General features: G+C 35.2%; 7 protein-coding genes, 4 long non-coding RNA genes and 1 pseudogene across 32 annotated transcripts in view; 6 read left to right on the forward strand and 6 right to left on the reverse strand.

Annotated features, from left to right (window-relative positions):
* Window positions 1-18,291: 18,291 nt before the first annotated feature.
* LOC130052926 (uncharacterized) lies at window positions 18,292-20,031 on the reverse strand. Its single transcript, XR_008801309.1, has 2 exons — window positions 19,795-20,031; window positions 18,292-18,438 (listed from the first exon to the last, which is right to left on the reverse strand). It is a non-coding gene; the product is annotated as an uncharacterized LOC130052926 (long non-coding RNA).
* Window positions 20,032-20,170: 139 nt separating this feature from the next.
* On the forward strand, window positions 20,171-40,183 carry LOC125675458 (baculoviral IAP repeat-containing protein 2-like). Of its 8 annotated transcripts, none has more exons than XM_056159157.1 (6): window positions 20,171-20,315; window positions 34,917-36,552; window positions 36,692-36,881; window positions 37,773-38,045; window positions 38,209-38,283; window positions 38,448-40,183. In XM_056159157.1, exons 2-6 carry the CDS (start codon window positions 34,921-34,923, stop codon window positions 38,642-38,644), a joined length of 2,367 nt encoding a protein of 788 aa, XP_056015132.1. In that variant the 5' UTR covers window positions 20,171-20,315; window positions 34,917-34,920; the 3' UTR covers window positions 38,645-40,183. The 8 variants fall into 8 exon arrangements, with proteins under 8 accessions (XP_056015132.1, XP_056015134.1, XP_048769070.2 ...); XM_056159159.1 differs by lacking the exon at window positions 20,171-20,315 and adding an exon at window positions 21,894-21,981; XM_048913113.2 differs by lacking the exon at window positions 20,171-20,315 and adding an exon at window positions 30,699-30,925.
* LOC130052922 (uncharacterized) lies at window positions 24,810-30,627 on the reverse strand. Of its 3 annotated transcripts, XR_008801305.1 has the most exons (3): window positions 29,212-30,601; window positions 28,325-28,384; window positions 24,810-27,695 (listed from the first exon to the last, which is right to left on the reverse strand). It is a non-coding gene; the product is annotated as an uncharacterized LOC130052922 (long non-coding RNA). The 3 variants fall into 3 exon arrangements; XR_008801304.1 differs by having other exon boundaries at window positions 24,810-26,323; window positions 28,325-30,627; XR_008801303.1 differs by having other exon boundaries at window positions 28,325-30,627.
* A 272-nt stretch (window positions 40,184-40,455) lies between the features above and the next one.
* LOC125676194 (baculoviral IAP repeat-containing protein 2-like) lies at window positions 40,456-76,085 on the forward strand. The gene is made up of 6 exons (XM_056161026.1): window positions 40,456-41,127; window positions 50,089-50,207; window positions 50,875-51,446; window positions 52,985-53,180; window positions 53,565-53,789; window positions 70,207-76,085. Exons 3-6 carry the CDS (start codon window positions 51,057-51,059, stop codon window positions 70,407-70,409), a joined length of 1,014 nt encoding a protein of 337 aa, XP_056017001.1. The 5' UTR covers window positions 40,456-41,127; window positions 50,089-50,207; window positions 50,875-51,056; the 3' UTR covers window positions 70,410-76,085.
* LOC125675461 (uncharacterized) lies at window positions 57,609-60,604 on the forward strand. Its single transcript, XM_048913120.2, has 2 exons — window positions 57,609-58,714; window positions 59,209-60,604. The coding sequence occupies exons 1-2, from the start codon at window positions 58,197-58,199 to the stop codon at window positions 60,089-60,091; spliced, it is 1,401 nt and encodes a 466-aa protein (XP_048769077.2). The 5' UTR covers window positions 57,609-58,196; the 3' UTR covers window positions 60,092-60,604.
* On the reverse strand, window positions 60,827-67,669 carry LOC125675459 (uncharacterized; annotated as a pseudogene).
* Window positions 76,086-82,303: 6,218 nt separating the features above from the next.
* Window positions 82,304-103,159, forward strand: LOC125675457 (baculoviral IAP repeat-containing protein 3-like). Of its 13 annotated transcripts, none has more exons than XM_056159152.1 (8): window positions 82,304-83,887; window positions 84,773-93,310; window positions 93,647-95,487; window positions 95,755-95,935; window positions 96,156-96,410; window positions 96,756-96,827; window positions 99,755-99,972; window positions 103,117-103,159. In XM_056159152.1, the coding sequence occupies exons 3-7, from the start codon at window positions 93,658-93,660 to the stop codon at window positions 99,949-99,951; spliced, it is 2,535 nt and encodes an 844-aa protein (XP_056015127.1). In that variant the 5' UTR covers window positions 82,304-83,887; window positions 84,773-93,310; window positions 93,647-93,657; the 3' UTR covers window positions 99,952-99,972; window positions 103,117-103,159. The 13 variants fall into 13 exon arrangements, 12 of the variants coding, with proteins under 12 accessions (XP_056015127.1, XP_056015129.1, XP_056015128.1 ...); XM_056159154.1 differs by having other exon boundaries at window positions 84,773-90,219; window positions 102,201-103,159; XM_056159153.1 differs by having other exon boundaries at window positions 84,773-90,219.
* Window positions 103,160-113,214: 10,055 nt separating this feature from the next.
* Window positions 113,215-117,118, forward strand: LOC130052925 (uncharacterized). Its single transcript, XR_008801308.1, has 3 exons — window positions 113,215-113,352; window positions 116,011-116,109; window positions 116,516-117,118. It is a non-coding gene; the product is annotated as an uncharacterized LOC130052925 (long non-coding RNA).
* Window positions 116,363-122,573, reverse strand: LOC130052921 (poly [ADP-ribose] polymerase tankyrase-2-like). The gene is made up of 3 exons (XM_056159161.1): window positions 122,455-122,573; window positions 118,613-118,714; window positions 116,363-118,288 (listed from the first exon to the last, which is right to left on the reverse strand). Exon 3 carries the CDS (start codon window positions 118,279-118,281, stop codon window positions 117,268-117,270), a length of 1,014 nt encoding a protein of 337 aa, XP_056015136.1. The 5' UTR covers window positions 118,282-118,288; window positions 118,613-118,714; window positions 122,455-122,573; the 3' UTR covers window positions 116,363-117,267.
* Window positions 122,574-132,213: 9,640 nt separating this feature from the next.
* On the reverse strand, window positions 132,214-139,632 carry LOC125675464 (uncharacterized). The gene is made up of 4 exons (XM_048913124.2): window positions 138,014-139,632; window positions 136,802-136,924; window positions 135,507-135,638; window positions 132,214-132,365 (listed from the first exon to the last, which is right to left on the reverse strand). Exons 1-4 carry the CDS (start codon window positions 138,084-138,086, stop codon window positions 132,280-132,282), a joined length of 414 nt encoding a protein of 137 aa, XP_048769081.1. The 5' UTR covers window positions 138,087-139,632; the 3' UTR covers window positions 132,214-132,279.
* Window positions 139,633-139,743: 111 nt separating this feature from the next.
* On the forward strand, window positions 139,744-141,620 carry LOC130052923 (uncharacterized). The gene is made up of 2 exons (XR_008801306.1): window positions 139,744-140,613; window positions 141,019-141,620. It is a non-coding gene; the product is annotated as an uncharacterized LOC130052923 (long non-coding RNA).
* The window catches only part of LOC125675463 (poly [ADP-ribose] polymerase tankyrase-2-like), a 6,383-nt gene continuing 3,106 nt past the window's right edge, over window positions 140,903-144,179 (reverse strand). The window contains exons 2-3 of the mRNA XM_048913123.2: window positions 143,116-143,217; window positions 140,903-142,791 (exon numbers count right to left, since the gene is read on the reverse strand). Coding sequence (XP_048769080.2) covers window positions 141,771-142,784 — 1,014 coding nt within the window. The 5' untranslated portion in view covers window positions 142,785-142,791; window positions 143,116-143,217 and the 3' untranslated portion in view covers window positions 140,903-141,770. The remainder of the gene's footprint in view (window positions 142,792-143,115; window positions 143,218-144,179) is intronic.

The raw sequence follows: 144,179 nt of genomic DNA on the forward strand, positions 1-144,179 counted from the left end.
CACTGGTGACATTTCTATACGAGTGAAAAATTCTCGAGAGGGATGGTAAATAATATATAATCAATCAATCAATAATTCATTCTTACAAATAAAGATTCTGAAACCGTTGAATATTCATGAATAAAGATTAGCTTATTATTGTATCTTCATGAAATGTCCATGAATAAAATTTTGATAATATTGTAAACGTATGTTCATAAATGAATTATTCGAAAATATTTTATGTTCTGTTCATAGATAAAGATTCTGTAAAGTTAGCATGTCCATTGATATTTTGTAAATAGGACAGTTATTATGCTATGTTAGGAAAATTACCCCGTGGCAGTTCGTGGGAATGCTGAGATTCTCGGTCTGTGTTCGAGGGTTAAGGAAGTGCACATGAGAAGTCTGTAGCTCTGAATTTGTATTGGAAATTGTCTACTCATTAAAGTAATGGTACGAGAAACATCTATCTTCATCTCCGCATGACGGATTTTAAACACTTTAGACTATTGTTCCTTTATCATAAGTCAAACATATACAGCATTTTAAAGGGATAGTAAAGGTCATTTTGTTCATTTTGTTTTGAAAGAATTAAAATGAGTCCAAATGACTCATACAAGTCATTTTTTGTTTAAAATAACAATTTTAAGCATTTACCTGCATTTATTTCCAAATCTAAAATGATTATAATTTTTAAATCATGTCCCCTGAATTTTTGCTTCCCGGACAAAAATTCAATCTGCTATACAAGATGGCCCCTAGTGTTCACCAAAATGAGCTTTACTATCTCTTTAATTGGATTAAATCAACTAGCAATGTCAAGTTCCGCACCACCAAGGACCACGACGGAGGGGGACATTATGCATTGTAATTGCCTATCAACAAAGGGGGTGATTTGTTTGTTAGATTACAGAGACGGACAAAAAACCAACAAACCCCAACTGGAAACAACGTTTAAACTAAGGTCAGATTTATGATCTGCACTTCCTATCCCTCTCATTCTTGACTGATATAATTACCACAGTGCTCTTATAATGTTAGCAAAGACCACAAGGAACCTTATCGAGTTTATCATTGGAGTGGGGGTACACGCCTGGTTGTTGTTATTATTCTTAGCTCACCTGCGTGAAACCTCGAGTTTTTGTCTGCCACTGTCGGTCTGTCTGAAAACTTCACATTCTCATCTTCTTCCCCATAATTACTGGCGCAATTTCAATCAATCTCAGTACAAATCATCCTTGGGTAATAAGAATTCACTTTGTTCAAATGAACGGTTATACCTTCCTCAAAAGGGAGATAATCAAGAAAAGGCAAACAGGATGGGTTATTTGAAGAACCTTTGGGACAGAAACGTTGAAATTTACATGAAAACTTCCTGTCATAGCGTAGATTCAAGTTTGTTCGAATCATGGCCCCAGCTTTTGAATGGGGTCAGAATTGGGAATAAAAGTTTAGCAAGCGGATATATAGGGACAATCTTTAAAAGTTTTCTTCTTAGGAGCCGCAGGGCCAGAAAAGTTGAAATTTATATCCAGAAAATATTTTTACCAAGCCTCTATCTTCACTCCTCACGAAAATATTAACTTTTCTGAAGGAGAAACTTCAGCCGTAGTGTGTCACAACATATGCAAGAAGTGGACAGTGTAAATCAATTGTAGATTGAAAAATTCCAAAGAACTTTTAGCAAATTTCAAATCACAAAACTTTTTACTCTCAAATCAGCAGCACCAAAACGTACAACTTTTCAATACTTTACACGACCATTCCTCACGATGAATTAAAATGCAGACTTTTTATATCATAGACAGCCCTTTTTATCAAAATGAATGGAAAACGGAAATGTTTATATCCTGTATCTAATTATTCAAAAATTACTTTGTTAAACAAAACTCTTATTTTACGCATAAGTATTCTGAAGTTGATATTAAAACATGATGCTGATGTTCATCATTCACAATATCTGCGTAGTCTCTGTGCTCAAGTCTTCCAACAGTCTGTTGGAATGCCCATGGGAACAAATTGCGCTCCATTTTTAGCTGACATATTTTGATTCATATGAAGCAGAATTCATTCAAAAGCTTCTACATAAGAAAGAAATCTTTTGCTGTGACCTTTAAGTCGACATTTAGAGATATCGACGACGTTTAATCCTTTAACAATACTCATTTTCATTAACATGTCGTTTCGAAAGAAAAGACCACAGAATCTTCCATATCAGCTTCACATTTGGATATTTCATTGAACAAACAGAGATGTCATTGGCAAACTAGCAAAACAACTTCATAAGAAACAGGTAATTTCAACTTATCCTCCGTCAACTTCCCATATTTGTGAAGCAATATTTCATTATCATCTGCTTTATGGTGTTTATGTCTCTCAACTGATTCGATAAGTGAGAGCATGTTCTGTGTATGATCAATTTAAAAACGAGACAGGCTACTGGCAAATAAGTTGATGTTACAGGAGTTTCAACAGTTTCGTTTAAAATAAGCATTTAGCAAGAAAAGATATAATGAAATTTGTAATTTCATTAACGGTTTTATATCTATGATTGATAATTTACTTGTTGTACTTAGTTGCCCCCCTTTTTGCATGATAAATTAACAGCCTTAACACAAGCGGCACATTATAAACAGAGTTTTCAGAGATCTTTTTTCTTTTACATTTGAGCTACGTATTTGCTAAAGTGCCTTCCACATATATTTTGGTGTATAAGTTATTTGCATGTTTTAAATAAGGTCCAATCTTCTTTGTTTTATTTGGGTTTGAATCAGGACTGGTCCAGAACAACGGAAGTGTAGAAACGACACACATCTGGCCTTAGAATGAACTAATTTGCAAATACAAGCTATGTCTGTGTCGAATCTGTCTGACGTGGTTCATTCCAATTGTTAGGCCGTTCTTTACACACTGGGGATGATTGCGATGTCACTGTATCTAAGGGACACGTACAGCATGACAACATGTTTATAACGATAAGTAAAGATACCTGTATAAATGCAGATCATTTTAAAGTAATTCATGAATATTCTAGCATGTTCATGCCCTGTAAAACAAAGCACATGGATTATCGTTCCCTGAAGATTATTTTGAACAAAACAACATGCATACAACATGTGGTACACAGGATTAGACAGACAACACCCACTGTCAATGTCCGTTCTCTCAGTAATAGTCTTGATACTATGATTTCCGCTTCCGTCAGATGCGCTAAACTTTTCACATGGTACTTTCATCTTCACTTTCATAATTGAAAGCTATAATTTTAAGTACATTCGTAAGTTCAATAGACATGAAGAAAATAATAGTAAATTCAGCAGAAATTTCATCTCCATTGATGGAATGTGCATGATGTCACATGGTACGAAATGCAATGATTCCCCAATTCATGATATAGTTAGATATTTAAGGTTCCAAACATGGAAATATCGATTAGTCGAGTTTTTCCCCATTTACCATCTGCTGTTTATTTATAATACAACACGAACGGAACAGCTCGATCTATTTCAAGCACAACAAAAGATTAACGGGAAGCACTATATTCTTGTAACAATTCATTTTTAGGAACACATGTCTCTTCTTCCGCAGAGTAACGTTATGTTTGTACTAAACCCATCAATGGAAAGCCCGTTTGATACAAATAATAGTTATGTGATTTGATAAAGACGCGTCATGATGCAACATTCTTCAGGTTAGCTGCGGAACTGTAGCTCTCTGAAAGAATATTGAGAATATTGAAACAGATCAGACAGCTATAGATCCAGCCCCTTATAAAAACCTTAGCTATAGATCCAGCCCCTTATAAAAACCTTAGCTATAGATCCAGCCCCTTATAAAAACATTCGATTTAAATTCGATAAAAATTTGTTTGCTCATACCGTTGCAGTTATCAGACTACACCTATCACAAAAATAATAATTCATTGTTAAATCTATATTTTTGGAACCTTTCTTAATGTATGCATTTTTTAAAATTCATATTTTAAATCTCTCGCCTAACAAACCGTTTAACATCGTAATAAAATGCGCCTCGGATATTTAAAATTGACTCATTCTTACCTACTAAACAATGAACTTCAGCCTGGATGCATATCTCGTGACTGCACATTAACATTCTCTTTGAATGTAGTGATTTTACGCCCATACGAAATCGACTTTCTATCAATGTGCAATCAATGAAAAAACTTTTACAAATATTGACAATCATTATATTATACAATATATACAAGAATGCAATTTTTACAGAAAAAAATAAAAACTTTTATTAAACAACTTTCATAAAACTTAAAAAAAACAACAACACCCAACTGGAAATGATCTGTTTATAATGTATGTTATGATCAGAAATAACTACATGCATATCCATTTAAACACCTGTTGTCATTCACCAGTATTTGAAATTCCCGGAAGTATTTGTATTCATAGTTTTAATACTTATATTGCATTCGTGTCCTCAATATTCACCCGGGTATTTAACTGCCATGATTAGTAATGAGCAGCACAGCGTTTTTGGTCGGATATGATAATCATACATTAAGCATGAACGGCATTTCTCGTGATAAATATGAAAACGGATCGGCTTTATCGGCAAGTTTAGTTTGTACATTTGGGTTTGGGGTAATTTATGGAGTGGAGCGGAGTGGAGTCGTGGAGTCATGGAGTCGTGGAGTGGAATCAATGAATAAAATATTCATGTTTATCATGTATAGAATATAGATTTACAAATCACAACACAGGACTTTGATATAGAAATGCTTACAAATAAAATTTAAAAAAAACAAAAAACCATGCAAGTAATGCAGAAACTAAATATATATATATATATATATATATATATATATATATATATAAGTTGGGGACGGGTGTGTGTGCTGAATCAACACATTTCAAAGATTTTTTTTTTGAATTATTTTTATAATTAACACTTTAAAGTAAAAGTTTAAAATGTTGAAAGATTTATAATTCTAACCAACTATCCAATTTTGATATCAGCAGTGTATGTTGACAGCATCCTGTCCCCACTTCCTTTCATTATTCCACACAATAAGGTAAACTAATGTGCATCCAATTAAATGTCAACACCAATAACAGATAAAAAACAAACAAACGCTATAATGAAAAAACTCTCACCCTTAAATTTGATAACACATAGGTCAGCAATTAAAATAAGTGTATCCTGAGAGCCTTCTATACGACTCAAAACCTAATAAAGAACAATTAAAGAGAAACTTGGTGTTATATACGTTTGCTAAATTTTCTGCTTTTATCAAAACACCCAGGATTTTGTACCAATAACAAAGGATGGAATATACCTACTCCTGCATTCAAGTGGTTTTCTACAGATATTGTGGGTTGTTCAAGAGAAATGTGAACATTTTAAATATATAAAAATAACATGTCTATAGATAGTATTTCTTTCTCAGTTTAACGAATCTTTTTTCAGGAGTTGTGCGTCTTGAAAATTTGTTTGAAGTTCAAAGTTTAAGCAAAGTGATTTTTTAACTGAGAAACTTACTTGTAGAAATAAGAATAAACCTGGCTTGAGCATTTATTCTGTTCAAATTAAGTATAATTTGACTGTTATCGATTGATAAATCAGCTTAAAGTATGAACACTATCATTTGAACACTAATCAGTTCCTAACAATCATTGCATTACAGTAACTATATATTGAATTTTATATTTCATTACACTCAGTAGACTGCTGCTTTTCATTATGATTAGCTTTAGATTCATAAATTTCGAATCGATTCTTAGCAGAATGAGTTACATGTGTGCCCCCCCCCCCCCCCCCCCGGGCACACATGTAACTCTAAGAATGTCAAAGGCTTCTTAATGAAAATAAAATATATGTATTTAAAAAATATATAATTTATCTATAACATATTTTATAAACCAGTATACTTTCAAAAACTTTGAGAAAATATATGTAAAAACAATTTTATATTTAATGAAAAAACCCAACACATACTTAATGCTCTTCTTTTTTATCTCAGAATTTACTTAACCCTCCCCCCCCCCCATAAATAAATAAATACAGTAGTGTACATAACTAGCCAAACAAAGAAGATAAATTGAAAAAAAAAACAAAAAAAAAACGTTCATGTAAACGTCTTACACTGCTGTGGAGAGAGGCTAAAACCCTCCCATTTTAATCTGTCTCATGTGCTACCCAATAAAATACTAGATTTACTCCTGTTAATTGATCAATAATATTGATAGGTTATATCAATCTATAATTGATTAAAAAAATCCTCAGCTATTTTAATAAAAAATAGAATAGGAAATGTCATTGCCAAGGCCATGCATTACACAGTGTTAAAATGATGAAGTGATTTTCTGACATTGCAGGTCATAAATTTGACCTCATTCTTGGTGCTTGTAACAGAAAAAATTTTCCTTCCACCTAAGGGGATGAAGGGGCTTTGACAGATGTGTGTGCAACTAAAGTAGAACAAACAGATTGAACCAAATTCCAACACACCTATTTGTACCGGATGAGGGTGTTGAGTTACATTACTCTAAAATAAAGAGTGACAGTTGGGGTTAATAAAGTTATGAAGCACAGAGTCTCCTCTCCATGACTCCAGACTTCATTCAGCTCCACTCCATAAATTACCCCAAGCCGTACATTTGGTGGACCGGTGGTTCTCAGAGGACGGATTTTGTTCACAATTTTGTTTTGATAGTAAAGTAACTAGAGATATTCTGAAAATATTTAATGTTCTTCATGAATAAAGATTCTGTAAAGTCATAGCACTTTCATTAATATTTTGTAAATCGGTCAGTTATTATGCTATATGATGAACTCTCTGGCAGTAAGTCGAAGTATTGAGATTCTCGGTCTGCATTCGAGAGACGTCTTAGGAACGGTTAAGGAGGGACACATGAGGAGTCTGTAGTTCAGTGTTATGGTACGGAATGTGTAATCGTAATCTCAGTATATCATATTCTAAACACACTGGATAAACTATTCATTGTATAACATTGTTTTTCTATTAAATGCACCTTTATTGGTTTAAATCTCACCAAGGCGTGTAAGAACAACGCACGTTAGTTTACAGAGACTGAGTGCAACGGAAATAACATTTACACACGCCCGTCACTTCCTATCCCTCCCATTGTTGACAGATATTACTACAATGCACCACATGGCACCTAATCGACTTTTGTTATGGGGTAGTCTAGGTCACCTACACGTTTGTCAATGCATTGTTCTACGAGACCAAACGGCTTGCGTGACCTAGGCTAGTTATGAGGAAGAAAAATAAGAACCAGTATGAATGGGTACACGCCTGGTTTGTGTTACTACTTTAGCTCACATGGGCTGAAAGCTCAAGTGCGTTTTTCTGATCACCTTTTGTCTTTCGTCTGTCCGTCTGTTTTTAAACTTTTTACACAATCTTCTTCTCCAGTACAACTTGTACGAGGTCAAACAAACTTGGTACAGATCATCTTTGGGTGATGGGATTCAAGTTTGTTGGAATGAAGAACCATGTCCCCCTCAAAGGGGGAGATAATCAAGAAAACGCAAAAAGGGTAGGATTATTTAAAAAAAAAAACCACTTGGCCAGGAAAGTTGAGATTTACATGGAAGCTTTCTGACATAAGCTAGATTCACGTTTGTACAAATCATGCCCCCCCCCCCCCCCCTCCTCCACGGGTTTCAGGGACCACAAGAGAGGATTGAAACATGGGATATGCAGGAATGTAATGCTGAATCCAGAGAATGCTCTACCAGACCCCTATCTTTATTTTTCACGAAAACATTAACTGCTGTGAAGTAGAAACTTCAAACACATTGTGCCACAACATATGTGGGTTATCAACAATTAAGAAAAAAACTTTGTAAATTTGAAATCACAAAACCTCTCTCAAATCAATAGCATCAAAACAAACGACTTTTCAACATTTTATACGAACATTCCTCACGATTGATAAAGACTACACCTTTTGATATCATAGACAGCTATTTCTTCATTCCCATTTCCTCCCGAATTTCTTCCACTCTCCCCTTAGCCCATGTATCATTAAAGCACAATAGCTTGTCGTTATCATTTATGCAAAATATCTTAAAATGTGTGTCTCCTTCAAGATCGATCTGAATAACGATTGGCATAAGTCATCACTGCCATGCTTAATGACGTTTGTGTAAGGCCGCGTTTTCCAGTGGCGACCTCTATCGATGCAAGGTAAGATAACTAACTCCAGTTCCTCCTTTAATAGGCTCGTTATGAACTATTTGAGCGCTGTCTTCGCTTGAGTACCTTCCACATACACGTACCTTTTCATCGATACCTTGTTTGCATGTTTTAAGTAAGATCCGGTCTTCTTTGTTTAATTTGGGTTTGAATCAGGACTGATCCAAAAGAAACTACACATATTGTGCTCTTCTAGTCATGGCATGCTGCTAAATGATAAATCGCTTTCTGGGAAATAATAAACAAGCGCTTACATCTTTTAAGATCTCCTGATGAGCAAAAGAGAATTTCCCAAACGCAATCCATTTTTACACTAACGTGTTCGGAGAGCAATCCAGATTAAAACTGTACTATTTAAGGCACAACTTGCATATTTTGCATATATATTTTTCGACCTTTCATGTGATGCCATGTTATTGACCCTGTGACCTTCAACTTGGAATTTGATCTCCTATAACTCTTGAAAGCATAACCTATCAAATATCTCTTGAACTAACTAGTGTAGGACTGTCCTATTTTGTATATAGATTCTTTATGTCAAGACCTTCTCATTTCCTTGTGCTAAACTTTGTGACCTTGCTCTTAAAGTTTCACCTGCTGTAAAGAAAGGTTAGGCTAGACAATACACCCTGAACGTTTTAAGGTAGAGCTTTAATAATTTGTATTGTGAATTTCTTATGACAAGACTTTCATATTATACATGATCTATGACCTCGACTTTCTCCAGAATAGCAAGGTCATGTAAGCCATATTGGTGCAAGGCATCCCCATGTTGTGAGAATTCATGTTCATTCACGTTGTCATCCTTTGGGGCTAAGTTGGTGACACAATATGGGGTCAAATGTTTTCATGGGAATAAAGATTGGGAAAAAAATAATATTAGAAATCGCATTATTTGCACAAAGGCACGGTCAAGGTTACTTAGGTGAGCGATGTGGCCCATGGGCCTCTTGTTTGAAGTAGTGATATGAGTTGTGAGAAGAATATGATTAAGAACTACATGTATTAATGGCACAACAGCACCGAAGTTGTAAGTAAATTTAACAAATCTGAGGATCGCTTTGACACTGCATGTATTTTTAGATTCTATGATATTTACAGCGACACTTCAATGAAACCACTCTGAACATTTCATGCTGCAGAAATCCGATTAGTACTGGAATAATTCTTGTTTCAGCATTCATTAATTGTCCTTGAGATTGGCACGAACTGACCGCGCCCCGGAATGCAATGTAGACGTTTACTAGAGGAAGTGTTATTTATAACTATTTTTGCCAAATGACGAGCTTGTATTTGCTGTACATTCCAAATGGAGATACCATTGTGTGAGTTTTGTCACAGATAAAACTAACAAATGACTAGAAACTAAAATTGCATGTTACATAATATTACACAAGTATTGTATCGCCGGTGGCCAGTTAGCTCAGTTGGTAGAGATTCAAGGGGCCCGGGTTCGAATCCCGGTCTGGTCCGTTGCATTCTCTCCCTTCCTGTTACATTTGGTGCCGTTGACCAGCCCCTGGAACTGACAGGTGAAAATGCCTGTCATGGGATTAAGATCCTGGGTTGATGTCTTCAAGTGTGAAGACCTTTAAGGAGGAAGTAATGTAGCGGGTCGGTCGGGTTCGATTGCTGGTGTCCAGATAACTTGGTGGATAGAGCACCTGACTGGAGTTCCAATCCCAGTCTGGTTCGTTGCATTTTCTCCCTTCCTGTTACAATTGATTGACTGGGCTTAAAGCAATACAAGCTGTAAATCGAAAAATAGTTATTTTAAAAACATATTTGTGATTCAATTCATATAACTTGATAGAATCAGAGTGAATCTGAAGCAATAAACCCGTCAAATCAGCAAAAATGTCGATTCACGAATCATTGTCATCCTGTCCGTAATTCCTGCTCGTAATTTCCAATGTGCATTGAACTCAAAGGTCACCAGTTCGAGAAAGAAAGAAAAAGGCGAAAAAAAAAAGAAGACACTGAACACGTGTCAGATTTGTAAACAATTTAACATGCCAATTTTATTAAAAAAAAACACTATTTTTTTTTTCAGTAGCACATTTGCGTAATCATTACTTTCTTTTACTTAAAGTACTTCCTGTCATTCATGAAATGATGCAATATTTTAAAACAAATGACAAGTATAGTTAGGCACGTTAGTTTCCGTCTTCGTATATAACCTCTGCCTTAGCAACCCCATTATGTTCGGCAATCCACGTTCCCATGTCCTTGTATACAACGCAATGGCGGTTTACACAAAACGCACATTGTATACGTAGGTACGCTCTCAAACAATATTCCCTTGTTTATTTTACTGATTTTCCCCCCCAGATCTTGGGGATTATATTAGTTATACCGATTGGTGTTGTTTAATGCATAATTGGATAGTCGAAAAAATACCGTCAGTTACGGCTTGTATTGCTTTAAATCAGAAAATTAACTAATAACTACAAATTGACTAGATAGAGTTTAAAACTGACTGACTAATATAATCACATGACAGAAAGTAGTTCAGCCAATAAAACATATACGAATGCTACAAAAATAAAACCCCACTAAAATAGCAAAAAGATGTTCACACTTTTCCATCTCCGATATTTAACGGTTTGGGGTAAAATGCGGAGTGGAGTGACATTAATCTGATTGAATGTATATATTGTTTTACGCCCCCCTCGAGAATATTTCACTCATATGGAGGCGTCACCACTGCCGGTGAAGGGCTGCAAAATTTAGGCCTCCGGAATAAGTTACTACGATCAATATTTAACTGCTTGGAGTCCCTGATATATGTAACCAATCTGAATGGTTCCCCATCCTTTGAGAATAAGAGCAGTCAAGATAAGCTTGTATGATGTACTTTGTGTTGCGGTTAGGTGACAATTTAATACAGATCATACATCAGAGGTGAATATTGTATATTATTGAACGAGTCTTGTAAGCTCTGCATTACAAAACATGCAATTTCTACAGTCGATAGCCGTTTCCAACATCTAGTGATATAAGATAAAACTGGATCAAATTTGACATTGTGTGGAAAATGGAATGCTTTGAAACTGGATCTACATATATCTTTTACCGTAAAACACCCCTTTATATCACGCACAAAATTGTGTAATCTTACACAACAAAGCATCAAAAGTATATATTTACATTTGCCAATGTACTTCCTTACATGACATTAGGCTGTTCAAAATTAATTCTACGTTTAACGTCACCTCAAAACTTCAAAACCTACGAGGGAGGGAGGAAAAAAATAAACAAATAAAATTTTTAAACAAATGTGTATTCATTGAAAATCACCAATTCAGTGACCCAAAAATCAACAATTTCAAATACACATCACCCAATTTAGTGACCAAAAACGTAATATGTCAAATTAAACACATTGTGGGATTTGATTTTCAATTTTTGCGTTTTCCCTGCAAAGACTTTTTGGGTTTGTATCCCTTCTGCGAACACACCATGCAGATTGGGTGAGCAGAGTAGTGGCTTGCGATAATAGAGGGCGAAGCCCTCTCACGGCCCAAAGGGCCGTGAGAGCGGAGCTCTCCCTATAGGTAACACGTATATACATGTTTAAATGGAAAATAATGAAAAATTAAACCATACCTATGGAACTTGAAAAGTTTGGTACCAATGGCGTCGATTCGAATATTAGCTCGTGGACATGTATTCATCCATTTTGAACCTCGTCTACCCTAGTTCACGTCGTTCTGAGATGTTACATAAAATCCGTAAAAGCATGTAAATCTTATTTTCTTAATCATATATAATCACTCCACGATTAACCATGTTTTTTGTTGTGGTTCAAACGCTATGTTTGTAAATTTGCTAAATAACGACGCTGAATATGACGTCACAATGTACTGTTTACATCGATTGCGTTATATTTCCCGCGTTCAATATATAGGCGGATCAAATCCTGCTAACTTCGGGTTGTTTTTGGTCTGTTTTGGATATAGATACTAATACCAAAACTTGTTTGCTTCGCCCTCAAACACGGTCACGCCGTAAAACATATTACATTTTTATAATGACACATCTTAAAGTTTAAAATATGCTTTACTTTGTTTTGTGTTGATTTTTTAAAATACAATTTTGAAAGGAAGATGCTAATCTGGTGTACCACAACTAAAAGATCAGGATTGTACCTTCACATCTACAAATACAAGGCAGGATTCCGATAGTTTAGGACGCCCTCAAATAAATTGATTACATAATTACAGTTTTCTTTTTAGTGCTTTTAATTTTTATGATTAAATGCTTTATACAAAGTAATTATCAATCAGCAAGTTCTGTATTTCCAATCGTAGTACAAACTGTCATGAAATAGTACATCGGAACTCTTCACTGTTGAGAAGGTAAATATGAAATGTGATAGGGAGTTAATAGGATGTCTAAGACGAAAAGTTGAAGCGATCAAGGAATTGCTTAACCCATTTTAATCGCAAAAAGCGGCTGAATTTCAGGCAAGATTTCCCGAATCACTTTGTGTGACACTGGTCTGACATTCGGAAGAGGCGTCAGTCCAAATATCCAGCCTCGACGAATCTCGCTGCGTTTTCCTCCTACACGGGATGTAGAATTAAGTCGCTAAATGAAAAACCAAACCTGAACGACTACTTCAAATCCGGATTTGTTTGTTTTTTCAAAACGGCAATTTCGCCGAAACCTACGCGCGCGGGTGACGTTAAACGTAGAATTAACTTTAGACAGCCTTACTAATGAAATCGATGTTCAATTTCGTGTGACATGAATTTGGTCACGTGATCAGTTTGTTCTTGCGTATGAATACGATCACCGCTTCAAACTTTCATCTGGCTTCTTGCTTATGCAATGCAGTGGGGCATTTAGACCCCCCCCCCCCTTCTCGCCACAAATTTAAATAATAGAAATAGTGTGAGTAAAATTCCAGATTGGCACCCAAAAAGGCTGAGTATTTTGGCTAATACTTGACTTTCACACACACCCTTTCGTAAACCCTGGATCCGCCACTGCAATGACATCATAACAGAAATAAACATAGCAGGATATTTATACAGTTTATTTTGTAAACAAACAAGAATTTCATCAATTTATAAAAAAAAAACAAAAAAAAAAAAAAACAAAAAAAAAAACTTTAAACATATCGTTCTGTTGTTTCATTTTATACAGTTTTAAATACCGTCTGCAACTTCTGCATGGCGAATTTATAAAATAAAGTTATGATATTGGAAGCGAAAACATGTAGGCAGAGTTATAAGCCTATTTACTTTATGATGATAAGTTAACCTGTTGTTTCCTGGCAACTTCCATCACGGCTATGACTTGGCATGATCATAAGCGAGGCTGGCTTCGAGGCTCGAAAAATTTACATGTTCATATCAGGGTACCGGTGCGAGTCTTCATTAAAATCCTACAACAGAAATCTCTCAAGTGAACAAAAACTCCGTCAGTTCGTTTTTATTTTATTTTACACACACTGAAGGTAAATAAAACACGCAACCTACCTGCACTTGGTCTAAATCTGTCCTACTGTCTTGAATCGTCTCCTGCATGGCTACAACCACGATTCCTAACGATGAACATACCGTTGTTTCTTTCAAAAAACCTGACTAAGAGCTTAACGTCATTCTCTCAGATCCTTTGAATTTCTGTCGAAATCTGTGATCAACAATTGCGTTTTCAACTTAGTAAGCCAGACCGCCGCCAGTTTCTCCATCGCTGATCGCGACCAAATCACATCACGGATGTAGTTTACTCCGCTCTTCTTGTCGTCATTTCAGTTAACTTTACGCTCTAAATTACCTTTATTTTACACATGTTTCGTCTTTTTTTAACATTTTCAATTAAATATCTATATCTTATATTCTCTTTGATATTGTTCCTAATTTTTTATTCGATAAAACTCTAACGAACTATATTTTGTCTGCTACATAATCATGAAAACTTGGTAAGAACACAAATCAAAATAGAAATATAAGAAATAAAATATCATTTTTGAATGATATTGAGATATGACATGAAGTTGGTACGTGATCAAATCTACTATAACGCCCTTCGGGCGTTATAGGATTTTATCACGTGACCAACTTCATGTCATATCCCAACAACATTAAAAAATCTATCTATCTATCTATCTATCTATCTATCTATCTATCTATCTATCTATCTATCTATCTATCCATCCATCCATCCATCCATCCATCCATCCATCCATCCATCCATCTATCTACATCCATCCATCCATCCATCCATCTATCTATCTATCTATCTATCTATCTATCTATCTATCTATCTATCTATCTATCTATCTATCTATCTATATCTATCTATCTATCTATCTATCTATCTATCTATCTATCTATCTATCCATCCATCTATCTATCTATGTGTGTGAACAATATCGATCGTTGATTGAAAGAACAAGAGCCACGAATACCCAAATATGGCCCTGTAATTTTGAGTAAAATAAAGTCTCTTCATTCCAAAATTCCATCATGGTATGAAATAGCTTAGACCTTCTTCTTTAGAAATCCAGTGTGTTTTTTCCGCGAAAATTCACGCATATAGAAATTATAACATGTAGAACCCATAACAGTTGTGTTATTTTTGTAAAAGTTGATAATATCCAACAATATGCACCAAAACTTTGTATAACCCCCAAGCCTCGATCCAATAAATATTAATGAATTGTAAATTAGTATATTACATATTGTATAGAAGTTAAGAGTTTTTTTGGATCGAGGTCTGGGGGATAAGTGAATTTTTACTTTTTATGTTCTAAAAATAACCGGATTTTCACATTCCATGCACGAAATCCGAATAATTTTCCAAACTATAGGTTTAGTACAAATCGTAATATTTAAATATTATAGTTGGGGATTGTTCCATTGTCTTTTTACGAAACCAGTAATTATTCAAAGTTAATAAAATATGATTATTTCAAACAATATCATTGAAATAAAACCGGATCCGCGCCATCGTCGGAATCGGGCTACGTATATCAATCGATTTTGCCCCCAAAATTTCAAATAGATTATATGCTCAATTTATGAACTTTGAATATATATGTAACCATGCTAGGGATAGTTACAAAAACCTTGTAGTAGTTAACATTTTTAGTTATTTGATCAAACAATTACGAAGCTAAGTCCTCCAATCCACTCCAGATACAATCGAGATCCACCCATTGTCTGCGCCGCGCCTTTACTTCCACACATTTTCTTTATACTATACATATTTTATTCGTTGAATTTAATAAATATCTGGCTTCACATGTTTCATCTCCGTGCATTCAGTTTTCTTGGCACTGATGAGCATGTTGAAATCGCTGTCGCAGTACATAAAAAGACTTCGAGGGCCGAGGGGTGCCCAACTCGATAGGCTAAAAGAAGAAGATATCATTAATACTGATTAAAATAGAGGTGAACATATGAATGACACTCGTTCCTGAAGTAAGAGTTGATGTATTTATTTTTTAGATATATTATCCTACATAATTAAGTAAAATATTACTAAGCATTATAGAAGGAAGAACTGAACACATTATTAAACCACTGTCCTACTTAATTTAGTTTGAGTGTTTGTAACATGGAGGAAGTGTCTGATAACGGAAAAAGGTTTCCCTCATGCATTTTATGTAAGATAAGAATTAAACCTAATGACAAGAAGAAATGTGAAAGTGTTAAGATAAGCAAATTTTATGGTGGATGCCAAACTACAAATGTGTCAATTCACCATGATTGATAAAATTCTTGTTTCTATTTATGTGAAAATAACATCCGCTTAATTTTGTTTGCACACTACGGTTAGTGTGCAAACAAAATTAAGCGGATGTTATTTTCACATAAATAGAAACACATATAATAGAACCAAACTCCCTCCTCGCATATATTTGGTTTAATAAACCAAATATATGCGAGGAGGGAGTTTGGTTCTATTAAATGTAGCAGTATCAGAATAAGATTTTTTAATTAATGAATTCGTTTCATAGATGTTATGGAATTAATGATAATAATTAAGGCATTTTGAAATACACACTGGTCTAGATATTATTGTAATAAATGATCCGGACAGGAAACTAATGAAATTAGATAAATGGAACATATTTACCCGATGATTAGTTCACGTTAACATTTTCTTAGCCTAATGTAAAATAAATTATATCCATATGGCTAAACTAAATGTTTATGTGTTATTCTGTACATGTACGGCTACTTTTGTAACAGTCCCCCCCCCACCCCCCCACATCATAAACGTAACTCCCTATATAGCAAAACACAAATAAAAGTGTGAAACATAGGATTTATATGTTTACTCACTGTCCTAAGTTGTACATGTAGCAAAGTGCGTCTGAAATAACGCCGCTGTCCGAAGCCTGGCTATTACTGTTTTCGGCGTGTTTACATGTACATGCGGGATAATAATAACACCCCCCCAAACAAATAATAAAAATAAAAATCCGCAAACTTATAAAAGATTGTTAATAGAAGTGATCAATATGCAACATAAACTACATGTAATATTGAAACGCACATACATAGGTCAATAGATCTTATTCGTAAGTCAAACGGTTGGATCCACCGTGTTTTCGTGTACATTTTAAGATGCCCCCCCCCCCCCCCCCCCCCCCACACACACACACACAAAACTATCGGTATGTGCAGTAAATGGTTATACAGTTAAAATATTGGGATCGTGTTTATCTTCATGTCATACTTAAATAACAAAGCTATGTAAAGAGGTAATGAATTAATATTACTTTAAAACTGTTGAATGGTTGCATATAAATAAGAATTTAAAAAAATATATAAAGAGAGGGAAGGAGACAAACAGAGAGAGGAGAAAGAGATGTACGAGTATACTATATAGGTGTGTGTTTTAATATAGAATTAACATAGACAGATTTAAATATTTACAATATTATAATTAAATTGCACTGAATAGTGTTTTTGTTTCACTTTTATACCTAGAGAACTTTCATATAAAAGTACATGAAACGTTGTAAAATTGTGACGTTAAGTTGCAAAATTGCGACGTCAATAACAATCTGGCCAAAACAATGGGTACTTTGAACATCAATAACTAACAAAATTGAAAAGATATCGGAAAAAGGATAACATATTTGAAAAATAGATATTCTTGGCTTCTGTCCCCGAGAATAATATCATGTTCTGACTAAGGGCCATTTTTGGCTATTCGTGGCTCTAGTTCTTTTACATGATTTAAAAACCATCTTGAAAGTGAAATGAATGTTGTGTTAGTAAGGTTGGAACCAAGTGCAGCCATGACTGATGGTATCAGGCTATTTACACGTTAAAGTGCACGCTTCTCTTTGAACAGTTTTAAATGCCTTCTATGGAGTGCATTTTAAAGTTCGTTAGGTATGCTCTGACTTCATCGTAATCTTCATTCACACTGAATGAGACACTGACAAAATACGTCACGAAATTAAGGAAATAGGAACTACATGTACAAATATAGATAAAAACGGACACATACATGTATGGTTCATTCCGTTTTATCAGTAGGATTTACCGGAACTTGGAGTGCGTTCGACCGTTCTAAAAACGGAACACGAGAACAACCGGAACGGCGACTCTGTGTAAAAACAAAATATTGAACAGGAATTAGGTGTGTTTGATTCTGTGCCAACTGGCGTCTCACTACTGGTCTGCTTTCCTGTCTTAATCACATTCTCATAGATACAGGGTGGAAGTTTCTTCATAGCTAAATTTTACCCGACTACAATAGCATGCTTCGTCATAACTAAAACTGACCCACCGACTATGTACATGTACAATGATGTACCCGTCATGGCTAAAACTGACTCGACTACAATAATATACCTCATCATATACCTGTAACTAAAACACACCCAGCTACAATAACATACTTCGTTATAAACTCTAATTACTAAAAGTTGGACATGCACGTGAAAACCCGGGTATATGGAAAAGTCAGTTAAAACGAAAATCAATACCGTAGTTTTAATTGTGGAATAAGAAGATAATAGACAATATGAAAGGTTAAAGAAATAATACAATTCCCCCCCCCCCCCCCCCAAAATCAAAAAAAAAAAAAAATCAAAAAAAAAATCAGCTATAATGATAACAAACAGGCCGTAGTTAAGTTTAGTTCAATTTTAATGATAATTACATAACTGATATTATTCGAAAGGTGGCACAAATATGATTGTGCTCCCAGTGATGGGCACGTGACTCTGCTCTCCCCTTTCTTTCACGCCATTAATGTTACAATCTTTCTAAAACATTCTGAAACAGAGAAAGTGATCGAGTTACATTTTGACATATTAAAGGGGCATGGACACGATTTGAGCTGAAAATGTTCCAATTTTATTTTCCCATTTTTACTGTTTACAATGCTAAACTAAGGAAATTCTAATGATCAACAAAAATTTGAATGTCAGTTGTCGAGTTACAAGAGAGACGCAGAGCTCACAATTCTTTGTTATTTAAACATTTATTTATTTATTTTTTGACAGGGAATGCTTACTCCTCCTAGGCACCTGATTCCACCTCTGGTATATCCAGGGGTCCCTGTTGCCCAACTCTCTATTTTGTATTGTTTATAGGAGTTATGAGATTGATCACTGTTCGTTATCTTCATCTTTCTTTTTACACACATATTTTAAAGCAGATTACTTAGTTTTGAAAATTATTAACTTTGTCACTATGTACATGCTTGGAAAAGAAAACAGTGAGAAAATTGTTTAAAATGTAAATATACCGGGTACGCATAAATTATACATTGGCTGTTAGTCGGTCTATGAATAGCACTACACGCGTTAGGGAAATCCCAACATGGTGTATAAAACTCAGACGCAGCTGTGTAACTTAAAGGCTGAAAGAGCGTAAAACAACCGTAAATAAGAGGTATTTGATATTTTCATTTCTCTTAAACTTATGGCTCGGTACTGTTGTAACAAAATACACAGCTTTACACCTGTCAGATAAAACCACCAATGATCTCCTCTCTGAAATTCTGAAATAGACACGTGATTTGTGCATTCGTGCAGCCTCATACAAGTACATGTACATACGTGTGGTGATTTAATAGCTTTTTTACAAACTGGACCAAATTTGTCTTAATTCAGACCAAAAAATAATCTCAAAAACAAATTGAGATGTAACAAACACTAGAACTGTTTTCATTGTGCTCAGAATTAACTTGTAATTTGAAGAACAAAAATCTGTATATACCCAACTTTTACTATTATTAACCTATGTAAACAGAAACATGACACGAGTCTTGTTTACATAACAAATAATTATGACCTCTGTGTCTCTCTGGTCACTCGACAACTGACATTCAAATTTTTGCTGATTAAGAATATCTTAGTTAAGCATTGTAAACATTACAAATGGAAAAATAAAATTTGAAAATTTTCAGCTCAAGTTGTGTCCATGCCCCTCTTCAGAGTGGATGACTTTGATAATGATATTTCACATATTTGATGCTGTTATTTAAATGAAGGTGGTAGAAGACAAATGTCAAACACATACTGTACTAAGTAAAATAGTATGTACATGTTTATATAACAACAGGTGGGGGTATTAAAACCGTTAGGTTTTGATAAAACGGGTTAGAGACAAGCGCTTTCAACTTACAAGTTTCTCTCCTTCATAAGCTCCCTCCTCAAGACATAACACGATTTCCCTAACTCTTGATGACGTTTGTCTCGCGCTATTGATTTACAAGTAAAGTCTATATTCGGCTTTGGTGATAATACATGTATGATTTAGAGAAATGTTTGATCTCAATTTTCCACACTTTGATCGCTAAGTAGTATATTTAACGTACATTTTAGGGAATCGAGGAACTACAGTACTATAAACACGCACTTCCTCGTGAATGAATGCGACTGTCACGTTTTAGAAGCAAGCACGAGTATTTATGTCGACCAATCAATGCATCTAAAGGAAGTTTTTTTTTCATTGATTGAAATATTTTTAGTATTTATATTGGTTAGGGGAAATTGGTACTGAAGAGGGGCTTCTCCTCTACGTGCCAATGTAAATATAATTTTGTACTGATGTTTCTCTATATAAAATTCCCTCAAACGACTGCCATGATTATAAAAGGAATAGTTGTAAGTGATAGACGAGAGATATTGACATCCTTGATACATGTAAGACATATTTTTTATATCATCAATCTCTAATTATTATCAGGGTCATGCTAATATTGCAATTTGAATAATGTATTGAAACTGTATATGTAAGTTGAATGATATTTTTGAAAACATTTCTGAATATGTCCTTCGTTTTTGCAGTTACTCCCCTTACACCAAAAGATTGATAGCTGTACATATTCTCACGTGCATGTTTTTGAATTCTTTATCATACTGAGTTTTGTAAACATTAAAAATGGCAAAACAAAATTTAATCGCCCTCAATCAAGGTCTAAGCTGAAAACACACTTCGCGTCGATTAAAGACTTAATTAGTACATTCATTAATTCCACAGATACAATTACCATTGAAATCGCGTTCAAAACTTGTGTGTTTACGGTAATTCTAATGATCAGCAAAAAATTGAATGTCAGTTGTCGAGCGACCAGAGAGATACAGAGGTCATCATTCTTTGTTATGTAAGCAAGACTCGTGTCATGTTTCCGTTTACCTGATCAGGATATGGGGCTCACGGCGGGTGTGACCGGTCAACAGGGGATGCTTACTCCTCCTAGGCACCTGATCCCACCTCTGGTGTGTCCAGGGGTCCGTGTTTGCCCAACCATCTATTTTGTATTGCTTGTAGGAGTTATGAGATTGATCACTGTTCGTTATCTTCACCTTGCATAGGTTAAATACACTAGTAAAAGTTTCGTATCAAGCAGATTTTTAAATTTACACGTTACTTCTGAACATAATTCAGTTCTAGTGTTTGTCACATCTCATTTTGTTGTAAACATATTTTTTCTATAAAGCAATTTATATGTCAAAAGAAAAAGAAAAAGGAAAAAAAAACCAAAAAACCAACAAACAAACAATAAAAAACAAAGAATTTTTAAGTGTGCTGTATCTCACTTGTATATTCAAACGCAGCAACTGATATTCAAATAATGACACTTCACATGTTTGATGCTGTTATAAATGAAGGTAGTATGTGTTAGAAGACAAATTTCAAACACGTACTGCACTTAAAATAAATATGCAGTCACATGTTCATATGGCATAAGGTGGAGTGTTAAAATCATTTGTTTTGAATAATAAAACGCATCAGAGACAAATCCTCTGAGTTCCTCTCCTTAATAAGCTCCTCTCCGCAAGACATTTTTCCCCCTTACTCTTGATAATGTTTGTATTACGTCATTGATATCCAGTAAAATATAGTCAATATAAGGTTTTGGCCAGAAAAAAATTGATATTATGATGTAGAAACATATTCGATCTCAATTTTCAACAATTTGATAGGTAAATAGTGCATGTACATATAATGGAACTGAGGGACTACGATAAACACACACCTCCTTATTAGTGAATGAGACGGGCACTTTAAATGACAAGCATTCTCCTCGAGTATTTAAATCCACCAATCAAAACAATTCGTTCCAGGCATACCCAAATCAGGGATGTTTTTCATTGATTAGAATTATAAAATACATGTGCTTGAAATATTGTTTACAAATTCTTCTTTACATTTGTCAGAGAAAATTGTGCTAAACAGAGACTTCTCCATATATACAGATATATGTGATTCAGTGGTTTTTGTTTAGTTGTATTTATAAAGACTGTCATGGTTTGAAAAGGAATTGTTTTGAGTGATAGACGAGTGATATTGACATCCTTGATACATGTAAGACATACTTTTTATATCATCAATCTCTAATTATTATCAGGGTCATGCTAATATTGCAATTTGAATTATGTATTGAGCCTGTATTTGTAAATTGGATATTTTTTTAAAAAACATTTCCAAAGATTTGATGGGCTAGGAATATGTCCTTTATTTTTGCGGTTACTCCCCTTACACCACAAGTGTGGCTCTGAAATTGAAACAGTATTGATACCTGTATCCTCACGTGTAGGCTTTTTGAATTTTTTAATGAATTTTTCATCTTACTGAATTCTTAGTTCGTATCACACGTCTTTTTTCTTTCGATTTAAAGGTGGGGTGGGGTGGGGGGGGGGGGGTACAGCAGTTCTTACCAATTATTTCTGTCTTACAAATCATTGATACTAAAACTTTTAAAATTGAATGGCAATCCATCTGCCCAATTGCAATCCTGGTATATCTGTGATCAATGCAATTTGACCAAGAAAATAATTTCCGGTCCAAATATTATTTCTTGAGAAATCCATCTCAGTCTTTGCTGTGAAAATATATAAAACTGTTACCAAGGGCGGATCCGGGAATTCTTGTTAATGGGAGGGGCGTGGGAATTTTTTCCACAGGTAGGGAGTCCGGGGGCCGAGCTAAGACCACCAGGGCAAAGCCCTGGTGGGGGCCCAGGGGGCGAAGCACCTGGAAGCTCCTGAATTTTAGTGATTTTAAGAGTAAAATATAACCATATAATTAGCCTTCACTGGGGTCGCAATGCTTGTTATTAAGCTGTAGTGTTCTAAACATGACCTTTTTGCACTTAAAATTTATTCAGTTAAATTTGATTTTTCTGTTAGTGTCAACACAACATAAGCAACACAAATCAATCAATACATAAAATAGACACATAATCATGTCCTCTAACACTATAGATGAAAAGAGAAATTAATACTAGTAAAGGAAATAAATAATGACCTTTTTGCACTTGATATACGAAAAACTTCATGATATCAATTGAGAGCTCTTATCTCCCTTTTGACGGTAACATCAAGGGCGTCCGCAAGTATTTAACTTTGGGGAGGCGAACTGAATCGAGAGGGGGTGGGGGGGGGGGGGGGGGTCTAGCTAACATGTTTTGACTAATAATTATAAGCCAGGCCTCAGTATCATGTAACAAACTCAGACTGAAGTCAAAATTCCTATCACCTGTGAAATGTTCATTACTTTTTAACTGAAACTCTTAATTTGTAGACACTAGAAATTTGATAAAACAATATTGAATAACAATTTCATTTTGGAACCATTGACTTATCAATCATTTCATCGCAATGTTCAGAATTTGAATTAAACTTAAGATGTTTCATGATATTTTGCCTGAAAAAAAGAGAGGAGAAAATAAAAAAAAAAAAAAAAATATTGTCACAAATATCGTGTTCAGTGTAATTAATGTATTTGAACCGATGATTTCAATACATGTAGTACAAAAGATTTGTTTCCTTTTAAAATATCGTAGAGTAGATAAAATGTATCATTTTGACACTCCGTCATATTGCAACCATACGTGTATGTAAACCAAGAAAGAACACGGCTCGGGATTCTTGTCGAAACAACTTTTAGGAAATTAAGATAAACAGGTTTAGCAATACTTGTTAATCTCTTCATTTTTAAAAATTGAAATGCAGGAATATGTGTGACAAAAGTGTAAAAACAATCTCAACAAGTTGTTTTGGACGTTGAATTTTAACTAATTTTCATCATTTTCCTTTAATTTATATGCTCATAAATTCTAATATTTTTTGGAAAATCTTTTAATGACTTACAACCTAGAATTATTACAGCTTCCAATCATTGATCGACCAATTGATTAGACAATGAACAATTTGTAATTTAATTCAATTCAATTTATTCTCATATTGCACAAAACAACACAGAGAAGATATACATATACATGTATACACAATGTTAAACAAAGAATTCATTTTTTTTTCAATTCTTTATTGTCCTTGAGTTATACAACTCATCGGAATACAGTTGATGCAATGCATGAAAGAGTGCACAGTTTGTAATTTTTAACCTGGAAGGGTAACTCTCTTGTGAATTATATTTATGAATTTGGAAAGATTACTCATAACAGATAACTTTTTGCATGAAAACAAGTTACAGAATTTGATGACATTTGGTCTGTTTGTATATTAGCAAACCTGCACTTACAACAAGGAAGTCCGTTTAATTATTTACAGGTACACGCATACAGACATACCTGTAGGCATACATCCCATTTGGGCATTTTGTTTCTGTGTAAACAGTACCTTTCACACTTGTCGCTCCATTGACCACAGATTGCCGTTATACTCGCCGCTCCAATCAGTAGATATCGCCGTAACAAATCTTCTAATTTTGTGCTTAATTCTTAAAATTTGTTTTTCATTTTTTGGGGGCAAAATTATTGGGGTTCTACGATGTAATTATAACACACTCTAGTTTACCCATCCTAAAACAATGCAATCCCATTTTTCGAGGGGAATGACCATAATCCTCTTGGATGAATCACGCTTTAAGAGGGTGTCCATTATGATATCAGGCAGAGGTCGGCACATGCTATCTCTCAGATTTTCATGAAACTTTGTGCACAGGTTCCTACTGACCTCAATATGAAATTTGCCAAATAAAATGTTTCTATCATGTTTAGTATGGGTTCGACATGGAAAAACAACTTTGAGATAATTTTCGGTGCAAAAAGGTCACGAAATATTGGAAAAAAGTGCTATGTTTGAACAGCTCTAAAATGTCATATAACAAAGAAATAGAGAAAAGCAATATTTTATATGTTAGATATACACTATATGCAATAACTAAGAGGGTTTTTGTGTGTATATTCATCCAATGAATGAATTTATTAATTGTTAAAATTGCACATATTTCACACCAATATAATTTACAAAATAATGATCAAATTATAAGATCTCATAAAACCCAATACAATGTCTCAAAAAAAGAATAAATTATGTATAACCAGAAACTTGAAGAGGTGTATTTCAAGTTACAAAAATAAATTCAGTGGGAAAAGCAAGGTTTGATGGTGAAAAGTTGAACTGAAATCTCAAAATTTTCAATAAGTGCAAAAAGGTCAACTACTTAAATGAAGATTGTTGAACTACATAAATAGAAATAAATATGAAGTAGATATAACCAATCAATGATTAAATGATTAAAATTCATGAAAAATTACTAGAACATATGAACATTCAGAAATAAATTTCATGTCTTTGTATACATTCTATATAATAAAGGCAAAAAAATGCCTATGTAATTCATTGTATAAAATTTTACAATGTTGATTTTTAGAGGTCATTTCTGACACAGGATTTGAGATAATAGTCAATTAATTAACACACATATATGAAGTTAAAATTATCAGTAAATCAAATTTTAATAAATTGCCTATCATGAAGAATCTTAATTCATTCACTCACATTCCAAACTTGACATTGGCAGATCCCGAGGGGGGGGGGGGGGGGGGGGTAGAACACACCCTCTCCTTTTCTCTGGGACATCTAGATAGTTATTTAGCATTCACCAGACATTTTTTGACTCTCTTGTAAAGCATTTCCCTTTGCATTCATGAAATAACATGCCATATTCCATTTTCTGCCTACATCAGATTGGCAGACTTGCTTTAATGCATGTTTACTCTGATGTTGAAATATATATTGACCACTTCCAGATACACAAAATGTTTGTTGAATTTTACCCAGTGACGGAAAATGTTCATAAAGTATCTTCAACTGATGCATAAAAGGTTACATGTAACTAGCAATCAATAATAAACATATTTACTTTATCAATTCATCGGATATGACCTAATGCAGATTTGAGATCATTTTTCTGGACACCCCCCCCCCCCCCCCTTTCAAATCACTGGATCTGTCTATGTTTAACAAATGACAATAAACAAATCATGTCTTAATGCCTGGTACTTAGTAGCATGGTTTGCAAAGAAAGAGCTAGTGCATATTTCTGACATTTGTTACAAACAAACTTTTCCCCTAGAAATTATGAAAATTGGCACTGAATTTATATTGATATATGTATATTAACAATTGATACATTTCACAGTATGTAATCTTATTTTGCCACCCCACCACTCTCTTCTAAGTTATGTCTAATGCCATAGCAGTGTTTCTTTTGAATATTTTGGTCATCATTTGATTATCTTTGTCAGCTGCAAAGTGTTTCTGTGAAATAACTGTCAACATATCTAGATTGAAGTGGAGCTATGGGTTCTGCAATTCCCCTTATAACTTCACAAGTCTTTTGTCTGTAGTAATTCTGTGTTCTCTCCAAAGCCTCTTCCTATCTTGGACTCAGCTGAGATCTAAATAACAACAGTTGTGTAAATTAATGGAAATAAAATGATGAACATATTTAAATAGCACTGTAAGCAATGCATTAAGAAAGTCAAGATCATATGTTTGATATAGTCACAAGGTCAAAGGTCATGATATGAAATAAATTCTGGTCATTAGGCATTTCATGTGAAACAAACTAACCCAATACCTTATCCCTCAAGATATAACAGATCTGGTAATAATGAATGTTTTTCAAAAGTAGGTCAACATGGTCAAAGTCAGAAGTTCAAAAGTAAAGCTCTTTTCATTAGTAATCTATAATATGTGAAATCTATATCAAAGCCCAATCCAAAGTGGCTGAGAAACTATATACCAATTTAAAGTTTTTGAAAATCATGCTATTTTAAAGACTAAGGTCAGGTACTAAATTAAAAGTCTGGTAATAAAGAATATACACATTTTGTATATCTTTATGTAAAATATCAATATAATAAAGTCTGGGTTAAACTTCAAAACCAAGGTCACAATATCAAACAGCATGGTATCAAATGAAAGTTCTTGCCTTAAGATATCTAAATACTAAACATAAAAGGCTAGACTATCTTATATATAGTTCAGGAGAATTGCCTACTGTAGGTTATATTTTGTTAAAAGTAGGCCAAACACAAAAGTAAAAAAAAAAAATGATATCAAAAGAAATGTCTTATTATAAGGAATAAAGATATGAAATATGAGAGCCTTATTACTAACATGAGGAAGTTCCAGACCCCCCCTCCCCCCCCCCCCCCCCCCCCGACTGTAGTCATGGGCGCATAGAAAGGAAAAATGAATCAACACAAATTAGGAACATTTGCAGTTTGAAAGGATTTAGTGTGGCCCTGCTAACCTTGAAAAGAATTTGTTTTAATTTCCTGTATATTCCCACATCATACTTTGATCTCCTCCATACCCTAATTCTTTAGCCTCTGAATTGAACAAAATAAAATTTACACTACCTGAAGATCCTTGCATTTGAATATGACTAATCATTGACATACCCTTCTTGAGAAGAGGATTGTTAAAGATGTTTCCTTATATTATCCCTTATAAAACTTTGACCCCCTATTATAGCCTCATCCTACACCCAGGTCATGAATTGAACTAACTCCAATCTACACAACCTGGGATTGCTTGCATATTTTCATTATATTAAATGACCCCATCCTATTTTTGCCTTTTCTTGATTATCTCCCTTCAAAGGGGGCATGACCTTTCATTTAAACGAAAATGAATCTCATTCAATTGGGCCATTGGTTCTGGAGAAGATGAAAATGGGAAAAATTATTACCACTATGATGACAACAGAATCCAGACAAATTTTTATGAGAAAAGCTCTCTTGAGTCTTCAGCTCAGGTGAGCTAAAAAAAATAAATAAAACTATATATTCATTGATTCAAAAATTAAACCACATTCTGATTTCAAAACATCACCTCTGATATATATATATATATATATATATATATATATATATATATATATATACGAGCTAGTATTTGAAATTATCTAAACAAGAATTGTCTGAAGAGAGTTTAAAACTTGTCGAGTGGGTTAAAATCTTTGATAACAGTCATGAATTAAAAATGCATGTATGTGTTGTGTGTGGCATCACATAAAACTTCAATATGAAGGGTCAAGGTCGTAAGGTAAAAATGTTTCTATCAAATGACATAAGGAACACACATTTCTGAAATATCCAACCCCCATCTCTAACCATTCTTATGTTATTGTCAAAGTTAAAGTTTTTATATTCTACATGTATGTCTGCCAAGTGAGTTAAAACAAAAAGATTGGGACATCATAACATTGGATGCCTTTGGTCAGGATTTGTCTCAAGAAATATACATGTCAAATGTGGAATTTTAATCTTAACTTAAAAGCTCTTATCTGTAATAGTTCTAAACTTACATAATTTATGAATTATGACAAGGTCAGATGTACCATGTTCTGAATTTAAAATCTTTTGATTGAAATAAATAAATATACTCACTGATACAGTCTGATAATTGGCTTGCAGTAGGGGTGATTTGACTATAATTATTTTCCAAATCTGTAATGAAATGGGCGTTGTATTCATTATCAAGCTTTGGTAATTGGTATATACATGTATGTCACACTAATACACTTTAGTACCTGTGTGCATGCAAATAAATCATCAGATTTTGTGTCATGTTAAACCATCTGAATTTTATAATCCATTCAGCTTAAATTTAGAGAAATTAATGATATACATCAACCTTTAACACCACCACCCCCACCCCCATAGTGGTTCTTATAGTTGCATAATTACATGAATAAATATATATCATTATTTTTTAAATATTTATTATTCGGTTTTTGTCACATACATACATGTACATATACTACCCTCTCACACTGATTCATTCATCCTTTAATAGTTATTAAATCTAGGAATCCAAAAAACAAACACATGTGAAAAGTAGCTAGTAAAAAAAATCAGTCAAAAATAATCTGATATAATTTTAATATATATTATTTTTTATGCATGCATGCTGATATGTACATAGCTTGCAGGACAATAAACATTTTTATAAACACTTATTGAACTTTTCACCACTTTCATCTTGTTTTTGTGTGCTTCTATTGTTTCTTAATTCAATGATTTGTGGATAAACATTGTGTTGTAGTACAGATTTTAAAAATCCCTACATTAACCCCCCCCCCCCCCCCCCCCCGATTGATTTAATGGGTTTTTTTTACTGTGGGGATTTATTTTAATCATTATTTTAAAAAGAATCATTTCATCAAATGAATTGTTTGCACTGACACATCATGAGAACTTGCATCAAAATTGTCTAGCAATCAAAGACAGTGTTCAAAGAAAAATAACAGAGAAAATTCGACATCTATACTTACCACTTCCAACGAGAATAAATATTTCCCTTGAAACATTGAAGTTTACTGCTCTGTCTGCTTTACACTTTCCTCTGTGTAGTAGATAACTACATTTAGTGGTGGTTGCCTCCAGTAAATCCCCAAAAAATCGCAATGACCTCGGCATACTAGTAAGCATCTGCACCGTGCACGATAGTTTAAACAGTTAAACTTTTACGTCGAATTCGAAGTACCCCGATCTGTACAGCAGGGGGTCAATCTCAGTTGAATATTACACGCAGTTCCAACTTTAAAATATCTTGAATATCCACTTATGTCTTTTGAACAATTATTAAGGGTTGACAAGTCCCTAAAATAAGGACCACTCCTAGAAAAACTTCACGTTTCTATCACTTGTCAGCCATATCTGTTTACCCACGAAACTTTGATAAGGTCCGGGCTGAATATTTATTTTTCACCATCAAATTAAAAAAAAATAATAATTCCACGTTTACACTTGATAAAAAAAATCGAGATAAGTGAAAAATGTTCTAAATAAATACTGTTTTCTTCGAAAATTACAATTTATGCAAGTTTCGGATCATTTTACATTTTTTACGCCAAGGGAGGTAACTCAAATTACTGGCTTTTTGGCTACTTCTGTCAGTAAATGCTCAACAACAGCATTGTTTCCCAGCAATTTTATTGTTTCATCTTAATTATTAAGGAATTTCCTTCAAATATTGTTTATACTTTCTGGACAAATTTTATTGTATTGGGTATTATTTAACTTTACAAAATGATCATTTTCTATAGATTATATAGTGTCCTCCAATTTATGAAATAGGCCAAGTTTTGGCATCTAACAATGTTTTTTGTGAAATTCACTTTACATACGATAAAATTGGCGTATGACCTTAACTTTTATTGGGTATGAATAAAATTTTGGGGAATTGCATGTGCCAACCGTATTATAGCTACTGCCTGATATCTCCGTGGACAGCCTCTTAATTGTAAATTCGACCCCAAGCGGTCGCCGCCCCTTTGTCGACTCTCCAGGTCACTTTCATATGAGGCGCCGTCGTCAGATACTCGCGACTGATTTCGAATTCTACTCATGAGTACGGGACGAAATCAGCTGTGAGTATCCTACATTGGTGAGGTGCTTTAACGAGACATCAAATATAGGTGTAACGAGCCACCTTAATTCATTTTCATAAGTAAAACTACAGCTTGAATATTTTCTTGTGATAGGGGTCAAAATGTCGAACAAGTGTTTGATGTAACAACATTCATCAACGACAGTAGAAGGGTTCTTTATAGTGCGTATTTAAGTAATCTGACGAAAGCACAGACCAATATTTGTAATACAGGACTGTACTTTAGTCAGATTGGTATTAAAGGGGTTTAACCCTAGATATACGTAGATTTAAAACAACAACTATTTACCATGTCTTGGCACACGTACTCATATTATGCAATGCATATTACGCATTACATGTACACAGCCAATATAAATGTTTGTTTTTTGGTTGTTGTTTTTTTATTTGCATTTTTATAGTAGATATAAACAAACCTGTTTAAAGTTTTGTCAGTACAAGCAGATTGGATTAATCAAATTTGGTAAACAAACCATTGTCATAAGAAGGCCATTTGCGCATAAACATTACGTCAACTCTTGATATTAACGAAACACGTCAACAACAATATTTAGTCTGTTAATTCACTTTGTTTTGGAATCAATATCACAAAGACCGTAAGTAAAAGATTTTCACTGCACATTTAACAATACTTATCATTTCCATTAGTGGAGCTCTTCAAATTAAAGGCGCGTAATGTTGTGCTACCGGGACAACATAATGTAAATACATTACTTAGGCATACGTAATATGAATTATGGTATCGAATACATATTATAACCGACTGCAAACCACAACACTGATTAAAATTCTAAAGTCAAATTTAGGAATTGATTATTCTTAAAAGAAAACAGACGATCTTATTAAACTATATATGAGGGAGAGAAGCTACTAAATTTGCCAAATCTGACCGTGCCGATATAAAGCATCAATCGCAAGAACTGTGAGGGGAAAAACCTATATGCACATCCAACACAAGAAATTTTCTTGTAATTAATGTGATTAATATGTTTTTAAAGTTATTCTGTCAGACTATGAAGATATTCTATTTTATCATACAATTAGGACAGGTTCATATGGCATGGACTTTGTAATCGTACCCCCCCCCCCCCCCCCCCCCGTAAATCTCCATATTTTAAAACAAGTTGTATACATGTATGTGCCACACTGCATTTTTTAAAGACGTTTATAACACTAATTAACACACCTAATGCGTTTCCAAACTGCATCTAAGCTAATTTGAAAATTACAAAATATTCATGGACTTGGATGTCCAGAGAACATCGTTGTTTGGAATTTTTTAAATAGGTGTGGTGGAGTTTAATTAAAAAACATGCAACATCTTTAATAAGATCGTGTTAGAATATTTGAAAAATGCAGTTTGACTAATGGTAATTTTATTTAAAAATACACCATGTATTTTAACTCTTAAAAAAGGGGGTGGGGTGCTATGTACGTTTCGTTCCGTTTATGTCCCAGTAATCTCGCACTCGCTCGCGAGATTTGTGCAATTTCTTCCCAATGACGCACAAGAGTCATCAAAGTGCGATAACTCCAACGAACTGGTAATGAGAAGTATTACCGATGTCACTCTATATATAACTTGCTTAGGCCGTTGTATAATGCTATGAAAGACAACTCTTTTATCTTGAGACATATCATCAAATTATTCAGCTACAGAATTGTAGCTCTTTAAAAAAAGATATTCGGACATATCTATCGTAATATTTTTCTTCAGAGAGCTACAGTTCTGCAGCTACAAATTAATCAGCACGATAAAATCATGGCTCTGTAATTTGAAGTTTTAGTGAATTAGATGGTGTATTTCCTTCCACCCTTGAGACATCGGTGAAGCTACTCTTGGGGTTCTACGATGTAATTATAACACACTAGTTTACCCATCCTAAAACAATGCAATCCCATTTTTCGAAGGGAATGACCATAATCCTCTTGAATGAATCACTCTTTAATAGTAAATTCGACCCCAAGCGATGCTATGGCCTGTGTAATGAATATGAAAGATTACATTAAAATGTAAATTCGAGGGAATTTGTATGACGATGTGGCCTGATTTCTTGTTTTTCTGATTGTGCTATTTATTTGCGTTAGACCTACTAGTATTTCCGACTGCGTCTCAGAGGATGTGTAACTTTTGTTACTTCCGGATCCTCGTGATCGCCCTGACTGTCCCTCTGAGTCGGACGTGATGTCATTGTACAAGTATGCCCCTCTTCATAAATCTCTACACTGTAACCTCTGGTGTATCTCATCTTCACTCTCTGTTTCCTGACCAGATATTGTCATCTCCTCCTATATATATTCTTCTGACTTTTCTCTTGGATCCTTTGCATAACAAGGCCTAGAAACCTCTGTAGAATCAGCATTCTAATACACCGAAAACTTGTTTCTTTCGTAATCTAATACTACATAACGACAACAGCAAACACAAAACAAAACCGGTAGAGAGACTTGTTGTGTTAAACTTGCCAAGACACGATTTACAATTTTATCATTTCCAAGTGCGCAGTGGTTCAGCGTTCTCTTCCTCACTGGGGGTGACTTCAGTTCATACCCGAGAACAAACATAGGTTATCCGAATTGCAATCGAACGGAGAAAATTTGAACTTGTATATGATATATTGTAACATTTGAACTATACAGTCTAATTGTATACTCAAGCAACCCTACCATTCACAAGAGTTAGTGTGGTAGCAACATGTTGGTCTTGCAAGGATACTGTGCATGTGCCAATTTCAAACGATGGCTGTGATTGGTGTATTAAATATGGGAGTAAGATAAAACCTTACTAACTTGAATATGAACCGCAGTCGGCCCGAGATATCTCGTTCTAATTCTCAAAAAATGTTGACTCTAAATCTTACAACACATCCAACATTACAGACACACCCTGTACAGACATATATTGTACCCTCTAAATCTTACAACACAATTTCTCCCTCAAAAAACGTAACAATGAGTTTGCATTTCAGCTGGATTGGTGCATCGTGACTTACTTTTGGGCTAAAAACAGGTCAAACAGTTTTCCAGTTTTGTTTTTTTTTTTTTTTGGACATAGGTAATGCCATGAAATGTAGTCACAACCTTCCTATCAGAGAAATTCAGATTCAGTATGCATTTCAGCTTAATTGGTGCACAGTGACCTACTTTAGGGCTAAAAGTAGGTCAAATAGTTTCCTGGACTTTTTTTCATCATGGATACAGATATTGCACTGAACATTTAGTCTTACACCATGCCATGAAAGTCCACAACAAGAATACTCAAACTCAAATATTTTCGCAATTAGCAAGTCAATAATCTCATAATTAAAGTAATCTTAAGGACTATATGATAACTTCCTTCTAGATTGGCCACCGCGTTAGTACTTTCAAATATCTCTAAGAATTATGGTGACAATTTCCCCTCACATCCACCATTGTGTCCTTAACTTTTGTCAATTCAAGTGTTTGTTTTACGTCTCTTCGAGATTTTTTCTCTCGTAATGAGACGTCCGGAACTGTTGTGAATTAACACACACCTGTACGCCCAGGGCCGTAGCAGTGTGGGTTCGTTAACATGGCATCGCCTGCAGCGACACTGGAACTCCGTTTTCAAGGTCATATCCGAAAGACCCGTGATTCTCACTCCTGAAGGCCGAGCATTTGGCGAAGAAGCAATCACATCCTATGCTTACGTATTAGGTTTGACGCGGCCTTTGCTCGAGCGGAGCACGACCTCTCTAGTCACATACAAATTATGTATATATATGTAGAAAGAGTTATTCATATACAGTATATGATGATAAGAGAGAATGGTACAGGTAAGTACATTACTAGTAGGTATATTCTATATTACGTAATGTCCCGTTTTAAAATTATGAAAAAGAAAAGCATGAATGTTGGAGGAGATAAAAACACGTGTACATACATACATATGTTAAGTTGAATCGCCAGTCTATATAGATATGATAATCCTCAGTCTATGCTTGTACATATAAATACCACTAAGATCTACTTTAAGCACTACTCTAGTACTGAAATAGCTGTAGACGTTTTCCATCGCTTTCAGTACGTAACATCACTCTCAGTAAGTATTTTCTAAATGGGGTGAAATGTGGTAATTACCAGAAACCAAAGGGAAACCACACATCCGTAAATAGCACTTATCTATTCTTAATCAGAATTTATCAAAATGAAACGTTTTTCGGGTATAAATTCCTAGAAGAACCATCGAATTCTATTTTATAGCTGAGCGTTGTGAGCTGCATGTGCAATGAGAGCTTTCGTTTTCTTCTTTGAAATGTGATGGTTCCTCTGAAAATCATTGAATTGTTCAATCTATTTTATTACGATTCTAAACTGTTGCGATAGACATTCAACACTACTCAATAAGAATCTATAGGTAGGGTAGATATTATGAAAGTCAGCATAAAAGTCGCATTCACGAGTTTCTATGGAAAAAAACCCCCACCCGGCCTGTTTATAAATAAACAGAGTTATGAGAGTTATTGCCCTTATTTCGTAAACAACTTGTCTATGTCAAAATTGTCTTTAAACTATTGTAAATTATCAATTACATATAGTTAAAACGTTTTTAATTTTTCATTTCAGTAAAATGGTGATAAATATGCGAATTTTGAGAAGATGTGTTTCGGAAAGCGATGCACATTTACCTTACAAGAAACAACGGACTTTGAGTATTCCATCAAACTATATCCTAGAAACAGAGATAAAAGACAAACAAAAGGCCAGTCAAAGCGATACGCCATCCGAAACAGAGACAACACACCACAAAACAACAAATCAAAGCGATAGGCCATCCGAAACAGAGACAACACACCACAAAACAACAAATGGAACAGAAGAGACCCCAACAAACGTGCTACTTTACCTGATAATGGTTTTATTGTGCCGTGTCGTTGAAGAATCTCCAATTTCTAGAGAAGCATTTAAATCAAAGAAAGGTCCATGTAAATGTTGTGTGCAGTGTGACAATTCTAAAGGAAATGGAAATCCAAAAAGCGAGAACGAAACGCACACAAAGTCTAATGACTGCATTGATGACGTTATTTGTGAAATTTATGAAAAGTTTCTGCGCTTTAAAAGTTCTTTTCTTAGCTCGAAATATCATAAAGATTTTAAATGTTTTGATGAATTTGTGCAAACCGAATTAGAAATTTTTCTTAAATTTGCACGGAAAAACTCTCTTATAAATGAGAGTAAATTGCTCCAGAATTCTCTCTCAGACCTCTATGGAAATTGCCTAAGATTTTCAGACTGTTCGCAACATACTGATATCAAAGCTTTTCCTCTAATTGATTGTTCTAGAAATTTTGAAGAATACGTTCAGAAAGAATTGAGCGCAAATCAATCTACGAGTCCCAGAAATTCGTTATCGTCAACTGGAAATTCTCATTCTTTGAACATGGAAATGATACGTATTGGCACATACAGCAACTTTCCAGAACCCAGGACTGTTTCTACTCTACGACTTGCCAAAGAAGGCTTTTATTACAGCGGTGAAAGTGATAATGTGACGTGTTTTGCATGTGGATTTGAAAAATGTGGATGGGAATCTACTGACGATCCGCGAGAAATTCACCGACGGATGTCACCAAATTGTTCATTTTTTAACCCTAGTCAATCAAAAAATGTTCCGATTGGAGCGGCCAGAAATAATGAAATCGAAACATCAATTAGTGTACCTTCTAGTCAATCAACGCAGGAACAAGAAACCGTTTCACAAAATTCAACAGAATTGTTATCAAGCAACGAAAATAGGCATTCTGTGTCATCCTCAACACATACTGTTTTTTCATCTAGTCACCAAGCAGAGGAGGATAGGAATAATATGACTGAGAGACAGGGCATTAAAGGATCTCAACAGCGAACAAGATTATTGCAAGAGAAGATTAATACCTTTTTAAGAAACCTAGATCCTCTTGGAATCAGTTTTGATCGTCCGAAGTACCCTGCATATGCGGTAGTGGCGACAAGAATAAGTTCTTTCAAAGACTGGCCATCAAGTATGACACAAACTCCACGTGACCTTGCTCTGGCGGGATTTTTATATGCAGGATATGGAGACTACACCCGTTGCTTCTACTGCGGTGGTGGATTACGTAACTGGGAACGCGAAGACGATCCCTGGACAGAACACGCCCGATGGTTTCCGAAGTGCACTTTCCTGAGGCAGAACAAAGGTGACGAATTTGTGGCTTTGGTGCAGATCGAACATCAAGAAGAGGTAAGGAAAAATGATTAGCGATAGTACACGTACATGAGACATTGTAAGGAATCATAATTTTTATGTCCTCAAAATGTTTCTTCTATCGATAGAAAAAAATCCATGTCTTGTGTTTCATTCTGTTTGGTACCATTCACAGGAGGAATTAGCCGCTATGGAGTCTACAGAGAACGTACCATCTCTCGAAAGAAACGAGAACACGTCCACATCATTGGGACACACAACCGATACCGACATTTACAACTTGTCTTCTGTTCAAAGTGTTTTAGAAATGGGGTACTCTCGACAGATAGTGAAGGAAGCTGTTGATCAGTTGAAATGTACTAAAAGTAAGAAATTTGTACAAAATGGGGTGAGAGTATAGAGTCTGATCATGAAGTGACATAACTTTTTCAAACAGATGATCTCTTATAGATTCTGTAGTGTATCACATTTAAATTAAAATTATTAATGTAAGAATTCGTACATTGTATATCATAAATTACAGGTAATAGTCATTATTGGTTTTTTTAATTAGAGAAAAAGGAGTACCTTAAAGGGACTGGTTCACGATTTTTGATTAAAATATTTTTCATTTTTGATGTTAAATAATGAAAATATAACCCATTCAATGTTGACACCCAAAATTTTGACCTTCTGAATGCAAAAATGAAAGCAATATTTGAGCCTTAAATCTGTGTTATGTAAACAAAGACTCGAGTCTTTGTATATAAACAAACAAACAAATGAAATATTGATTTTGTAATATAATGCATCTTAATTTTGCATAGTCACAAATTTTAACTTTTAGATGATACATTTTACCCCAAAAATGCTAGAAATGTGAAAGATATAAAAAAAACTTAGAGGATATCCATTTCTTTTGAAAACTTCGTAAACAATAACATACCGCAATCTTTGTTTACAAAACAAATGATAAACTTTCTAAAATGAGCTTCTGGGACAATGTATAAACTTAATGTTCATGTGAAATCTTTCAAACACAATTAGACATTAGAGTTTGATCATTAAAATTAAAAAACTAAATCTTGGGTAAAATCGTGAATCAGTCCCTTTAAAAAGAAATGTATATGTTTGAAATCATGAGACTTTCTTTGCTTCACGAGATACAGTATTAATAAAAGAAATGTGCCGTATGTTTCGAGATATTGTGCATTTATCGTACTTTTCTATTTGGTTTGCATCTATTTTTCATAAACAAAATTGCTGTATACCTTCAGATATGAAAGATATATCAGGGGAAGATTTAATGGAAGTAATTTTGTCGGATGAAGAAAGCAGACCGGGGTTAGACATTCCTCCTCCGTCTCACAGTCTTCCACGTCAGATAGGGGGTTATGCTAGATCTGAAATCAACCCCATCGTGAATGGGAGGGATAGAGATGGGAGTGCTTCAGTTGGAGTTACATTAAGTGTTCCTTCGACTAATCTCTCCGACGCACCCTCAGATGCATCAGGTGGCAAGGAAACACAAATCGGAAATCTATTTACAGGTTTGTAATTGAAGAGTATCTCACACATGCATTCGAAATTGAATGGATGTATTCTAGATTGTAATAATAATAATAATAAATTATTTTTTCATCACTCTAATTGACCTGATTTTGATAAATTGAAATACAGGTAACTGAGATATATATCTGGGCTCTATTGTAGGTGTGGCAGGGTCTTCAACTTCGAATGGTGATCTGAATTCCCTCGACAACACCACGCCGTCTATCTCACTACAAGGTGGATATCAATTTTGTCTCATCTTTATATCAGTTTTCGTAATCTGGACAGTCTTTAATTTATCCATTTTTTCTTTAACAAATGACGTATTGTTGAGCACATATATAAGGTTCAAGAATTTAATGAATGGATCAAGTGATAAGAGGACAAATCTTTTCTTTTAGACACCCGTTCACTGATAGAAGAAAATAGAAAATTGAAGGATCTACGACTTTGTAAAATCTGCCTGGAGAACGACGCCTCTATCGCCATGTTGCCTTGTGGTCATCTCTGTTGTTGTGCAGACTGCGCTCCGGCCATGAGGAAGTGTCCGATATGTCGACAGTTCGTGAAAGGAACTGTCAAGACATGGCTGGTTTAATGGCGTGGAATCAAGAGATGACGAAATGTAACCCGTAGAAAAAATTTCACCAGATGGCAACAGTTTTGAAGTGCGTATGTGTAAACCGATGTCTTGTGTGGGTCACATTAAAAGCATGCATGAAGAATAATTCACTCATCGTATACCCAACTGTATGAATTGGAGTTTCTCTCCATTCAAGACTCACTGATACAAATACAGGAAATCAAGGAGAGGGATTCCATCTTCCAAACGTTCATTGTGATGTCAGGAAGCGAGAGTCCATCTTACAAACGTTCATTGTGATGAATATGGAACCAAGAAACAACATTAACAGAGGTAGCATTCATATTACAATCACCACTGCGGTGGTCTAGAGGTAGAGCGTTCGCCCAGCATGCGGAAGGTCGGGGTTCGAATCCCGGCCGCAACAGACCCAAATCGTTAAAACAGGCAGTGACAGTTCCATCGCCAAACGCTTGACATCAGGTGTGAATGTCACGGGTCCTGGGAGATGACCTTAAAACGTATGACCATTGTCATAGTAGGTGCGGCACGCTAAATAACCCTCACTGCACTGGACGTAAGCGACGAGCATAGGCCTAAATTTGAAGCCCTTCATCGGCAATGGTGACGTCTCCATATGAATGAAAATTTCTCAAGAGGGACGTTAAACACGATACAATCAATCAAATTAGAATCCAGTATAACCTGAACTATATTGTGTGATATAGTACATATCAGCAGAACAACGCCATGGTATGAAATTATCATGACCATGTACAAGGCAGAAAAAAGCTGAGTATAAATGTTAGCAGTTATGTTTATTTTGTACAGACCATTGATGTGTTCATTGATGATTTACGAATCAGCGCTGAAATATAGCAACAGCTTCCTGCACATATACATTTGAAAACCAAGTACAAAAAGAAGAATATCTTAGATGATATGGAGGGAACGTGTCTAGTCTTATAGCCTGCTGTCCAATCCTTTCCATATTGAATGAAATATTGATAAAAATATTATAGCAATATGTTAGATGTCTGCGAATTTGGAATTTCTGAAATGATGGAGTAATTGAGAATTTGTACATGTGATTCATCTTATTTTGATATTGTATGTCATTATTTTTTCTTATAGATAATTATAACTTTAAATGTTAGCATATTTCATCATCAAATAATGTTTTGTTAGAATGTTATTTCGATAATCATCATTAATTTTATTATCGGATTTATTTTTGATATGTGGTTGATAATACTGATTTTTCATGTATTGTTATCTTATTTTTGTTTATGATGTTGATTTTACATGTATGGTTATTTTGTTGTTGATTTTTATTTTGTTAACAATTTAGAGATTCATGTTATGTTCTCATAAAATATTTATTCAGTTATATACAATTATAACACAGATTTGTTTTGATTTCACTTCAGTCATGGTCTATACTTTATATTCGATACTGAAGAAGTGTCTTCGTTTTTAGTCATAATATGCATTAATTGTTGAAACATTACATAATTGTTTATTAAAACAAATTAAATTTGATACCCAGAAAAAGTCTTATGCACCAAAAAACAAAGTACATAGAAATTATATACTTGACATAAAAAGGAGACGTTATTTGAATATGTTTTGAAAGCCAATGAACTGGTGGTATACAAAATAGTTACTAATCTTTCCATACTTATAAGGAGCGATTTTCCACGCTTGTAAATGTACTTTAGATACTTACACAAATATGCCATATTGTTTCTCCGTTCTTTACAATGAACACAGGATCAATGATTCCTAGTTATGACGTCATTCATATAAACGCGATGTGGCAGGGTTGACACAACTTACAATTTTTAAAACAGTCTTGTCTATTGCTATCTTTAAAATCACCGTAGCAAATATGTTTTCTGAAATGATTTTTTGTTTCAATTATTGATTTTGACAATTAATAATGACCGATTTTATCATTATGATGTCATGTTATCATGTAATATTATTTGGAGATTCATAAGGTCATTGGAGTAAATGTAAGAGGGAAGTAGGGATAGCAGTAATATGCTGTGTAGGTGTAGTAATCACCGCCAAATTGAACGTTCTATTCTCAAGGAAGTATGTGAAAGCCATGTGTGTAACATGTGAAAGCCATGTGTGTAACATTTGGGGTCAAGTGTTTGTATGCTGACTATAAAATGCAACAAAACTTAACCTCATTTGAAATTTATACATGTGTCATTAGCAACACAAGAAAACGCACATTGATCAGAAACTAGGATATATGAATATGGACTTTATCTTTCTGTGATTGGCTTTCTTCTGTTAGATTCACTTCGATTTATATCGTCATATACATTGTCTGACGTGTTTCATACCAATTGTTAGACCATTCTTTACACACTGATTTTGACTACGGATTACTACGTTTACCTGATCAAGACATGGGGATCACTCCGGATGTGACCGGTCGACACTGGATGTTTACTCCTCCTAGGAACTTAGTCCCACGACTGGTATATACAGGGGTCCGTGTTTGTCCAACTCTCTATTTTATATTGCTTGTAGGAATTATGAGATTGATGACTGTTCGTTATCTTCACTTTTCATTGTAGCGGACAGCCCATTCATATTCAATTATGAAAGTGAAGACTATTCATGTCGCATCACATTTCTCGCAAAAATTGCGTTTTGAAGCGTTATGAACGGACAATGAATTGATTCCACCGCTTCGAAGACAGTATTCAATATTCACACCGATATTTATTAAGAAATGAATTGTTTTTCTAAGCGGTATTGAAGTGAAAGAAATATATACCGGTAATTCTTAGATTTGCAATGAAAATCTTTACTCATGGTATTTCGCAGGTCATGAATTTTTTTGCTGGGGTGAAATCCGCCAAACAATTTGACGTCATAATACGCCAGTTTCGAGATACGAACTCTTCTGTGTAGGAGGTGCATTTAGTGGAACTTTGAAAGACTAAGTGGGACAGAGTGGACCTACAGTCAGCGAGGAAGATGATGAAATGTATTAAAAGCGGCTTCTCTTTTAATATGAAAATGTGGGAAATACAAAATACTATCGAAAGAAATGTTTTACTAACGTGGAAACATAAAAACAATGTCATATTTGCAAGTAATGTCTTAGATATGGTACTTATGACCAACGAAATAACGTGATATGATAAGAATTCTATGTATTCAATTACTCCCTAAATACTTATAACTTACTTTGAGTATCAGTCGAATTCGGGTGATCTAACAGTGTATGAGAAACTTACTGAGTACATTCATTTACGCAGTGATGAATATTATTCCCACTCCCGCGTGTAAACAAATTGTTTTGCGCCTCACTATATACGAAAGTTCTCCAAAGGGAAATAATTCGGGTGTATCTCGAAACCGGCGTATTGAAATAAGTATATCACGAAGTAAAAATGACGATTTTCCCGTCATACACTGAAATAGAACTGCTATAATACTAAGCTGTATACTTTTAGAGCCTTTTTATACACCAGATGAAAGGTAATAAACTAACGTACATCAACATAACTGCTAGAATTGTCTGTTAAGGTAACTTTCAAGAAAGTTCATTTACTTATGTTTCCCGATTGGATATGTCAGGATAGTTTCTTTGGTTTTGATTGGCTAGTTATAGTGACTTGCATTCAGGGTATGTCAGGGTATGAGTGTGTGTTTGATCAGTTTTACTTACTTGGTTAGGCACTGACAACATGGTTAGTTTTCTCTTCTCTTATTCTGAGTAAAATACATCAAGGTTTTAAGGTCGCTCACTACATTAATGCTGATACTCTTTATGAAACTACGTCACAAGATGGCGATTTAAATGATTTGTGAAATTATTTGTATCAGTCAATTCGTTTGTCTTTCATCGTAGCTCGTTGGTTAAAGCATTGGGCTGGTGAACCGCTGATCTCGAGAGTTCAAATCCGCCAGAGTCTTTTCATATTGTGAAATAAAGAGGGTGTTGCATCAAATCGGGAATTTTACTAATCGGAGGTCCGTGCCAGCACTCGTGACGTAGAACTGACCTTCATCCATGTTTATACTCTTATTGCGTATTTGCCATTTAAATACCTGTAGGATTTCCCAGTACAAAGGGCAGGCCTAATACATCTTATGTGTCAATATATTATACATGTAGTTTAAACATAATTTTTGAAATCGTGAAAATTAAATTGTCTTTTTTTCCCTTCTGAGTATCAGATACAATGTATATGGTTACATGTTACGAGTGTATCAAATATTTAATATTCTATACTACTACAGTCTTAAAACCCTTATACTCGTAAGTATTATTTTCTATAACCAACAGTTGGCAACTGTACATAACTCTGACCATAAATAAAATAGTATTGGAAGTTCAATACGCATTAATAAAGTTCACATAATTCGAGGTACATGCGTCCGAAAACATTGATTCGCCATTATAGCAATTTGCTACTGGAATAAATATAATCTTATCCATTTAAACTGTTTAACTGTTATTTACCTTGTTTGGCCTTAAAGTTTTTCTTAAAAAATTTGCAAAGTTCACAACAGTTTTTTTTTTCGTAAAAGGCACCATGCCTTTGTCAACACCTTTCACTCCGCAAAATACACAACCTTGACAATTAAAACACAGATATTGCATGCTGTATTCGGTGTGTTTGTTGAGAGTCTTATTCACAAACTAAACAGTGTCCAAGTTGGAAGCTTATTTCAAACTCGGCATACTGTAATAAACAGAAATTCGGCAAGAAACATTTATAAAAACTAGAAGTGTGTTTCAATTAAGAACAAAATCTAGGTGGAAAACGTAACATGAAAAATTATTGTGTTTGTGAGGGATTTGAACTTGGTCGATTTAAAAATGAAAGCATCATTACCTATAAATTCGATTACCTCACCCACTGAACCGTGCAACACCTTTTTTTTGAAAATCTTGATTTTATGCAAATCTGCAGATTTTCCCCTTTTTTGCATATAACATTATATTTATTATAAATATCATCATTATCTTTTATGGTTAAATCAATTCGTACTGATTTGGGAAACTATGTCAGGGTGTAGTGAGCCACCTCGAGGCTCTGGGGGTGCACTTTACAAAAGAACTTACGATTAACATTACATATTGGAATTATCACGTTTTATTTTGCAAGATAAATCACTCCAATGTAAAATATTAAAAAAGAATAATGTTGTAAATTAAATTTCAAAAACGTTTTAATTCCTTCATTCAAACTAATAGCTTTGTAATACAATTTAAGACTTTGTGGTAAGTTGTTTTGCAAGACGGGCCCTTGAATAGTTACAAACATAAAATAAGGATATTTGTTTGGATACGACTTAAGGACTGCTAAAACCCTTTAGGTTAATAGCAGATATTTAGTATAGTTTAGGTTAATAGCAGATATTTAGTATATTTTAGGTTAATGGCAGATATTTGATATATTTGTCATTGGGATATTAGTAGATTTTATATTATAGTTGTCATGTAAACACCCGAAATAGTTTTAAAAGGTTATTAGCTCTTTCCCTTTGTAAAGGACATACTTTAAAGAATGTACGTGTATAAAATGGAGTATGACCAGCCTTAACATACCCGTGTTGTGATAGTGATGATTGGTCATTTAGTCGTCAGCACTGACGTTGTATTTAGTTATACTCAGCCTTATTACGACGTTTAATAACAGAAATAGAATATTTATCTGCATACCGTTCGGCATCATTTTAACGTGAGAGTACACAAAAAGCAGATGTGATTTCTATAAATGACTCAAGTCTACACCGTACATTTCCTACAAATATACTTCAGCTATTACATCCAAACTTTTAAACTACAAACAAGCTTTACAGTGGCGATATGTATACCGTCATGTACACAATCCACTTATGCGTGTCTGTTCTTCTTTCTACTATATTCCAGCTGGGCATGTTATTATTGGTGATATCGATTTGCTGAAAATGAGAACCTGAAATCACTTATTTTAAAAGGTTAAAATTACAGAGAACCCCTGTCTTTCAATTAGATAGGTTACAGCTGACAAATTTTGCAAAAACATTGTCTTTATAAGGCTTATCATTACAGCAGAATTTGAAAACATTGTCTCTGTAAGGCTTATCATTACAGTCGAATTTGAACCGAATTCCACATTTAATAATCCTACTTATACTTCAAGTTCCCTTTCAAAAAATGAAATGATGATATCAAGATATTGGGCTCATGATGAGTGTGACCGTTCGACAGGGGATGCAGACTCCTTCTAGGCACTTGATCCCATCTCTAATATATCAAGAGGTCCTTGTTTGCCTCTTAACACTGTATTCCTTATAAGAGTTATGAAATTGATCACTGTTCGGTATACCAACCTTTCGTGTCTGATAGTAAGGATGTACAAACTGTATATATACTACTCAAAATTTGATAAGGATCATAGATATTTTTTTGTTTAAAAAAAATAATAACTGCATAATTGGCAATATTGTGTCCAAATGAAATCAAAAACGTCTTCAACAAACTTGCACGTGCATTTCATGCCATGGGAAATGCATTTCTCATCACAGTTTATGCTTTTGCTACCATTGCACGATTTTCACTCAGGCATCGGTGTCTGATTCTTTCTAAAATTTCAAACTCCTTGAGTGTTTACACTACGTTTATCAACACAATGCCCCCTCAACGTGTAAGGCGTCGCCTGACGACAGAACAACTGGGCAAATGTATTGGAATGCTTGACGCTGGCTATTCACAACGTGACGTTGCAAATGCACTAAAAGTCAACCAGAGCGTTGTAAACAGGGTCTGGAACCGACAGCAAACTTTTGGTACAGCAGCACACCGACATGGGGGTGATTGTCAGAGGTCGACAACCCAACGCCAAGACCATTTTGTGGCTCTTCAGGCACGACGCCATCCCTTCTGGACAGCAACCAGCCTTGGTAACGACCTTCTGAACGCCTCGTGGTGAATGTGTCCACTCAGACGATACGGAATCGGCTTCACAATGCAGGTCTCAACTCGAGAAGGGCATGTGTTCGAGTCCCTCTGACTGTTCGACACCGGCGGGAGCGATTGGACTGGGCTGAAGATCATGTCACTTGGACACAGAACGATTGGGTTCAAGTTCTGTTCACCGATGAGTCCAGGTATTGTTTGGACTTTACAGACAAGAGGCACCGAGTGTGGCGACGACAACGTGGACGTTTCCATGATGCCAACATCAATGAATATGACCGTTATGGTGGTGGTTCCATCATGGTCTGGGGTGGAATCAGCAGGGATGGAAGAACAGATCATCATGTCCTGGAGAGAGGAACAATGACGGGGGTGCGGTACCGGGATGAGATCCTCGATGTTTACGTCAGACCCTACGCTGGTGCTGTTGGCCCTGAGTTCATCCTGATGGATGATAACGCCCGTCCTCATCGCGCCAGTAGGTGGAACAGTACCTTCAGCAGGAGACAATTGTCCGTATGGACTGGCCAGCGCGCTCGCCGGACTTGAACCCGATTGAGCATGTATGGAACATGCTGCAGGTTGCCCTTTCACGCCGTAGAGCACAACCCACGACTTTGGCAGAGGTCAGAAACACCCTCGTAGAAGAGTGGAACAACCTTCCCATTGGAAACATCCGGGTGCTTATTGACAGCATGACTCGACGTTGTCAAGCCGTCATTGATGCAAGGGGAGGCCATACCCGGTATTGACACTTCATCGACTAAGTGTAATGATGGACTATCCCCAAAAACTGTGTAATTCTTTCTCTGGTTTGCTGTTAAGTTTTTGTAATGAAATGCCTTTTGGTGTTGTTATCAGATTTCAAGTATTCCGTATTGATAAAAGTTCATGCCGTTCATGAATTTTCATAACCTGAGTAACACGCTTCTGAGTCAAATTTATGTCTTATTTTAGTGGTAAATTATACACATATAACCTAGTGATCCTTATCAAATTTTGAGTAGTATATATATATATATATATATATATATATATATATATATATATATATAAACAATGCTTTCCTATCTATCTATCTATCTATCTATCTATCTATCTATCTATCTATCTATCTATATAGGTAGAAAAGCATTGCTTGCAATTAATAATAGTCTTAAAAATCATTGTTTTAATGTAGAAACAAAATGTTCGGTTTTTGACATGTATGTTGGTAGTGTACTAGCATATGGATCCGAAATATGGGGATTTCATAAAGCCCCAGATGTTGAAAAAGTTCATATTATTTTTTGTAAGAATGTCTTGAGTGTAAATAAAAAAACATGTAACAATATGGTCTATTGTGAATTAGGAAGATTACCTTTATGTGTTAAGAGAAAATTAAAACTTTTTAAATATTGAATAAAGCTAAAGAACACAGACATTTTAAAGGCTTGTTACGAAGATATGTCCACTTATAATAATAATTGGTTAACTAATATTAAAGAAGAACTGTCAAATTTAGGCTTAAATTACTTACGGAACCACAGAAGGAATCAAGGATCATACATGATACACATTGCATTCGAAATATTTTATATAAAGCACAGAAATAGCAATGAACAAAAAAATTAAATTTTCTATATATACGGTCTTGGCTACAAAAAATTGACATTATGATGTAGAAAAATATTCGATCTTAATTTTCAACAATTTGATAGGGAAGTAGTACATATAATGGAACTGAGGGACTACTATAAATACACACCTCCTTATTAGTGTGGCGGGCACTTTAAATGACAAGCATTCTCCTCGAGTATTTAAATCCACCAATCAAAACAATTCGTTCCAAATAAGGTGTGTTTTTCATTGATTAGAATTATAAAATACATGTGCTTGAAATATCGTTTACAAATTCTTCTTTATATTTGTTAGAGAAAATTGTACTAAACAGGGACTCGTCCATTTATACAGGTATATGTGATTCAGTGCTTTTTTTGTATTTATAAAAGACTGCCATGGTTTGAAAAAGAATAGTTGTAAGTGATAGACGAGTGATATTGACATCCTTGATACATGTAAGACATATTTTTTATATCATCAATCTGGTCGTAGTCCACAGGAAAGTGTGTGTTTTAAACATGCGGAATTTCTATGGCGTGTTGTTTGATTTTCAAACTTGTGACAAATTTTCTTGAAAACACATTTTTTCCCATCGATAATTTACAACTGAAAGTTTGGAAAAGTTTGAACTGCATGACTGGTTGTTTCCATACTAAAATGATTAAATGAATATACTATCGAGCTCGGAAGTTTTATCATTGAAGTGGACAGTGAATGCAGCCTCTCTAACATTAAATGTGGCAATCCCGCGTTATTTGGGACGCTAACACAAATCCGTTTACGCTACTATTTAGCGTCGATCGTTTGATTTCCCGATTGTAGACACGTGTGCACGTGATACATGTACATGTATGTATCTCTTGAATTTGAAAGATCCACGAAACTGTTATAGAATACACAGAAACCACAATTTCAAAGACACCGACTTTTTTCTAGACCCACGCTCGCTATTCACGTCAACTTTCAGTCCGCGGGTCCCATGTTTTTGACCTGTACTTTATACCATGATCTGCGTCTAGGGATTTTTAATAGTGTGAAATATAGCTGTTGACATTAGAATGTATTTCTAGTGATATTTTGGTCGTTATTCAATTTATATACTCAATTGATGGACGGTAGAAAAGTAAATTTTACAGAAATTCTGCATTTAAACGTGTAATACATAAACGGTTTACACTTATTATTTTATATATATATATATATATATATATATATATATATATATATATATATCAGACTTTGATATTGTTTTTCTATAAAAATATCATACAAATACCTAAAATCGTAATATTTCAAATTCTTATTTATATTTTTATATACTTCCATCTTTCATATATATGTAACATTTAAATTCATCCATGCAGTCAAAAGATTATAAAGGAAATACGCTATTTTACAATGTAATGAGCATAACAACGCCTTAAGATCAATCTTGAAGTTAAGATAGTTTTGTGAAACTTATGATTGTCATAAGTCATAAGTCAGATCCTTTTACGATAATTTTACGATCTATTTTATGATAATCTTAAGATAGCTTTGTGACACCCGGCCCAGGACTGTACTTTAGTCAGATTGGTATGAAAGGGGTTTAATCCTAAATATACATAGATTTAAAAAAGCAACAACTATCTAACATGTCTTAGTAAACGTACTCAAATGATGGGATTTACGCATTACATACACAACCGATAAAAAATTCTGTTTGCATTTCTGTATTAGATGTGTTTCAGCAAAACCGACTTTTGTTTTAGTTTTGTCAGTACTAGCGGATTGGATTAATCCTTTGGTAAACAAACCATTGTCATAAGAAAGCCATTTGCGCATCCAACTAAGTCAACATTTAAAATCAACTAAACACCTCTACAACAATATTTAGTGTGTTAATTCATTTTGATTTGAAAGACCGTAAGTAGAAGATTTTCAGTGCAAATTTAACAATTACTGATATCTCTATATACATGTATATAACGTTCGTCCGCCGCTGTAGAAGACAACTCTTATCTTGAGACACATATCGTCACATTAATCATATTAAACATTGTGCGATGAAATGGCTCTGTGGTTTGAATTCTTGGTGAATCAGAAGATGGATTTTGTTTCACCCTTGGGACGTCGGTGAAATTACTGTAGAAATTCTACGGTGGAATTATAACACTCTAGTTTCCCCTATCCTAAAACAATACAATCCAATTTTTCGAGGGGTACTATGCAGTGCGAATGACCATAATCCTCTTGAATGAATATTAAAACATTAAAATTTGAATTTGAATGAATTTCTTTGACGGTGAGACCTGATTTTCCTTTTTTCTGATTGCGCTTCTTATTTGCGTTAGATCTATTCCCGACTGCGTCTCAGAGGATGTGTAACTTTTGTTATTTCCGGATCCTCGTGATCTCCCTGACTGTCCTTCTGAGTCGGACGTGATGTCATTGTACAAGTATGCCCCTCTTCATAAATCTCTACACTGTAACCACTGGCGTATCTCATCTTCACTCTCTGTTTCCTGACCAGATATTGCCGTCTCCTCCTATATATATTCCTCTGACTTTTCTCTTGGATCCTTTGCATAACAAGGTCTAGAAATCTCTGTAGAATCAGCATTCCAATACACTGCAAATTTCTTTCTTTCATAATCCAATACTACATAACGACAACAGCAAAAACAAAACAAAACCGGTAGAGAGACTTGATGTGTTAATCTTCCCTACAACATTTACAATTTTATCATTTCCGAGTGCGCAGTGGTGCAGCGTTCTCATCGTCACTGGTTGCGACTTCGGTTCATACCCGAGAACAAACTCGGGTTATCCGAATTGCAATCGATCGTAGAAAAATTGAACTTGTATATGATATATTGTAACATTTGAACTATACAGTCTAATTGTATACTAAAGCAATCCTGTCTTTCTCAAGGGTTAGTGTGGTAGCAACATGAAAATCACGGGTCTTTCGGATATGGCCCTGAAAACGGAGGTCCATTGTCGCTGCAGGTGATGCCATATCAACAAACCCACACAGCCCTGGGCGTACAGGTGTGTGTTAATTCACAACAGCTCCGGACGTCTCATTACGAGAGAAAAAATCTCGAAGAGACATAAAACAGACAACTACCGATTTAAAGATTTGAATTGACAAAAGTTAAGGACACAATGGTCGATTTAAAGATTTGAATTGACAAAAGTTAAGGACACAATGGTGGATGTGAGGGGAAATTGTCACTATAATTCTCAAAGATATTTGAAATTACTAAAGCAGTGGCCAATCTAGAGGGTTATTATAAATACTCCTTAATTACGGTGATACATTCATGTACAAGTCTGTCGTTATAAACTGATGATTGCTCTAATTATGAGATTATTGACTTGCTAATTGTCAAAATATTTGAGTTTGAGAGTATTCTTGTTCTGGACTTTCATGGCATAGTGAAAGATTATACCTGTATACATATATATATATATATATATATATATATGTGTGTGTGTGTGTGTGTGTGTGTGTGTGTGTGTGTTTTGAAAGAGATACATACACTTTTCTAAACAATTATATCTGGGAAAATAGCCATTGAAACTATAACAATGTGCATGCAACTTTTTCCGGAAAGTTTTGTCCCCATAGGTCTTTTATTTTGTCAATCTGAATTGATTCTTTACAACATTGAATTAGTTGCAAGTATTCAATACGCATTGTTTTGTTTGGTAGAGGATGGACAGAAGGGAAAATAAATATAATAACTGAGGGATAACGTGTAGAAGAAACTCATCAGAGATAACGGAGTCACTGCAAGAGCAAACCCATTCCTTTCCAAGAATCTCAGATCCTCTATCAGCTATAGCACCTACTCCTTCTTCATCTAGCCACGAAAACAGGAGGATAGAAGTACTATGACCGAGAGACAAGGTACAAAAGGATATCACCAAATGTCACTACAAGAGAGGATTGATACCACTTCAAGAAACTTCGATCCTCTCGGAATCAACTTTGATCGTCCGAAGTACCCTGCGTATGCGGAAGTGGCGACAAGAATAACTTCTTTCAAAGACTGTCCATCAAGTATGAAGCATAACCCATGTGACTTTGCTCTGGCAGGATTCTTGTACACAGGATCTCATGACTACATTCACTGTTTCCATTGCGGTGGTAAATTATCTGACTGGAGATCAGTAGATGAGCCTTGGACAGAGCACGCACGTAGGTTTCCTACGTGTGGTTTCCTGAGACAGAAAAAGGGTGATGAGTTTATAGCTGTAGTGCAGATTCGACATCCGACAGAGGTAAGTGAAGATAACCATGCTTGCACAAGTAAATACGACATTGTATGGAATCATAATTTTGTCTTCAAAATATTTTTAAAACAGATAAATGAGAATCCATATAAGATACTGCGAGAAATCATTATTTTGTCTTCAAAATCTCTCTGAAATATATAAATGAGAATCCATGTTTGGTACCATTCACAGGAGGAACTACACTGAGTGGCCAAAAGTATTGCAACAAACATGGCTGACGTCATCTCAATTTTACTCGCTTAAAATTTTATTTTTATTGCTGACGCGTAACAAAGTAAGCTTGGGTCGTGATGTCAGGTATGCGAATTAACTAGGGTACGAATTATATGGGGAACCGTTTGTAATTCAAAGTAGCAGACGATTTCCGGTAAGGTATCGAATGAAAACAATGTCGAAGAATGAGAGAGAATTGTCAAAGGACCTAAAGGAAAGGATTGTAATTCTAAATTCAAAGGGATTTAATGACAACAAAATTAGTGAATCATTGGGAATCCATCGAAGCACTGTTGGACAAGTTTTGAAAACATTCCGTCAAGAAGAAAGTGTTAAAAACGATCCCCGGAGAGGAAGGCCCCGAGTGATAGATGGGAGGGGTGATCGGAAACTTTATCGCTTTCTGAAAACTAACAGAAGACAATTTCTTCAATACATTACATCAACTTTTAAAAGGAATGAAGGTACAAATGTGTCCATGAGAACTGTTCGTCGTAAGTTACACCAGGAAGGATACAGGAGGGGAAAATTCAGAAAATGCTTACAATCGCTAAAGTCAACAAACAACGCCGAATTTTGTGGTGCTGTGGAAAAGACATTGGAAACCTGAACAGTGGTAGAAAGTTATTTTCTCAGACGAAACACAGGTAGTCATTGGACTAAATAACTCTGTAAGTTTGTGGAGAAAATCGTCCGAGAAGAGGAAACCTTACCGTCTGAACCAACGCAAAACGTCCGTGAGAGTAAGTTGTATGTTTTGGGGGTGTATTACCTATAATGGTATTGGTGTGTGTGTACCTGTTGATAGAAATCTAAACTCAGCAGGGTATATTGAATTGCTGGATAATCACTTATGGCCCGTTGTTAGCAAAATTTTTGGAAATCAGCAATTTATTTTCCAAGACGATAATTCCACCCCCACTCCTCTAGACAGACCAATACTTGGAAACAAGAAAACGGTATTCCAAAATTCAACTGGCCTGCACAGTCCCCGGACCTTAATGTCATTGAAAATGTCTGGCGTTGTATCAAAATCAAACTGTCCCGTGAGTTTGATGATATTAAAAACCGGGATGACCTAATGGCTGCAGTGACAAAAATTTGGAATGACCTCTCTCAAACATATATCCGTAGCTTCCATGCTTCAATATCTTCAAGACTACGACAAGTTATTATTCAGAAAGACTTTGCAACAAAATACTAGAAAAAAAATGGTAAATAAATGATGTTTATTTCATTGAAAGTTGTTTTTTTCCATGCAGCTGTTATTTACATTGTGACGACATCAGCCATGTTTGTTGCAATACTTTTGGCCACTCAGTGTAGCAGCTATGGAGTCTACAGAGAACGCACCAGCTCTCCAAAGAAACGAGAACACGTCCACAGCATCGGGATACACAACCGATACCGACATTTACAACTTGTCTTCTGTTCAAAGTGTTTTAGAAATGGGTTACTCTCGGCAGATAGTGAAGGAAGTTGTTGATCAGCTGAAACTTGCTAAACGTAAAGAACTTGTTTTAAATTTGGGGGAAAATGTGCTTTTAAATTCGTTTTAAGTTCTAAATAAGTGTTCGTATTGAGAATACCGGGGTATGTTTCATGATTGATCTGATTCCAGAAAATATATTCATTCGAAGTCAATTGTTAGCACAATATTCCAAATTAAAATAAATATTGCGAGATTGACCATTTTAATCTGACAGTGTTATAGCATATAGATATTGGTTATAATACATGTACATTGATAATCATGGAACTTTCGCCTCGTCGCAGGAGTTTAAAATTCATGCTACATCAGTCTATGTGATCGGGATATTTTAAAATTTTAATGATATATTTCGACTTTTTTGGCATTTACATGTATGATGATTTGCTTAATACATTCAGATATCAAAGATATCTCAGGAAGAAACTTGATCGAAATGGTTTTGTCCAATGAGGAAAACAGAACACGGTTAGACATCCCTCCTCCGTCTATCAATACAACACATCAGACAGGACATTATGCTGGACCTGAACCCAACCCAGTCGTGAATGAAAGAAACACAGATAGGAATTATATTAGGAGGAGATTAAGTGTTTCACCGTCTATTCTATCTGAAGCAAACTCGGGTGAGTCAGGTCACAAGCAAAGGACAAAATAAAAATCCATTGCCAGGTCTGTCGTTAATGGAATGAACTTAAATATTTCATTAAATATTGTTAACTCGAAAGGTTGTATAACATGATGATTATTATACCTGTAATACATAGGTTTCGATCACGTGACTTTACTCGACCTCGATACTGACCCGCGGCCATATTGGAGGTGACGCTATCGTATATTTACAAACTATAATCCGATTAAATTTGTCAAGATTTAAGATCAATTCTATGTAAAAATCAAAGAAATCAGATAGGGTCTGGCCACTCAATGTCACAGATTTCTTTGATTTTCACAGTATTAACTTTACTTGCACCATCTTACATAATTTCAACCCCACCACCAAATTTCTACCATCCGTTGCCATGGAAACCGACAGCAGTCTATGAGGGCTAATTGAACTGCAAAATTCAGCCCGTTTTGCCCATGTTTTGTCCTTGTGGTATATAAAAAATTAAAAAAGACAACTAATTTTCTCCATAAATCTCGATTCCCCATAAAATTCCCTCCTTATTTATGATATCTATATCCACCTATGGTAAAGTGTGTGTTACTGACCGCTGTACCAATGTATTATAATTTGGCACTTTGCCAAAAAGTGATTTTTTGTTGGATTTCATTGATGAATTTAGATAATTTGGAAAATACATACAGCATAATCAACTGCCATCAATGGATGTCCATATCAAAGACTCTTAATATATATAAAAAGATTAATGGTGAAACGTAGTGCAATTGATCTGTAGTAGCATGAAAACTGTAGATTTGGGCATTTTGCCAAAAAGGGATTTTTTGTTGGATTTCGTTGATGAATTTCGATAATTTGGAAAATACATACAGCATAATCAACTGCCATCAAAGGATGTCCATATCAAAGACTCTTAATGTATATAAAAAGATTAATGGTGAAACGTAGTGCAATAGATCTATTGTAGCACGAAAACTGTAGATTTGGGCATTTTGCCAAAAGGGGATTTTTTGTTGGATTTCGTTGATGAATTCAGATAATTTGGAAAATACATACAACATAATCAACTGTCATCAAAGGATGTCCATATTAAAGACTCCTAATTTATATAAAAAGATTAATGGTGAAACTAGTGCAATATATCTATTGTAGCACGAAAACTGTAGATTTGGGCATTTTGCCAAAAAGGGATTTTTTGTTGGATTTTGTTGATAAATATTAGATAATTTGGAAAATACATACAGCATAATCAACTGTCATCAAAGGATGTCCATATCAAAGACTGCTAATGTAAAAAAAAAAAAAAAAAAGATTAATGGTGAAACGTAGTACAATTGATCTATTGTAGTACGAAAACTGTAGATTTGGGCATTTTGCCAAAAATTCATACTAATGACAAATAATACAACCTACACCATTTTCAGTTAAAATGAACAATATGAGCAATTGATATCTCAAAAATAAACATGGAGAAGTTTAACATATTAATAAAAATTAGTTAGAGTGATTAAAAAAAACATGTAAACATAAACTGTAATCCAGTAGTACCCCCCCCCCCTCCCCAAACACAAGTAGATTTAGTAATCATTTCCATAAATGAGCTATATTACATGTACTGTATTGCCATGTAAACTATTATCAATAACTATAAAAAACAAAGCCTTCTCAAGATATTGGGTAGATACCAATAAATTGTTCATTGTACTGCCTTGTATTTGCTGACCTTTGACCTGGAAATCATTAGGGTCATCTACTATTCAAAACCAACCAACATATGAAATATTATAATTGAACAACAGGCCCAAGATATTGGGGGGACACCATTGCATAGAGTACTAGCTACATTGCACCTAGCCATTTTTGATTGATTGATTTATTGATAATTTTCGCCACACTCAACAATTTTTCAGTTTTCTGGTGGTGCCCAGTGTTTATTGGTGAAAGTGAGAACCCAGATAAAATGTACCTGGGAAGAGACCATCGACCTTCCGAAAGTAAATTGGGAAACTTTCTCACTTACCAGCGCGAGCGGGATTCGAACCCGCGCCGACTGAGGCCGTGTGATTTTGAATGCTAGGCTCCAACCACTCGGCCACTGACATTTTTAATCTTTTGACCTGAAAATCAATGGGGGTCATATATACTACCAGTGACCAACCCCTGTATGAAATATCACTATCAATCAAAGGGTTCTGAAGAAACTGGTCAGACATCAATTGTACAGAGTATTGTATTGCACCCGGTGACCTTTGGACCAGAAAATCAATAGGTGTCATTTTCTACTGCAGAAACTGCATGAAACTTTAAAATTTATTGAAGTTTGTTCAGTGTTACTGTAATCTATGTTGACATACCAGTAATTAGTAAATTTATAATATTAACACAGAACAACTCATATTTGCAAAGTTGTTTATTCAACAAACATGGATCACAATGTTATACAAACAACACAATCATCTTTTTAAAAAAATCATTATAATAGTGATTTTCCTTCAACTGTTCAGTAATGAATCCTTATTCAGTAGGCTCACATAAGATACTTGCAGGTTAATTTTGCAATGTTTTAGTTACATTAATCTTCTGACACCAAAACTTGATCTTAACTAAGTCATGGTGTGTCCTTAGAAGAATAGACCACCAGTTTACTGAATCAGGATGGACTTGTGTCGTGAGGTGTGTTCATTGACTGTAAAACTCGCAGGTTTTTTTTCCATTCTCAAGATCTCTTCTTTGTCTTCTATATCATGTAAGAGTCATGGAATGCATCTTCTGCTCTTCAAGTTCTAAAAAATGTGTTGAACAAATATTGAAAAGTTCATCTTATTTTTCACATTTTCATACAGTACAAATTAAGTGTAATGACTTGAAAACAGTATAACTGAACAAAATGTCTTAGTCACTGATTACATGTATGTGGCCCTTGTGTGTTTTTCTTGCAAGCAATGTATGGTCATGATGTAACAAAGTATGTAAATATTAACTAGTCCTCAATTTGTTTAGATCAAAATCATGATGTCCTTAGTATATCAGCAATTCTTCATTATTGATTTCTATCAATATTTTCGACAACCAAACACAACAAAACATGCAATAAGATATGCCTAAAACACATGTACAACCAACACATACATGTACATTATCAATTTATCGTTTCACAATGAACAACACTACTTGTTGCTAAATGTACACCAGATGCCAATAAACAAAGCACGTTAATTATCTCGAATTGGCATCTCTAGTGTAAAATTTTTTTTTAAATATTTGTTTTGCATGTGATTCAATGTTTTGAAAGTTAAATTTTGTGTACATCAACTTACAGCTCTTCTTGCACTTAAATTACTCAAATGAGCACAAAAACAATCAGCAGGCACATAATAACATTTGAACAATAGATCTGCCCCCTTTACAAAGTTGGTTACATATAGTTCTATAGATAGACTGTTCCCCCATCTTTTTTCTTTTTTTTTAAAGAAAAGCATTGTCATGAATGTTAAAAGTTAACAGATGAATAGAACTGAAAGATCAACCCTTGCCACCTTCCTTCTTCAGCTTTGGATTTAAAAAAAATTTACTTGTCAAGAATTTTCAGGCAATATTATGAAGTCACCCCCCCCCCCTCCATATCACATGTATGCTTTCATTGTGCTCTTAATTCTAGGTGTCTGTTGTTTTAAAAACAGACTACTAACTGAAATCCTCAGTATTAATTGCATAATTCGGACACAAATAAATGTCAAACAAATACACTTAAAACACCCAACACCCCCCCCCCCCCCCAACTCTACAATTTGACGAAGTGTATATCTTAAAAAGTTTTCTCCATAAAATTGAAGAAATCAAACCCTGGTTCTAAAACAAAATTCTCAATTTTGGTATAGAGCATTTTTAAAAGTACCGTCAATCCAGAGTCCTTAGATTTACAATCTATGTTAATTCCCCTTGTCCCATAAAGATGCTTAAAAGAAATTTGAAAAGAATTGGAAGGGTGGTTATCAAGAAAAAATATTAATGTTCAATTAACGTCTTATGATGACTGACGCAGACAAATAGCAACATGTATGTCACTTGAGTGATTCTCAACATTGACCTAATTAGAATTAATCATTTTTACAAATGATACTGAGCTCATACTCATGTGTACATATATATGTGCGTCATTGGCAACAAAACAACTAGTCTTTTTGAGTATGTTAATTAAGTGAAGTAATAAATTTTTTTAGGAGGTTGTGATGAAAACGTTTCAAGTCATCATGTCGCATAAAAAATGGATGGTCTCATGTGATTATTCTAGAGAATTCAGTTTCCATGCTGGCTCATCGTCGGAAACCCACGGTTGATTACGCTTCGTTCCTCTCTCCATCACCCGTGGGTCCATTCATACCTATTCGCTCGTTCTCATGAATAATTCATGAGGCAATTGATTGGGCGCTTTACGTATACCCTGAGCGAATTCGTCCAATCAAAAAGACGCTTTCAGTCCAATTTCGGTATACAATTCAAAATGGCGATTGCTGAACGGTTCGGAATAAGCAAATTAAAGGATTTCCAAGAAGACACCATAAACAAGTTGTTAGAAGGAAGAGATGTATATTTGTCAATGAAGACAGGGGGCGGGAAAAGCTTATGTTATCAAGCTTTCCCATTGTTGTGGACTGAAAAACATCGAAATCCCAGCAATGTTTTAGTGATAACCCCTCTGATTTCAATAATGAAAGAGCAGTGCGAGTCTTTGATGTCACTTGGATTTACTGCGACCTACATCGGAAGAAACTCAGAAGAAGATGATCAAATAACAGATGAGAAGTTTCAGTTTTTATTTACCTCTCCGGAAGCGATTTTATCCGTTACGAAATGGCGTGAAATGGTGACCAGGAGCCAGCACTTCAAATTGATTGTTGTAGACGAGGCCCATACTGTTTTACGATGGTATGTTTTCAGAGAGAGAGAGAGAGAGAGAGAGAGAGAGAGAGAGAGAGAGAGAGAGAACAAGCATCCTCTAAGCATGTGCACTTATAATAATAACCTGTACTCAATATCAAAGGAGTCCAATTCAATATTAGCATTTATATGTAATTGTTTTAAAAATGTACTGTTGTTTCATGAGCTTTAGTGTATCATAATTTAACCAGATCCAGCACAATGACTGTCTTTATTTAGCTATAGCTTTATTAAGCTATGGGTGTCCAAGTACTGTACTTAACACACTCGTTTCTCACCGGTGGGACCAGAGTTTGATCCCTGTGGTCAAACAGTACACAGTGGGATCAGTTCTCCACGGTCAAAGATGCTTAAAACAGCTTTATAAAGTTATAAGGCTAAATAAAGCTGTATAGCTTAATAAACAGCTGATAGAGATTGTGCTGGACCTGTTAACCATGAGCAAGTTTTGCAAAATGAAGAGTTTTCTATTTTTATTTCAGGGGAGAAAGTGGTTGCAGAGGTGATGAACCTTTCAGAGTGTGGTATGGTAAAATTGGAGAAATACGATCCCTGATTCAATGCCCTATTTTACTGATAACTGCAACTGCTAACAAGGCAGCTAGATCTGACCTGAAGAGAAAGTTTGCCATGAATGATTGCTTTGAATTGATTGACAATCCTGAGAGAGACAATATTAAACTCTTTGTGAAAAAGGTCAAAAGTACAATACCAATAGCAGATTTATTCTTGTTTTTAGTAAGATTATTGAAGGAAAAAAAAGAGCTATGTGAACGTTATATTATTTTTTGTCCTTCTATCAAGTTATGTGGAGATGTATTTAGTGCATTTAAGATGGAAAAAACTCAGAACATTGATATGTATCATTCAAAAACAATTGAAACTGTAAAAGAAAATATTAAACAGGATATGCAGGATGAAAATGGTAAAATAAGAGTATTGATTGCAACAAGTGCTGCAGGAATGGGGGTTAATTTTAAAGGTGTAAACAATGTAATTCACTTTGGTCCACCAAAGGATATGGATTCTTTTGTACAGCAGTTAGGTAGAGCAGGACGAGATGGTTCACAAACAGCAATGGCCTTATTACTTTATAATTCAAGACAATGCAAAAATTTAGATGATGATATGAAAAAGTACATTGATAACTCGGATAAGTGCAGGAGACAAGTTATGTTGTCTGCGTACAACTATGATCCAGCAGAAAACAGAGTGAAGCATTTATGTTGCGATATATGTAATGCTAGTTGCTCATGCGGAAAAGACAATTGTAATGATTATGAACATTCATTCATGGATTATGAGGAACTACAAGAAACATCTTCTGATAACTCTGAGAGTGAAAGTGATACCGATTCTTTCTAATTGCTTGTATTTAACCATTTAATATTGTCTGAAAGACTACTAGTAATGTTCAGTATTTGTCAAGTTATTGACGTGTAAAAAAAGAGCATTAAATTTTTGGCTGTTATTTTTATACTGTAGTTCAGAGTTGGACGAAATTTCAATATTGACCTTTGATATCTGCCAAATATTTGTGATATGAAGAATTTTCTATCTCAGGTTATTTGTATAATCAAAATATTATATATGGAAAATATGTCCATTTTATTTAAACCCTTCTGAAAAATTGTGGTATATTTCTGTCCCCTCTCATTTTTTCTACAGATTATGCAGACATGAAAGATAATTGTGTGAACATGCAAGAAAATTCTGTTCATATAAATAAGTCAAATGTTACGATAAGTATGTCACAAGAATCAACATAATAATCTTGCTTGTTGACATAAGTATATTTCAAATTACATATTAATTTTTCATGTTAATTAAGTTGCATACCATGATGTACATGAGGTAATAAATTGCCATTAGTGGTCATTGTTCGTTGTTTTCATATCAAGGGAAAAAACCAATTACCTTATTTTACCACTTTTTAATCATAGCAAAAATATCTTAAGTGCAGTAGTAGATGAAGTTATATCCCATTCATTTGTGTGACATGTCATGTATGTGATGAATAACAATACATGATGAGTAATATAAAGTGGTGTGTGTACTTTTATACAAACTGGTCATAAAAATAAAAATAATAAACCTTCATTTGAGTAAATACCAATTTATTAACATCAGATATATGTAATCTTAGTTGTAAACTCCCAATCTACTCCATTTATACTCTGATATTTTGAACACTTAACATGTTCAAGTATCATTACATTATTTCATATACTGATTGGCAACTTCTCTCTGATGAAAAATCCACTCATGCAAATCTTTACAGTCAATACCACTGATTGGATCTTTAAAATTGTGGAAACTTGACCATGTTAAGTCTTTAACGAAGTCTTTAGATCTTAAGCAGTTTATAACGGCCACAATGTCCTTCATCTTGTCAACCACTGGTCGACTGCTTTTGGATCTTGCTGTTTTTGTGGACGACATAAGACTCTCTTTTACAGCATCAATGACTTGAGTAGTCATACAGATTTGTTTTGCTGACTTATATGACTTGTTAGAACCCTGAGTGTTCAACTGGCTCTTTATATTGCCCACTTGTAACTCAACACAGTTATCATTGGGAATACACTGTCCAGTTCCACCTTTTAAATTTACTGTCATATTCCATTTGTATTCGAAACTCAGCTCAGGACTTAGAAGATAAATGTAGCAAAGAGTTCTGAAAAGCCAGATTTTATACTTTGAGTGCTTCAGTCCTGATGCGAATAACCACTCAAAATACACATTTCGTACGATTCTATCACCATCACCCATTCGATACGAGTCGCAGGTGTCTCTGTGTAGCAAAGACATGAATAGAAAAGTCTGTATGGGATTGTAACACACAGAGTTTCCCTTCAGAATATGAAATTTCCAATGATGTTTCTTTTCTAGATGTTTTTTAAGCCAGCCTCTTTTATGATATTGTTTTCCACATACTGCACATAAAAAGAAATCAGCAGACTTCATAGCATCAAGGTTATTTACATCACCGTCCAGAGCCCCCATGTCGTCAACGATATCCTGAAAGGAAACTTTGCTTACTTTCAGCTCATTCAAAACTCTTTCTGCTGCATTCAGAAGCCACTCATTTTTCTGATTATCAGACATCAACGAAAACAAGGGTATCGGATTAGGTGTACAACTCAAATCCTCCATTTGCATGAGATCTAGAAATGCTGCAACAATGTATGAGTCTGTGATGTCTGTTATGAAGTTATGATGTGCTCTGAATAATTAAATAAAGTAATAATAGCAAACTTTCAAGTTTTAACAAGTGGCCCACAGGCCATAACAGTCACCTGGATATAGCTTTTTGTAGTTTTCAAGAAGTTAAAAATGTATATAATTGTTAACATGCAACGGATAAAGACGAATGGCAATAGGTCTCCTGGGTGACTTAAAAATAGGCACTACTAAAATTCATCCATTTTGTATGATTCTGATAATACATATTACAGGTTCGATGCAATGTATATATTTTGGAATGTAACAACCCAATTTTAACACTTATAAAAGGAATTGTCATATCAAGAAATTAATGAAGTACATGTGTGACATGTATGACTAGCAATACCTGTAGCTTGAATTGACTTCTTCAGGACCAGAAACATTTCGTCTATTAATCAGATTCCGCAACTGGTATAAAGACCCTTTATCTGCACTGCTTTTCTCTTTGTAGAAGAGCTGATAAATTCCCTGCACAAAGAAAAGTGTACAAGGTTATTCAAAGAAGAATAGCAACAACCAAAATATTTGTAGCTTAAAAATTCAGATTGTTTAACCAATGGTTCTATTTGTTACTTTATAAAATTTTACAAAGGCAAAAAGAGCTCAAAAATTATTAACTACTATATATTACATTTATAGCCCTTTTCAAAAGCCTGAATGGCAGGTTTGTTTTTAAAAAATGCAGCATTATTATGAAATATGTATCATGAAAATTCCAAACAATGCAAGAAGTAATTATATCAATCTAATTACTCTATATTTTAACAAGATTTCTATAATTGAAACAAAAAATATGAATGTAAAATGAAACAAACACAAAATTAACATTTCAAAACAAGAGGCCCATGAGCCACATCGCTCTGAGTCATCTTAACAATAATTCATATTTAAAAACTTTTCATATTTATTAGCATGTAAAACTTTGATCCCCTACTGTGGCATCATCCTAACCCGTGGGCCATAATTTTAAAAAACTTAAATCTGCAATATATCAGGAAGCTTCCATGTAAATTCCAACTTTTCTGGTTTTTCTGATTGTTGGAAAGAAGATTTTTGATTGAACCATATTTGCATTTTTGTGATTATCTCCCCCTTGAAAGGGGTATGGCCCTTCAATTGAACTGATATTTTGAATTCCCTTCACCCAAAGATGATTTGTACCAATTTTAATTTAAATTGGCCTGGTGGTTCTGAAGAAGTTTAAAATGTGAAAGTTTACAGACAGACGGACAACAGGTGATCAGAAAAGCTTACTTGAGCTAAAAAACTATAATAAGGTAACAATTTGGCTAGGGTTTGTGGTAACATTATCGGGAAACTCATGACTGTTTTAGATGCTGCAGTTCCATGTTCAAATTAGTTATAATGTACTGGTCAATGATTGAAAAGATCAATGGGAAGGGGGGGGGATCTGGAAATAACAGGATTTGAATCTTAAATATTCCTATTCATATAGGGGAGAAAAGTACAGAAAAATATAGCATTACTTACATGTACCTTTAGAATTAATCTCCAGAAAGAAACTATATTTTGGGGATTGGATAAAAACTCTGAAGGTGGCTAATAGTTGTGTTAGAGGAACATGTTTGAACATGGAACTACAGCATCTAAAACAGTCATGAGTTAGAGATATCTATTATTAGTATTCATTAGTCAAAAATTTAAGGAATGGTAATATGGGCCTTAATAAACAACAACTGTAATTTTCAACAAAACTCCAAACTGCTTTCAACTGATGTTAAATTATACCAGAAGGAAGTTCATCTCTCTATGTAGACCCTCTGGTCTGTGAATTACTCCCAATAAAGACTCATACTCAGAAGGGCTGTTCTGCATTGCTTCTTGAGCACTAAATGCCCTTTCGTTTGTCAGGACATCCCCACCAAAAACTACCTTTTCCAAAACATTTTTTTCAGGATTTTCCCTAACATGTGGAACAGCAAGTTGATGAACTCTTTGGAGAATTTCTATCATTCCTTGTGAGCTATTCTCACTGGCATCTACTAAATCACAGTTCAGAAAAACAGATTTCTTTCTCATTTGGTCCATATACATGTGCTCTATATACTTGGGAAAATTTGTAATATGTAACTGCAGAAAAGGAACATAATGCATAAGAACATTAGCCACATGAAATTTGAAATTGGACATTAAAGAATTCAACTGTTCACTTGATGGGATCCAGTTCACAGCATTCAATGTTGGGAAATCCACAGGCGGATCAAAGGGGACCTTGGATTCATCAAAAGTGATTTGTTTCTCTTTGACCAAAACTAGAAACCAGTGTAAACTTTTCTTTTGATTTTGCAAGCTCATTTTAGAAGGGGTGATTGTAATATCTAGATTGTCACCTAGTATTTCAATTGGTCTCAGCTTTTTGTTACATGTAACTTCCTCTGCATCCATTTGTTCTTCTGCAGCAGTTTCATTCCCCATCTCATGCCTGCTTTCAATCTCCTCAACATAAGATGTCATCATTGAATGGAGTCGATTTTCTTGCTGCTTCACAAGCTCTTTTGTTTTCTTGTGTAGACTTGTAGGGGAAATTGTTATTCCCAAGTCATGAATGATATTCATTCCCTGAAATTCAGATGTATTTTTTTTTTAAAACTTACAAACAAGAGGCCCATGGGCCTTAACTGTCACCTGAGTATCACAGCCCATACAGAGCCTCAAATTTCTATATAAGCATCAATATGGAGTCTTTTGTGCACATATTCATGATATTTCAAAATACACACAATTCATATTTAATTACAGAATAAGGAAAATGGAAGTTTAGAGGATATAAATCATATCAACATTTCCTAATTGTATTTTTAAACATTTTCATTTTTCATTATATGTGGCCATATTGGCCCCACCCTAGGACCTGAACCCCATACACAGGAGCCTAAAATTTCACAATTTAGGTAGAGAGCTTTATGCACATCATAATCATGCATTTAGTTTATCTCAATTATACATAGGAGTAGAGAAGAAGAGTTTCTAAGATTTAATATATTTTCACTATTTGGCCTAGGGCCTGACCCATCATCATATTTTCAATTTTGGTAAAGGGCTACCTGCTCATTCTGAATATCCATTTAGTTACAATTTAGTATCAATAGCATTAAAAATGTCATTAAAATGTTTTACACAAAAATTCTATATGCCAAATCTTGCCCCACCCTGAAGTCAGAACCCTTATACCAGTGATCATGAAAGTTACAATTTTGTTAGAGGCTCTACATTACTATGCATTTAATTTTTCCCATACATGTGTAGTTGTAAAGAAGATTTTTGAAAATTGGTAAAATTTTGGGCAGTTTTTGTCACGCCCTAGGGGAAATTTAAAATTTATGTCCCCTTGTCCCAATGATGCTTCATACCAAATTTGAAAAGAATTGGAATGGTAGTTATCAAGGAAGAAGTTAAAGATGTTTAATTGTTAACTCACGACGGAAGACGCAAGACGACGGATGCAAAACAATTGCAAAATGTGACCTACATGCAAGTCTACTCAGGCGACCTAAAAATTTACTTGTACATTGGTAACTACAGTTTATCTGATTCGAACACTTAATTCAATTTCATGCAAATTTAATTACCAGATACATTACACAACCCAAATTCAAACTGGCTAAATGTAGCACTGGATCCTCGAAAGTACTACCTCCTGCAGGCCTTTTTGATTGTAGGTCATACTTGTGATACAGCAATTAAATAACATACACATGGAGATTTATAAATATAGATGTCATTTACAACACTTTTTAAATTTTATAATACCTCTCTGTTCAAGCCACATTTCTGGAGAATTAAGCCTAGTATGTATTGCAACTGGTTAATGGTCTGTGATCTTCCATACAAAAGTACAGCAAGGGATGTGCAGCATCTGTGGTAGGTTTTTCTTCTTTTGCAAGCCAACAACACTGCTAAATACTGAATACAGATATGGTGCCTTTAGTTGGAGCTGCTGACTTGTACATTTCCAGTCAAATTTTATAAGTTTTTCATTGTTGGATGCATGTCCTTTGAATATTTCACTATCCTTTTTTGAAATATGTTTTATTTCATTTAGTATCACATTTTTAACAATGTCAAACATTTCCTTCTTGTAATTTTCATTCAAACTTAAATTCTTCAGCACTGCTCGAGGTGAGGCATTATTCAGCAATGACTTTAAAGCTGCCTGCTCGTGTTCTTCTTTGATAATCTTTAATCTTTCAACACCACTGTACTTCACTACTATCTGTATAAAGATGTAAATGTTCATTTATAAGAAAATCCATTCAAAGTAAAATAAGTTCAGGGGCGCCAGTCGTCGCCCCAATAATTTTGCCCCCCCCCCCAATAAAAAGATAATAAAAATAAATATATAAAAACAAAATTAAAAACTTTGTAATGGTGATATTTACTCATTGGAGTGGTGAGTATAAGGGCGACCTGTGGTCAATGGAGCGACAAGTGTGAAAGCTATTGTTTACACAGATGCAAAAGGGAATGTACATGTATGTCTGTATACCTGTACAGGTGGGTGTAAACAATAAAAGGGGCTTCAATGCTGTAAGAACAGGTTTGCTACAAATTGTTCATTGTCTGATTAATTGGTAGATCGATGTTTGGAAGCTTTAATGATTCTGGGTTGTAAGTCATTAAAAATTATCAAAAAATATTAGAATTAAGAAGCATACATATAAATTAAAGGAAAATACTGAAAATTAGTTAAATTCAACGTCTAAAACAACTTGTTGAGATTTTTTCTACCTTTGTCACACATATTCCTGCATTTCAATTTTAAAACAATAGAAGGATTAACAAGTATTGATAAACTTGTTTATCTTAATTTCTTAAGTGTTGCGTTCTTTCAATTCAACCCTTCTTGGTTTAAACGTTCCATACCTATGGTTACATTATGACGAAATATCAAAATATTACATTTTATCTACTCTAGGATATTTTAAACAGACATGACAGAAACAAATCTTATGTATTACATGTATTGAAATCATTGCACGGTTCAAATACATTACGCTAAACATGATATTTGTGAAAGTATTTTTTAAATCTTCATTTTCACCCCTCTTATTTTCAGACAAAAGATCATGGAACATTAAAGAAATACCCCCCCCCCAAATGATATTTTTAAAAAATAATTACCTTCACGTCAAATTCCTCAGACTGGTCTTTCGTTTGAGTACACTCATCAATCTTTTTATCATCGTGGCACTTTACAGGTTCAACTCTTCTTTTGCTTGAAGAACTAGGACTTAAAAACAAACCCTTTTTTACTTTTGATTTTGGAGTTGGGGTGAGTTTTAATGAACTTAACACTCGTTTTGTCCCTTTAGGCGTTGACAGTTTGTCTTTAAGACTTCGAACACCTGTCATATCTTTCAACGTGGATAACAGCTTATCTCGTTCGTCTTTTATGCTAATTAATTTAGTTTTCAGATCGTTGTTGAGCTTTTGAACGCGGTTGAGCTTGTTGGCACAGGAATTACATGCAAATCCTTTTATGCTTGGAACGCACATAAGTTTGTACACATCCTTGTACTGTTCCTGACTCGTGGCTGACGATAGAGACCTGTATGATCGGTCAGTGATGGTCTTTTGGCAAAGCACGCAATATTTTACAGGCGCGGCCATATTTGCTGTGGTAGCAGTTAAGTAATGCTACCTTTAAAAACAGAAGAGTTCCGTTATTATAACGATTACTTTGATTGGACAATAGTTTTAGATATTATTCATGAGAACGAGCGAATAGGTATGAATGGACCCACGGGTGATGGAGAGAGGAACGAAGCGTAATCAACCGTGGGTTTCCGACGATGATGCTGGCTCTATAACCAAGAAACTAAACCCAATGTAGCACATTCCCCACATGAATTAATTTGTTTTAGGATTTATAATACTGGGATTCAAATTTGAATTTCAAATTATATATTCAATGTGTATGTATTAATGCTGAATATTTACCTCCTCAAAGTCAGCAACTTGGTCAACTCCATCTTTAGGTGATTTGCACAGTATGATGCTCATACAGCTGAAACACAGAAAAGCACACATTAATTACATAAAATAGTGGTCATGTACTATGGCCAAAATATGTGATTATTGGATGAAAAAGTAAGAATTCAAAAGTATTTGAATATTTACAATTTACATTTAATATTTTTTGATTTACTTCAGTTGACAGGACCTACATGTATTAAAATTTGAGGGCCCATTTACAGGACCCAATTCAAAATCATCAATTTTTCATCATTTAATTTTTCCAAATCAAGTGTCCTAAAGTTCATAATTACAGAGATGAGAAAACTTTAAATCATAATAGTATTTGTGTGATTTCTTCTGTAGATTAGAACCATCACATATTAGTGGGGGTTACCACAGGTAAACAAACTTGAAGGTAGCCTGGCTCACCAATACATATGATTGTAACAATATTTATCTAGAATGCACACAGGACATTCACATACATGTTTGTTTTTATTGTAAACTTGACAGTCTCAGAGAGAGAGAGAGAGAGAGAGAGAGAGAGAGAGAGAGAGAGAGAGAGGTCATCACTTAGGATTGCATGAATTAAGCCTAGTCCTTTTGAAAATGTCCACATGAAACATGATTTTATAAGTATTCCCCAATTTTTACAGATCCTGAACTCTGTGTAAATGTGATAGGAAACTCCCTGAGTGAATGTTAGGTAGGGGACATACTTAACTAGTATTCTATATTGTACACCCATGCAGTAAATGACAGGACTACTTACAATGTTCAGTCTACATGTATACCACTATAGCTGACTAGCCTGGTTGGCAGTATAAAATAAATTGGGGTTCTCATATGTTTACTATAAGCCAAATTTTCTAATACATTTTATTCAACCTTTACTTTAGAATTTGGATTCTAAATCAAATAGAATACTTACGTCAATACAAGTTCCAACACAGCAACAGGCAGGGTTTTTTCATATTTTCTATGAATATGTCTGTCAGCCTTCTGTTTCCCTGGTCATTTTTTTAGTTGGATGTGATGCAATAAAGCGTTAAATTCCACAACATTTACTTTTTCTACGAATACGTAGACGATTGGATGCTAGAGTCCGGTGACTATGGCAAAGATCAAACGGATTTGTATTCCACGAAATAAACCAGAATCCTTTAGCACAATTGAAGATAAAGATTGTGGTAGTGAATTAAGTGAACAAAGAGCATCTGATATTGATAAACTTCTGAAGAACACATTGAATAAAAACTCAATTTCCACCTCCTGCCATACTGAAAACAAATGAAGGCTGTTCATATCTCCAATACAAGAGAGTGTTACAAAGGGCAATAACTCTTTCTGGTGTATTTTGGTTTGTGCACCAGAGGAAACTACTGGTTTATGTGTTTATCTTTAGTTTCTCCACAAATGTGTTTCTGTACTTTTTTAAAGTAAGATTCAATACATTTTACTAGCATGTGAGTTTACACCAAATGACTGGGCAAATATATTTTATCCCTCTCTAAAAATTACATATATCAAACCCTTATACATCATAAAAATAATTATTTCTATTGCTTTCAAGGATTAAATAAATACAAAAAAATTCTAAAAGTTAAAACCTAGCTCAAAATAATTTTTACAATTGTTGTTTTTATAAACAATAGCGTTTAATATTTGATTATTCAAAATATAACATACATGTACATATCTTGTCCAGCTGTTGTTAGAGGATCGGTTTCCATGGCAACCGTTGCTAAGTCAAACCTTTGCATGTCCTTTTTGTTTTATATCTATCATAATATTGTTACACACAAAGTTTCATCAAAATCTGTGACATACCGTGGCCACTGAATTTTGATAGTTACATAGAATCAGTCTTAAATGCTTTATTATGGTCGATAAGATTGATAAACTTCCGTTGACATATCGGGACACTTTAGATATCACCTCGAGGCAGAGATACGATGAAAAAATAGGATTAATGGAGAAATAAGATCCATATACACGTAATACACTGTAACAATCGTGATGTAATCATTAAAGGATTGTTTTGTATCGGTGATTCGCCGAATACCGGGTGTAACAACTGTCAAAATATTTCTTGGCAGCTGGTACATGTACCTCATTCAGTGAGGTCAACATTGCATTTTCTTGTGAATATTCTCTGAAAGCTAGTACACACTTCCTATAGTAGGTTAATAAATCTAATTAAAATTTACAGTGTTTGTAGGCAACAGTTTTAAAAATAGTTTACAGATACGTAAAAAAGAAATCTCTTTCAGAAACTCGTTTGCTCATCCTGACTGAAGAAAACAAAAATTTGAGGGATCTCCGACTTTGTAAAATCTGCCAGGAGAACTACGCGTCTATTGCCATGTTGCCTTGTGGTCATCTCTGTTGTTGTGCAGACTGCGCTCCGGCCATGAGGAAGTGTCCGATATGTCGACAGTTCGTGACGGGAACTGTCAGGATAAGGGTGTTTTGAGGACTTGTGTACGAAAACCGATTTCTTGATTACTTTATAATGTATTTTCATATTTACAAATTTATACAAACCCTTTTCTATAATTCTAATATCCATTGTTTTATCTATCAAAAATAACACTCATACTTTGTTAAAGAAGTCACCTCATGCGCCATTTGTAAACTTTATTTTGACTTCCTGTGATCGGTACCATTTTATAAAATCAATTCCGTATGGTCGATCGGAATCAATAAAATCCAATAGTCGTTAAAATGTATCGATTCACTGATTCTAATTATTGTTCATTGAAGTATAAATAGGCTGCTTTCGGTCATTTATCGGGGAGCTATCCGGCAGAACACTCCCTACAGATGCTGATTCAGCACCTCTTTTTTGATACTCTGCTACTTTCATTTTTGGTTAGATTTTTAGGCAGATGATTTTTCAACCCATTCGTATTTTTGATATATTTCTCAGGAGTTTCTGTGATTTATAGATTGTATCTTGTTTAACGTCTCTCTCGAGCATTTTTCACTCATATGGAGATGTCACCAAGACCAGTGAAGGGGTTCAAATTTAGGCCTTTGCTCGGCGCTTACTGCCATTGAGCAGTGAGGCTTCTTTAGCGTGCCACGCCTACTGTGACACGGGACATCCGTTTTTAAGGTCATCTCCGGGGATCCGTGATATTCACACTTGATGCTGAGCGTTTGGCGATGGACCTGTCACTACCAGTTATAACGACTTACTGTGTAGAGTGGATTGAAACATACTTTATGATAGACCAATCAGATGGTGTGATTCTTATCCAATCAGCACCGTACAGCCATCCAATCTCAATCGTAGTACCTACCCTAGTCCTTGTTGCGCCCGTGGGAACATAGGGTAAGGACTAGTTTCTTCCACTCCTCTCTGTCTTTAGCAGTCTTTTCAATTTCACCCCAGGTCATGCCAACCTCTCTCATTTCTGTTTCAACGGTCCTCCTCCAGGTGGTCTTTGGACTGCTTTCTTTTTCCTTCTGGAGTCCATCGAAATGAGACCCTAGTGATGTCATTGATGGGTTTCCGTAAGACATGCCCAATCCATCTCCAGCGGTATTTCATAAGTATGTTGCGCATGTCTGAGGATTTTGTTTTTGCATGTAAATTCTCACTTGAGATTTTTTACGCCAAAATATCTTGCAGATCTTTCGGAGACATCCATTGTGGAAGCTTGATATTTTATTAATGTCTTTCTCCGTCATCCTCCAACATTCCGCTCAGTACAACAGAACTGACAGGACACAGCTGTTGTATAACCTCATCTTGGTGTTCTTGCTTATGCTGTTTAACTTCCAGATGTTCCTAAGATTGATAAAGGCACCTCTTGCTTTTCCTAATCTTGCCTTGATGTCTTCTTCCGCACGACCATCTGTTGTAACAATGCTACCCAGGTATGTAAATGATCTTGTACTTTCCAGGTTCTTACCATTAATCTGTGTGGATGCTTGATATTCAAAGACATAACTTCTGTTTTCTTTATGTTGATGTTCAATCCAATTTTGCTGGCATTAGATTGCAGGTTTGATGTCTTTCTCTGCATGTGTTCCTCAAGGTGTGACTGTAGGGCAAGGTCATCTGCGTAGTCAAGATCTTCTAGATTGGAAAATAGGGTCCACCTGATGCCGATGTTGTTTCCACTCAGGGTTGATCGCATTACCCAATCTACTGCAATCAAAAATAGGAGGGATGACATTACACAGCCTTGTCTTACCCCAGATTTCACGAGGAGGCTTGTGTCTGGTTCTCTGCCAACAGTGCATCTGAACTCGGAGTAGAAAGCTTTAATTAACTCCACTATCTTAGCTGGTATTCCATAGTGTCTTAAGATCTTCCATAAGCTTTCTCTGTGGATACTGTCAAAGGCTTTCTCAAAATCGACAAAGTTGATAATTAATTGCCTCTGCCACTCTGTGCATTGCTCTATGATGTTTCTGAGTGTGAACACCTGGTCACAGCAGCTCTTTCCTTTTCTAAAGCCTGCCTGTTCGTCTCACAGTTTGCTATCTCAATCGTAGTATAAGTAGCCAATCATAGGGTCCAGAGGGTATAAATAGAGCTGTCCTTTCATCACCAGTTAGTCTGTGGGTATTCGAACTTGACTGAAGTCCTTTGACTGGTAATATTGAGTAGGTATTCAGGACAAGCTTGGGTTGTGTCGGAAAGCAACATAATTGTTAGCTAGGCCTCTTAGCACCTACGATTGGTCTTTTTTGTCTGTGACTTTAGAATTGCGTCTTGATGACTTGTATCAGGGATAGTGTCTCGGTGACTTTCCCAGGTGATGGGACTAAGACGGTAGATAGAGTTTAGGTTAGGTGACTGCAGACTATGTCGGGAAACAACAGAATTGTTACGTTATACCACTGTAGGGTCCTCAAAGCATGTTCACAGAATTAGTAATGGTGATATATTTCTTTGAAGTTCGTTTAATGTTAAGTAGTTTTACTTGATCAGCTGATTTTTGTAACACGTATTTGTATACGGTCCCCTAACGTTATGAAGTTAATGTTTAGCGGTTTTGTCCTTTTTCTCGATCAAACTGTATTGTTTTAAGTAACTAATAGTTTTATCGAGTTATCTTGAAGTTAATTCTTTACTCGTGTCCTATATAAAAGGTACAAGCAATTTTTCTTTTGTTTACCTTGTTACATGCTTCGATGGCGCCATATGTTTTACTTTCTAGTTATGGAGCGCCACCTGTATAATTTATTCATGTGAACCCAGGTCACCGTATCGTCTGTATAAGTCACAACGTTTCACATTGACTGAATCTATGAAAGTACATTTATTTCTACGTAAATTATTGTTAATATGTGTGCATTGATATGTAATTTAAATGTTCCGTGCACATGGTATTTTTACATTTATAATTGTTTATACATGTTAAAGTTAATAGTGTTTACCGGTGAAGTTTGTCAACAGTAGAATTTCCCGTTGAGTAACTATAGGCGAGCGTGCGTTGCCCCGTTGGTTTCTGTTGGGTATATAAGTAAACGCAACGCTCAACAAAGGGACTCCTCCACTTTTATTTGAACAGATAGGTCACGTTATTTTATTTGAGGTAAATTATAAAGTTTTATAGTAATTTTTAACTGAAGTAAAGTGGGTTATTCCCAATTTATTTCAAGTAATTAAATTTATATTACAAATTCATTGGGTTATTCCTGATTTATTTGTGATAAATTCAGATGTTAGGAATTCTAGTTAAAGTTTAAATTTACAGTTACCGAATTTCTAGTATAACAGAAAAACTGGGTCATTCCTAGATCACTGCTTAGTAAACACTTTTATGTTAGATAGGAAAACTAATTTGGGTAATTCCTGAATTTCAGTTTAAGTGATTTTTATCATTTTGATTTTATTCAGAAACTTGTAGGTTTATTAGGTAGATATCAGATTTAGGTAATTCCTGGATCTGTAGAATTATCTTGGTGATTCCAAAGGATAATTTACGCATAGGGCGTTTGTATTTCTATAGTTAAGTAGGTCAGTATTACTAAACATTAGTTATTTAGCATATTCTGGGTTATTCCTAGTATTGCTCAAGTAAAGTTAGAGTAGTTTTAGTACTTTTAACCCGGTTATTCTAGGTTAAAAGTCACTTAAAGTCCCTATATAATAGAAGGTTGTGCTACCATTTCATATACTAAGGTGAGTCCATGGTATATCATAAGTTATTGTGTGTATGCTATATATAGTAGCAAACAATAAACAGTCTTTATTTCAAAATTATTGAGGATTAATTTTTTTTTTTTTTTTTTTTTACATATTACATAAAAGAATACACATTCAGAGATATAAACATAATCCGGTTATTCCAGTTTCGGCATGATTCAAAGTTGAGTTATTCTCAACTAAACATACATTGTTCTTCAAGATTCGACCGGGTTATTCCCAGTTGAATCATCTATTCGTAAATTCGATTGGGTCTTCCCGTCGAATGGTCTGGGGTACCCTGGGGAGATCGAGGGAACCCCACTAGACCGTTACACTACTTAGTCTGTAGACATTTAAGTTATATTTGTGATTTCTCGTATTGATTCGTCTGATTATTCTTTACTACTAGTTCGTGGTTTGTTTGATAATCATCCAAGTGGGACCAAGGAAAATATTATTCCGGGTTTTAGCTAGTTGTCTAACCAGGTTTATTTATTAACGTTAAGGGCATTGTTCTTGTTTGTCTGCAGCGACGATAGTGTCGTACAACCAGACACTCGGCTGTCTCCGTAAATCTCTGACGAGCAGAGAGTCTGTTAAGACACGCGATAATAACTGTTACCGCTAGGGAGCGCTAATTTAGTTTCCATTGGATTCTCTCTGACATAAACAGTCAATTCCGAAATTTGATGCTAATTAGTTAATCCTTCATTAGTGATACTAATGGGAAAATCATTATTACATGTACAATAAAAAATTACGCTCTTTGTCAACTGGAAATTGTACTTTCACTTTTGCCTCCTAAAGTAATTTTGATAAAACGGTTTTACCATTTCCCGTCGGTAGAACAGCAATAAATCCTTTCCTTTTACAAAAGTTTTTATAAACACTCTAGTTGTAAATCCTTAAGCTAAAACGGCAAATTCAATCTATTACAAATTTCTTCGGTAGTCGTTATTTTGAAGATGTGTTGAATCAACCAATCAAATTAAATACCGAAATTTTGGTAAGCCTCGTTCTGACGTTACAAACGTTATCGCGTGTCTTTACTAGACTCTCTGCTCTTCGGATATTTATGGAAAAAGCAGAGCGTCTGGTTGCACGAGACTACAGCGACGATAGTAGTGATAAATTGGTTCCCTGTTGATCTCGCTTATCTACAGGTACAACAGGTAAGCGCCAATTTTTGACGGCCAGGATTCGGGCTGTATCGTTATTTCACAAGTATAACGAGAGTTCCTTTCAAAACAACAACGACGCTAACTTTGACGTCACAGTCGTCTACACTACGTTACGAATACAGTGAAGTAGGCCTATGCAGCGCGAAATTTCGTAACGTAGCACAGTAGACTTTGACGTCATAACTAGACATTCTACCATTCTACATTCTACGACTCTATTATTCGGAATCTCTCTAGTGAGACATAAAAATCAACTGACCAATAAAATCGGCTCATTTGGGCTAACCAAAGTACCGCTTACCCGTTGTTATGTGTAGCATCAATCAACGCGGAACTAGTTTATAGTAGTGACAGCAAGTGTATTATTTCTTAGGAAAGAAACCTTGAGAAGCGAACTCAAATAATCATTCTATTCATTTGTTAAGTAAATACGTTACATTATTTCCATTTTTTCTAAATTCATTTTTCTATCATCAACACTTTTAAAAACAATTTAATATTCATTTTCTTTTATCAAAAATCATTATTAATCCAAATGTTTGTAGTCAACATAATCACATTCAAAGAATCACATTCACAGAAGTCGTATGATTGACAGCTGATAAATTAATTGCTGGTCTCTGGAGTTATTCAACTCTATGTATAGGACTTGTTATGCATGATTTGTAAGTATTCATTATTTGATCATCTTTGCAATCATCTCATTGTTGATCATTAGTGACATTTTTTATCATCCCCTTCATTGTTTTGCTATCATGTTTAATTTTTTTTAAGTTTGATTCTTTTATTTTTCATAAATAAATCCTATCAACAATTTCTTAATTGTTGTTTCTCTCCGTCATCAACGCATCCAGAGGTCGAACTTTGATAAAACCTTAAGTATTGGAGGACTTCACAATTGCTGTGCGATCTTGTTAGCTGGTCAGTTGCGTGCTTGGTTCCTCAATTTACTACACTTAAAATGAAGGTGACGAAATTTTCTCCAGAAAGAGCTATACTTACATGATTGTGTTAGTAATCGTAATTCAAGCGTAAATCTATATTACTTTTATATCCTATGTACATAAGACTTGCATCTTCCAGCCGTCAACTTCAATAAATAGAGGGGGAACTGTAGCAGAAGCATTAGATTTTTGTATTTGACTCCAAAACATGTTTAGAAATTAATATAGAATGTTTGTAATGTGATATACAGATGTACATCTGTAGGTGTGTTAAACGAGCAGGACTTCCGAACAGCCCAGTTAGAAAGGCGGTCAATAAGGGGAGTTAAAACAGAGTGAATGAATGGGCGGGTTTGAAACTGGCCATTTATTGGGAGTGACAGCTGGTTAAACCTAAAATAATACAGAATTCTGAGAAACGTTTCCATTGATACCAAACATTACAACAACTCAGTCATGTCTGATATGCAAGGTGAAGATACCGAACAGTGATCAATCTCATAACTCCTACAAGCAATACAACATAGAAAGTTGGGCAAACACGGACCCCTGGACACACCAGAGGTGGGATCAGGTGCCTAGGAGGAATAAGCATCCCCTGTTGACCGGTCACACCCGCCGTGAGCCCCATATCCTGATCAGGTAAACGGAGTTATCCGCAGTCAAAATCAGTGTGCCAAGAACGGCTTAACAATCGGTATGAAACACGTCAGACAGCATTTGTCCCCATATATAAATATTCATCTGCTGCTTAAGGTGAGTTAAAGAAGAGGTTTCGATAAGAATACGTTTTGGGCTTATGTTTTCCTTCTTTTGCAAACAATAAAAATGAAATGAAAACATTTTTAAACTTATCCGTAATTTCCAATCTTTTTTATTTTTGTGCTTTATATTTCTTTCGAGAAAAACATTAAAGTGAGTTAAACTTTGAAGTTCCATTATTTATATAACACAAAAACATAGGATAATATTATTTATATAACACAAAAACATAGGATAATATTATTTATATAACACAAAAACATAGGATAATATTATTTATATAACACAAAAACATAGGATAATATTATTTATATACACAAAAACATAGGATAATATTATTTATATAACACAAAAACATAGGATAATATTATTTATATAACACAAAAACATAGGATAATATTATTTATATAACACAAAAACATAGGATAATATTATTTATATACACAAAAACATAGGATAATATTATTTATATAACACAAAAACATAGGATAATATTATTTATATAACACAAAAACATAGGATAATATTATTTATATAACACAAAAACATAGGATAATATTATTTATATACACAAAAACATAGGATAATATTATTTATATAACACAAAAACATAGGATAATATTATTTATATAACACAAAAACATAGGATAATATTATTTATATAACACAAAAACATAGGATAATATTATTTATATAACACAAAAACATAGGATAATATTATTTATATAACACAAAAACATAGGATAATATTATTTATATAACACAAAAACATAGGATAATATTATTTATATAACACAAAAACATAGGATAATATTATTTATATAACACAAAAACATAGGATAATATTATTTATATAACACAAAAACATAGGATAATATTATTTATATAACACAAAAACATAGGATAATATTATTTATATAACACAAAAACATAGGATAATATTATTTATATAACACAAAAACATAGGATAATATTATTTATATAACACAAAAACATATGATAATATTATTGTGGTACTCATAACAACATGAATCTAAATATTATATTAGTTGAAAATTACTATAGAATTTGAAACATATCACAAATCTATATTATATTGCTGTTATCAAACAGTGTCATTGTTACTTTTGCAATCATATGAGTCGTGGTAAATTCGTACAAACAAACTGCACACAAATAGAATTACGTGCTGTCATAAGACAGCAATACCCACAGCCAAGTGTTGGCCTTTATATATACTCTCCGTCGTACGTGTTTAACTAACAAAGAAGCCACGACAGTTATCTTATGATTTTATATGATGTAAATGTTCAAATTTAGCATACAATGCACAGGTGAGAATATGACTTAATTATGAAAATATACCGGTAGTGGTAATTTAATGCAACCTGACTGCTTGTTAGCTCATCTGAGCCAAATTAGTTGTATTATTTTAATGCTGCGTACATTATATTATGTAAAGCCTCTTTATACTATAATCACTTCCGAGGGTACTTTAAAAAATAGATGTGATCATAAAACTTAGAGATGTACTTTTGTTGAATATAGAATTCAAAACAGGAATTGGGCCTAATGATATTTATACCTAAAACACAGGTGACCGATAAGGCCTGTGGGCCTCTTGTTTCTAGATTTCACAGTCTATAGGGCTAGTGATACTTTTATATGATATTCATCTGACCAAAACGCATGTGAGTCTCTTGTATAATAATGAAATATTAAAGCGTGAATCTCAGCATTTCAAGGTGTTACCTATGGGCAAATATTTATGTCAGCTCACGGAATCATACTTTCTCCAGTATACCTAAGAGACTTTCATTCTGCTTTGTGTGAATAGACATATTGTATTGTATTATCAACTATTGTTACGCATGTTGTATTGAAAAGATGAGAATTTTTTGAAAATGCAGTTATACTGGAATTTTCATTTCAAAATACAGTTCATATCTATTTATCTATTTACCGTTATATGTATTATTTCTGAAGAATTGAAGAAACTAGTAGAGTATACACAATAGGCTCTGTGATATATTCATTATACTTCTGGTGTAGATTTTTCTATACCTATTTCTGGATTTACACCCACACGCTCATATGATTTCAGCTTCTCCATCGTCAGCTTCCTATAGTTTAGTAACAATATTCCAATATCACCTGCAAATGATGTTTATATCTCTCAATTGATTAGACTGTAATGTTATAAAGTCATTGACTATGGTTCAACATATATAAACAGTTTTCAATGCCACTACTTCATTCATCAATAGATTTTGACGAAAGGGAAATTGTCCGAACATTTACCCGAATCAGAATCAGAAAATTATTTCAATCAAGTCTCGTTGGTTATATAACACCGTGGGGATCCGGTGTTGTAGAATAGAATTTCCTCCCGGAAAAACGGGACCGGGATAGACATTCCCCCCGGAAAGATGGGCCCGGCATAGAATCCCCCCCTAGGAAGAATTAACCCGGGCCCAATCCCCCCTAGGAAAAACCGTCCCAGTATAGAATTTTCCCCTAAATGACAGTACGCTTTATCCTCCTTCTTACATTTTAGCTATGTATCCGTTTCCAGATCTATTACAATCATCATCTTATGTTGTTGGGTTTTTTTAAGGAAATTATTCAAATCGTGTAATTGTATATCAGAATTCATTCATACATCTCAAGTCTTTGCTGTTATCTACAAGTATCTGCCATCTGAAATAGTGAAGTTGGGAAGAAGTCAATGTCTTTTTAATTTAAAATTTCGAATTTAATAAACGGTTACTTTCATTTATACAGTGCATCTAGTTTACTTTTTAGATATTGTAATTGTATATCTTTTAGTCGACTTTTTAACGAAAATCCCTAATGATATTGACCAGGGTTACAGTCTTTTGGGAAGCATATTGTATTTACTACATCCAATTTTTAGCTTGTAGCCCTACTTAAACATCTCCAAAAAATTCCTTTATTTTATGAATATCGTAATATTAATGAGAGCATATCTATTTCATTAAACTATAACAAATTAACAGCACAGATTTGTTTCTTTTTGTAACTTATTTTTTATAACATTCAACTCTTTATAGCAATAATAACAAATTTCATTAATTATCATCTTCAGTTGCATGGGTTTACTTCATTCTATATTTATTCAAAAGCTTCTACATGAGAAGAAAAAGATTCCGGTCGATGAAATCCGGACACAGGAGGAGAAAATTCTATACTAGGACGGTTTTTCCGCCCAGGGGAAAATTCTATACTGACTTTGTACATGGGGGTAATTATATGCTGGGGCGCTTTTTCCCCCTATGGGGGGGGGGGGGGGGGGGGGAGTCTATGCTACAACACCGGGTTAGAATAAGTCGTCAGTACCCCTTGTTTATCGTAAGGGGAGACTAAATGGGGGTAGTTCTTTGAATGGGACCGCAAAAACTGAGGCCTGGTTTCACAGCAGGTATGGCACGATAAATACCCCTCCCTGCGTAAAGGCCATAAGCGCCGATCACAGGCCTAAATTTTACAGCCCTTCACTGGCAATGGTGACGTCTCCATATGAGGGGGAAATTCTCGAGAGGAACGTTAAACAATAAACAATCAATCAATCAATTAAATAACACTCCAAAACAGAAAACACAAGGACATGATGAAAACTTAGGAATTTTTGTATCTCTTTAGCAAAGTTGAAAAATCAGATTGTCTCATGTAGGTATTTCCACCAACTCCACTTTGTACAGTTAAATGAACATTGGTCCATAAAGCTAGGAAGCTCATTTGACAGAGTGTACTCAACACAAAATAATGACAGTGTACTCAACACAAAATAATGATAGTGTACTCAACACAAAATAATGATAGTGTACTCAACACAAAATAATGATAGTGTGTACTCAACACAAAATAATGATAGTGTGTACTCAACACAAAATAATGATAGTGTACTCAACACAAAATAATGATAGATTGTACTCAACACAAAATAATGATAGATTGTACTCAACACAAAATAATGACAGAGTGTACTCAACACAAAATAATGACAGTGTACTCAACACAAAATAATGATAGTGTACTCAACACAAAATAATGATAGTGTACTCAACACAAAATAATGATAGTGTGTACTCAACACAAAATAATGATAGTGTGTACTCAACACAAAATAATGATAGTGTACTCAACACAAAATAATGATAGATTGTACTCAACACAAAATAATGATAGAGTGTACTCAACACAAAATAATGACAGTGTGTACTCAACACAAAATAATGACAGTGTACTCAACACAAAATAATGACAGTGTACTCAACACAAAATAATGACAGAGTGTACTCAACACAAAATAATGACAGAGTACTCAACACAAAATAATGACAGTGTACTCAACACAAAATAATGACAGAGTGTACTCAACACAAAAAAATGATAGAGTGTACTCAACACAAAATAATGATAGAGTGTACTCAACACAAAATAATGACAGAGTGTACTCAACACAAAATAATGACAGTGTACTCAACACAAAATAATGACAGTCTACTCAACACAAAATAATGACAGAGTGTACTCAACACAAAATAATGACAGAGTGTACTCAACACAAAATAATGACAGAGTGTACTCAACACAAAATAATGACAGTGTACTCAACACAAAATAATGACAGAGTGTACTCAACACAAAATAATGATAGAGTGTACTCAACACAAAATAATGACAGTGTACTCAACACAAAATAATGATAGAGTGTACTCAACACAAAATAATGATAGAGTGTACTCAACACAAAATAATGATAGAGTACTCAACACAAAATAATGACAGTGTACTCAACACAAAATAATGATAGAGTGTACTCAACACAAAACAATGAGAGTGTACTCAACACAAAATAATGACAGAGTGTACTCAACACAAAATAATGACAGAGTGTACTCAACACAAAATAATGATAGAGTACTCAACACAAAATAATGACAGTGTACTCAACACAAAATAATGACAGTGTACTCAACACAAAATAATAATAGTGTACTCAACACAAAATAATGACAGAGTGTACTCAACACAAAATAATGATAGTGTACTCAACACAAAATAATGATAGAGTGTACTCAACACAAAATAATGAGAGTGTACTCAACACAAAATAATGACAGAGTGTACTCAACACAAAATAATGATAGTGTACTCAACACAAAATAATGACAGAGTGTACTCAACACAAAATATCTTTTAAAAAGAACAAATCTCGGGTCTACAAGCACCGTCAAGCACAAAGTGCACCTTAACTCATGTGTCTATATACACTGTATAGAGTAGCATGAATAGAATGAAATCATTATAACACAAGCGATGTCTATATTTGGTAACATTCGGTCGGTATTTTTTTTATTTTCTTCTTTATTTTAGGTATGATAGTGAAATTGAAAACCACACATATACATTGTGTAGTACAATCCAAAACACCAATTGAATCTGTTTTAAAAGAATATATAAAGATAACTAATATTCAGAATTATTTATAGAATGCATTACATGTATTTGATATGATATGCATTACTTTGAAACATATACTTTGTAATAATATTCTTAACACTGAACACTTATAATATCGCTATTTCCCTATCCAGCATTGAATTCATACGGATACGTGTATATAAGGGCGGCGTGTAAACATTCCACAACTCCTACGAAACATTTTAGACTGGTGAGAGTGTGGTGTGTGCTCTACTACGCTGATGAAGTACACGTAAAACATAGAAACATACAATCCTGCCATTATCGTGAGGTTAAAGGTCGCACACGAGGAGAGGGGAAAACGAATATCTCTAAGGAGGGGTGACTTTCCATCAACTTGATTTATTTTCGCATTGAGGCGTAATCGGTACATATGACGATTGAAGAAGTAGTCTTTTCAATACCTTTAAAAGGGCGTTGGGTGTGAAAGTGAAGCCGGGCAACAGCATTTCTTTTTTTCCCGAGTATCTCAATGGCATGGTAATGTATATTAATGACTGATAAGAATATCTATTTTGTACAAAAAGAAGAGAAACCTAATAAAAGTACATTACGCTTTTAGTGGACAGAAATATATACGGAAGAATTATAAGCTTACAAGACAATAATTATCTATTCACAAATATTACGTACTCATGTACCTGCTTTGAGGATAAACAAGGTTTGAAATCATTAAATACTGGTGTTATTACTGAAATATAAAGACGGGGTAATTTTCATTGCATTCAATTTTTGGTGACAAAATGACAGCTAATGGCCCTTTACAATGTAACAGAACACAAGTGACTCGATCGACAGAAAAATGTATGGATAGATACTAACTAACACTGAGCGCAGACTTCAAACTAAATAGGACAGAGTAAAAATCATTCTACAATTCAACAATAAAACAATCAAGTTCAAATAAATTTCTAGTATCCTCTAATTCCTTTTCCCCTCTACTTTCGTTTTCAAATTTAAGTACGCTGGCACGCTTTGTGTACTTACTAACCTGCAACCTTTAAAACATGACAAGCATGTCGATGTTCGAAATAATAACATCCCACGTAACCTAAAGATTTTCTATAAAGCTAACTTATAAAACGCAAAAAATATGCCAGAAACTAATTTGATATGCTACAAAATTGAGCTACCTGCGGTGGTGGTGTGGGTGGTGTGGGGGTAACAGGTTTAGATAGATAAACGCCTTTCTTTTAAGTTTAAACTTATTTCAATACAGACATCTAACAGAAAGGAACTGAATTTCAGAAGAAAAAATCATTCATTTATTAAATTATAAATATTATCATTTTCTTAAGTTTGGAAAATTTTAGAAGTTTCAATTCATATAATCTTTCTGGATTACGTTTGACCACAAACTCGGCCGGTTTGAGAAGTCAATTGAGGAACTAGTTATTCAACTCAGGTAAGAAACCATATCACACGTGTTTTATACCACGCGAATGATACAGTGATTTGAATTAACATTATTCTCTAGGGTTCCACGTGTATGATACAGTGACGTAAATTAACATCATTCTCTAGGGTACCACGTGATGATACAGTGATGTAAATTAACATCATTCTCTAGGGTACCACGTGATTGAAACAGTGATGTACATGTAAATTAACATCATTCTCTAGTGAAAACTTTCTCAACAAATCGTGATGGTCGACCGGTACGCATCTTTGAATGAATAATGTGTGAATGAGTAATGTGTGAATGAGTAACGTGAGAATGAGGTTGGCTAAGTTTGGTTTGGCATTACAGAGGAAAAACCGCATCAGTTCGATATGGTTAATCTTGTGAAATAAACAAAAAACAATGCAGTTCAATATACACCATCGAACACAGCATACTGAAAAAGAACACGATATCATTAAATGATTTAAAATCTCGAGTACAACCACCGCACTCTTGTAACCATGTTTGTACAAAATAACAACTTAATTCTAAAACGTTCCATTGCAGGCTTTTATAACCCCGTAGTTTATAACTTCGTAATTCGGAGATTCCGGGTTTTTCAAGGTTAGAGGTCAAAGGTCAAGGTCGCAGTATCACTTAGTAGGAAAACCTTGTAGACAGTCTACAGACCGAACTGTTGGGGCTAGGACTAAGACAGTCAAACTTTGTACACATACACTATATGCCAAGTGTAGGATGCCTATTGTTTCCAAAGGTCAAGGTCGTAGTAGCAGGACACAGACCGATTCGATGGGGCAAGGACCATTAAACTTGGTACACATACATCTTATGCCTAGTGAAAATATTACACTGAGAGTACATGATTTGTCTTGTTTTTTTATGCAGAGAAAGTATGTCACATCCTGATGATTGCTGATACTACTTGGAGCCAAGTTCTACAAATCATGGTGTAAGAAAACACCCTATATTAGCTTTTCACGGCCGGGCGTATTATGTACCGTTGGCGGTAGTCTTGTTCATTGTAGTTAATCGCTTCACATAACCAACAAACTAGACAATGTTACATTAAATAAATGTAGGGATACATGTTATTCATGTTCTATGTATGGTGTAAATCTACTTCAGCGCCCCCCCCCTCCTCCCTTCCCCTGTCACCAACACACATATATCGCTGTACGTATGTACACACTTTATACAACATGAATGGAAAACAGTGAACAGTCGTTTATGAATGGAATACATACTAACAAACCAACAGAATGGTCGGGAAATATGATGAAATCTATATGCTGTAAATTACACACAATAGCAGCCTTTTATACAGTTTATGTATGTAGGCCTGAGGTGATGTTTATATAAGGGATTTCATACAGTACTAGTACTTGCATATTATAGATATAATGTAATGTTAACCCTTTATCGCATATAGACATAATTAATGAGTCTTATATAGGAAACAAATTTTAAAAACAACAACAACAAAAGCCACTCCCCCAAGAGGAAACTATCGATCTTTTTGTAATTGTTCAGAAATATATACGTGGTACTAGTTGTTTTGATTTTGCTTCAAATTAACATGGAAGCATTAAATTGTACCAATGTAAGCGATATACATGATAATGATAGTATCATCCCCTCTCTATCTTTTCTCACACTTTTGAATCTTTAAATAGTCACTTATACATTGGATGATATCTATGTAATTGTATTTCATCTAAAGGGGTTCCATTCAATATCAAAACGCTCTGTTTACTTGACCTAGTTAGGAATCTAGGCCTGTGTTACGTAAATGCACGACGTAAATGTGATATTGAATTTCCTAAGGATTGCCGTTGTACATAAATTGTAAATCAGATAATTGATTTCCATATAAATCAAGCTTTGAATTTAACTCTAGTAAATTTCCAGAGATGGAGTGGAACTTGTTGAGCTTTGAGAGAGAGAGAGAGAGAGAGAGAGAGAGAGAGAGAGAGTGTTTTACGTCATGTCACACATGCACATCATTGTTGTTTTGTGTGTTTTACATCACGTCATATATTTTGACACGTATGCGTGTAGTTGACCTGCAGACTGGTTCTTTCACGCACATGTACTCTCCGTTAACACATTGTTATTGGACAAGACAAGTAGTTTCGAAATTGATTGCATGAATAATCGTAGTATGAGTATCATCATTTGCTATATATAAGCAAATGGTACAAAAACTTGAAACACAACCCAATCTTTTCATTTCTTTTGTTTGCCTTTTCTTAGTTCCCATTTACACTCTCATGGTCAAACATTTTAGCATAAAAATGGTATTGTCACCAGAAATACACATGTAAAATATGAAAGAACTATCACGAACCATTAAAAATTTATGACAAAGGTTAAATTTGTTTAAAACGTAGGTCAAAATTCCAAGGTTACAAGGTCAAATAGTTTGGTACCAAATCAAGGGTCTTGTCACAAGAAATACGGATGATATAAAATATGAAAACCACATCATCATCCATTGAAAAATTATGACCAATGTTAAAGTTTTTGCATACAGACAGTCAAACAGATATCCCAAAATTCCTCCCATGGTGATAAAATTTTAATGTACCAAGTTGCAATATCCTGGAGCTTACTGTTCGGTTGGTATTCTGCCTACAAGGTTTTCCTACAAAGTAATGCTACGACCTTGACCTTTGACTTCTGACCTTGAAAAACGATAGGCATCTTCCTCTCATCATGGTGAGTTGTAATATCATGGAGCTCCCATGGTGATCAAATTACTAAGTTGTAATATCCCGGAGCTTACGGTTCGGTTTGTATCATGCCCACAAGGGTTTCCTACTAGGTTTTCCTACTAAACGATGCTACGACCTTGACCTTTGATCTTGAAAAACAATAGACATCTTCATCTGATCATAGTGATCAAATGTACCAAGTTGTAAAATCCTGGAGCTTACGGTTCGGTCTGTATCCTGCCCACAAGGTCCAGACGGACGACGCCATACCATAATCCGTCCCGTTTTCGACGGGCGTATAAAAACATGATCATTCATAAAATGTATAATGGCGAATTAGATGAACATAACAGAATTACATATCATCACAAAATGAGCATGTTTGAATGTTACAAACATTGTCAATGACTAAATGTCAAAATGAGCATGTTTGAATGTTACAAACATTGTAAATGACCTAATGTCAAAGGTCATAATGAGCATGTTTGAATGTTACAAACATTGTAAATGACATAATGTCAAAGGTCATAATGAGCATGTTTGAATGTTACAAACATTGTCAATGACTAAATGTCAAAGGTCATAATGAGCATGTTTGAATGTTACAAACATTGTCAATGACTAAATGTCAAAGGTCATAATTTATAGATAGGGCGATATGCAATGTATATATACACATGTATTATATTTCTTGAATCAGGTTATTTTACGATATATTTGTAATATTTACAATGGACAATTTGACGACCTAACAATGGTGCTGGAACGTTGAAGGTGTTGCACGTCTCGTGTTAATTTCCATAAAGGTATTGCGTATTGATAAAATAAAGTTATTCAAATATAGTGACACCAATGGGAACTTGAGTCTCTATTCAAACACCTTTGAAAATAAGTTTAAAAGATGTGTATTAACAAGAATTAGCCAAAATAATTTGAGTTTTAATCAAATAAGCGCTTCATATGATTTTTATCGTTAAAACACAGGGGCATCCCCGAATTTCAGAAAAACTGCCAACATGAAACAAAATGTTCTTCGAGTTTTCCACTAAAAGAAAGGTCGCTTGGAAAGTTTGTTTCTCGGGGATAGTTCTTTTTTTTTTTTTTTCTTTTTTTTTGGTTTTTGTAATTTTCAAATGCTCGAAACGATTTTACGGATATCATTTTCGACTTCACCTGTAAGGCTACATTAATTGTCCATAGGCATAAATGGCCTTCTGCTTGGTTCAATGGGTAGAGTTGTAGTCTCTTACATTGAAACACTACATTTCATATAACCGTTATCAATCGACTGTTTTAGAAAAGAAAATGAACCCGTTTAATTTAAAAAAACAAACAAAAAACTTTACATATAGAAATTCTCTATTGAAAGAAACAGAGGGAATATTATTGTTCATATTCTAGATACAAAGTGTTTTAAATGTGATTGTAACTGATGATTAGTCAGTGACATGCCTTTGGTTTGAATGTCACATGTATAAATCAATAAAAGAGACGAAAAAAGGGTCGTAGTCTTTTAACTATAAATATGTTTTATTGTGTGTGTGGGTTTTTTTAAACGACCGGGTTCGAATCTTTCACGGACACAAGTTTTTTATTTATATATTATGTTTTACATCTAGATTTTTTTTTCTTAATTGAAACACATTTTTAGTCTTTATAAACATTTCATGTCAAATCTATGTTTATTACAATGTGCCGAGTTTGTAATAACTAAAGTCTTCTAACGTGGACACTGTTTAGTTTTTCTCTCCCCAAGATGTGAATCGGACTCGCAGCAAAGAATACACGTGATACCTTGATCCTTTGTTTTATTAGTCAAAGCTGCTAACCAGAACTTGTACATGTATGATTTTCTGAGTGAAAGGTGAAAGGCTTGCCCTAGGTTTGTACTTGAGAATCCTACAGGTATTTTTATGGCAAATACCTAAAAAAAAGTTTAAATCTGGATGGAGGTCAGTTCTACGTCAGAGTGTTTAAATACCCTGCATGGAGTCCCGATTATGTTATTCGATCCACGGACTTTACGATAGCATTTATTCCGTAAATGTGACTTTTAAAAACGGAATAAATAACATGATTAGTTAACATGTGTAAAAATTTAAAAGTATTAGTAACTATTTAGTCCGTGTGCCGACTGTCTATAATTATATATCTTTATACATATAATCATGATAACGATATCGTTAAGTCCGCGGATCGAATAACATGATTATGCTGAAATTTGCTATTGATGTAGTTAACGAAAACATTTTGCAATCTCTTTGATGCCTTTGATATAATTTGCCAGTATATATGTACGTTACAAAAGACAGCTTAGTGCTACTATGTAAAGATACACGATTTTCAACCAATAAAATGGAGTTTAATAATTTCTGTCGTAGTTTGAAATACTTTTATTTTCTCAGTACAATAGAATATAGAAATTTCTTCCCCGTGATTGTGTACGGGTCCTTAACAAGGTGCAAAGCTTACATCATAGACAGAATTTCTTATAGTTACTGTTGTTCATTAAAATATGATGAAATATACTCATTGGTAACGTAAGAACCTGCTGTGTTGTAATATATTATACTTATCATTTACAAAGAGTATTGCACAATTTAAATCAATACCCCAATACATGTACACGTGTATATATATAGAAACCTTTAATGACCAAATGACTGACTTTGTCTATGGTTGGTTTTCACGTTACAGGTAAAGTCATACTTTTAAATATCATTCGTGACATCGGAATTCACTTTGGATATTTGACATATTATGTAACACCATTCGAAATTTCAATGACTAACTAACGTACAAACTGTATAGTGTAAAATCACAGCGATATGTTATTACCACAGGTACTTGTTTCATACATGAGTCCCCCCCCCCCCTCCTTAATAATACCACTATTAAAGAGGGGGACTCATGTATGAAACAAGTGTCTGTGGTTATTACTATCAGAGTAATTCATTTGAGTGTGTAGAAAATCAGCCACAAGATCTCGAATGAGACGTCCCACCGCTATCCCAAGTCAAGGTCGCCACCGCTATCCCAAGCCAAGGTCGCCATCCCTGACAGCATGCTTACATGTCGATGAGGATATATCCCGTACAGCTTTCCTTGTCTAGACACCAGCAGGGGCGGATCCAGGAATTGCGGTTAGGGGAACTTTATGAGGTAGGGTCTAGGGACCGCCTTTAGGTCCCCAGTGGTTTCAGGGTGAAACCCTGGTGGGGGTCCCGGGGCCTTCGCCCCCGGAAGCTCCTGGATTTTAAGATGATTGAGATATCCCGAACAGCATCCCACGTCACGTGCTATATGCGTATGTACATGACGTGCTGATCTCGTACCATGCCAGAGGTGGTAGATTAAATTGACCTTTCATACATTGATCGCAATGTGTAGTAACCACAACATACAGACATGAATGAGTGTTTCAATATATTTAAGGTCAATGAGACCCTTATCACTCATTCATTCAATGATGATACATGTATATGAACGAAGATAAGCGGTCAATGATTTTTTTTTCTCGTGACGTATAAAGTTGATATATAATACCTAACTTGCAGCTAAAACCCGTGGCTAAATCCAAGATTTCAAAGTTGAGAGGTTTTCTGGGAACTTGTTCATGTAAGTATATGTATAAATTTACTATAGTTTTGGTTTCATGTGCCTACACATCAATTCATTGAAGAGAACAATACGTTAGGGGGAATCCAAAATATCTAAAAATAACATTTTAAAAAATAAAACGTACGGGTTTTATAATTCCCAATATCAAAATATTAGGCCCAGTCTGTGTGTATAAATGTAGATTTATTCGTACAATGACAAATTCAACACGGCTGTGTATTTCTAGATGTATTGAATGTTTATTACGGAAGTTTATCACACGTGAAGGTAGGCTGATTTAGCACTTTCTCCTCATTGTAAAATAGAGTCACGTGGTATAGTATTTGACCCGTTATCTGTGTGTTGTTGAATGGCATAACATAGTATTTATCTATTTTCATATTTAAACCCGTCGACCCTATTATCTGGAAATTGAAGTAAAAACAAATGAGACCATTTGATCTTATTTTTGCACCGACCTGACACGATTTTCCTGCTTGGGAATTTTCTTTTGTAGTTATGAGAATATCGTGCTGTGAGAGAGAGAGAGAGAGAGAGAGAGAGAGAGAGAGAGAGAGAGAGTCAATAACATAATACTGTGATAAAAAATGAAGAAATCTAATTTGCGTGTACTTTTTATGTTTTTTTTTTTTTACCAATCGTACAGGGCCGTGAGTGGTCCCAGGCCCCTCTTCTCCTTCCGTATTGTACAGGACCGTGAGTGGTCCCAGCCCCCTCTTCTCCCTCCGTATCGTACAGGGCCATGAGTGGTCTCAGCCCCCTCTTCTCCCTCCGTATCGGAGACTGAGTTATACCAGTTATCTATTATTTCCATGTCAAGTCAGACTACGCAGACGAAAAAATTCAACAACACAACATACGACAACACGAAATCCCATTAAGAAACAGAGCTAAATGACAAGGGGTGGGTGGGAGAGGAGGGGTCCAGGAAGGAGGAGTGATTCACAGCAATTTAATTTTAAAAGCAATATTTATTCAATAAATTTATGGTACTGGGAAGCAGGCCTAGCCTATATGTCCATTGTAGAAAAACCTCTGTATATATTAAAAAGTATCATTGGTCCTGTGCTTTTATGTCTAAACTGTCACAACAACTTTGTAATCTGGGTAAATTTTTCAAAAGTGCTTTACTCTTCCGATCTAGCCAGACTATCACCTAATATATATATTGTACTTATATATATATATATATATATATATGTGTGTGTGTGTGTGTGTGTGTGTGTGTGTGTGTGTTATGTAAACTTGACTTATAACTCTCTTCATGTATGTCCATCCTCTAATATTCATTCCACTTTTCAAATTGTATGAAAGGTGAAGATAACGAACAGCGATCAATCTCATAATTTTGTATACAGCTTTTTTGTTTATACTCTGTAATTGAATATGTATCATGTTGATGAGCTGTAACGCAATACAATAAACCCTCTGCCTGATGGTCGGACAGGATATGTACATCACATAATTGTATAACACATATGGAATTATTTAGAAGCCTACATGTATAAAAAAAAATCAACAGCTGAAGAATGTTTGAAAATGTCAACAACGCAATTGATATCATTAATTGCATAAATAAAACCAAAATCTAGAACATGCAGAACATTCTAGAATGAGTATTATATAAGACGTATAATCACATGCGTTGTATAGAGAGACATGTCGGAAGGCAATGCTAGAGGTTAGTTTTTATTTGTATTGACATTGTACATGTTGCGATCATGATGATAGAAAATGTTTGATAGTAAAGAATACTGGGAATACTAGAGTGTGTATCAGTGACAATGTGCATCTGAAATCTTTCTAATTTTATTTATTTATTGTTTAGTTTTAATCAATCACCAAAAATAATTCTTCTCTGTGACTTGGAACCAATGGATTCATAATTTGAAATTACACGTGTAAACAACCTCGGACTAGGAATAAAACGTAAATAAGCGATTTATTTTGAATTTAACCCCCCGTGTTATAGGCTTATTCTGATATAGTGAGGTTATATCCTGTTTATTAAGGCTGGGAAATGTGTCATTTAATGTGACCCCCCCCGGGTCATCACTGGATGAGGGATTAGGTTATACCTAAAACGCACGGGACGTGTCAGGAGCGGATCCAAACGTTTTCAAAGAGGGCTACGACCATAGTTTGCAACTTTCCGTCCATAGGGGTAGAGGTAAAGACTTTAGAATAGCAAAAAAGACCACTATTGTTAAAATATTTGGCTAAAGGGTGTTGCAACCCCTGTCTGTCACACCACCATGCTGCGTGTATAGATCTCTGTTGGTTGGTTTATCCAACCTACATGCGTCCCAAACTGGTATATGACAGTGATGAATCTGTTAGATCCACTCACATACTTGTTACGTAGCGAGTATGTTTACAAGGGTAACCAACATCTAATTTTAATTAGGATGTCTTCTGACCAGGTTCCAAATTACGAAATATATATTCTTTTAAAAAATTCCATGATATATCTCTAATTTATGTCTATTGAGATAACAACACGCTCATCTAACATGTATATAACATGCATCGTCAATAATGTGAGTCATCATCACGTGAAGTGGAAATTTAACACGTACACGTGTTCAGTGGAAATGTTCTATTACATTATGTTCAGATATTTAGAAATTTTTGCATTTCTCATTGAATAAATTCGTGATCCAAAGTATACACTAATCATACTTCTTCGAGATTTTTACCCATTAGCCGTACGTATATAGATCTATCTATTTTGTATAGGTCATTGTTTGGTGTTTATAAACACAGACATGTGTGCCGTGCATAGTAGATACACATGTCGTATTTTGTGAATTAATCGACTACTTTACAATCAAAGATATCAAGTTTTACCTTCATTATTATAATTATCATCATTTTAATTATTATCATCATTAGGTCTAGATCTATAAATTTTATACTTGCCTTTGTTACGTTTGTATACCATAGCTTCAAGTGCACAACAATATTCTAGAAAATTCCATTGATGTCACTTTCTAAAAATAGGTTATTAGACGGTATATATTTAAGACACAGAAACAAAATCTTCGTCATTTTTCACTGAAACGAGACCAGGGAAACACTGTGCTAAGTATGTATCAAGGAATCCCCAATGATCAAGGGCAAATTACTCTGTGTGTACAAATTATCATGTGCGTGTAAGGAAGGATAACTCTGGGTAGAGATTGGGGCGCTTTTGAACTCATTTGTGTGTGGAGTTACTCTTCTTGGTTATGCCATCGATTCTCGTGCAACGCGAAAATCTAACCGTTTAATTAACATTGATATTAATCATCGTCATAGTAATAATATTGGAAAGAGGAATTGAACAATACACGATAATGATATAAATGAATCATAAACGCGTGCATACTTATTTCATATCCGTATATATCAGAATATAAAATTTGTCTCTTTGATTTTTCAGTTGATTCAGTGATGGATAAAGCACAGCAGATATTTGTACCAAAACCTTGTCTTGGAATAAAGAGAAGCAAATCTATGAATGATGCCCCACTCGCAGACTGGGATAAGTCTACAGCCATTGAACGGCGAGAATCGGTTATCAAAGAGCTCGGGTCGCACATTTATTTTTCCCCGCCCGCGGCCGGTACATCAAAAAAGGGCATCGACCAAGAAACAATTCTAAACACTCTGAAGCAAATATACGACAAACTGGATAAATTGTCGAAAGAGGTTAGAGAAATGAGATGCACTTCGAGAGGAAACTCTTCCCTTAAAAGTATGCGGAAAGCATACGTGAAGAGATTTCCAACTAGTATAAGAACTCAAAGGAAAAGAACGGAAATACCTAGGAGGAAAAACCAAAGGAAAAGGATGGATATATCCCGGGAAAAGGGGAAAATGTACAGATTTTCATGGAAGGACTTCATGAATACGTTTTCCCAAATTATTCAAATTTCAAACCTACCTGACGATTCTCTGTCGCGGAGATTATTTCAAGAGATGACACAATTCTATACTAAGTCAAGAAAGAGCAAAGCAGATGATGGCATCATGGATTTGAAGGCTGTTATCAAAGACTTGGATCCGAAAACGATTTCAGAGACGACGCACGAAAAGTTGCATGTGAAAGGCGCAAATGCTGGAACATTACTTGATAGTTTTCTATACAGAAATTACCACAATGGTTTGTCAAAGGGACAAACAAATCTGCAATTTCATCCACTCATAGCAAGAAATTTTGAAGAATACGTCGAAAAAGAGTTGTGTTCGCTTCAGACCTCGCGACAACGAGAAGTCGAGTCCTTACCCTCCGGGACTCCGCATTCTATGAATCTAGAGCTTATACGTTTTGAGACTTTTAAAAACTTCCCGCGCTCCAGTTCAGTATCAACGATCAAACTTGCCAAGGAGGGGTTTTATTACTGTGGCGATGGAGATCGTGTCGTCTGCTTTGCGTGCGGATCTGAAAGGAGCGGGTGGAGAGATGGTGATATTCCAAGAGAAATTCACCATCAAATATCCCCTCAATGCTACATGCTCAATGCTGGTTCTTCTGATAACATTCCCATCGGAGGAGTTCCGAATGGTTTCAGTACCAATATACAGCCAGCAAGCATTGGCCAGTCTCGTAGTATTCCCAATGCAGGTCGTCAGAATATCGTGAATTCTAACACACCGTCAACGGTCCCAGTCCAGTCGAGCAGTATTCATCACAATGGAAGTAATCAAAATGTTGAACAGTCAGAAAATATAAGCAACAATGGCAATGCACCAGAAACCTCTACCTCAAACGGAGACCATGCAGCAGTTGTTTCCAACGATGATGTTAGTAACAGGCTATCAGGTCTGAATTCGAACCCAGAATCACTACCAAGAAGCGGAGCATGTGCTCAAAACACAGACGCACACACACCAGAACCTAACACCAACACAGTGCTCAACAGATCAAGAAACATACAAGAGAAGATCAACGCCTATTTAAGAAGTTTAGACCCATTAGGGATTAGCTTTGACCGCCCCAAATACCATGCATACGCGGTCCTGGCAACCAGAATTAGCTCTTTCAAAGATTGGCCGACTAGTATGACGCAAACACCACGTGACCTTGCTACAGCTGGTTTTCTGTACGCGGGGTATGGTGATTACACCCGCTGTTTCTTTTGTGGGGGAGGGTTACGTAACTGGGAGGCCGGAGACGAACCATGGACAGAACATGCCCGATGGTTTCCGAAGTGTGCCTTCCTGAGGCAGAACAAGGGTGACGAATTCGTGGCCTTGGTACAGATAGAACATCAAGAACAGGTGGGTGTCCTATTTTAAGTATTCATTTCACATTTTCACTCAATAAAAATTTCGTATCTTGGAGGAAACGTTCAACAATATCTTTACTGTTTACATGCTTAATACAACAAACTCATGTATTGTGATTTTTATTTTTACCTATATGTGTATACATCTCAGCTAACATTTCAGTTGACGAATTTAGTAATGCATTCAGATTGCCTTAAAAACGGTACTTCAACTGCGTAAGCGGGTATACTAAAATAACCACAATGTTGTTTTCCATAGGAAGAGCTGGAAGCTGGGGAAACAGGAGATATGCCATCAGGTTCTCCACAGCATGAGAATGTGTCGAACGGGAGGAGTCATCTTGATATCGTCACACTGTCTTCATTTCAAAGTGTCCTGGAAATGGGTTACTCCACAGATGTTGTAAAACAGGCATTCAATCAGCTGAAGGCCACCAAGGGTATGTTTTTATAAGCTGTACTAAAGTATGAAATGAAATGTTGAGGGACTCTTCAATGATCACGATTGAATACGAGTTATAATTTGCACTTTAATATCTATTTAAAAATTAAATGCAAACATTGATATCATATCCCTCTGTCTTATTATTTTATTTTCCCTCTTTCTGAAAACACCCATATTCTAATGATACTTTTTCACATTACGGTAAATAATTTCAGATCCTTACGAAATCACCGGACAAAATCTCATGGAAGTCATTCTGTCCAATGAAGATAGAAACAACGGTTTAGATATTCCACCCCCGATACACAACTCAAGGCCCCAGAGTAGCGTGGAGGGTGTCCACAGAAATGTAAACAGCCACCAAAGCAACGGTGGAACATCACAGGAAAATCAACCCTCTACCTCAAACGAACCTCAGATACCCACTCAAGGAGCCAGTGGAAAATCAGTGAAATCTCAAAACAGTACAGGTAAATATCGATATAGCAAACGTAAAACTCAGAATAGTAAAAGTAAATTCAAGGTAGTAAACGTAAAACTCGATATAGTAAACGTAAATCTCGATATAGTAAACGTAAAACTCAGAATAGTAAAAGTAAATCCAAGGTAGTAAACGTAAATCTCGATATAGTAAACGTAAATCTCGATATAGTAAACGTAAATCTCGATATAGTAAACGTAAATCTCAAGATAATAGATGATAAAGGTAAATTGTTTGAATTATGGATTACATGATCGTATGTAATAAAGAATACGTTTAGAATTAAATGGAAGAATTGGAATTACTGGGGTAACTCCTCTGTATCAATTTGCAGATGATGTGGTTTCAGGAAATGAAGAAAAATTGGATTCCCTTTGTGGCATTCTACCATCAATGTCTCTTGAAGGTACCTCTTTTACTTTTAGCAGTTCCGTTATCTGTTTTTACTTTTACTTTTAGCAGTTACATTATTTGTTTTTACTTTTACTTTTAGCAGTAACATTATTTGTTTTTACTTTTACTTTTAGCAGTAACATTATCTGTTTTTACTTTTACTTTTAGCAGTAACATTATTTGTTTTTACTTTTACTTTTAGCAGTAACATTATCTGTTTTTACTTTTACTTTTAGCAGTAACATTATTTGTTTTTACTTTTACTTTTAGCAGTAACATTATTTGTTTTTACTTTTACTTTTAGCAGTAACATTATTTGTTTTTACTTTTACTTTTAGCAGTAACATTATTTGTTTTTACTTTTACTTTTAGCAGTAACATTATTTGTTTTTACTTTTACTTTTAGCAGTAACATTATTTGTTTTTACTTTTACTTTTAGCAGTAACATTATTTGTTTTTACTTTTACTTTTAGCAGTAACATTATTTGTTTTTACTTTTACTTTTAGCAGTAACATTATTTGTTTTTACTTTTACTTTTAGCAGTAACATTATTTGTTTTTACTTTTACTTTTAGCAGTAACATTATTTGTTTTTACTTTTACTTTTAGCAGTAACATTATTTGTTTTTACTTTTACTTTTAGCAGTAACATTATTTGTTTTTACTTTTACTTTTAGCAGTAACATTATTTGTTTTTACTTTTACTTTTAGCAGTAACATTATTTGTTTTTACTTTTACTTTTAGCAGTAACATTATTTGTTTTTACTTTTACTTTTAGCAGTAACATTATTTGTTTTTACTTTTACTTTTAGCAGTAACATTATTTGTTTTTACTTTTACTTTTAGCAGTAACATTATTTGTTTTTACTTTTACTTTTAGCAGTAACATTATTTGTTTTTACTTTTACTTTTAGCAGTAACATTATTTGTTTTTACTTTTACTTTTAGCAGTAACATTATTTGTTTTTACTTTTACTTTTAGCAGTAACATTATTTGTTTTTACTTTTACTTTTAGCAGTAACATTATTTGTTTTTACTTTTACTTTTAGCAGTAACATTATTTGTTTTTACTTTTACTTTTAGCAGTAACATTATTTGTTTTTACTTTTACTTTTAGCAGTAACATTATTTGTTTTTACTTTTACTTTTAGCAGTAACATTATTTGTTTTTACTTTTACTTTTAGCAGTAACATTATTTGTTTTTACTTTTACTTTTAGCAGTAACATTATTTGTTTTTACTTTTACTTTTAGCAGTAACATTATTTGTTTTTACTTTTACTTTTAGCAGTAACATTATTTGTTTTTACTTTTACTTTTAGCAGTAACATTATTTGTTTTTACTTTTACTTTTAGCAGTAACATTATTTGTTTTTACTTTTACTTTTAGCAGTAACATTATTTGTTTTTACTTTTACTTTTAGCAGTAACATTATTTGTTTTTACTTTTACTTTTAGCAGTAACATTATTTGTTTTTACTTTTACTTTAAACAGTAACATTATTTGTTTTTACTTTTACTTTTAGCAGTAACATTATTTGTTTTTACTTTTACTTTAAACAGTAACATTATTTGTTTTTACTTTTACTTTTAGCAGTAACATTATTTGTTTTTACTTTTACTTTTAGCAGTTCCGTTATCTGTTTTTACTTTTACTTTTAGCAGTAACATTATTTGTTTTTACTTTTACTTTTAGCAGTTCCGTTATCTGTTTTTACTTTTACTTTTAGCAGTAACATTATTTGTTTTTACTTTTACTTTAAACAGTTCCGTTATCTGTTTTTACTTTTACTTTTAGCAGTAACATTATTTGTTTTTACTTTTACTTTAAACAGTTACGTTATCTGTTTTTACTTTTACTTTTAGCAGTAACATTATTTGTTTTTACTTTTACTTTAAACAGTTACGTTATCTGTTTTTACTTTTACTTTTAGCAGTAACATTATTTGTTTTTACTTTTACTTTAAACAGTTCCGTTATCTGTTTTTATTTTTACTTTAAACAGTTACGTTATCTGTTTTTACTTTTACTTTAAACAGTTACATTATTTGTTTTTACTTTTACTTTAAACAGTTCCGTTATCTGTTTTTATTTTTACTTTAAACAGTTACGTTATCTGTTTTTACTTTTACTTTAAACAGTTACATTATTTGTTTTTACTTTTACTTTTAGCAGTAACATTATCTGTTTTTACTTTTACTTTTAGCAGTTACATTATTTGTTTTTACTTTTACTTTTAGCAGTTACATTATTTGTTTTTACTTTTACTTTTAGCAGTAACATTATTTGTTTTTACTTTTACTTTTAGCAGTAACATTATCTGTTTTTACTTTTACTTTAAACAGTAACATTATTTGTTTTTACTTTTACTTTAAACAGTTACGTTATCTGTTTTTACTTTTACTTTTAGCAGTAACATTATTTGTTTTTACTTTTACTTTAAACAGTTCCGTTATCTGTTTTTATTTTTACTTTAAACAGTTACGTTATCTGTTTTTACTTTTACTTTAAACAGTTACATTATTTGTTTTTACTTTTACTTTAAACAGTTCCGTTATCTGTTTTTATTTTTACTTTAAACAGTTACGTTATCTGTTTTTACTTTTACTTTAAACAGTTACATTATTTGTTTTTACTTTTACTTTAAACAGTTCCGTTATCTGTTTTTATTTTTACTTTAAACAGTTACGTTATCTGTTTTTACTTTTACTTTAAACAGTTACATTATTTGTTTTTACTTTTACTTTAAACAGTTCCGTTATCTGTTTTTATTTTTACTTTAAACAGTTACGTTATCTGTTTTTACTTTTACTTTAAACAGTTACATTATTTGTTTTTACTTTTACTTTAAACAGTTACGTTATCTGTTTTCACAATCATTTGAACTTTTGTATGCTCAAGTTCGTCACAAATCTTTAACCATGTTCATATTTTATAGATACAGCCTCTTTGATAGAAGAAAACAGAAAATTGAAGGATCTCCGACTTTGTAAAATCTGCCTGGAGAACGACGCCTCTATCGCCATGTTGCCTTGTGGTCATCTCTGTTGTTGTGCAGACTGCGCTCCGGCCATGAGGAAGTGTCCGATATGTCGACAGTTCGTGAAGGGGACTGTCAGGACATGGCTGGTGTAGAGGAGAGTGTTGGGAGAAAAGGTAACTTCCTAATCCAACACTTCGTATTGTATTTAGTACTGAAAGCTTCTAATCTAGTTTGATAATTAGTTTTTGTCCCCAACTCTTGTCACAACTGTGTATAAAATTGCTTAATTCGTCTACTAAACCGAAGTATTTTGAAAACAAAATCCACATATCTGTGTGTTAGTGATGAAGGGTTGTGATCAGCGCGTACCGTTCATTGTTCAGATCGATTTACCGCCCACTGAAGAATATTTCTTTGCGGGGAAGTTTTCATTCACGTGACGTTTGCTTGAAACTTTGGATATTGCATCATGGTTTCAAAGAACGTAACAGAATGAAGATCTGGATTAAAGATCAAACAGCATCCGTTTAGGACTTTTGAAATCCTTTGGACTGTATCCGTTTAGGACTTGATTGATTGATTGATGTTTTCCGCGACACTCAACAATTTTTCAGCTATCTGGTGGCGCCCAGTTTTTATTGGTGTAAAAGAAGAGAGAACCCAGATACAATGTATCTGGGAAGAGACCACCGACCTTCCGAAAGTAATCTGAGCTTTCTCACTTACCGGCGCGAGCGGGATTCGAACCCGTGCCGACCAGAGGTGAGAGGTTGTGTGATTTTAAGCGCGATGCTCCAACCACTCGGCCACGTAGGCCCTTGGACTTTTGGAATCCTTTGGACAGTATCCGTTTAGGACCTTTGGAATCCTTTGGACAGTATCCGTTTAGGACTTTTGGAATCCTTTGGACAGTATCCGTTTAGGACTTTTGGAATCCGGTGGACAGTATCCGTTTAGGACTTTTGGAATCCGGTGGACAGTATCCGTTTAGGACTTTTGGAATCCGGTGGACAGTATCCGTTTAGGACTTTTGGAATCCGGTGGACAGTATCCGTTTAGGACTTTTGGAATCCGGTGGATAGAAATGTATATGCGTCACAGTAAGTAAACCTGAAGGAGCGAACACTTTAGAAATCATGGTGACTACAAACTGTATAGAAATGTACAGGACAGTTGTTGTTTAACATCACATCAAGTATATTTCAAACGAGTGCCAAATTACTAGAGAGTTGTGTTCAGTGAAGAGCCTTAAGAACGACGTTACGTTTGTGAAATCTTACAAGCGATGCTTATTATCGTGCTATAGATATTAGAATATATTTTTTGTTATCCTTGATTTTTATGTATACATGCATTTCTATATACATATATTTCATATACAATTCACTTATTATTTTTCATAAATTAACTTTTTTTTATTATCACCAAACTTTCAAGTAGAAATTAAGAAATACAAACATTAAGAAATTTGATGTTACAAACATAGTTTTCATATTCTTTAGAAATATTGATTTGGCAGAGCTTCATTTAATTTTATTTCTAATATAACAAAAATACAACTTAGAAAAAAAGACGTAATTCTTTATTTCTGTTTTATAATTAATCATATTTTATATATATATTTTTATGATAATGATTTTTGTTACAAGTTGTTGAATTTTATCCCGAGTCCAGCAGTTGTTATTGTTTGAAATTGTTGATTTTATAAAGTTACGTTTATATCACACATTCTATTTATACATTATTTACATCTAGACACTGGTGTCACATGCTAATGAATGATAACTGATTACGTGTATTAGTCAATATATGATATATTTTTGATATATTATTTTATAATTCTATTCTACATATGATCGAATTGATCGTTTTAATCGTGTTCATAGTTTTCTGTTACGAGAACCTGCTAGAGCCCTGAAACACAGTGACTAAAATTTCTATTTTTATGCCATTCCATTCGATTTGATTTTTTTTTTAAGTGATGCGATTCCCCCCCGTAAATGTTTGATCAACTAGTAGAAAGAAAAAGGAATGAAATATGCTTATGCTAATATCATACATAGATAGCATTATAACAGAATATTATTAATAAGATAATTATTTTTATTCATGGTGTTCAATTGTTATCTGAAATAAATTAAACTGCACATGTAATGTTCGTCTCGTCATCAATGATGTAATTTCAACACGTTTTGCGTTTTCCTTATTGTATACAGCCACGTACTTCTATTCACCATTGACCTAAAAAAAAACTCCCAAATATTTACTTATGTGCGTCATTCAAGTAACGTAAATTCTATAAATAGTCATCTATCGTTTCCAAATAAAGGTATAGAAACAGAAGAAGGCGGAATTTCGTAAAGTGCTGATCATGCTTTTGTAATTATATTTCATGACTTAGGCGTACATCGGAAGGTCCTGTGAATAATGGGTATATATTTTGACATGAAGAACTAGTGTGGGCATGAGGATTTTCTCTTCCATAATGAGTAAGTCTTTATGTCGGATTAATCTGTTTCGAAATGTACATTTGTTTATTGACCAATGTACTTGCAGTAAGTACTATTACTGTGACTAATTGCCTGTTGATCTTTTGGTGATTACAGCATCGAGTCTGCGTGTTCTTTGTCATCGGGTATAATTACTTTAATAATTACTTTATCGTGGTCAGCTGATGGGGTGGTAGTTCCTATTGAAGGCAGGCCTCACCCTGTATTTTGTCCTAATTTTTTGGTCATTAATTTGATTTATAATTGATATAGACAGGTTCATTACGTGGAAATTCACGAGCGTCTAAAGCTGTAACCTTAGATACGCCTCCCTTCACATACATATGCGACGTTTCTCAAAAGATGTGTAATTTTCTTGACATTTCACGCACAAATCACCTGAATCCATAATTGTAATCATTATAAATTACATTGGAATTATACATGTATAGATAAAGGTAATATAATACTTCAACATAAGATTTAAACTAATTTCGGGAATCATACAAAAATTCCTAGTATCTAGGAGATTAGAAAAAAAAAAATAGAAATATAATGTCAGAAACGTATTGCATGTCCTTAAACCCCCTCCACGCTAACGGCTGTGTTGGTGTTCTATGAGGTTAGCAGTTTTGATAATCAGACTTTGAAATGTTGACGATTTAAGAAATATGCTGAGTCATATGATCAAAAGAATCATATACATAGAAAAATTAATCATAAAAGCAATATATTTGAAATGCCGCAATTGCCATTAAATGACAATCATTCGATTCAGATGCAATGCAGGAATTTTATTGAGAGATCTATACCTTGAATTTCTTACAGGTTTTTAAACAGTTGAGACAGGAACTAAATAGTTCCATTTTACCAGTCATGCCCTGATAACTTGCCAGTGTTAAATTATCTGATGGCATGTGTTAAGGTATATCTGGTACTGACAAAGACATCGACAAATCTCAACATATCAGGAGCGGATCTCACCATTGTAAGTGTATTTATATGTAGATGTCAGGGGCGGATCTCACCATTGTAAGTGTATTTATATGTAGATGTCAGGGGCGGATCTCAATGTCGGGGGCGTATTCAGAAAATTTTCAAAGGTTGTGACCTAAGTTTTTATAGCTTTTCCGCCCAAGAAAGGTGTTGAACCCCAAAATAGCAAATGCATTACTTTTTTGGATTAAAATATTCAACCAGTTGGGTCTGTGACTCCTGTATACCCCTCAAGATCCGCCACTGTATGTCGGTGTTGTCCAATGTACAAGCTAATAAGAGTTATCTCCCTGTGTGCAAGACAAACGGGCGAGAAGTTTAGAATAAGCTTGTAGTATTTATAACATTTTGAGGGATAATTCCCCCATCTAATTTCATTTTTGTTGATTATAGTATATACTACTTCATATTTCAATGTTATACATAACTCTCAGGACTGTTAAAGTTATCTTTCTCACACATTTTTATGTTTTCACACAAAACTTGACTACGAAATGTACATGTGCTAATTCTACACCTGCTATGTTTTATTTGCACGTGACAATCCTACCGGTGTAGCGGTGATTGCGGTCGCTGTAGTCTAGGTCACCTACACGTTTGTCAATGCAGTGTTCTACGAGACAAACGTCTAGGAGCATTCTACGATAAACATTTACACTCCATAACGAGGCTTATCCGAATTCTGATAAAGCAGCTGATTGGTTGATCAATGCATAACGATGACGGATGCAGTCGAACAGAAGATAAACAAAGTTTTATCAGATTTAAAAATCGAATTCTCACTGAAACCTTTACAGAAAGAGTGTTTACTTAAATTAGCAAATAGGAAAGACGTGTTGGCAGTATTACCAACAGGCTATGGGAAATCGCTATTGTATACGATTCTACCGCAATTAATGTTTGAAGAAGACCTGCATAGTAATACTAGTTCTCGTAAAGTCAGCATAATTCTGGTCATATCGTCACTGGTTTCTCTAATGAAGGACCAAGTTTCGAACTTCCAAAAACTCAACGTTTGCTTTCTTTAGAACAAGCGACACATAAACTGACATTTGGAACAACAGTTGTGGTCTTTGTTTTCTTCGGTGTCGCTTTCCGTTTTTCGATAGCGCCCCCTCGCGGTGTAATAATTTTAAATAGAACGCTCCAAGGCGTTTGAGTGGGAAGTCAAACGGCTTGTGTGACCTAGGCTACGGTCGCTGGTGCTCAGGGTCGCTCTAAATATAGCGGTAGCCCTACTGTTCGACGCTCGCATAATTCGACCCATAGGTAATTGTAAACATTTTATATGGTTGTAATCAGCAATTAGTGTGAAGTTTGGTGATGAAAAAAACCCAAAAGACAATAAAACAATTGGTATTATTGAATTATTTTGTTTTAAAAACCAGAAAATGCTTTGGTTCTTAATTATACATCTGAAATTGTGATCGGCATATGAACTTCATTTATGCACATATTTTAATAAGAAGACGTGCATTTTAACTAATATATTAAATTATATAACTAGTGCAGCTCCTTTAGCAAAAATATCAACAGAAACTTACTAATAATTATTCATTTTACATGCAAGAATCATCAAGATCGGCATCCCACCAATGTCGTCCTGTACTCGAGCGATCGAGTCTCGACTGATTTATATCATTATGATTATGATAACAATACCTTGAAAGTAAGATAGTGGTTTAAAAAGAAAAAGTAAATAATATTGTTTTTATTGTCTATGATTTAATTGCTAGTATGAATAAATGCGAATCATGATCACACTGTACCAGTTTAATTCAAAACAAAGTTGTGACTCGAATTTCCTCTATTGTGTTTTTTAATATCGAAAAGCCATCAGCTATGTCAATGAAATATTTTTATGTAGGTGTTGAAATGCTTAGGTATTTAGTTTTAATTTTTGCGCAATTACTTATGAATTATGAATTTAAAGCAGATTTTCGACATAGTTTGTGGTCAGAGTAATCCAAGCCCCATGACTAATTTTCATTTGTAATTAAATGAGCACAAAGCACAACTAGCCAATCCAATAAACTTATCATGGTTATGTAACACTAACCTGACTAAGAAGATAGGTGCCTGTTTTTGACCGACTCAGGTTTACATTTCTAGGTAAACATCATATCTATAGATATATCTAGTGTTTTTCAATGATGATATCAGACATTCAGTATTTGAAAAGTGGATAATTTATGTTGAATTAATGTTAAGAATGGAGATGTGGAGTTCATATCCCCAGGGGTCGAAATTAACTTTTTCTACCACAGGCTAATTTTAGCCTGTGGGTAAAAAATCCACAGGCTAAAATGAAAACCTACAAGCTAAAATGAAAATAATGAAGCAGTGCTCTTTTTATATATATATATATTTTTCAATCAATATGATTTCCCCCATCATTACTGAGCTTACTGGGTCAACAGGCAGCGTTTGGACAAGACACTAAGTTACGTAAGTCATATGGTGCAATGTCTAGGTCTCTTGATTATCGCACCTTTAACAGTCTAATCCACGACTTGTTTACCGCATGTCTAGATCCAGTCTTCCAATTTCATGCCACATCAGGGTTGTCACTAGTGATTTTTTTTAAAGCGAATACAGGACTCATGGTTTTATAAGCAGCACGATCACGAGTCCTATGACTTTTTTGATAATCGTCGACGCGGTGAGAAATGCACGTCACTACAACCCGACCTCAATATGACAATAAATTTAGATATGACATTCTCATGATTCTGATAAAAATAACTACCGGAAGACTTGGTAAAACATAGATTCCGATATTTTTTGTAGATAAATGAATCACAAAAACATCATACTTGGAATTATTCAATTTAATCACCCCTATAGGTGAACAGGACTCGTGGCACATGTCGATATGCGATGTCCGATCTCTAAAGCATTTGTTTGACTCCGAGTTTCTTAAACAAGAGGCCCATGGGCCACATCGCTCACCTGATTCACTTTGGCCCATATCTGAAGACTTTCCATATATATTTGCATGTAAAACCTTAGTCCCTATTATGGTCCAAACTACCCTTTGCAAACTTGAATCTACACTATGTCAGAAAGCTTTCATGTAAATTTCTTTGGCCCAATGGTTCTTGAGAAGAAGATTTTTAAAGCTTTTTCCTATATTTGTATGTAAAACTTTGACCCCCCCCCACTTGTGGCCCCATCCTACCCCCGGGGGTCATGATTTGTACAAACTTGAATCTGCACTATGTCAGAAAGTTTTCTTGTAAATATCAGATTTTCTGACTCAGTGGTTATTGAGAAAAAGATTTTAACTATATATTTGTATGTATAACTTTGATCCCCCTTGTGGTCCCATTCGACCCCCGGGGGCCATGATTTGAACAAACTTGAATCTGTGCTATTTCAGAAAGTTTTCATGTAAAAATCAGCTTTTCTGGCTCAGTGGTTCTTGAGAAGAAGATTTTAACTATATATTTGTATGTAAAACTTTGATCCCCTATTGTGGCCCCCATCCACCCCCCCCCACCCCCCCGGAGCCCATGATTTGAACAAACTTGTTGAATCTGCATTATGTCAGGAAGCTTTCATGTATACCTCAGCTTTTCTGGCTTAGTGGTTCTTGAGAAGAAGATTTTAAAAGTTTTTCCCTATATATTTGTATGTAAAACTTTGACCCCCCCCCCTTGTGGCCCCCATCCTACCCCCGGGGGCCATGATTTGAACAAACTTGAATCTGCACTATGTCAGAAAGTTTTCATGTAAAAATCAGCTTTTCTGGCTCTGTGGTTCTTAAAAAGAAGATTTTTAAAGATTTTTCCTTTATATTTGTATGTAAAACTTTGATCCCCTATTGTGGCCCCATCCAACCCCCGAAGCCCATGATTTCATGCTGTGCTGAATTTTTTTTATTATTATGGATCCATTGAAAATAATAAAGTTGTTATTTTGCTGTTTTCAAATTACCTTCTACACCATGAATAGTGACCCCCATAATTGTTTTAACTACCACTTTCTTGTACATTATCTAATCAAAGCATTATTATTAGTATTAAATAAATTCAAATTGTGTAATTCTCTTAATGCATTACATGTAATTCAAGTAATTTTTTTTTTCGGATGTCATTCTGAAGAGCGACCCCAGACACCGACGATCATAATTAATTCAAAATAATTATTTTCCCCATTTTTTCTCTCCTGAATTCTGAAACTGCACTTAAATTAGCTATTTCAAATCAAACCGCCACCCATTTGCACCTTGTGCAACTTTTACAGACCATACCCTAGTCAGTTCTGACAAAATATGAAACGGTCATTCTGAAGAGCGACCCCAGACACCGACGCTCATAATTAATTCAAAATAATTATTTCCCCCATTTTTTCTCTCCTGAATTCTGAAACTACACTTAAATTAGCTATTTCAAATCAAACCGCCACCCATTTGCACCTTGTGCAACTTTTACAGACCATACCCTAGTCAGTTCTGACAAAATATGAAACGGTCATTCTGAAGAGCGACCCCAGACACCGACGCTCATAATTAATTCAAAATAATTATTTTCCCCATTTTTTCTCTCCTGAATTCTGAAACTACACTTAAATTAGCTATTTCAAATCAAACCGCCACCCATTTGCACCTTGTGCAACTTTTACAGACCATACCCTAGTCAGTTCTGACAAAATATGAAACGGTCATTCTGAAGAGCGACCCCAGACACCGACGCTCATAATTAATTCAAAATAATTATTTTCCCCATTTTTTCTCTCCTGAATTCTGAAACTACACTTAAATTAGCTATTTCAAATCAAACCGCCACCCATTTGCACCTTGTGCAACTTTTACAGACCATACCCTAGTCAGTTCTGATAAAATATGAAACGGTCATTCTGAAGAGCGACCTCAAACACCGACGCTCATAATTAATTCAACATAATTATTTTCCCCATTTTTTCTCTCCCGAATTCTGAAACTACACTTAAATTAGCTATTTCAAATCAAACCGCCACCCATTTGCACCTTGTGCAACTTTTACAGACCATACCCTAGTCAGTTCTGACAAAATATGAAGCATGTTTTATTACAATATTTTAAAAAGAAGTTATAGTTTCATACAAATCTCTTGGTAGAAAGTTACATACACTTTCTCTTAATGAAAATATGAAATAAAATTAATCATTGACCTCACACATTTTTAGAAAATTAGATTTTTCTTATTTATACAAAGGGCAGACAACTCTTCTAAAAAGTCTTAAGTGCAAAAATGTCAGCTTCGAATCATTCACCAGTCATGTGAATTTCATCTGCTTCACTTTCATCATTATTTGACAATAAACATTTATGTTGATCTAAATCCTTCAAAATTGTTCATTATCCTTTCATTATACATGGCATACCTTAATTCAAAATATAAAGAAGTCTACATATCTATGCAGTTGCGGATTTAGAGGGGGTGGGGGTGAGTCCCCTCCCCTAGGTCTTCTTATTTCTGTCTAGAATCTGTCCCACGAGAACAGTTCCAACTCCGCTGTCTTCTAGGACCTGCACCAGTTGTAGGACGTTTTCAGCCACCTTCCTAGGTTGTCCGTCAACGCTAATGTCGTTTCCACCGAGATGAATGAAAACTCGATCAGGGGAATACTGAAGCAGGTTTTGCAGGCAGGTTTGATTTGGCTCCTTTGCTGTCATGCCACCAACTCCAAAATATTTTATTCTCGGGTCTGCTTCGGTAGATCTTCCGAGACGCGAGACAAAAGACGATCCAAAGACAGCAGCTTTCATGATGATATTAAACAACTGGACGTCGATACCGTGGCTTTTGTACATACTCGTGAAGCCAGTCCTATCATATTATTGGCTGACTGCAAAGAATGAGATTCACTCAAAGTACTGCTCATTTTTACGTAGTTCCTTGTCATGAATTTGATATAAGAAAATTGTAATTTTATGATACATAAAAAATGATTCAAATAAATGTTCCCAATTAGAACCAGGATCATGAAAATATTTCAACTTTTAAAGTCATAATTAATATATACATTGTGCTGAAATTATGTACCTTTCAAACCATTTACAGCTTTACAAATTACAAAAAGACACGACCAATATGACCATGGGCAAAAAGTTACAATAAGAAATTTTATGAAAGTAGGACAAAATGTCACAGGACAAAAAGTCACAATTTTATAAGAAAATAAGACCAAGTCACAATTAGAATTTTATGATAGTAGAACAAAATGTCATAGGACAAAAAGTCACAGTTTATAAGAAAATAAAAAACTATTGATTTTTTATATATATTTGAAAACATATCTGTTCTTTTTGTAAAGTTTAAGAAATTATATATGCAAACTTTATATTTTCTATGAGATTTTGATAATAATTATAAAATTGTTATTCCTTTTATCATATTTATTGTAAAATATCATTTTGATTTTTAAAAAGAGAGATTTCTTATTTCGATGAAATAAGCTTGATGATCATTTGGTTTAGTATACTACATATTACATGTAATGATTGTCAAAACAAAATCTGATGACAGAATTATGGTTGGCTTCCTTTCACTCCAGATCATTGTCAAAACAAGAAGTAAGTGAACTATCATATAATAATTGATATATAAACAAGTTAATGATTTTTCCTTTCTTATTATCTGATAATGAACATTTAATAATGGACTGAAGGTGCTAAATGTGGCAAAACAAACATCAATAATGATGACATGTATTCCTTTGTACCTCCTATCCACTGTAAGAAATGTCTGGTGTCTGAACAACAGCTTTAGTGAGCATTTGGGTACCACCTGTTATTATTATCTTAAAAGAATATATGGGGTCTCATTTGCTAAGTCATTTTTGTGACTTTTCTACATATTTTGTGACTTTCTGTCCAGTGACGTTTATCCTGTGACTTTTTGTCCGTATACCAAACATGAATCCTATTCAAGTTGACTAATTTCGTGAAACTGAAACGTGTCCTTTGTAATCAATTATAGTTGGGGCATAAGTGAACAGATATACGTTGACCTTGAAAATAAATAAATAGATATTAAGTAAATAAAGACGAAAAAAGCCGCCAGACGTTAGTTTTGTTGTCTTATGGTTTTTATTGGGAATAAGAAGGATGGCACGATCCCTCATGTCTGCTGGTTCCTATACACGATCCTGCTATATGTACATGTATATAGAGTCTAGTTGGTTAAATTTTAACACAAAAAGAATTATCTCGTAATAGGAAAGTCTTCCACTTTTGTACAAAAACACCCAAAGTAAACCTTCAAGTTGTATACAGTAGATGTGTGGTTGTTCGCATATCGGAGATAATTTGAATTCAGATAATCAGAAAATATATTTGAAATAAAAGAGGATGAGAGAAGAAACATACTATGCAAAATAGATAAATAAATAATAAAACAATGTTGAATATGTGCCTACGTATTGTTCGTAAATTGGGCGAGTGGTATTTGTACTTATGATTACGAAGGTTGGTCACGGTAGAATAACCTGGTGTTATTTTATTTACAGGTAATTGTTTACACCTGCACGTTAATCCAAGTTTAAGGCGTCTAGCTGTGCCTTGTTCACACCTGTTATCATGTGATTAAAATATAAAAGATGACTTAGGAATTGTTATGGAGATAACACTATTGTAAATATGCTTTGAAAAAACAGCAGAGTTCTTGAAAAGTGTCGGTAATGTCGGATTATCCGATAAAAGTAGTAAATGTCCGACACGAGTTACTTAATTGTCGGTCCTGATGGCCGATATTAGATCGGGATCGAAGTCCATTTTTTACCGGGAAAAATGGCTGCCATGTGGCCCATAAATTTTCAAACCGATGCTAAATCAGGCAACACATTGAAACGTAAACGTGAGGAATCAATTGTGAGGAACTACGAGGAGAAAAGAAACTGATTGTGTCTCCGCCTGGCAATCTGGGAGACAATGGCTTTTGTTTGCAGCGTTTTTACCTACTGCTTGATGACACAATCTGCTCAAAGTCGAAACTGAAGACCAACTACACTCGGGCTTAAGTGAGAGAAAAAGTAGTTACAACGATTGCAGAGGAAGATGAGAAAGAAGTTGAAAGGAATATACAGGATAGAGAGAAAAATGGAGGATGAGAGAAATAGAGCAAGAAAGTCACTCGGATAGTGAAAGTGAGGAAGATCCATTCAGAGTGTAAGGAAGATGAGAAAGGGTATGAAAAGATAATTTATAAACTTATAGCTGAGATGGAGATTGAATACAATTACACATGTAGTTGATTTTAAATAAAATATCAGAAAACCTCAAAAGCGATGCATTTTTATCTGGACTGACAAAATTTTGTTTGGGCTGACACTATTTCTAACAGTGTCAGACCAAATGTCTGACACTTCAAAAGAAATTTCAAGAACTCTGAAACAGCCATTGTTTTCAAGTTGTTTATTCGTTATTAGATATCTTAGACATAATTCAGAAATCTTATGCATTAAAATATCAATTTTGGAGTTGGATAATACAAGTTAATTTGTATCTTTCAAGTTATGATGTGCATACGAAACAGAAAACTGAGAAGGGGGTTTATTATTACTATGGATTTAAAACCAGTAGGGCACCGCTTCGAGTTAAATACCACGCATGCGCAGAAGCCGGTGACTAACTTGGACAATATCCACATAAGAGGTGACTGACTTGGACAATATCCACATAAGAAGTGACTGACTTGGACAATATCCACATAAGAAGTGACTGACTTGGACATTATCCACATAAGAGGTAACTTACTTGGACAATATCCACATAAGAGGTGACTTACTTGGACAATATCCACATAAGGGTGACCTACTTGGACAATATCCACATAAGAGGTAACTTACTTGGACAATATCCACATAAGGGTGACCTACTTGGACAATATCCACATAAGAGGTGACTGACTTGAACAGTATCCACATAAGAGTGACCTACTTGGACAATATCCACATAAGAGGTGACTTACTTGGACAATATCCACATAAGGGTGACCTACTTGGAGAATATCCACATAAGAAGTAACTTACTTGGACAATATCCGCATCTGTAAGGACAGTGTTCTCTTGCCCAGGCTTCATAGGCTCCAATGCACTTTTCATCAATGTAACGCCAGCAGTTTAAGTCTGGGGCATCTTTACACCAATCAGTTGCTGAAATACAACAACGTCACTCGTCATTAATACTTATTCTACATTCGTATGGCTGCTTTTAACATATGCAGGTAGAATTTTGGATCCTTCAAATCGCCTCCACCTGATCGTCACACACGTGTCTCTGTAGACTTATCGCGGTGCCCTCGACACACATGTCTCTGTAGACTAGGTACGGTGTCCTCGACACACGTTTCTCTGTAGACTTGTGGCGGTGCTCTCGCTGCAGAATTGTCGTGGTGTCTTCGCCACACGTTTCCCGGCGGACTTCGCACGACGCCTTCCCACACATTTCTCTGTGGACTTGGTGCGTTACCTCGACACACGATGTTCTCTGCAGACTTGGCCCCACGCCCTCGCAACCCGGGGCGCAGGAATCTTGTCTGAGTGAAGCATTCCGAATAACGACTACTTTCCCGCCACGACAGAGCTGAGGTGTTCACGATTGGAAGTCCCATTTACATCTGGCACCGCATTATATTCATTTATCTCTGTCCCTCCTTATGAGGATACATAACTGGATAAAAAATTATTTGCAAATTGATGCTGGTCTACAAGATACAGTAGGCACAACAGTTACATGTAAGGAGGGCTAGAATAGTGGTGGACATTATTCATTGTTGATATAGGTAAATAGCATGGTCAAACAATGATGGAGCGACACCAATCTTAAACACCGAGAAAGAGTCTTAAAAGTATTGAACCATGATAATCACAACCAATAATCAATTAATTAATTAACTCTGAATTCACGGACCATATGCTTTGTTACGATTGATGTTGATATGACTATTCTTTTTATGTTGTATATTTAGTTGTGCGTGTTGCAACCACCATGATCAATTTTGATAGATTGGGGTATATATGTACATTCCGCTGCTCCTGGAGATACTCATGTGTAGATGAACACGGAAAACTCAACCACGCCGGGTACACGATTCATATAAAACACAGTACATCAATCATGCTTTCGTATTTACCGGCCCCTACCCACCCATCCTGTAAACAAAAACCCACTACGGGGTCAATGATTGTTTTTGCGTAAAAGATTCGTTTTGATATACATATCTACTTAGACAGTCAACTTACTTTGTAAATCTCCAAAAGGCAGGAAACACAAAACTCCAAACACCCCCACAGAAATCATCAACATCTTCTCCATAGCTGATACTGAGTACTAATTGTCCGTCCCCCTCTAGGTCCAGCCTGGTACTGTGTAAAGTTAGTGACCCTAGTGGTTTTTGGTCTCTGGTTAAAATGCGATCGTTATCTAATCCCCGGAATCAACAGTTAACCCCAGGTGACCTTTATTGGCTTATCTTGGGTCTACTAGGTGGCCTAAGTTACATTTGTTCCTGACTTCCATGTGACAGATACTGAGTATACGTAGACATGTACGTCGGTAAGATAGGGGGATTTCCAACCAATCGCTGTCTGAATGGTTCACCTAGTGTAGGAGTTTGTTTAATTGTGCTCCCTGATGACGGGGATCAGGGGAGGTAAGTAGAACAATTACAGACGTTCCGGAACAGAATCGAACTCAGATCCCTCCGATCAATTACCCGTCGAAGTTCTTCAATGTCATACAACCCTAATCTTCATTACTGCATACACTACTGTACCACCTCCGTATCCACCCGTGACGTCATTCTATTGTTTAAGCGCTCCATTATTATTAAGGAATGGAGAGTTTCAGACAATTACCTAGCTACAGAACTGTATAGCTTTCTGAAAAAATAGTGTGACGTCACAATATTTTGTCAGAGAGCTACAGTTCTACAGCTGACGATTACCCTGTACGTAGTGATGTTCTGCTGAGTTAAGTATTATTATTTTTTAATGAACAAGCTCCTCTAATCCCCCTTTGTCACTATGGAGCTTTATGTTTAAACCAAGGTAGCTAATAAGTTTCAAAATAAAACCAAAAGGCTAAGATGGGAATCAAACTCTACACCTTTCACATGAGCTCTATCCACTGAGCCACTGATGACAATGACGACCTTGGAAAAATTAAACAATATAATATAATTATGTTTTATATGACAAAACTCTATACTAGTATTATATATAATTCTGATATGTAATAGTATTTTCATAATTTATTGAAAGAATTTCCTAATATGGTTTACAATTATAGTTAGATTTAAATTGGGTGTGGACTTAAGTAGGTCAATGTCCTCGTTCCTGTCCATTCATTAAAAGCAATGGATCTCGACCTCGGCCCCTTCGGACATTAACGTGCACCTAAGGATACGGTGTAGTTTGTTTATTTACATATTAGGCATGTTATAAAGTACTATAATACAACTCCAAACTCATGTAAAGTTGTGGGTATTTATGGTATATTTAGACCCGAGTTACTCTTCAAAAAATATTCTTACAATGGGAAAAAATTCAATTCCAAGTGTGGCTGTGCTCTACTCCACTTTATTTCAATCCTATCCAATCGCATGCGGCGGTTACCACGACAAAACATACATGATAGGCACTCATGATATATCGTACATGGTTACACATGTATATAGGATTATCAATTTTAGCAACTGACATACTAACTAAATGTCAGTAAAGTTTCAACACTACAATTACAGATTCGCTATACACTCCAGCCTCTCTGTCCGACACGTTTCCAAAAAAAAAAAAAATCACAAAATAAAAAACAAAAAACAAAACAAAAAAAAAAACAAAAAAAAAAAAATCACAAAAAAAAAAATCACAAAATAAAAAATCACACCCCCCCCCCCGTTTAATCATGTAACATCTAAGTAAACATCTAGCATTGCTAATTAAGAAATAATGCTAGTATTTGCATGGTTAATTTCTACGAGACACTGCTACTTGTGATATGTGTGGTCACCCTACTGAAAATGCTTATAATTTTTTTCTTTGAGGTCTTCAGTTCTCAGTACAAAGCATTACTCTTTTAAAGTCAATAAATGCAATGCAGCTGCAAGTTCCCATATCATTAAAGTTATTGCTGAGTGGTAATGAGATTCTTGAGTTCAAAGACAACATAAAGATTTTTTAATATGTTCAGAAGTACATTCTGGAAAGCAAAGCTGCAAAAGATTTTGAAAATTGCATTTTAAAATACATGCGAGTCTTTCATGCATGCCTGATTATATCCTGTTGAGTCGGTACCCTCAATTGTTTTCTCTCTTGCTTTTTTGTACGTATTTGTTTTTCTTTCATTATTTTTATTTCATTTGATCTTTTTTTCTTTTAAATGTCCCTCTTAATCCCAATAACCACCCCTTATTTCTTTTTGTTAGTTTATTATACATATCAAGTAATCATACGCCTTATATTATCATTAGGCCCCTATATACTTTGAATGATATGCATTATGTATTGAAATATTATCATCAATCATCACGTGTATTGTGATTCCTCATGTACATCATTATGTGGACTTTACCTTGTATCTTTAAGGCTTAATTGGCTCTGCCTTTTACCTAATCCTTATCATGTTATACATAATAAAATACTGTTAAATCTCTTCCTGGTATTGTCCATGTGAAGACCTGACCACCCATATGTACGAACATTACACTGTAAATTTGACAAAATCCCCAATTTTTACCCAAGGGTCCATTAACATATCGGTCCAGCGGTCCTGGAGACGATAAACAGAATAATCTGCAGTTAGAAGAATTCATGCAAAGTGTCAGCTCCAGCCGGTCATCTGTAAGTGTTTCATGAAAACCAAACATTATACAGTAGTAATTTTCATGTTGCAATCGATAATGTCTTGGACACTTCATTTTATCTGCACAATAAGAACTTCTTGATGATTGGTGGCATTGTTAATTTGTGCGATTTCTGGAACTCGTTTACATAAAACAAACTTAACACAACAAATATATATATATATATATATATATATATATATATATATATATATATATATATATAATAAAAATGAACGCAAAAACCAAAATTGAAGGAAGCTCAATGAATATAAAAACAAACAAAAATTATAAATTTTAACGATTTAACGATAAATTAAAAATGTACACAATAATATTGAAAATGAAGATAAAGCTGAACACACATGGATGTAATTCACACAATAAATATTCATGAACTCCAGGTGATGACAAAAAGACTTGCGATGGATGGATCTCACAAAAGGAAACGCAGTATCTGGTGAGACAAACATTTCTATAGACGAGATAAAGGACCGGGTGGAACGGTGCTAATAATTCATGTCCCAGCACTACATGTATAATCCTAATCTGTAATGACTCTTCCCGTACACAAGAGACAAAATATAGTATTCCCAATGAAATTTCAGGGTCAAAAGGTCATTACATTGTATGTCAAGGTCAAACTTATTCGTCATATTTCACATAGCATCTTGTCATAAACAATAATTGCCTACAGCACTGACAACATCTTTACTTGTCTGTAAAAAAGCAACATGTACATGTTTTGTTTTCTTTAAACCGTCAGGGATATAACATGGGTCAAATGATGAACTTCAACGGGAAACAATATATATCCCAAATAAAGGGGATGTACTTGACTGTTCATCATGTTGTTAGTACTTGTGGCCACTACAGGCGTTACTTTAGATATACTAAGGTACTCATCGTGTTGTTAGTACTTGTGACCACTGCAGGTGTTACTTTAGATGTATTGAACATGCGATGCTTAATACCATCCCCAATATGCATTAAATGTTATTCTAGATCTAGGGTGTTGTTCTTAAATTAGTGTGAAAAGTGTACAGTGTTATCTATCACCTAGCAGGCTAACACGTACAAAATGAAGAACAGATCAACCAAGAAGTTTTGATGTTTGCTCGGTCAGGTCTGAATGTTAGATAGTGCGGCCATGACGTCATATTAAATGTCCAAGAAGTATGTATTCTCTGATAAGTTTCGGAAGAGGCAATTGTTCAACTTTCTGTACTAAGTGAACAGTGCTTGCTGCACTCACCAATGTTTTTCTTATCAGTAAGCAACATAACGATCGCAGAGGCCGAGGTGACTCGGAACAAAAGGTCAACAGATGATACAAATCAGGGTTCGCAATGAGATTCACAAACTTCTCCTCTCTGCATCGTCTCAGAAGGTGAATATTCACTTCGGCGCCGGAATCTAGGAGCATGTAGGCAATGTTGTAACTATCTGTGAACTGAAGTGATGTAGATAAAGGGGTGTGGCCATTTTTACCCACGTGATTTGGATCAGCGCCATTCAACAGCAACAATTTTGCCGTTGGTTCTGAGCCTGCGCGACATGCCAAGAGAAGTGACGTCCAACCCCGAATTTGCACGGCATCCACTTCCGCCCCGCTACGAATTAGCAGAGAGGCTATTTTGTGGTTTCCGTGCATAGCTGCAATGTGAAGTGGTCGTAACTTAGCACTGTCTGGGATATTCACTGAAGTTTTTGAATTGTTTCCGCTAAGCAAAATTTTCACCATTTCATAATTATCTAGATCTGTAGCATGCCACAGAGCAGTGCAGCCGCGATCGTCATGGTTACTCACGTCATATCCGCCTTTCACCAATGTTTTAATGGTAACAATATCCCCATGAACAATAGCTGGAAACATTGGTGTCAATTTCAGTTTGTCGCTTTTTCTGTACTCGCGTAGAAAATACGCATAGTTCCGCACATCAACAATGTATTTTAGGTTTGCATTACATTTACTGTCTATGAGTAGTGACGCAATATCCGGTTGTTTCACTTCGAGAGCGACCTCTAGAAGGGTTTTACCGAGGCGATCTTCACGGTCAGTACTTCTGAATGCGTGGTTAATATCTAAACCACGACGAAGATAATCTTTAAAGGCTGTGGTATCGCCACGAGAAATTACATCGAACAAACCATCCTCCATGTAGTCCATGGCGAAGCTTAATGAAAAAATAATCGATATATCATACAATATGCACTACGAAGGTATACGATTCTAAATTGTACTATACGATAATGGTATAGCAATGTTAATGCAAGCAAATATGGAATTATGGAAACTCATCATTATCTCACTGTCGCGGTTGGTTCATGTACAATTAGCAAAATGTCTAAACCCCCCGTCTGACGGTGGCACTACCTGTGGTGTTCCTATTTGATGGAATATTTTTGAATTCTAACTATGAACACATTTTCAAAGCGATATGTACTGATATCATATTAATCATCGCTGTAGGTAAGTCATAACGATTAAATGTACTCACGACTCGATGTCTACAATCAGCTGGTCTCTCTGTTTTTCTCAGCCTCAGCTGTGTAAACAGTTTCTTATTGATCCACTCCCGCGACCAAGACAGATAAACTGACTGTAAAGAATTAAACAAGACAGGTAAACTGACTGTAAATAATTAAACCAGACAGGTAAACTGACTGTAAAGAATTAAACAGGACAGGTAAACTGACTGTAAAGAATTAAACAGGACAGGTAAACTGACTGTAAAGAATTAAACAGGACAGGTAAACTGACTGTAAAGAATTAAACAGGACAGGTAAACTGACTGTAAAGAATTAAACAGGACAGGTAAACTGACTGTAAAGAATTAAACCAGACAGGTAAACTGACTGTAAAGATTTAAACAAGACAGGTAAACTTACTGTAAAGAATTAAACAGGACAGATAAACTGACTGTAAAGAATTAAACAGGACAGGTAAACTTACTGTAAAGAATTAAACAGGACAGGTAAACTTACTGTAAAGAATTAAACAAGATAGGTAAACTGACTGTAAAGAATTAAACAGGACAGGCAAACTGACTGTAAATAATTAAACAAGACAGGTAAACTTACTATAAAGAATGCAACACGATGGGATGAGAATTATTACATGATTATTTCCCCTTTAACATTGTATTTCCTTCTCATAATTTCCCCTTTTTTTCACCCACAACACTTCATTCTTGTTCGTATTAAATTGTATGTTTTAACATCAAACTCATCTCATTTGTATCTAATTAGCCATGTTGTATACGGTAGAAGGACTTAATTCATAATTAATTTGTATACTGTTGAAGGATTTCATTCATAATTAATTTGCGCTCGCTTTCGTTCTGCATTGGTGATATTGTTCTGAACATAAAGAGCTTCGCACACCTAGGCCTCATCAATTTTTAAAATTCGATAATGTTGGAAGTAAAATTTAAGTGTATGCGGGTGGGAAGGGTATCATTCTGTAAAATAGGACAGGTAGTCGGAAAACGTCATAGACCCGCAGAGGACACAGAGTAACCCCAATTTGGGACCTATCGGACGAACCCCCAGGGTTTTAGCATATAATGCATTGCGTGTATTAGCTGGCTAAAATATTATACACTCTACCGTGTCTTGCAGTGATTCACAAAAGAAAACTGCGTGCGTGACTCCTGGAGATCAGGGGACGAAGCCCCGAAAGCTCTTAGATCTCTATAGAGTACTTGGTGCTTGTTCGTCTGTTCTTATTTCATTATCATGAGAGAGAGAGTGGTTTTTTGCTGAATTTCTTTCATGAACACTTTGAATCGATCATATTCCTGAATGTACCCAGTGTGTAGCTTGATAGGAGTGTTACAGCTGCTATTTATTGCGTGTTTATCGGTCCGCCTCATTACATGTAAAGGTTCCATCACTACCTCGTTATTTCAAAGACAAGAAAAATATCTAAAGATGCTAACCGTATTCTCACTCTACACAATTTCTGTAGCACCTAGCAAAGTAGTGACAGACAAAGAATGGAATAGCCGGGGTTTCCCCTGATTTATTTGGTAGGTCGGCCGTGTTTGTGTGAATCATTCCATCCTTATCTAGTTATCCAGGCCGGGGGGGGGGGATCATTCCATCCTTATCCAGTTATCCAGACCGGGGGGGGGGGATCATTCCATCCTTATCCAGTTATCCAGGCCGGGGGTGGGGTGGATCATTCCATCCTTATCCAGGCCGGGGGTGGGGTGGATCATTCCATCCTTATCCAGGCCGGGGGTGGGGTGGATCATTCCATCCTTATCCAGGCCGGGGGTGGGGTGGATCATTCCATCCTTATCCAGTTATCCAGACCGGGGGTGGGGTGGATCATTCCATCCTTATCCAGTTATCCAGGCCGGGGGTGGGGTGGATCATTCCATCCTTATCCAGGCCGGGGGTGGGGTGGATCATTCCATCCTTATCCAGGCCGGGGGTGGGGTGGATCATTCCATCCTTATCCAGGCCGGGGGTGGGGTGGATCATTCCATCCTTATCCAGTTATCCAGACCGGGGGTGGGGTGGATCATTCCATCCTTATCCAGTTATCCAGACCGGGGTGGTGGTGGTGGATCATTCCATCCTTATCCAGTTATCCAGACCGGGGGGGGGGGATCATCCCAACCTTATCCAGACTGGATGCCCAGAAAGCTATTGAAAGTTGCTTCAGCAAATATAGTTGATATTTGTTCTTTAGCTTTATGAAGAATTTCGCGAAAAGCCGACATTTACTAAATTGTACATAAATATCGGATTCTCGCGAGTTTTCGATTATTTATCATTCAATTGAAGCTGACAAATGGGGATACTATTTTCCCACTCCTTTTGGCTTCTAGAAGCATAGGTATATCTCCGTAACATATGAACAGCGTGCTTCGATTATTTATGTGCAACATCGAAAACCTTTACCTCGAAAAGGTAAAAATTAGAGAGTACATATCGGGAGCTCCTGCAAAAGAAACAGCTTTGGCTGTAGACTTTGTCAGGTATAATTGTCACATGCCTCGTGTCCCGGGGAGTGACCTTCATTCTTGCAGACTTTTCATGAGTTGGTTGCGGCAGTCCTGCCTATCGTGGGTTGTCTCTCGGCAGTCCTGCCTATCGTGGGTTGTCTCTCGGCAGTCCTGCCTATCGTGGGTTGTCTCTCGGCAATTGGTGCATTGTGAAGTAGGCTTACTTGAAGGTTGACAGCTAGTAGTGGTATATGACACACTGCAAACCGACGCATTTAACATGACAGAAATTCGTCCCCCTCGTCATTTTTTTTTTGGTTTCAGGATGTCGTATATGTTATACTTTGAATCACTGGTGATATTCAGGTAAAATGGATCAAGCAATTTCATGATTTCATCATCGTGTACAGACAGCGGAACCCCTATCTTTCACACTGATTTTGGTGCCTGATCTGTGGGACTCTCCAGGTTTGATTAAATATTCCTGTGGAAAGGGGTCGATGTAAAAAAAAAAAACAAAAAAAAAAACCAACAAAAAAACGCCTCCTGATTTAAAAAAATTCTCCAACGTTTACTGTCTTATGAAAACTATAATGTTGATAAATCTGTAAATCGTTTTCTGCACTAAAAGTCTTCATGATTAATGGTATTATGTAATTTAAAAATTGTTGGTTATTTAAGGTCTTGCAAATACATTTATAGTGATTCATATGAATTTGTAACAGAGACAGTACATGATGCGTATGATAAGGTTTGATTAACCAGAGAGACCTAGTAGATAGGCTAGAATACTAGTTACACATTAACTACAGACAGAGAGAGAGAGAGAGAGAGAGAGAGAGAGGTCTCAACTCTTCTGGAGAGAGAGTATGCATATTTTTTTCTTTGGTTTTATCTTTACATTTTATTTATTCATTTCACTACAGAGGTATATAAAACATCATCTAAACGTTAATGATACTCTTCCTTGTAGAAGGAAGCAAGGCCTAGCTAAACTATATGTCACGGAGTTTTATTGATGACAATCATTTGCGAGCATGCACTCTCTTGCACCAGAAAGTGACGTAAGCACTGCACGTAAAAGAGGTGACATTTTGTCTCTTGCCAAAGATCGTATCAATGTTGAACCGATCAAACTATTCAAAGCGGTGTCATGGGTTGACTTATGTACACGTAATATATATATATATATATATATATATATATATATATATATATATTATGTACATACACAGGAACTATCGAACTGTATAGATCTGATATATGCCTATATATACATATATAATTTTAGATATGTATGGTGCATGCATATTGATCTATTCTATACGCACGAAATGAACGTGTATGTACATCATGCATAAATAAATTTGTAATATTCAAACCTGCTGTCGTTGTCGTGGGCATTTTACGTATATATCCGTTGATGTCCCCAAAGTTGGCCGGAACTTTCGCGGAAAGCGTCATTGTCAACGAACAAGTGCCCGTCCGCGTTTATTCAGACAATAATAATTTCCACTATATACAAAACGTTTTAGTGATTAAGTTTCAGTTTTACAACTCATATTGTACATAACGAAATATTGTTAAACTCCAATATATTGATAGTAAATAGATATTGGAACAGAACATGTAGAGTAATATTAGTATGAAATTTTAATTTAGTATCATTGAACCATTCGCATACTTAATAATATCGCCTTTCCAATGACCGCAAACTACAAATATTACAAAACGAAAATCGTAGTTGTTAAATTTGGCGGGAAAAGAAAGAAAGCAAGCTCGAGTTTTCTCAGTTGTAAACGCTGGCACAGAAGTTGGTGTTTCCCGCTGTTTGGAGCCGCTCGGTGGTTTCTTATTTTATTAGGCATTCTATACTTGAGAAAGATCTGCGTGTTTTGAAGTTACTTGATAAAATGCCGCCCAAACGAAAGGTATTTCAATCCATCATGGTAGACGCAAATAATTTTTTTGTTTGAATGACAAAGGATTTGTTTTTGTTAGAATCCATGATGTACATGCCCATTTCTGTCACTGTATACATGGTAAATAAATATTTTGTGTTTTTTATCCACACATGTACAACTGTAAAGTAAATGGTGTTAGAATATTGCGTGAATTGTTGCATTTTCTATTTACATCTAGGCAAAGAAAGCCAGTGGAAAGGTAAGATTGAGATATTTACTATTTCCACCTGAGATACATACATCAAGCTTAACTACAGAAAAGAATGATTAAAGGGGAAGGCAACCTCAATTTTGTTTGCAGGATAAATGATAGGATTAATCATATGATACAATTTGTCATGCTGTACTGTTGATATAAGGCCCACATAAGTTTCAGTACTAATTTGAAAATGTTAGAAATTGAAATCCCCGCTGTCAATAGAGGCTGCCATGGTGTGGAACTCTTTTGTATTCAAGACCACTGGTTTTGATGAGATTCTAAGATCACGAGAGATGTGCATGTGGTAGAATTTACGAATGAATAGGTTGATGTCTTCTTGTCAACTTTAATTAAAGATAATTAGACTAATGGGAAAGCTAAATCTGAACAAAGGTTTTTTTTCTTTGAAATTCCTGACCCAACCAAGTCATCTGGAAAAAAAATAGACTATGTAAACTGTGGATACATCATTTGCGTAATGACAAGTTGAGGTTTGAGACATCTATATGAAGAAACGTTTACCATCTGCCTGGTCTGTGACAAGTTGGAGTTTGAAACATTTATTAAATTATATGAAGAAATGTGTACCATCTGCCTGGTCTGCGACTCCGACTGAATCAGTCTATGCGAAAGACGTCGGACCTGACCGATGTGCAGTGCCTCAGGTCCGATGCATCATTTTTAACACCAGACCGGAATGTCCGATGTCTCAGAGTTCGATTTTGAGCTTTACTATTTTGATGCGGAGTCATTTAAATGTTTGTTATAAGTAAAAAATAGCACACAAATCCAAAAACGTAAATGAATGTGATTAAAACCACATGGACTGTCTAAAGTATTATACTGGAGGGATCCCTAGTATAGTAGTATTACTAGTATAATAAATAAGATTCCCTTGGTTTTGCAGTTTCACATGTTTCAGTACACTAGTGATTTTTTTTAAAGCGAATACAGGACTCATGGTTTTATAAGCAGCACGATCACGAGTCCTATGACTTTTTTGATAATCGTCGACGCGGTGAGAAATGCACGTCACTACAACCCGACCTCAATATGACAATAAATTTAGATATGACATTCTCATGATTCTGATAAAAATAACTACCGGAAGACTTGGTAAAACATAGATTCCGATATTTTTTGTAGATAAATGAATCACAAAAACATCATACTTGGAATTATTCAATTTAATCACCCCTATAGGTGAACAGGACTCGTGGCACATGTCGATATGCGATGTCCGATCTCTAAAGCATTTGTTTGACTCCGAGTTTCTTAAACAAGAGGCCCATGGGCCACATCGCTCACCTGAGTCACTTTGGCCCATATCTGAAGACTTTCCATATATATTTGCATGTAAAACCTTAGTCCCTATTATGGTCCAAACTACCCTTTGCAAACTTGAATCTACACTATGTCAGAAAGCTTTCATGTAAATTTCTTTGGCCCAATGGTTCTTGAGAAGAAGATTTTTAAAGCTTTTTCCTATATTTGTATGTAAAACTTTGACCCCCCCCCCACTTGTGGCCCCATCCTACCCCCGGGGGTCATGATTTGTACAAACTTGAATCTGCACTATGTCAGAAAGTTTTCTTGTAAATATCAGATTTTCTGACTCAGTGGTTATTGAGAAAAAGATTTTAACTATATATTTGTATGTATAACTTTGATCCCCCTTGTGGTCCCATTCGACCCCCGGGGGCCATGATTTGAACAAACTTGAATCTGTGCTATTTCAGAAAGTTTTCATGTAAAAATCAGCTTTTCTGGCTCAGTGGTTCTTGAGAAGAAGATTTTAACTATATATTTGTATGTAAAACTTTGATCCCCTATTGTGGCCCCCATCCACCCCCCCCCACCCCCCCGGAGCCCATGATTTGAACAAACTTGTTGAATCTGCATTATGTCAGGAAGCTTTCATGTATACCTCAGCTTTTCTGGCTTAGTGGTTCTTGAGAAGAAGATTTTAAAAGTTTTTCCCTATATATTTGTATGTAAAACTTTGACCCCCCCCCCTTGTGGCCCCCATCCTACCCCCGGGGGCCATGATTTGAACAAACTTGAATCTGCACTATGTCAGAAAGTTTTCATGTAAAAATCAGCTTTTCTGGCTCTGTGGTTCTTAAAAAGAAGATTTTTAAAGATTTTTCCTTTATATTTGTATGTAAAACTTTGATCCCCTATTGTGGCCCCATCCAACCCCCGAAGCCCATGATTTCATGCTGTGCTGAATTTTTTTTATTATTATGGATCCATTGAAAATAATAAAGTTGTTATTTTGCTGTTTTCAAATTACCTTCTACACCATGAATAGTGACCCCCATAATTGTTTTAACTACCACTTTCTTGTACATTATCTAATCAAAGCATTATTATTAGTATTAAATAAATTCAAATTGTGTAATTCTCTTAATGCATTACATGTAATTCAAGTAATTTTTTTTTTCGGATGTCATTCTGAAGAGCGACCCCAGACACCGACGATCATAATTAATTCAAAATAATTATTTTCCCCATTTTTTCTCTCCTGAATTCTGAAACTGCACTTAAATTAGCTATTTCAAATCAAACCGCCACCCATTTGCACCTTGTGCAACTTTTACAGACCATACCCTAGTCAGTTCTGACAAAATATGAAACGGTCATTCTGAAGAGCGACCCCAGACACCGACGCTCATAATTAATTCAAAATAATTATTTTCCCCATTTTTTCTCTCCTGAATTCTGAAACTACACTTAAATTAGCTATTTCAAATCAAACCGCCACCCATTTGCACCTTGTGCAACTTTTACAGACCATACCCTAGTCAGTTCTGACAAAATATGAAACGGTCATTCTGAAGAGCGACCCCAGACACCGACGCTCATAATTAATTCAAAATAATTATTTTCCCCATTTTTTCTCTCCTGAATTCTGAAACTACACTTAAATTAGCTATTTCAAATCAAACCGCCACCCATTTGCACCTTGTGCAACTTTTACAGACCATACCCTAGTCAGTTCTGACAAAATATGAAACGGTCATTCTGAAGAGCGACCCCAGACACCGACGCTCATAATTAATTCAAAATAATTATTTTCCCCATTTTTTCTCTCCTGAATTCTGAAACTACACTTAAATTAGCTATTTCAAATCAAACCGCCACCCATTTGCACCTTGTGCAACTTTTACAGACCATACCCTAGTCAGTTCTGATAAAATATGAAACGGTCATTCTGAAGAGCGACCTCAAACACCGACGCTCATAATTAATTCAACATAATTATTTTCCCCATTTTTTCTCTCCCGAATTCTGAAACTACACTTAAATTAGCTATTTCAAATCAAACCGCCACCCATTTGCACCTTGTGCAACTTTTACAGACCATACCCTAGTCAGTTCTGACAAAATATGAAGCATGTTTTATTACAATATTTTAAAAAGAAGTTATAGTTTCATACAAATCTCTTGGTAGAAAGTTACATACACTTTCTCTTAATGAAAATATGAAATAAAATTAATCATTGACCTCACACATTTTTAGAAAATTAGATTTTTCTTATTTATACAAAGGGCAGACAACTCTTCTAAAAAGTCTTAAGTGCAAAAATGTCAGCTTCGAATCATTCACCAGTCATGTGAATTTCATCTGCTTCACTTTCATCATTATTTGACAATAAACATTTATGTTGATCTAAATCCTTCAAAATTGTTCATTATCCTTTCATTATACATGGCATACCTTAATTCAAAATATAAAGAAGTCTACATATCTATGCAGTTGCGGATTTAGAGGGGGTGGGGGTGAGTCCCCTCCCCTAGGTCTTCTTATTTCTGTCTAGAATCTGTCCCACGAGAACAGTTCCAACTCCGCTGTCTTCTAGGACCTGCACCAGTTGTAGGACGTTTTCAGCCACCTTCCTAGGTTGTCCGTCAACGCTAATGTCGTTTCCACCGAGATGAATGAAAACTCGATCAGGGGAATACTGAAGCAGGTTTTGCAGGCAGGTTTGATTTGGCTCCTTTGCTGTCATGCCACCAACTCCAAAATATTTTATTCTCGGGTCTGCTTCGGTAGATCTTCCGAGACGCGAGACAAAAGACGATCCAAAGACAGCAGCTTTCATGATGATATTAAACAACTGGACGTCGATACCGTGGCTTTTGTACATACTCGTGAAGCCAGTCCTATCATATTATTGGCTGACTGCAAAGAATGAGATTCACTCAAAGTACTGCTCATTTTTACGTAGTTCCTTGTCATGAATTTGATATAAGAAAATTGTAATTTTATGATACATAAAAAATGATTCAAATAAATGTTCCCAATTAGAACCAGGATCATGAAAATATTTCAACTTTTAAAGTCATAATTAATATATACATTGTGCTGAAATTATGTACCTTTCAAACCATTTACAGCTTTACAAATTACAAAAAGACACGACCAATATGACCATGGGCAAAAAGTTACAATAAGAAATTTTATGAAAGTAGGACAAAATGTCACAGGACAAAAAGTCACAATTTTATAAGAAAATAAGACCAAGTCACAATTAGAATTTTATGATAGTAGAACAAAATGTCATAGGACAAAAAGTCACAGTTTATAAGAAAATAAAAAACTATTGATTTTTTATATATATTTGAAAACATATCTGTTCTTTTTGTAAAGTTTAAGAAATTATATATGCAAACTTTATATTTTCTATGAGATTTTGATAATAATTATAAAATTGTTATTCCTTTTATCATATTTATTGTAAAATATAATTTTGATTTTTAAAAAGAGAGATTTCTTATTTCGATGAAATAAGCTTGATGATCATTTGGTTTAGTATACTACATATTACATGTAATGATTGTCAAAACAAAATCTGATGACAGAATTATGGTTGGCTTCCTTTCACTCCAGATCATTGTCAAAACAAGAAGTAAGTGAACTATCATATAATAATTGATATATAAACAAGTTAATGATTTTTCCTTTCTTATTATCTGATAATGAACATTTAATAATGGACTGAAGGTGCTAAATGTGGCAAAACAAACATCAATAATGATGACATGTATTCCTTTGTACCTCCTATCCACTGTAAGAAATGTCTGGTGTCTGAACAACAGCTTTAGTGAGCATTTGGGTACCACCTGTTATTATTATCTTAAAAGAATATATGGGGTCTCATTTGCTAAGTCATTTTTGTGACTTTTCTACATATTTTGTGACTTTCTGTCCAGTGACGTTTATCCTGTGACTTTTTGTCCGTATACCAAACATGAATCCTATTCAAGTTGACTAATTTCGTGAAACTGAAACGTGTCCTTTGTAATCAATTATAGTTGGGGCATAAGTGAACAGATATACGTTGACCTTGAAAATAAATAAATAGATATTAAGTAAATAAAGACGAAAAAAGCCGCCAGACGTTAGTTTTGTTGTCTTATGGTTTTTATTGGGAATAAGAAGGATGGCACGATCCCTCATGTCTGCTGGTTCCTATACACGATCCTGCTATATGTACATGTATATAGAGTCTAGTTGGTTAAATTTTAACACAAAAAGAATTATCTCGTAATAGGAAAGTCTTCCACTTTTGTACAAAAACACCCAAAGTAAACCTTCAAGTTGTATACAGTAGATGTGTGGTTGTTCGCATATCGGAGATAATTTGAATTCAGATAATCAGAAAATATATTTGAAATAAAAGAGGATGAGAGAAGAAACATACTATGCAAAATAGATAAATAAATAATAAAACAATGTTGAATATGTGCCTACGTATTGTTCGTAAATTGGGCGAGTGGTATTTGTACTTATGATTACGAAGGTTGGTCACGGTAGAATAACCTGGTGTTATTTTATTTACAGGTAATTGTTTACACCTGCACGTTAATCCAAGTTTAAGGCGTCTAGCTGTGCCTTGTTCACACCTGTTATCATGTGATTAAAATATAAAAGATGACTTAGGAATTGTTATGGAGATAACACTATTGTAAATATGCTTTGAAAAAACAGCAGAGTTCTTGAAAAGTGTCGGTAATGTCGGATTATCCGATAAAAGTAGTAAATGTCCGACACGAGTTACTTAATTGTCGGTCCTGATGGCCGATATTAGATCGGGATCGAAGTCCATTTTTTACCGGGAAAAATGGCTGCCATGTGGCCCATAAATTTTCAAACCGATGCTAAATCAGGCAACACATTGAAACGTAAACGTGAGGAATCAATTGTGAGGAACTACGAGGAGAAAAGAAACTGATTGTGTCTCCGCCTGGCAATCTGGGAGACAATGGCTTTTGTTTGCAGCGTTTTTACCTACTGCTTGATGACACAATCTGCTCAAAGTCGAAACTGAAGACCAACTACACTCGGGCTTAAGTGAGAGAAAAAGTAGTTACAACGATTGCAGAGGAAGATGAGAAAGAAGTTGAAAGGAATATACAGGATAGAGAGAAAAATGGAGGATGAGAGAAATAGAGCAAGAAAGTCACTCGGATAGTGAAAGTGAGGAAGATCCATTCAGAGTGTAAGGAAGATGAGAAAGGGTATGAAAAGATAATTTATAAACTTATAGCTGAGATGGAGATTGAATACAATTACACATGTAGTTGATTTTAAATAAAATATCAGAAAACCTCAAAAGCGATGCATTTTTATCTGGACTGACAAAATTTTGTTTGGGCTGACACTATTTCTAACAGTGTCAGACCAAATGTCTGACACTTCAAAAGAAATTTCAAGAACTCTGAAACAGCCATTGTTTTCAAGTTGTTTATTCGTTATTAGATATCTTAGACATAATTCAGAAATCTTATGCATTAAAATATCAATTTTGGAGTTGGATAATACAAGTTAATTTGTATCTTTCAAGTTATGATGTGCATACGAAACAGAAAACTGAGAAGGGGGTTTATTATTACTATGGATTTAAAACCAGTAGGGCACCGCTTCGAGTTAAATACCACGCATGCGCAGAAGCCGGTGATCCGAGTCGTTCTTTTCCCTATATATTCTATTAAGAGCGACCCTGGTCACCAGCGACCTCCACCACGGTTACACCGGGTGCCATTCCATTTGTGTGCACACCGTTCTGTGTTATTAGTATAGTGGGTGTAGACGTGGAAACATTGGCGTGTTTTGAATTACTGTTACATGACTGACTGAACAACTTTTGTATCGATGAAGCAGAGTCAAAAATACATGCAATAAAGCTGCATCAAAATTCTCAGTACAATACATAACTCGAACGCGTAGAGGATCACTTAGTATTGTGACGTCACTATTCTTTGAAAAGGTACATAACGCCGAGGATTACGAGAGAGAGAGAGAGAGAGAGAGAGAGAGACAGACAGACAGACAGACAGACAGAGATATATTCTTTAATACATCATGTTTTTAAAAACGACATTCGGACATCTACTTTGTAATTACAGTCTTGTCAAGCATCATAATATTTTTCTTAAGGAGCACAAAGAATCTGTTCAAAACCAGTGGAGAGCATGCTTCTCTTTGACCAGGTACAATCTTCTAGAAAAATTATCAACGAAAACCCTCAATGAAAATGTCAACTGAACCCGAGATGTTTTTCGGTAGCTCTAATGCAGCATTGATATTAATTGACGATCGAGAGAAGATTCTTTGTGTAGCTCTACTGCAACATTGAGATACATGTACCAATTCACGATCGAGAGCAGATTCTATGTGTAGCTCTACTGCAACATTGAGATACATGTACCAATTGACGATCGAGAGAAGATTCTATGTGGAGCTTCACCGCAGTATTGATACTATTTGACGAGAGAAGATAATTTGTGGAGCTTTACTGCAGCATTGAGATACATGTACTAATTGTCGAGAGAAGATTATTTAAGTGACGCTGTTGCAGCATTGGCGCCGTTTGACGTGATAAGATTGTTTTGAATCTTTGTACATGTTACTTCAATTCAAAGCAGTAATAAATAAGAAATAAGTTTCATTTTTGAACATACACCAGGGGCGTAGCCAGGGTACTTTTGATGTGGACGCCCAAGTAGGCAGGGGGTTTGGGAGCCGCCTTAAGGCCCCAATGGGTCCAGGGAAAGCTGTGACTGGGCGAATTTAAAACGGAGCGAAACCGTCAACAAGTGCAGACGGGCGAAAATAACACGGGGTGAAATTAACCCTGTATATAGTGTATCAATTGGTAGAGATAGTGGAAGTCAACACATTGGAACTGTAAAGGTCAAATACAGAGCAGCGAAATACACGGAGATCCCAAAATAAAAATCTCCAAAGCAATCCAGGTTTTGTTATGAGAAGTTATTGAACTGCCCATGAAGGAAAGGATAGATGTAGCTTGATGAGCTCTGTATCTAATCTCGAATACCCAGGTCAGTGGCATATTAAGGGGGGGGGGGGCGCAGCCGGCGCCACCCACCCCCCCTAAAATTTTCAAATTTAAGGTAAATCGTGGTATCTTGTTTAGAAAAATGTACTAAACGATAAAAGAAGCAATAATTTCTACCACTCCAGGAGTAATAAATGACAAAATCTTTTGATTTCTTGAATTACTTTATTAGGAGAACTTAATTTTTCCCCGAAACCCTTAAAATTTGCGTCATTTTACTAATTTCACCTTATTAGAATTGATAGAAAATAGTACATGTACAAATGACTTAAATAGGAGACATATTGCAAGCCCTACAAAATCTGTATAAATTCCGGGGGCTTCGCCCCTTGGTCCTCCCACCAAGGCTTCGCCCTGGACCCACTGGGGGCCTCAAGGCGGCGCCCAGCCTCATAAAGTACCCCCCCCCTCCGTAACCGCATTTCCTGGATCCGCCCCTGCAGGTAGATTTATAGTTAATACATTCGTGTTGTGACAGGTACTTCCTTTCATCTCGGTTCATTTTCATTTTGGATCGTTAGATGAGTACAATTCAGCAGTATATTTACCAGTGTAGCATATGTGGTGATTGTTGTTCATATATTTACTATACGTTTTTCAAAATCGACATTTTTTAAATTTCGTTTTAGCCATTTTATTAGAAATATTTCTACATCACTCTTCTTTTAAGCGTCTCTATCCTACCGCTGGTTTAACCAACCCGTCCGTGGGGACAGGGGTGCCGGGAGGAGGCGTGTTGGGTGAGGAATGCTCTCCGGGTACTATAAAAAGAAAATGAAACAGTACATCACATACACTGTAGCATTACAACCTTGATAGATTGTGGATAGAAGGAGAATCAATAGGTCTGACTGGTTGGTTTTAGTACCTATATAGATGCCTTATACTTCCGACAATATATTATATATTAATGTTCTCTCAGTGGTGATCGATAAGTTTTAGACTCACAAGCTTCTCGTTTACTATCTCAACATCATAAATTTAACTATAGCACACTCTTATTTGAATTAATTGAATATATTCATGGCTTTTACTGTACAAGGGTGTACCTGTAAAATGCAATATCAGATCGAAACCACATCTTATTCAAAGAAACAACAACAATATATATATATATATATATATATATATATATATATATATATATATATAAATAACCGTATAGAATAGACGAGATAAAAACCTAAGATGAAAACAAAAACCAAAAGAATATGATTGAAATAAGAATTACAATCCATGTAAGGTGCATAAGCCTTATCAGTCACCTGAATATTAGTAAAGTATCACTATCCCCAAAAAGGCTACAAAATCTAATAATTTTCCTGTTCTGCATATCTAAGCCAAAGTCTAGTATTCTGTAGTACATGTAGTATAAAACAAGATGTGTTCTTCCCCGAAAATACCCATATACTGATGAAAGACGTTTCATAATATAAAGTATAACACTATACGACTGTCATAGACCCGCCTTAGAGTCAGAACCCTGGTGTCTCTTTCCGCTTTTCCTAAATACGCATCAAGTTTGTATTTAGTATCTGCAAAGGTAAAGAAATCTGTCAGATTATAAAGACAATAATCACTATGACTAGTTTGCTCCCACTCTGGTACAAAAATCCCTACCCCTAGGATCATGAGATTGACCAATTTAGTAAAGGACTGTCTGCTATTACATAATAGATGCATCCATTTAGTCTCAATTCATCATCAATAGCGTTCAAAAAGATGTTATTTAATTGTTTCACACAGAAACACTGTATTTCAAGTTGTGGCCCAACCCTGGAGTCAGCACCTTTACCCCAGGGATCGGGAAATTTACAATTTGGGTGGAGGTTGTCCTGTTCCTCATGAACACTAGTATACATTTAGTTTTTCTTATAGATGTGCGGTTGAAGATAGGGTATTCGAAAATTGATTTGACAGTTTATGTCCTGTCCCTAAGGCCCCCGGGGTGCAGGAGTCCTGAAATTTACAATTGATGTCCCCTTTTGTCCTAAAGATGTTTCATACCAAATTTCAAAAGAACTGTAATGGTAGTTATCAAGAAGTTAAAAATGATTATTAACACATGACGGACGACGATATACGAAAGCCAATAGCAATAGGTCATCTGAGTGGCTCAGGAGACATACAATCTGTCTGTACAAGGACTGTTGTTTTAAATGCGGAATAAGGTGGGGGTAATGAGAAGTTTATCCTTATAAATAGATAAAAATAATTTTTAGTTACTACATCATGATATGGTTTTCGTCAGTTTGGGTTTTCCACTCTCCACCTCCACTCCCACCCCAAACAAGTCATGGACATAAAATGTCGGACTCTTTACATCTACACGTCGAATTTTCAGTATTTTTTAGACCAAATTTTCGGTTTTGTGTCCAGCATCTTTTGAGGTAAAGAGTTGTATTCTTTAAGACATTTAGAACAATTATCGAAACTATGCGGGCCTTTAAATCTCTAATGAGTTTAGGTTTGATTTTTACGAAGCCTTCGTTTTGTGTCCATTGGTTTCTTTTCGTTTTTGTTTTGCTTTAAACAGGTAGACAACTTACTTTGACACAAATAACACTCCTGTCGGCAGTGTATAACTTACTTTGACACAAATGACACACCTGTCGGCAGTGTATAACTTACTTTGACACAAATGACACACCTGTCGGCAGTGTATAACTTACTGTGACACAAATGACACACCTGTCGGCAGTGTATAACTTACTGTGACACAAATGACACACCTGTCGGCAGTGTATAACTTACTTTGACACAAATGACACACATGTCGGCAGTGTATAACTTACTTTGACACAAATGACACACATGTCGGCAGTGTATAACTTACTGTGACACAAATGACACTCCTATCGGCAGTGTATAATTCGCTGTTACACAAATGACACACCTGTCGGCAGTGTATAACTTACTTTGACACAAATGACACTCCTGTCGGCAGTGTATAACTTACTTTGACACAAATGACACACCTGTCGGCAGTGTATAACTTACTTTGACACAAATGACACACCTGTCGGCAGTGTATAACTTACTGTGACACAAATGACACACCTGTCGGCAGTGTATAACTTACTGTGACACAAATGACACACCTGTCGGCAGTGTATAACTTACTGTGACACAAATGACACACCTGTCGGCAGTGTATAACTTACTGTGACAAAAATGACACACCTGTCGGCAGTGTATAACTTACTTTGACACAAATGACACACCTGTCGGCAGTGTATAACTTACTTTGACACAAATGACACACCTGTCGGCAGTGTATAACTTACTTTGACACAAATGACACTCCTGTCGGCAGTGTATAACTTACTTTGACACAAATGACACACCTGTCGGCAGTGTATAACTTACTTTGACACAAATGACACACCTGTCGGCAGTGTATAACTTACTGTGACACAAATGACACACCTGTCGGCAGTGTATAACTTACTTTGACACAAATGACACACCTGTCGGCAGTGTATAACTTACTTTGACACAAATGACACACCTGTCGGCAGTGTATAACTTACTTTGACACAAATGACACACCTGTCGGCAGTGTATAACTTACTGTGACACAAATGACACTCCTGTCGGCAGTGTATAACTTACTTTGACACAAATGACACACCTGTCGGCAGTGTATAACTTACTGTGACAAAAATGACACACCTGTCGGCAGTGTATAACTTACTTTGACACAAATGACACACCTGTCGGCAGTGTATAACTTACTTTGACACAAATGACACACCTGTCGGCAGTGTATAACTTACTTTGACACAAATGACACACCTGTCGGCAGTGTATAACTTACTGTGACACAAATGACACTCCTATCGGCAGTGTATAATTCGCTGTTACACAAATGACACACCTGTCGGCAGTGTATAACTTACTGTGACACAAATGACACTCCTGTCGGCAGTTTTCTCTCATAAAGGCTCTTGTTGTTGGGTTTGAGCAGGCTGAGTGATCATGTTTAATGTAAGCCGCACACGCCGTGTCGGTGTCCACGCAGGGGGGTTTATCTGTGGATATTAATAGACATGTTACAACTCCATATTATAAACAGGGGAACAGCATTGACTTACTTATCAGGACAGCATTAACTAACTTACCGGGACAGCATTGATTTACTTATCAGGACAGCATTAACCAACTTACCGGGACAGCATTGATTTACTTACCGGAACAGTATTAACCAACTTACCTGGACAGCATTAACCAACTTACCGGAACAGTATTAACCAACTTACCTGGACAGCATTAACCAACTTACCGGAACAGTATTAACCAACTTACCGGGACAGCATTTACCAACTTAACGGGGCAGTATTAACCAACTTACTGGGACGGCATCTACCAACTTACCGAGGCAGTATTAACCAACTTACCGGAACAGAATTAACCAACTTACCTATGTGCTGAGGCAATATTGATTTCTTGGGGCAGTATTGATGTTACGGAGTGGGACGACATTGGTGTTACGGAGTGGGAGGACAGTCGCATTACGGACTGGGACGACATTGGTGTTACAGAGTGGGACGACATTGATGTTGCGGACTGGGACAACATTGATGTTATGGACTGGGACGACATTGATGCACATACCAAGGCAGTATTTACCTTCTAGTATTACATGTACTAAACATGGGAAGAGGTGACTTACTTGGACAATATCCACATAAGAGGTGACTTGCTTGGACAATATCCACATAAGAGGTTACTGACTTGAACAATATCCACATAAGGGTGACTTACTTGGACAATATCCACATAAGAAGTGACTGACTTGGACAATATCCACATAAGAGGTGACTGACTTGGACAATATCCACATAAGAAGTGACTGACTTGGACAATATCCACATAAGAAGTGACTGACTTGGACATTATCCACATAAGAGGTAACTTACTTGGACAATATCCACATAAGAGGTGACTTACTTGGACAATATCCACATAAGGGTGACCTACTTGGACAATATCCACATAAGAGGTAACTTACTTGGACAATATCCACATAAGGGTGACCTACTTGGACAATATCCACATAAGAGGTGACTGACTTGAACAGTATCCACATAAGAGTGACCTACTTGGACAATATCCACATAAGAGGTGACTTACTTGAACAATATCCACATAAGGGTGACCTACTTGGAGAATATCCACATAAGAAGTAACTTACTTGGACAATATCCGCATCTGTAAGGACAGTGTTCTCTTGCCCAGGCTTCATAGGCTCCAATGCACTTTTCATCAATGTAACGCCAGCAGTTTAAGTCTGGGGCATCTTTACACCAATCAGTTGCTGAAATACAACAACGTCACTCGTCATTAATACTTATTCTACATTCGTATGGCTGCTTTTAACATATGCAGGTAGAATTTTGGATCCTTCAAATCGCCTCCACCTGATCGTCACACACGTGTCTCTGTAGACTTATCGCGGTGCCCTCGACACACATGTCTCTGTAGACTAGGTACGGTGTCCTCGACACACGTTTCTCTGTAGACTTGTGGCGGTGCTCTCGCTGCAGAATTGTCGTGGTGTCTTCGCCACACGTTTCCCGGCGGACTTCGCACGACGCCTTCCCACACATTTCTCTGTGGACTTGGTGCGTTACCTCGACACACGATGTTCTCTGCAGACTTGGCCCCACGCCCTCGCAACCCGGGGCGCAGGAATCTTGTCTGAGTGAAGCATTCCGAATAACGACTACTTTCCCGCCACGACAGAGCTGAGGTGTTCACGATTGGAAGTCCCATTTACATCTGGCACCGCATTATATTCATTTATCTCTGTCCCTCCTTATGAGGATACATAACTGGATAAAAAATTATTTGCAAATTGATGCTGGTCTACAAGATACAGTAGGCACAACAGTTACATGTAAGGAGGGCTAGAATAGTGGTGGACATTATTCATTGTTGATATAGGTAAATAGCGTGGTCAAACAATGATGGAGCGACACCAATCTTAAACACCGAGAAAGAGTCTTAAAAGTATTGAACCATGATAATCACAACCAATAATCAATTAATTAATTAACTCTGAATTCACGGACCATATGCTTTGTTACGATTGATGTTGATATGACTATTCTTTTTATGTTGTATATTTAGTTGTGCGTGTTGCAACCACCATGATCAATTTTGATAGATTGGGGTATATATGTACATTCCGCTGCTCCTGGAGATACTCATGTGTAGATGAACACGGAAAACTCAACCACGCCGGGTACACGATTCATATAAAACACAGTACATCAATCATGCTTTCGTATTTACCGGCCCCTACCCACCCATCCTGTAAACAAAAACCCACTACGGGGTCAATGATTGTTTTTGCGTAAAAGATTCGTTTTGATATACATATCTACTTAGACAGTCAACTTACTTTGTAAATCTCCAAAAGGCAGGAAACACAAAACTCCAAACACCCCCACAGAAATCATCAACATCTTCTCCATAGCTGATACTGAGTACTAATTGTCCGTCCCCCTCTAGGTCCAGCCTGGTACTGTGTAAAGTTAGTGACCCTAGTGGTTTTTGGTCTCTGGTTAAAATGCGATCGTTATCTAATCCCCGGAATCAACAGTTAACCCCAGGTGACCTTTATTGGCTTATCTTGGGTCTACTAGGTGGCCTAAGTTACATTTGTTCCTGACTTCCATGTGACAGATACTGAGTATACGTAGACATGTACGTCGGTAAGATAGGGGGATTTCCAACCAATCGCTGTCTGAATGGTTCACCTAGTGTAGGAGTTTGTTTAATTGTGCTCCCTGATGACGGGGATCAGGGGAGGTAAGTAGAACAATTACAGACGTTCCGGAACAGAATCGAACTCAGATCCCTCCGATCAATTACCCGTCGAAGTTCTTCAATGTCATACAACCCTAATCTTCATTACTGCATACACTACTGTACCACCTCCGTATCCACCCGTGACGTCATTCTATTGTTTAAGCGCTCCATTATTATTAAGGAATGGAGAGTTTCAGACAATTACCTAGCTACAGAACTGTATAGCTTTCTGAAAAAATAGTGTGACGTCACAATATTTTGTCAGAGAGCTACAGTTCTACAGCTGACGATTACCCTGTACGTAGTGATGTTCTGCTGAGTTAAGTATTATTATTTTTTAATGAACAAGCTCCTCTAATCCCCCTTTGTCACTATGGAGCTTTATGTTTAAACCAAGGTAGCTAATAAGTTTCAAAATAAAACCAAAAGGCTAAGATGGGAATCAAACTCTACACCTTTCACATGAGCTCTATCCACTGAGCCACTGATGACAATGACGACCTTGGAAAAATTAAACAATATAATATAATTATGTTTTATATGACAAAACTCTATACTAGTATTATATATAATTCTGATATGTAATAGTATTTTCATAATTTATTGAAAGAATTTCCTAATATGGTTTACAATTATAGTTAGATTTAAATTGGGTGTGGACTTAAGTAGGTCAATGTCCTCGTTCCTGTCCATTCATTAAAAGCAATGGATCTCGACCTCGGCCCCTTCGGACATTAACGTGCACCTAAGGATACGGTGTAGTTTGTTTATTTACATATTAGGCATGTTATAAAGTACTATAATACAACTCCAAACTCATGTAAAGTTGTGGGTATTTATGGTATATTTAGACCCGAGTTACTCTTCAAAAAATATTCTTACAATGGGAAAAAATTCAATTCCAAGTGTGGCTGTGCTCTACTCCACTTTATTTCAATCCTATCCAATCGCATGCGGCGGTTACCACGACAAAACATACATGATAGGCACTCATGATATATCGTACATGGTTACACATGTATATAGGATTATCAATTTTAGCAACTGACATACTAACTAAATGTCAGTAAAGTTTCAACACTACAATTACAGATTCGCTATACACTCCAGCCTCTCTGTCCGACACGTTTCCAAAAAAAAAATAATAAAAAAATAAAAAACAAAAAACAAAACAAAAAAAAAAACAACAAAAAAAAAATCACAAAAAAAAAAAATCACAAAATAAAAAATCACACCCCCCCCCCCCCGTTTAATCATGTAACATCTAAGTAAACATCTAGCATTGCTAATTAAGAAATAATGCTAGTATTTGCATGGTTAATTTCTACGAGACACTGCTACTTGTGATATGTGTGGTCACCCTACTGAAAATGCTTATAATTTTTTTCTTTGAGGTCTTCAGTTCTCAGTACAAAGCATTACTCTTTTAAAGTCAATAAATGCAATGCAGCTGCAAGTTCCCATATCATTAAAGTTATTGCTGAGTGGTAATGAGATTCTTGAGTTCAAAGACAACATAAAGATTTTTTAATATGTTCAGAAGTACATTCTGGAAAGCAAAGCTGCAAAAGATTTTGAAAATTGCATTTTAAAATACATGCGAGTCTTTCATGCATGCCTGATTATATCCTGTTGAGTCGGTACCCTCAATTGTTTTCTCTCTTGCTTTTTTGTACGTATTTGTTTTTCTTTCATTATTTTTATTTCATTTGATCTTTTTTTCTTTTAAATGTCCCTCTTAATCCCAATAACCACCCCTTATTTCTTTTTGTTAGTTTATTATACATATCAAGTAATCATACGCCTTATATTATCATTAGGCCCCTATATACTTTGAATGATATGCATTATGTATTGAAATATTATCATCAATCATCACGTGTATTGTGATTCCTCATGTACATCATTATGTGGACTTTACCTTGTATCTTTAAGGCTTAATTGGCTCTGCCTTTTACCTAATCCTTATCATGTTATACATAATAAAATACTGTTAAATCTCTTCCTGGTATTGTCCATGTGAAGACCTGACCACCCATATGTACGAACATTACACTGTAAATTTGACAAAATCCCCAATTTTTACCCAAGGGTCCATTAACATATCGGTCCAGCGGTCCTGGAGACGATAAACAGAATAATCTGCAGTTAGAAGAATTCATGCAAAGTGTCAGCTCCAGCCGGTCATCTGTAAGTGTTTCATGAAAACCAAACATTATACAGTAGTAATTTTCATGTTGCAATCGATAATGTCTTGGACACTTCATTTTATCTGCACAATAAGAACTTCTTGATGATTGGTGGCATTGTTAATTTGTGCGATTTCTGGAACTCGTTTACATAAAACAAACTTAACACAACAAATATATATATATATATATATATATATATATATATATATATATATATATATATATATAAAAATGAACGCAAAAACCAAAATTGAAGAAAGCTCAATGAATATAAAAACAAACAAAAATTATAAATTTTAACGATTTAACGATAAATTAAAAATGTACACAATAATATTGAAAATGAAGATAAAGCTGAACACACATGGATGTAATTCACACAATAAATATTCATGAACTCCAGGTGATGACAAAAAGACTTGCGATGGATGGATCTCACAAAAGGAAACGCAGTATCTGGTGAGACAAACATTTCTATAGACGAGATAAAGGACCGGGTGGAACGGTGCTAATAATTCATGTCCCAGCACTACATGTATAATCCTAATCTGTAATGACTCTTCCCGTACACAAGAGACAAAATATAGTATTCCCAATGAAATTTCAGGGTCAAAAGGTCATTACATTGTATGTCAAGGTCAAACTTATTCGTCATATTTCACATAGCATCTTGTCATAAACAATAATTGCCTACAGCACTGACAACATCTTTACTTGTCTGTAAAAAAGCAACATGTACATGTTTTGTTTTCTTTAAACCGTCAGGGATATAACATGGGTCAAATGATGAACTTCAACGGGAAACAATATATATCCCAAATAAAGGGGATGTACTTGACTGTTCATCATGTTGTTAGTACTTGTGGCCACTACAGGCGTTACTTTAGATATACTAAGGTACTCATCGTGTTGTTAGTACTTGTGACCACTGCAGGTGTTACTTTAGATGTATTGAACATGCGATGCTTAATACCATCCCCAATATGCATTAAATGTTATTCTAGATCTAGGGTGTTGTTCTTAAATTAGTGTGAAAAGTGTACAGTGTTATCTATCACCTAGCAGGCTAACACGTACAAAATGAAGAACAGATCAACCAAGAAGTTTTGATGTTTGCTCGGTCAGGTCTGAATGTTAGATAGTGCGGCCATGACGTCATATTAAATGTCCAAGAAGTATGTATTCTCTGATAAGTTTCGGAAGAGGCAATTGTTCAACTTTCTGTACTAAGTGAACAGTGCTTGCTGCACTCACCAATGTTTTTCTTATCAGTAAGCAACATAACGATCGCAGAGGCCGAGGTGACTCGGAACAAAAGGTCAACAGATGATACAAATCAGGGTTCGCAATGAGATTCACAAACTTCTCCTCTCTGCATCGTCTCAGAAGGTGAATATTCACTTCGGCGCCGGAATCTAGGAGCATGTAGGCAATGTTGTAACTATCTGTGAACTGAAGTGATGTAGATAAAGGGGTGTGGCCATTTTTACCCACGTGATTTGGATCAGCGCCATTCAACAGCAACAATTTTGCCGTTGGTTCTGAGCCTGCGCGACATGCCAAGAGAAGTGACGTCCAACCCCGAATTTGCACGGCATCCACTTCCGCCCCGCTACGAATTAGCAGAGAGGCTATTTTGTGGTTTCCGTGCATAGCTGCAATGTGAAGTGGTCGTAACTTAGCACTGTCTGGGATATTCACTGAAGTTTTTGAATTGTTTCCGCTAAGCAAAATTTTCACCATTTCATAATTATCTAGATCTGTAGCATGCCACAGAGCAGTGCAGCAGCGATCGTCATGGTTACTCACGTCATATCCGCCTTTCACCAATGTTTTAATGGTAACAATATCCCCATGAACAATAGCTGGAAACATTGGTGTCAATTTCAGTTTGTCGCTTTTTCTGTACTCGCGTAGAAAATACGCATAGTTCCGCACATCAACAATGTATTTTAGGTTTGCATTACATTTACTGTCTATGAGTAGTGACGCAATATCCGGTTGTTTCACTTCGAGAGCGACCTCTAGAAGGGTTTTACCGAGGCGATCTTCACGGTCAGTACTTCTGAATGCGTGGTTAATATCTAAACCACGACGAAGATAATCTTTAAAGGCTGTGGTATCGCCACGAGAAATTACATCGAACAAACCATCCTCCATGTAGTCCATGGCGAAGCTTAATGAAAAAATAATCGATATATCATACAATATGCACTACGAAGGTATACGATTCTAAATTGTACTATACTATAATGGTATAGCAATGTTAATGCAAGCAAATATGGAATTATGGAAACTCATCATTATCTCACTGTCGCGGTTGGTTCATGTACAATTAGCAAAATGTCTAAACCCCCCGTCTGACGGTGGCACTACCTGTGGTGTTCCTATTTGATGGAATATTTTTGAATTCTAACTATGAACACATTTTCAAAGCGATATGTACTGATATCATATTAATCATCGCTGTAGGTAAGTCATAACGATTAAATGTACTCACGACTCGATGTCTACAATCAGCTGGTCTCTCTGTTTTTCTCAGCCTCAGCTGTGTAAACAGTTTCTTATTGATCCACTCCCGCGACCAAGACAGATAAACTGACTGTAAAGAATTAAACAAGACAGGTAAACTGACTGTAAATAATTAAACCAGACAGGTAAACTGACTGTAAAGAATTAAACAGGACAGGTAAACTGACTGTAAAGAATTAAACAGGACAGGTAAACTGACTGTAAAGAATTAAACAGGACAGGTAAACTGACTGTAAAGAATTAAACAGGACAGGTAAACTGACTGTAAAGAATTAAACAGGACAGGTAAACTGACTGTAAAGAATTAAACCAGACAGGTAAACTGACTGTAAAGATTTAAACAAGACAGGTAAACTTACTGTAAAGAATTAAACAGGACAGATAAACTGACTGTAAAGAATTAAACAGGACAGGTAAACTTACTGTAAAGAATTAAACAGGACAGGTAAACTTACTGTAAAGAATTAAACAAGATAGGTAAACTGACTGTAAAGAATTAAACAGGACAGGCAAACTGACTGTAAATAATTAAACAAGACAGGTAAACTTACTATAAAGAATGCAACACGATGGGATGAGAATTATTACATGATTATTTCCCCTTTAACATTGTATTTCCTTCTCATAATTTCCCCTTTTTTTCACCCACAACACTTCATTCTTGTTCGTATTAAATTGTATGTTTTAACATCAAACTCATCTCATTTGTATCTAATTAGCCATGTTGTATACGGTAGAAGGACTTAATTCATAATTAATTTGTATACTGTTGAAGGATTTCATTCATAATTAATTTGCGCTCGCTTTCGTTCTGCATTGGTGATATTGTTCTGAACATAAAGAGCTTCGCACACCTAGGCCTCATCAATTTTTAAAATTCGATAATGTTGGAAGTAAAATTTAAGTGTATGCGGGTGGGAAGGGTATCATTCTGTAAAATAGGACAGGTAGTCGGAAAACGTCATAGACCCGCAGAGGACACAGAGTAACCCCAATTTGGGACCTATCGGACGAACCCCCAGGGTTTTAGCA

Source organism: Ostrea edulis, chromosome 3, assembly GCF_947568905.1.
Source record: "Ostrea edulis chromosome 3, xbOstEdul1.1, whole genome shotgun sequence".
Lineage (NCBI taxonomy): Eukaryota > Metazoa > Mollusca > Bivalvia > Ostreida > Ostreidae > Ostrea > Ostrea edulis.

Bases quoted from the DNA above. Each gene is read 5' to 3' on its own strand.
- LOC125675458 (XM_056159157.1), top strand. From the start codon at position 34,921: ATGGTGATAAATATGCGAATTTTGAGAAGATGTGTTTCGGAAAGCGAT. The intron at 36,882-37,772 runs GTAAGAAATTTG...GTATACCTTCAG, and splicing joins TCAGTTGAAATGTACTAAAA to ATATGAAAGATATATCAGGG. The intron at 38,046-38,208 runs GTTTGTAATTGA...GCTCTATTGTAG, and splicing joins AATCGGAAATCTATTTACAG to GTGTGGCAGGGTCTTCAACT.
- LOC125675461 (XM_048913120.2), top strand. From the start codon at position 58,197: ATGAGGCAATTGATTGGGCGCTTTACGTATACCCTGAGCGAATTCGTC. The intron at 58,715-59,208 runs GTATGTTTTCAG...TTTTTATTTCAG, and splicing joins GCCCATACTGTTTTACGATG to GGGAGAAAGTGGTTGCAGAG.
- LOC130052921 (XM_056159161.1), bottom strand. From the start codon at position 118,281: ATGGACTACATGGAGGATGGTTTGTTCGATGTAATTTCTCGTGGCGAT.
- LOC125675457 (XM_056159148.1), top strand. From the start codon at position 91,882: ATGTCGGAAGGCAATGCTAGAG. The intron at 96,411-96,755 runs GTAAATATCGAT...ATCAATTTGCAG, and splicing joins GAAATCTCAAAACAGTACAG to ATGATGTGGTTTCAGGAAAT. The intron at 96,828-99,754 runs GTACCTCTTTTA...CATATTTTATAG, and splicing joins ACCATCAATGTCTCTTGAAG to ATACAGCCTCTTTGATAGAA.
- LOC125676194 (XM_056161026.1), top strand. From the start codon at position 51,057: ATGACCGAGAGACAAGGTACAAAAGGATATCACCAAATGTCACTACAA. The intron at 51,447-52,984 runs GTAAGTGAAGAT...TTGCAATACTTT, and splicing joins AGATTCGACATCCGACAGAG to TGGCCACTCAGTGTAGCAGC. The intron at 53,181-53,564 runs GTAAAGAACTTG...TAATACATTCAG, and splicing joins TCAGCTGAAACTTGCTAAAC to ATATCAAAGATATCTCAGGA.
- LOC125675464 (XM_048913124.2), bottom strand. From the start codon at position 138,086: ATGGAGAAGATGTTGATGATTTCTGTGGGGGTGTTTGGAGTTTTGTGT. The intron at 136,925-138,013 runs GTAAGTTGACTG...GTTGTATTTCAG, and splicing joins GCCTTTTGGAGATTTACAAA to CAACTGATTGGTGTAAAGAT. The intron at 132,366-135,506 runs GTAAGTTATACA...TTCTTTTTATAG, and splicing joins GGAGTGTCATTTGTGTCACA to TACCCGGAGAGCATTCCTCA.